Source organism: Bos indicus, chromosome 3 (genome assembly GCF_029378745.1).
Source record: "Bos indicus isolate NIAB-ARS_2022 breed Sahiwal x Tharparkar chromosome 3, NIAB-ARS_B.indTharparkar_mat_pri_1.0, whole genome shotgun sequence".
Taxonomy (NCBI): Eukaryota; Metazoa; Chordata; class Mammalia; order Artiodactyla; family Bovidae; genus Bos; species Bos indicus.
This window is the reverse complement of record NC_091762.1, coordinates 107,268,901-107,413,079: the sequence shown is the minus strand read 5'-3', so window position 1 is coordinate 107,413,079 and position 144,179 is coordinate 107,268,901. Positions and strand designations below refer to the sequence as shown.

The 144,179-nt window shown below is 42.6% G+C and overlaps 4 protein-coding genes, 1 long non-coding RNA gene, 1 other non-coding gene and 3 pseudogenes across 12 annotated transcripts; 3 read left to right on the top strand and 6 right to left on the bottom strand.

Annotated features, from left to right (window-relative positions):
* Positions 1–26,895: 26,895 nt before the first annotated feature.
* On the bottom strand, positions 26,896–41,987 carry RRAGC (Ras related GTP binding C). The gene is made up of 7 exons (XM_070786810.1): positions 41,657–41,987; positions 39,719–39,922; positions 38,565–38,764; positions 35,956–36,070; positions 34,299–34,441; positions 32,432–32,580; positions 26,896–28,446 (listed from the first exon to the last, which is right to left on the bottom strand). The coding sequence occupies exons 1-7, from the start codon at positions 41,891–41,893 to the stop codon at positions 28,295–28,297; spliced, it is 1,200 nt and encodes a 399-aa protein (XP_070642911.1). The 5' UTR covers positions 41,894–41,987; the 3' UTR covers positions 26,896–28,294.
* A 2,105-nt stretch (positions 41,988–44,092) lies between these two features.
* MYCBP (MYC binding protein) lies at positions 44,093–52,054 on the bottom strand. Its single transcript, XM_019957792.2, has 5 exons — positions 51,906–52,054; positions 51,639–51,711; positions 47,899–47,947; positions 47,579–47,708; positions 44,093–46,321 (listed from the first exon to the last, which is right to left on the bottom strand). The coding sequence occupies exons 1-5, from the start codon at positions 51,987–51,989 to the stop codon at positions 46,277–46,279; spliced, it is 381 nt and encodes a 126-aa protein (XP_019813351.2). The 5' UTR covers positions 51,990–52,054; the 3' UTR covers positions 44,093–46,276.
* A 108-nt stretch (positions 52,055–52,162) lies between these two features.
* Positions 52,163–86,132, top strand: LOC139182281 (uncharacterized). The gene is made up of 2 exons (XR_011565935.1): positions 52,163–52,526; positions 84,960–86,132. It is a non-coding gene; the product is annotated as an uncharacterized lncRNA (long non-coding RNA).
* On the bottom strand, positions 52,559–58,876 carry GJA9 (gap junction protein alpha 9). The gene has a single exon (XM_019957791.2). It carries the CDS (start codon positions 54,767–54,769, stop codon positions 53,228–53,230), a length of 1,542 nt encoding a protein of 513 aa, XP_019813350.2. The 5' UTR covers positions 54,770–58,876; the 3' UTR covers positions 52,559–53,227.
* Positions 59,014–117,362, bottom strand: RHBDL2 (rhomboid like 2). Of its 7 annotated transcripts, XM_070786814.1 has the most exons (9): positions 117,120–117,362; positions 109,686–109,765; positions 90,043–90,308; positions 86,904–87,052; positions 84,941–85,053; positions 68,200–68,300; positions 66,510–66,570; positions 60,364–60,425; positions 59,014–59,590 (listed from the first exon to the last, which is right to left on the bottom strand). In XM_070786814.1, the coding sequence occupies exons 3-9, from the start codon at positions 90,286–90,288 to the stop codon at positions 59,411–59,413; spliced, it is 912 nt and encodes a 303-aa protein (XP_070642915.1). In that variant the 5' UTR covers positions 90,289–90,308; positions 109,686–109,765; positions 117,120–117,362; the 3' UTR covers positions 59,014–59,410. The 7 variants fall into 7 exon arrangements, with proteins under 7 accessions (XP_070642915.1, XP_070642914.1, XP_070642912.1 ...); XM_070786813.1 differs by lacking the exon at positions 109,686–109,765 and having other exon boundaries at positions 117,120–117,361; XM_070786811.1 differs by lacking the exons at positions 109,686–109,765; positions 117,120–117,362 and adding an exon at positions 116,373–116,391.
* LOC109556471 (NADH-cytochrome b5 reductase 3 pseudogene) lies at positions 78,962–81,904 on the bottom strand (annotated as a pseudogene).
* Positions 117,363–122,722: 5,360 nt separating the features above from the next.
* LOC109556911 (probable ribosome biogenesis protein RLP24 pseudogene) lies at positions 122,723–132,810 on the top strand (annotated as a pseudogene).
* TRNAA-UGC (transfer RNA alanine (anticodon UGC)) lies at positions 124,188–124,259 on the top strand. Its single transcript has one exon. It is a non-coding gene; the product is annotated as a tRNA-Ala (tRNA).
* On the bottom strand, positions 132,059–132,182 carry LOC139182367 (U6 spliceosomal RNA; annotated as a pseudogene).
* Positions 132,811–144,179: the final 11,369 nt, after the last annotated feature.

The window sequence follows — 144,179 nt, the reverse complement described above, 5'->3', positions numbered from 1 at the left end:
ACCAAGAAGCCAGTACGTGAGCTCAGGGCTTCCAGTATTCAGCTAGGCTGGCATCTGTACGATGAAGCCTGACCATTTCTTCACATTTCTCTGAGCCACAAGATATTGCTGCAACATAAAAGGACATTTGTTTCAGCCCCCAAATCGCATGATAAAAATCCCTAGGTAGCTGCAAGCACAAGGTTGGCACCCTTGATTTTTAAAAATAACTTCTGGGTCATTTTTTTTTTTAATAAAACTAACCAAGAGGTTCCCTTTAAAAGAATGACTGCACTGCTTCTAGATTTGACTCTGGATCATTTCCATAAAACTATTCAAGTGAATCTATAGGGTGAGGCTAGATCAGAAATTCTGGGTCACCTAGTTTCTACCCAAGTTACAGAGCATTTTATTCTCTAAAATGAGCAGCTCAAAGGGTGTGAAATGGGTCTCAGAAAACAAGTGTGGACTGTAGCTATTTATGTGTGATTTTAAAAAAATAGTTAACCTTGTACTGAGCCATATTCTGTGCTAAGCAACCCACAACCCATCAGGCCAATTTTACTATCCCCATTTTATAACTAAGAAGAGAGAGGTTCAGAGGCTTCACTTATGGAGATTCACATGGGCAGATATGGGATGGGGACCCAGGTTCCTCTGTTTCCAGAGTTCACTGGCAGTCACACTCTTTACCATGGAGGGCAGAGATGATGGCAGATGCAGAGATGATGGCAGATGCAGAGAAACCCTCAAAGAAGACATACACAAGACCCCCTCAGAATGCCCCAGAGCCTGTGTCTAGAACCAGAGGCGGAATCTCTGTTTGTCTCCTGATACAAAGCATCCTGCTGCTCCCCAGGGAACATGTCAGGACCACAGCTCTGATGCTGATTGCTAAGAATTGCCCCACTGGGAGGAAGCAGAGAGCTTCTTAGCATCATTCAGACCCCCTGCAAGAAAGGGTCTTGTTCACAGCCCCATGAGAGATTTGGCTTTGTTTCTTTTTTTTCCTTATATCACTGTCACTCTTGCTACATCCAAGTTTTCTGGTTATTGTTTCTAGTGCCAGATCTGGGGACAATTTACCCTTTGCAGAGAGAAAAATTCGGCTCTCACAGTCCTGGCTTGGTGTGTGTGTGTGTGTGCAGAGCACAGGCTTTCCCATTGTTATCTTGGGAAGGAGAAAGCAGATGTTAACCGCTACCCCTTGAGAATTCACCTTGCTGTGCTGTAAAAGTCTGCATTATTAATATTCCAAAATCCTTCCACTCTTGTACGCATCTTAGATGGGAGTGCATTTTTGAGAATTCAAAAATGTGGAGAGGATGGAGGTGGCAGAAGTTTATTAAATTGGCCCAGGGCAGTTTTGAAATTTGAAAGTTTCTCACTCTCCATGGCTCTGGGCCAACTCAGTCAACTTGGTTGAACAGCTTGTGCAGAGGTTTCTCACTGGGTAGCCCTCCCCATCCTCACAGAGGGTGAAGAGCAAGTACAATGGGTACCCAGGGAGGACATGTTAATCCAGCTCCACTCTGGAAAAAGGGCACAGTGGCAAAAGGAAGATGCTCCGTAAGACTTCACAGTAAGTGCATTAAATATTAGTTAAATTAATTGATCACTTTTAAGATAAATAATTCTAAGGCAACTTCTCTGTTATATAAGTCAGCAATGAAACTCAGCAGTTTCTTCCTCCTCTGATCTGGCTGACCCATTGGAAAGTAAGAGCTGGGGCTTTTTTTTCACTCTATTTCGAAAAAAAAAGAAACAGCAAAACCAAACAGCCACTCATTGCAAAATTGTAAAATAATTGTAAAGGGTATTTCCCCAGATACAAATGAGCTTTGCAGCAAATAACTGCAAGTTTCTGTAACAATAGAGCAGAGTGAGTAAGTCCAGAGTTTTGAAATCAGAAGGACTTAGGCTGAGTTCCACCGCTGTTCCTTTCCAGCTGTATCACCATAAGCAAGTTAACCTCTCTGAGCCTCAGTTTCCTCCCTTGACAAAAGGAGATGACAGTAGCACCTACTTTATAGGTCTGCTCTGAAGATTAAATAAGATACTGGAGACAGAGTATACAGTACCTGACACATACTAGGTGCCCAAGAAATGTTAGCTGCCTCATGTTATTATTTGCATCATCATTATTGTTGGTGAGGTTGTTTTTCAAGTACACTGGCCCCCAGATGCAGTAGCATCCACACAGCCTGCCCTGAGACCAACAGCTGGGATTTGATTTTGCCTCATGAGCTAGACCCAAGGATCTCCTAACAGGAGACAAACTGCAAAATAAAGGCGCCTTCCAATAGGAAGGGTTTCTCTTCCCCAACCCTCAGCCCCACCCCCTGGTTTTGATCTCAGAATTCCCAGCTACTGAAGATTTATTAAGGCCATTTGGGGATAGGGAGAAAAGAAAGACAAAATAGAATCTATTTCTGTAATTAACTACTTAACTAGAGCTTTCAATTAATGGAATCTCTTAAAGAAGAGAGGGATGGATACCCACCATCTCTCATCTGTCTTCCCAGGGGTGAGTTGTTCCCTAACCCAAGGGCAAAGTGTCATCCCAAGGGAACTCAGGTGAGTCCTGTTTGTTACCTCCTGAGCCTAAGGCATCTGAGGACAGAAGACCCTCGCGGGTTTGTAATAGTAATAAAATATGGGGTCAGCGGAGCCCGGAGCGGGAGACGGACGTTTACGAAAGACTGGCACAGGTCAGGATGAAACCGAAAAGACTGGTCTCATTAATAGAAAGTAACCGGCCAAGTTAACTGACCCAGAGCCCATCTTCCCCGAGCATTTGGGAAAAGGGAGCTTGCTGAAGCCACAGCGCCTGGTGTGGGAGGCTGAGCGGCGCTCCCTGCAGAGGGAGCTGTGCAGGCGCTCCCCCGCCCGGGAAGACAGCCATCCATCACTCCGGGAGAGGCGGCGGTGGGGACGTGAACTCGGTCACCTCCTCCCCCTCTCCCTTCCCCTGCAGGCTCCAAGGAGCCGAGGCGGTGGCGGCAGCGCGAGGAACAGAACGCGCTGCAAACTGCTTGGCTACCCCCTTTGCAAGACTGACGCCGCCGACACAAGTTTTTCCATTTCCCCAAACAGCCTCTCCGGCTGCCAATAAAGACGGCGGCGCTAGGCCCAGGCACGCGGTCAAAGGGGGCCTTTCCAGCGGCTTCGGAGAGGCCCTCTCGGCCCGCGGCGCGCGCTGGGGCCCCCGGGGGACGCTCAACCTTCCCCCTTCTGTCTGCCGGTGCGCACGCCGGCGACCCGGGCCGATTGCAAGGTTGTGCGGAATAATTACCGAGTAATTGATGGCGGGCCTGATAGGTGCCAAGTCCAAGACCCTTCGAAACCGCCATCTGCGTCCTGCATGGGGAAGGCACGGTTAACGCCCAGGATCCTACTTTCGCAGGGCTCTGAGGCTCTGAGTTGACAGGCTCCATTAGAGAGCGGCTGTGTCATGGAAATTGTATGTGGTGGATACCCAATTACCTGCACCAGCCTACACTGACTGGCAGGCCCCTCTCCCTGCCTGATTAATAGGATCAGGGGCTGTTCTCATCCCTGACCTAACCCATAACCATGACCTAACTCCCCAGACCAGTCCTCATTGGACTTGACCTGCAGGGCCGAGATTGGGGAAGGCATGGCCGGGAGACCCTCACAGCAGGGGAAACAATGTCCCTTCTGTGCCTGACCCAATTCCAGGCCTTCTACCAAGAAGGTTCAGATGCTTCTCCAAACTGCAGAACTTTGCAAGGCTCTCAGATCTAAAGTAGAAAAGTCTTTGGATCAAGGCTTGCAGCTGTGTGGGACACGTGGATGCCCAGGAGTGACCTTGAGAAAGGCCTTCTCCTGGGTCCTCAGTCACACACACACACACACACACACACACACGCACACACACACACACACACACACACACCCCCGCCCCGCCTCCTCAAGTGCCACGACAAGGCCCAATTTCTCAGAAGCTGAAGCAGATCAGGTCTGTCCCTGACCAGTACATAAAGACGGCCACTAGGCCAAGACAAATTCCAGTGCAGCCCCCTTCCTTCTAGAAAGCAGAGAAGGCACCTGGAGAGAAGGGACTTGACTGGAGAAGGGAGGGGAGAGGGTGTTTGTAAACCTCACCTGCTCACAAAAGAAAAACTTGGAGCTCAAAAGAAAGAGGCCAATAAAACAAATCCACGAATTCATATCACACACTCCAGAGACAACAGGACTGACCACAGCCCCCTGCATCCTACCTTCCCCCTACTCAGGAAGGACAGGATTTGCCCCCCTACCACCATGGCCCCCTCCTCTACACAAACAAACGTCTCTCTCCAGTGGCTGGGTCCAGGTCCCACGGTGTGCTAGCCTCAGAGACACGCCAATCGCTGCTCCCCAAAGGTGGGGCCGTGGGGATGGGGAGAGGAGGGGTGACTCTGTCGGCCACTGCGGGTCTTGGTGGACCAAGCACCGCCGTGGCTGAGAGGCCAGCAGGGACTGGCCCAGGATCACCACGCCCCTAGTGTGAGGCCCAGAACGCTCAAGTCTGGGGCAGAGAGAAGGGGGAAGGCTTAACCGTGGGCCACATCTAAAGAGACGGGATTAGAACAGGCTAGGTGGCCTCCCCGAGGGCCCTGCGCCCGCGCGCCCTGGATTGCCAGGGCTGAAAGCGCCGCCACCCCGGGGAGAATCGCGGAGCTCTCTCTCGGACCCCGCTCCAGGAGAGCCCGGAACAAGACCCCGTTCATTCCAGGCAGGGGAGCCTGGACTGCTTCCAGCAACCTTCTTCCCTTGGTCACTTGGAGCCTGCCACCCGGTCCTGGGTACCCACGGAAGCGCCTCCCACGGAGCAGCCCGCGGGGCCTCCGGCCGGACCCTCTGGAGCGTGGCGGCGGCGCCCGCTGAGCCCTCGCTGGCCGCGCGCGCGGCGGAGACCAAGGCTGCCATCTAGCGGGCGCAGTAGGCAGGCGCCGGGGGGCCCCAAGCCTAGGGATCCCGGTGTCCGCTGCAGCCCGGCAGGGTTTGGAAGCCAAGGACTCGGTGCAAACTTAAGCGCAAGCTGTGTTACCCTGGACAAGCCCCCGACCTTTTTGAATCAAACCTGTTTTCCTGGTAAAACGGAGAGGGAACGACTTCTCCGCTCAGGGTCGTCGGGAAAGATGCGTCGGGGAGAGAGGCGCAGCCCCCTTCCTCCAGGCCAGCCCTCCGCTCGCCTGCTTCACACCCGACTCCTGCCCAAATGAGTCTTGAGCAAACCCAGTCCCCCGAAGACGCGAGAAGAAGGCGGCGCTGAGGAAAGCCAGCAAAGCAGGAATCCGCACTGAACAGCAGGATCCTTTTCTAGGAATTGTAAACCCAGAATTGTAAATAAAATGCTAATGATTTATTCGTGCTCAAACTCCGGGGGCTGCGTCGCAGCTTTTGAAGACAATTCCAAGCGAAGCTTTCCAGGAAGGCGGGCCTCCCCGCGGCGCCTTCCAGAGCTCACCGGGGGCTTCCAGGCGGTGGTTCTCGGCCGAGAGCTCTGAACTGCCCTTGACTGAGACCTGCACGGGGTTAGAGGAGGACTGGTCTTTTTCCTTAAGTCTGCAACTGAGTCAGACCCCTCAGCATTCACCCATCATTCATTCAACAAATATTTACCCATCACCAAGCACCTACCAAACCCTTAGCTAAAACCTGGTGATCAAAACAGACATAGAATTCAAATCTGGTTGGGTAAGTTTGACTTAATGAACAGTCCTAGAAATAAATCCATGCAAATTACAGTGAGTGCCTCAAAAAGGAAAAAAAAAAAAGCAAGAGTATAGATTTTTAACTTCCAAGGATGGATTCCATAAAAGTTCTGGAAGCTTCCAGGGGTTCTGGAGGGTGATCTGAGGGTTGATCTTTGAGTGTCCTAAATATTTCACCGTATTTCTTCAACAGATGAGCTTTTTTAAAAAAACAACAACAACAACTTAAAAACAATTCAACAATATGTATAGACATCTGCTGTACATGGTAGCCATGGTGATACCTGGCCTGGCTGGGTAAGGTGGTGATCACTGAGCACCCATAGGTTGAGAAGGAGAACACAGCTAGCCCATCAGACTGCTGTCCAACCAGTGCAACCCACAAAGCATCAGAGAGAGCCTCACTTTTAGCAGCTTCTCCCAACAAAGCAAGAAGCTCAGCACTAGCGGGAGAAGCTGCAGTGGCTACAAACCCTACCCCTCAGATCAGGAGACCTGGAGCAGCCCCACCCAGCTCGTCGGAGCTCCCTGCGAAAGCACCTTGCCGGCTGTGTTTGTTTTTAATAAACCTCTCTTCCCTACACTCCCTTTTATGTAATTTCTTGAGAAATGGTGAGTCTCTGGTTAACACTGACCTTTCTAAGGTCTTTTTGAATATAAGATACAAATGCACTAAAGATGATCCAGATTCCTGTTTCCATCACTAAGCTGAGTTTTGCATTTGGGGGGCCTCCATCAGCCCACCAAGGAAATAGTTCCTCCCTCACTGGTCACTGAAGGCCACATTGTTGAGGAAATTCAGGCATCCTGCAGGGGGTATTCTGAATAACTTTTATTCTTTCCTTCAGTGGACAAAGTTTTATTGCTCTCCTACTATGCGTATGTGCTAAGTTGCTTCAGTCATGTCCCACTCTTTGCGATCCCACGGACTCTAGCCCTCTGTCCATGGGATTCTCCAGGCAAGAATACTGGAACAGGTTGCCATGCCCTTCTGCAGGGGGATCTCCCCAACCCAGGGTTCGAACCTGCATCTCATGTCTCCTGCATTGGCAGGCAAGATCTTTACCACTAGCGTAACTTGTGGACTGACTCTACACTGGGTCCTGGTGATGTAAGGCAGATAAAACACCTCCTGCCCTTAGGGGGCTCACAGTTTAAGTCTGGCTTCTCCTTTGCAAAGCAAGGAATTAGGAATTCCCTTTCCCTGGCCTGGCTGTGTCGAGACCTGGACCCCAGCAAAATTCTATGTCCTTTAAATTAGTGTATGCTTTGAGGGAATTCATAAAGCAATCAGGTCCCTAATGCTATAAAAAAAAGGATGGCATTTGATCAGAGCATCCAGAACCAAAGTCCAAAGAACAACTTTTCTGGGGCACCCTTGTTCCAACTCCTGCCTTGTAAGCTGAGTTTTATCATGCTTTATTTCACAAGGCTGGGTTCTCATAAGTTTCTTTAAGATAATTCCCATGTAAAAGGAAAAATACCTGCAATGAAAATGAATGAAATTCAACTACAGGAAACAGCATGGATGAATCTCATAATGTTGGAACCAAGAAATAAGACACATACGTACAAGATGGTTCCATTTATCCAGACTTTAAAAGCAAGCAGCAATAAGCTATTTGGGTGGGAACATTATGAAGAAAGGCAAGGATCATGGTCAAGAGAGGGATTATTTCTAGAAGGGAGGTGGTTGAAATAAGGGAGGGGCAAACAGTGGGCTTTGGGGGAGCTGGTAATACTCTAGTTCTTAACCTGGATTGTGGCTGCAAAATTATTTGCTCTATATATTATTTGTCAAATCATGTCTGTTTTATGCACATTTCTATATATGTGTGATAGCTCACAATAAAAAACATATTCGTTCAAGAAATAGGTAGAAAAGTAATATCCAACCTATTTTTTAATGTATTACAATTTTTTTCAAACTGAATTGTTCAGTTTGAGTATCTGTGTAAAGTAAAGTTGCTTCAGTCATGTCCAGCTCTTTGCGACCCCTGTGGACTATAGCCCGCCAGGCTCCTCTGTCCGTGGGATTTTTGAGGCAAGAATCCTGGAGTGGGTTGCTATTTCCTTCTTCAAGTTTGAGTGTCTGTACCCTTTCTGAATTTTCTGTAACTGCTGTATCAACACTTTGTTTGATTCTCTCACATGACGGCAACAGGTTCTAATCCCTACTCAGCTTTATAGATAACACAGATGAGGAAGAGCTCAGCCCTGGAGCTGGAATTCTGGTTCTGTAGTATTACTAATTTACTGTGTGACCTTGGACAAGTCTCTTCCCTCTCTGGGCCTCAGTATCCTCTAGTACACAATAAGGGGGTTGGAGGAGATGATTCCCCAGGTCTGTAGTTATGTGAGAGGTATCTTGCATGTTGAGTGAGGTTTTCTCTGTTCTAGAAACCCCCTTCCATCTCCCAAAGGACCCATACTTGTGGAGCCCAGCAAATCTCACAGTGATGCCACACTGCAGAGAAAGTGAGGGCACATCCTAAAAGCAAGGCCATCAAACACTCCAGGTGGCTGTCTGAAGCTGCCATAGGCACCCTGTCTTTCACCACCTCCCAGCATCCACGCCCAGAGAATCCCAGCGCCTTCAGTTCTCAGATGTCTCTGCTTGGCCAAGGCAAGAGCTGTCTTTGGGCCTGATGGCCCTTGGGGATGTGAACACTGCTAAAATCCCATTGATTAATCGGGTCCCACCCTTGGATCAATGGCTGGCATTAGGCGAGCTTAGCACAGTTTTATTAGTCTGGCTGCCCTCTTGTAGATGTTATAGATGAAGAAATAAAATGAGGAGGAGAGGGAAAAAGGACAAAATCATTAGTCTGAAAGGAGCAAAAGAGCATCTTCTCTATTTTGTATTCAGATTTAGAGCTGCACTGGGAGCACACACAACAATCCATTTTTATGCTGTTTCCAGAAGTTCAGTTCAGCCTCCTGATTTCCCACTTTGCCTGAGAGCTAAGATCCCAGGAGCATCTGATCCAGAGCTAAGGCCAGCCTTTCCAGGACCCCCCTCTTCAGCCTCTTCAGCCATTCCAGGACCCCCCAAAACCGTAGGGTCCCATTCATTCATGTGTTCACTTCTCACAAGGGCAGAAGGCTTTTGCCTGATGCAGGGGAACAGCCCTAACCCTCCACCAGGAAGTCCATCTTGAAAGGGTCCTCTTTGCTCTGAAGGTACTGCTCCTTGCACAGGACTTGCAGAGAAACCTGCTATACACACATCCCCGTGTTGCCAAAGCTTTGGTTCCAACAGAGGAAACACATGGCCTCTGCTCACTGAAGCTCTCCAGAGAGATGCTTTGAATTAAGACCAGAAATGCTTTTAAAAGACTTCAGTCCCTGGCCTTCTGATGATGACCTCTTCCTTAATTTTGTGATGGCTTCATGTGCCTCCTTCCATCATCTAGGTAGCTATAAAAAGCTAAACACCTCCTACTAACCCCATTAGGATGAAAGCGGAGGATTTTATTATTCATTTTTAATAGGAGGAAGAGGCTCAAACTCCCCCAGGAAGTGTAAAAGGTAGGGTTTTGATGTATCTGATGTGGAGAGGTTGCAACAAAGCAGAACCCCCGAGAATGGGGAAGCCTTGTCAGAGGACAAACAGGGAAGACTAGGGTGACCGGCTTCTGCACACAAGGCAATGATCTCAGGCAGCCCCAACCGACTTCTCCAAAGCGCTGAGCTCTGCGGCATGAACTGCTTTCAGAACCTGCCTGGGAATCCAGGAATACCCTGAATCCCCTAGAACACTGCCTCCTGATAATTGTCTGTTAAACATTTGCAACTCACACACAAAGGTAACTAATCGGAATGGTTCCCTCCAGGACCACACTGTTCATAACAGTAATAAAGCCCCTAACACAGACAGCGTCATTATCCAAACGCCATTAACGTCAATATTCGTATCAAATGCCATCTGGCAATGAAGCCCGCAAGCCTTAACCCCTCCTACTCTGGGACTTGGCAGCCTGGTGGGGTGAGGGTGGCCCACAGCCCTCCTCCCCTTGTAGCCTGATGCTCAGGACAGGCCTGCCAGGGAATCAGGGCCAGGCTAGTAGGCTGATCCCAGGAGGAGACCGAGGTATATATACAAAGAAGAGCAAAAACATCTAATTTATTCACTGCCATTGACTTTTCTTCAAGTCTTAATTATGAAGATGCAGTCAACTGCTCCTCCACATTGTCATAATAGGAAACTGATTGAGTATTTATATAAACCTCAAAAGCATCATTGTTTGGAAGAGAAACAGAACTTAACCGCCTGCCGGTCCTTGGGGTTGCCTTGCAGACAGCGTCATCTCCAGAACCCTATACTTAAGTTGAAAGAGCTTTCTGTGGGGAGTAATTAGGTGACCCCAGAACATGAGTTCTTCCTGGAGAGAGAGGCTGGGTGCTTGGGGCACAGCTCAGCTCCTCCCCGGGGCTGGATCCCGTTTCCTCAGCCTCTGCATTTGTGTCACCAGATGGCCCTCTGAGAATCACGGGTCACCAGGCCGTGGGGCCATCCTCCCTGAGCATGGGCATGTGAAGGCAATGGAGAAGGCGGGAGCCTTGTAGGTGTGGGCTTGTCAAAGTGATGCTGAGCACTGGCAGAAACACAAGAGCAGGCTTCAAGGAGATCCTCACAAACCACGCCGAGCCGCATTTTTTCCCACTGTCAACTGTTACTATTACGTTGCTGTTGTTGTTTAGTCACTAAGTCATATCTGACTCTTTTGCAACCCCATGGACTGTAGCCCACCAGGCTCTTCTATCCATGGGATTTCCTAGGCAAAAATACTGGAGTGGGTTATGATTTCCTTCTCCAGGGGATCTTCCCAACCCAGGGATGGAACCCACGTCTCCTGCATTGCAGGCGGATTCTTTACACTGAGCTACTTGGGAATAAATAGCTGTACATGAATCAATCATACCGGCTGCTCGGGCTTACGGTGAGATTCTGAATGAAGTAGTAATGATGATGGTGATGATGTTGATGGCTGCCATTTATGGAGTGTATGTGTCAGGTACAAGGCTGAGCGCTTCACGTTTTGCCATTTAATCCTCACCACAATCATGTTAAAAAGTATTGACCTCCATTTCACACAAGACAAAACAGAGGTTCGGAGAAGTTAGGTGAGCTACCTAAGCTTACCTTAGCTAAGTAACCTACTAAGTGGGAGAGCTGGAATTTGAGATCAAATCTACCCAGCTCTAGTGCCCAAGCACTCGACCACTATTCCGCCCTCCTCCCAAAAGCATTTTGTGAGCTCTGATATACTGAGCACAGGATCTTGAAGTAGAAGGCCAGCGTTTCAGTCCCAGCCCCCTGACTGCTAGCTGTGTGACCTTGGGTTGGTCACTTTGCCCCTCTGGGTCAAAGTTTGTCTTCCTGCCTCACGGAGTGGCAGTGATGCTCTTAGGAGATGAAGGCTGAGACTAACTGCTCTTAATGGGTAAACTACTGAACAGATGAGAAGAGCAACCACCAGCCTTGCTCCTAGGAGAGCAGCGTGGACCAGCAGTAAATAGCTGGGAAGCAGCATCTACAAAGATGAGTGGCTTTGGGGACGCACCAGGGAAGGAGGCTGTTTGAGCCCAGTGTCTGAGGCAGCCAAGAAGCAGAACAACTGTTTCCAACCACAGCGGGCTTGCTAGAGAGCCACCGAGGGCCAGAGAGATGGGAACCGAGGCTATCTGGGAACAATGGACTCCCAGAACCAGGAACCTGGATGATGGCAATGGGAACATAGTTGCCCTTAGCAGCAGCTGCCAGAGAAGGCAATGGCAACCCACTCCAGTACTCTTGCCTGGAAAATCCCATGGACGGAGGAGCCTGGTAGGCTGCAGTCCATGGGGTCACTAAGAGTCGGGCACGACTGAGCTACTTTACTTTCACTTTTCCCTTTCATGCATTGGAGAAGGAAATGGCAACCCACTCCAGTATTCTTGCCTGGAAAATCCAAGGGACAGAGGAGCCTAGTGGGCTGCCGTCTATGGGGTCGCACAGAGTCGGACACGACTGAAGTGACTTAGCAGCAGCAGCAGCAGCAGCAGCTGCCAGGTCTTTCATACTGAGACGTGACTGGCCGGCAGCAGCACTTAGAACTGCTCTGCCTTATACTGTCTTTAGAACGGCTCTGACTTATACTGTCTCAATGAAAAGCGGAAAAGTAATCATACGGCAGGAAGCTCTTCTCTAATCCCATTTTAAATCCTTTTGGGAGAGATACAGGGCTCAATAAATTCAAGAAACAAAACAAAAAAGAAGTGAGCTTCCTGACACAGGAAGCATCTGTTCACAGCCCACCAAGTGCTGTCCTAGGGAGGAATTCCTTCATTGACAGGGAAGTCTTCAGTCCCAGAAAAGTAGTTCTACAGCCGCCCTTTGTAATCGGCCAGCACAAAGCCTTCATACGAGAGATAGGAACAGACTCGGAGAGGATATGTCCTTATTCCCTGGAAGAAGCTAAGTCTTCGGTGCCGCCACTCCGTGTAGCTCCTGTGATAAAAGCGGAATCATCCCACACAGCCCATCTCCCTCTCTCTATATGCCTCTTGGGGCCAGCATAGTGGACACTTGTCAAGGGCTAGGATTGGGTAGGTTTGGAGGTCAGGACAGAACTGGAGTTCCCTGGCCTTGGAAAGCAGAAGACACCACTGCCAGATGGGAGCAAAGTCAGAATGAAGCTCTGAGTCGGGAGCAAGAAGATAAGTCCAGCGAGGCAGGTCAAGATCTAGTGGAAAATCTGTGTGATTGCATCGAATTCCAGCCAGCATTTAGAGCTCACCTTTACAGCCAATGAGGACTTGATTCATGGCTTGGTCAGCCCTGTTCAGAAAAGATCGGAGAGGATGGGTGCTTGGAAGTGAATAGGAGCAGCCCCTGCCCACGCAAGTACCCTGACATACACTGGACCCTCTGAAAACCTTGGGCACATCCTTCTTCAACTCTATCCTACTAATACCGCAACCCTGGCAGAGAGAACTTTTTCCTTTTCCACTTTTCCCTAATGCATTCAGGCAGAAGAGTCATTAATACTTCACGAGGAATGAAAAATCAAAGGAAGAAGACAATTTTTTACTGTATTTCTTAAACATTTGGGTAAGAAAAGTCAGATGTCAAAAAAAAATCCCCATTTACATCTTTTAAAATGTGAGCAATTAATATTTTCCACGGAGGTTCACGCTCCCTCTCTTCATTCTGTTTGCAGGGTATTGTTAAGCCATGCTTTGTAATTTGTTGCATGTTTAAATATTCAGTCTGTATTTCATTTGGGCTCCACATTTAATTCAGCCAACATGTTCATTTTAAGATCAATACTGTCATAACTATGTTGAAAAATTAAATTATTGTAACTTTATTTACATTTCTTAAAAGTACTGTGAAAATTATTCTTAACCAGGACCTAATCAATGTTAGAGTCTAAAAATATGCCACTCTGCATGAAGCTATAAAAAGATTAATGTACATTTTTTTACAAGAAATTAGTAGCTTAATGAAGTGGATAAAAACGCTGTCACAATTTTTATTGGATCTAAATTGCATAGTAGTGGAGGTACAGTAAGTGCCTTCTGCATAATGACATAATGAGTCATGACTGGTGCTGGAAGGCTAATTTGCCCTTAACTGACACAAAACCAGGGAATTAACATCCCAGTCGCTCTACGCCAATAGCAGATGCATTATTTCATTGCACAGCAGGGTTTTTAACTAAACTCTTAACTGTAGAAATATTGATCTATTCTTCTGTGAAATGATGAAATTGGAATTTTTTAAAAGGACGTCTTAAATTATGGCTGCTGCAGTGACATTTGCTTTCACAGTACCATGTCTGCCGACAGAGCAAACGTAACAAGAGAAGTTGGATGAGGCTCCTACCTGTGTTTTAGAGTCTTTAGTCAGAGGAGAGACGAAGGGGAAATTTTGTATGAGAGCAAGTGCTGGTGTTTGAGAAAATGACAGACCATCTATAGGAACCTCAGTTCTAGAGGGAATATTCTTGAGCATTGTCCTAGCCCATGAACTGGTTTCCTTTGAAGAATATTTGGTGCTTGAAAGTTGTTTGGGGTAAAACACCACCAAAACAATAATATTTAGTCCAAAACAATAATGTACTCGTGCAAGGTAGCCTGGGAGTATTTGAAGGAACTAGAGACCCTTATAAGAGATAAAGTTAGAGACACTGTACTACCATGGTTTCAACTTTGTGATTCATTCATTCACTCATTCATTCTGCCTATATTTACTAGGCACCTATCAAGTGCCAGAAATGGATAAATACAATCACTTCTCTATGGGGGCTAATGATCGCTTCTGTCAAATAGTGCAATGCAATATATTTCTTTGTTTAACCAAGTGAATCAAACTTCATCTTGTTTTGAAATTTTTGCAATAAACCTGGTAATAACTGCAGACATTGTGAGCTATCGCAACCCAGGAAGTTAAAAGAAAAAAGAACAGGATACAGTCTAGCAGATATACATCTGACACCTCTCATGTGTCGATAGAGACACATGAGTTAACATCAAAAAATAGTAATAATAATAAAGATTGGCAAAATCCGAATTCTTTGTGATCAAGGAGCTGGCAGACCAAACCTATTTAACTCAATTCAACAAGCATGTATTATGTTCATGACCTAAACCTGGACACCCAGAGTAATTAGATTTGGTTGGATCCAGAGGATCTCAACAACACTAAAAGACAGCAAGTCACAAGGGGACAGCCTTATTAGGACAACCTGGTATCACTATTTTTTAAAAATCAGCCCCAAGTGATTCTGGAGTGCAGCTGGGGTTCAGAATCACTGCTTAAAAGGCTTACAACATAACACAATAGAGACTGCTCAGACCACACTCAGAAAGTTGGAGGACTTGAGGGTCTGGCTCTGACTAGGAGTGGAAAGGAAAAGGGCCATACACTGGCCAGGTGAGGATGCACAGAAGAGGGGCAATTTGAGGTACTGGAAACTACAGACAACAGATTTGGTTCCCTATGCAGATTCTTTCATGTCTGAGCCACCAGGGAAACCCTAACACTGTTCTGAGTCTAGGACCATGCTCTGCTGCATGTTAGAAATCTCAAAACCTCTCCTCCTCATCTTCCCTTCAATTTGTGTAGGATACTTTTTAATCCGTGTGTGTGTGTGTGTATGCTGCTGCTAAGTCACTTCACTCGTGTCCAACTCTGTGCGACCCCATAGACAGCAGCCCACCAGGCTCCTCCGTCCCTGGGATTCTCCAGGCAAGAGTATTGGAGTGGGGTGCCATTGCCTTCTCTGGTGTGTGTGTATATATATAGTTATTTGTAAAAAGGATACATATTCATTGTAGAAAAATTGGAAAACTATTGGTGATGGCATCACCAACTAAATGGACATGAGTTTGGGTAAACTCCAGGAGTTGGTGATGGACAGGGAGGCCTGGTGTGGTGTGGTTCATGGGATCACAAAGAGTAGGACACAACTGAGTGACTGAACTGAACTGACAGCAACACATGTGTGAAAGATCTCATCCTTAGACTCTCACCCAGCATCATCCCTTGGGGAAAAGTGCCCCCTTGATAAGGAGAAAGGGAAGCTGGTTGTGATTTTAATTTCCTTTTCTTTCTATTGCTTGTGAGGTCTTATGGGTTTTCATGTTTGGGGCCTCCTCTACTTTGTGTGTCCATGTTATTTTTCCTCCTCACTCTATTTTGGAATGTGATTTCTTACAATTTGTAAAATTACATCAAGAATATTAACATTATCTATTACACGTTAGTGAACGTTTTCCCTTGGAGAAGGCGATGGCACCCCACTCCAGTACTCGTGCATGGAAAACCCCATGGACGGAGGAGCCTGGTGGGCTGCAGTCCATGGGGTCATGAAGAGTCGGACACGACTGAGCGACTTCACTTTGACTTTTCACTTTCATGCATTGGAGAAGGAAATGGCAACCCACTCCAGTGTTCTTGCCTGGAGAATCCCAGGGACGGCAGAGCCTGGTGGGCTGCCGTCTATGGGGTCACACAGAGTCGGACACGACTGAATCGACTTAGCAGCAGCAGCAGCAGAACGTTTTCCCTGGTTTCTCCTGTTTTGTTTATAGTATATTTTGACATAAAAAGCTTTCCATTCTTATGGGGGGGAGGGAAGCAGACAACAAACAGAACTCTGTTATATTGCCTCTAATATCTTGCTTATTTCTCCTCCCTACACTCTATGTGTGTCAACAAGCCCCTGGGGCCTGGAGTCAAAAGATCATTTAAATAGTCACTTCAATTCAGTTCAGTTCAGTCGCTCAGTCGTGTCCGACTCTTTGCGACCCCATGAATCACAGCACGCCAGGCCTCCCTGTCCATCACCAACTCCCAGAGTTCACTCAGACTCACATCCATCGAGTCAGTGATGCCATCCAGCCAGCTCATCCTCTGTTGTCCCCTTCTCCTCCTGCCCCCAATCCCTCCCAGCATCAGAGTCTTCTCCAATGAGTCAACACTTCGCATGAGGTGGCCAAAGTACTGGAGTTTCAGCTTTAGCATCATTCCTTCCAAAGAAATCCCAGGGCTGATCTCCTTCAGAATGGACTGGTTGGATCTCCTTGCAGTCCAAGGGACTCTCAAGAGTCTTCTCCAACACCACACTTCAAAAGCATCAATTCTTTGGCGCTCAGCCTTCTTCACAGTCCAACTCTCACATCCATACATGACCACAGGAAAAACCATAGCCTTGACTAGACAGACCTTTGTTGCCAAAGTAATGTCTCTGCTTTTCAATATGCTATCTAGGTTGGTCATAACTTTCCTTCCAAGGAGTAAGCATCTTTTAATTTCATGGCTGCAGTCACCATCTGCAGTGATTTTGGAGCCCAAAAAAATAAAGTCTGACACTGTTTCCACTGTTTCTCCATCTATTTCCTATGAAGTGATGGGACTGGATACCATGATCTTCGTTTTCTGAATGTTGAGCTTTAAGCCAACTTTTTCACTCTCCACTTTCACTTTCATCAAGAGGCTTTTTAGTTCCTCTTCACTTTCTGCCATAAAGGTGGTGTCATCTGCATATCTGAGGTTATTGATATTTCTCCCGGCAATCTTGATTCCAGCTTGTGTTTCTTCCAGCCCAGCGTTTCTCATGATGTACTCTGCATATAAGTTAAATAAGCAGGGTGACAATATACAGCCTTGACGTACTCCTTTTCCTATTTTTACCAGCGTTTAATTGAGGGTGCCCAACTTCATGTATGTAAATCTGTTTTCCTTCATCAGCATCCCAACTTTTATCAGGATGAAATTCAGTCACCACTCTAATGGCAATAACTTGGCTATCTTGTATCTACTTGTATATACTTGGCTATCTTGTATCTACTGATACATCCCCAGAAAACAGAGTACTCAGTAGGCACTCAACAAATATTTGTTAAATGAGTGGATAAGCATTTGGCCTGGACTCTGACCCAAAACAGGCAATCAGCACATTGTGGTCACTCACAACAAGCCCAGATGCCACTATCTTAACCTGTCAGAATCTGTATCTTGTAATCCAGCCATTTACATCTTTGCCATGATTCCCCAAGTACAGTAATGTATGTATTGAGTGTCTAGTATAAGAATAGGCCTGTTCTGAGCATCCCTGGTGGATATGAAAGAGGGCTACTGCACAAACTCTGCCTTCAGCCTAGTGACAGCTCTTATAGGATTTCGTTGTACCTACAGAATAATTAAAAGAGGAGATGAGATGAGCCAGAATGTGGGCCAGGAGTCTCACTGAGAAGTGAGATCAAGAAGGGAAAAGCAGAAACACGGAAGGCTTGTTAAAGAAGGAGGCCCCCAGCAAGAGATTTGAAGGATGAAGACTCTTCCAGCATGCAGAGGCGAGGAGGCTTCGAGGCCAGATGATAAACAAGGATCCAGGCTTGCTTTTACTCTTAAGACTGTTGGCCTAATGTGCTACTTGACCACAAGACAATTGTATTATATATTCATGATTTCCCTCACTCAGACTATTTTACTTGCTCATTGGCAATGATTCCATATGCTAGTGTACTGGTTTCTAGAAAAGCTCTCCTTTTCCTCTTAGGATTGGAAACCCCAGGGGAAAAATGTGAAATCCAGAACATTCAGCCAAGTCAGGCTTTCATTTCAGTTCTAAATCAACCTAAGTGGTTTATGTTCAGATTCACAACTAATTCTTCAGTTTTTTGAGTGCAGACACACTGGAGAGTGAGAAGAAAAGTGGGGTTCCTTCTGTCCAGTTGGTACATGTAATTTTGCACACAAATACAGGAGCTCTCAGAATACCTGTAGCCCATCCAATGACTCCTAGGGTCATACTGTGAACCCCTTGCATCAGAAGTTGACCCTGAAGAGTAGCCAGCAAACTGCAGCCTTCAAATTCTGTAATTGTTATAATCTCCTTGGCCTGAAAAGGATTATTTTGGGCATTTTGCAACTGGCTACAAAATCTGAATCTTTCCGGTTTACTTCTTTCAAGAGATGATGTCCTTTCTCACTCACTACCTGTCCAAGTTCCTACCTAAAAATCACAACCAAAAGAGTGTGTAGGTGTGTAAGTTAAGATAATACCAACTGCTATAACAAATCAAGTCTAAGGACTTCCCTGGTGGTCCAATGGTTAAGAATCCGCCTTCCAATGCAGAAGATGGAGGTTCAGTCCTTAGTCTGGGAACTAAGATCTCACATGCCCCAGGGCAACTACTGAACCCTCCCACGCTGAAGCCTTATGTGCCACAATTAGTGAGCCCTGCAGGACCCAATTAATATTCCGCATGATGAAAGGAAGATCCTGCATGTCTCAACTAAGACCAGACTCAGTCAAATAAACAAACAAAAAACAAATCAAGTCTGTCATCTCGAAGACTTCACATCATTTATTCACAGCTTATGTAACATTCCAATGCAACTGTTTCTGGTCAGCAGATGAGGCTCTCACAGCCCGTCTGGGAATCCAGGCTCCATCCACATCAAAGCTCTGCATTTTCTGAAGAGTTGTCATGCTATTTTTTCCATCTTGGGGAAAGAAAGGATAATGAGGGAGAGGATTTTATGGGTTAGACTGGGAGTGGTGTGCACCACTTCCTCACATTCTTACAGCCAGAATTCAATCATATAACCATCTGTAATTGCAAGGGAGGCTGGAAATGTTATCCCTGCACCCAAGAGGAGAAAGCTTATTGGTGAACAGGTGTCCTACCTTGCCCACAATGGATGACTACAGCTATTTCCAAACTACTCTTGGGCAAGCCGTTCAGAGTCCTCACTAGCCATTCTTCTTCCTCCTTTTGTAGACTCAGCCTCTAAGGAGTTCTGCCACTACCAAGAAGGAAGCCCTTTGCCCAGGCATCAGACAAGTGAGACTTCAAATCCAAGCTCTGCCAGTAATGAGCAATATGTTCCTGGAAGTTCATCTCTGTGCCTCAGCTTTCTCATCTATAAAGTGGACCACAACAATAGCTCTAACCTCATGATATTGCTTATTTAACTTATATGCAGAGTACGTCATAAAACTGCTGGGCTGGATGAATCACAAGCTAGAATCAAGATTGCCCAGAGAAATATCAACAACATCAGATATGCAGATGATACCACCCTAATGGCAGAAAGTGAAGAAGAACTAAAGAGCCTCTTGATGAAGGTGAAAGATGAGAGTGAAAAAAGCTGGCTTAAAACTCAACATTCAAAAACTAAGACCATGACACCCTATTCCATCACTTCATGGCAAACAGATGGGGAAAAATGGAAACAGTGACAGATTTTATTTTCTTGGGCTCCAAAATCACTGTGGATGGTGAATGCAGCCATGAAATTAAAAGACGCTTGCTCCTTGGAAGGAAAGCTATGACAAACCTAGACAGCATATTAAAAAGTAGAGACATTACTTTGCCAACAAAGGTCCATATAGTTAAAACTATGGTTTTTCCAGTAGTCATGTACAGATGTGAGAGCTGGACCATAAAGAAAGCAGAGCACTGAAGAACTGATGCTTTTGAACAGTGGTGTTAGAGAAGACTCTTGAGAGTCCCTTGGACTGCAAGGAGATCCAACCAGTCGATCTTAAAGAAAATCAACTCTGAATATTCATTGGAAGAACTGATGTTGAAGCTGAAGTTCCAATACTTTGGCCACCTGATGCAAAGAGTCAACTCACTGGAAAAGACCCTGATGCTGGAAAAGACTGAGGATTGGGGATGGGGAGGGGGGAGAAGGGAGTGACAGAGAATGAGATGGTTGGATGGCATCATTGACTCAACGCACATGAATGTGAGCAAACTCTTCAAGACAGTAAAGTACAGGGAAGCCTGGTGTGCTGCAATCCATGAGGTTGCAAAGAGCCAGACACAACTTAGTGACTAGACAACACCACCAGTATAACACTGGTGGGCTACATGAGAAGGCACAAGTAAAGTTCTTAGCCTGATGGTTGATGAGTTGTAAGCACTCAAGTAATCTAATACCAATGCTACTGCTAATAATACTTAAAACAAAAACAAAGCTATTATTATGGGGCTTCCCTGGTGGCTCAGACAGTAAAGAATCCACCTGCAATGCAGCAGACCTGGGTTCGATCCTGGGGTTGGGAAGATTCCCTGTGAGGAAATGGCTACTCACTCCAGTATTCTTGCCTGAAGAATTCTATGGACAAAGGAACCTGGTGGGCTACTGTCCATGGGGTCACAAAGAGTCGGACATGACTGAGCGACTAACGCCTTTGCTTTTGCTTACACTTCCTTTCTTTATAGGCTAGTCCAGATTTTGAAAATGAAGAATCTAAGAGATAAGCCAAGGCTTCTGTAAGAATTTTGATTAAATGTGATAAAGCTTACACTTCCTTTCTTTATAGGCTAGTCCAGATTTTGAAAATGAAGAATCTAAGAGATAAGCCAAGGCTTCTGTAAGAATTTTGATTAAATGTGATAAAGGTTTGGCCTGGGGTAAAATGAAGAAGAATTCCAGTGTTCAACAAGTACTTTTATGACCATTAACTTAGATCTGAAAGAAATCAAGAATAAATAATTTTGGGACTTCTCTCGTAGCTCAGTGGCTAAGACTCTGTGGTTCCAATGCAGGGAGTGAGAGTTCGATTCCTGGTCAGACAACTAAAAATCCCACATGCCACGTGGTGCAGCCAAAAAAATTTTTTTTTCATAAATAATTTCAAGATTTAACAATACATTAATGGGGAGAGGAAAGTAAAGAACCTATAGAAGTTGCAAATGGTCCAGATCTCCAGTTCAGAGGTTTTTCCAAGTCACCAGTACTTCTAGGTAAAATTAAGATCTATTTGTTCTCAGCCTTCAGATCTCTTGCTGCATTTCACATTTCACAGTCTACCTGGTTTTCTTCTCACTACGAGGATCATTCTGACTTCTTCCCCAGCGAGGCTCCTTCCACTGATCAACCATGGCCTTCATTCAGTCCTGCCCTGAATCCCTCCCTCAAACTTCAGCTCAGCCTCCAGCTCAGCCTTGTCACTCGAGTTGTCCAGGGAACATTTCCACTAAGATCCTGTGACCTTTGACACCTAAATGAGTTCCTTTTTGCCAAATAGGCTGCCTTTCTCAATTATCCCCTTTCTATCAATACCCCGCCACAAGGGTCATGCAGTGAGGACACAGAGCCCAGAGAACTTTCAGTCTTAACAACTAACCAGGAAAAGCTGCAGTGCAGCTATAAAGCATCCTCCAAGCATGAAATGGCAAACAGCTCTAATTTCCAAAGACAGGTATTAGAAAATGTCAGTAGGGCTCTAAGCTTACTTCTTAGTTCATCTTGCAAAAGTGTAAAGCCAATACTTTGTCTGGGATAAGGCTCCAGTACAGAGAGTTCCAGTACTGCTTTTTAGAGTAAGATAGGCTCAAATAAGGGCTTCCCAGGTAACACTAGTGGTAAAGAATCTGCCTACCAATGTAGGAGACACAAAAGAAGCAGATTAGATCCCTGGGTCAGGAAGATCCCCTGGAGGAGGGCATGGCAACCTACTCCAGTATTCTTGCCTGAAGAATCCCATGGACAGAAGCCTGGCAGTTCTTAGGGTTACAAAGAGTCAGACACAACTGAAGCAACTTAGCACCCACACACTCAGGCTCAAATAAATTAACATTCCCTTCTCAGCTGACTCATTACCTAGAACACAAACTTTGCATGCCTGTTTGAATACAGACAGGAGAGAGGACAATGAAAAGGAAGGAAGGAATATACACAACTTGCTAACATGAGTGTAACAGCACCTCTCTTAAAAAACAAAAACAGCAAAAAGAACATTGTAGAAGATCAATATTCCATTTTTACAACCCAAGCTCCTATCTATATTGTAGTAAACCAAATTTTAATTGTTTGCCGTGTCCCTTCTGATATTTGACCACTTTAGCTCAAAAGATGCTTTAAAAAAAAAAATTAAGTATAATAGATTTACAACTTTGTATCATTTCAAGTATATAGCTTCCCTGGTGGCTCAGTCCATAAAGAATCTGCCTGCAATGAAGGAGACTGCCTGCAATGCAGGAGACCTGAGTTCAACCCCTGGGTTTGGAAGACCCCTGGAGAAGGAAATGACAATCCACTCCAGTATTCTTGTCTGGGAAATTCCATGGACAGAGGAGCCTAGCAGGCTACAGTCCACTGGATCACAAGACATGACTTAGCAACTAAACCACCGTCACCACCAGGAATACAGCAAAGTGATTCAGTTACACAAACATGTGTATATTCTTTTTCAGATTCTTTCCATAACAGATTATTAGAAGATATTGAATATAGTTCTCTGTGCTATACAGTAGGTCCTTGTTGTTTATCTATTTTATATATAGTAGTACGAATCTGTTACTCCCAAAGCCCTAATTTATCCCTCTCTTTCCTTCCCCTTTGTTAACCATAAGACTGTGTTCTATAGCAGTGAGTCTGTTCTGTTTTTTAAATAAGTTCATTTGTATCCATTTTTAGATTCCACATTTAAGTGGTACCCTTTGATACTTGTCTTTCTCTGATTTATTTCACTTAGTATGATAATCTCTAGGTCCATCATGTTGCTGCAAATGGCATTATTTCATTCTTTCTGTGACTAATATTCCACTGTATACATATCACACCTTTAGCCATTCATCTGCCCATGGACACTTAGGTTGCTTTCATGTCTTGGCTACTGTAAACAGTGCTGCTATGAACATTGCGTACATGTATATTTTCAAATTAGATTTTCCAGTTTTTCCGGCTATATGCCCAGTAGTGGGATTGCTGGCTCATATGGCAGCTCTATTTTTAGTTTTTTAAGAAACCTCCATACTGTTCTCATAGTGGCTGCACCAATTTACATTCCCACCAACATTGTAGGAGGGTTCCCTTTTCTCCACACCTTCTCCAGCATTTACTGTTTATAGACTTTTTGATGATGGTCATTCTGACTGGCAAGAGATCATTGTTTTGCATTTCTCTAATAATCAGCAATATTGAGCAAAAGGATGGTTTTTGAAGTGCAAGGGTCTTAAACTGGAAGTTGCAGTACTTTCTGAAAGACACATTGGTAGTAATGGGCACTGGAGTGGGGGAGGTCGAGGGGTAACTCGTTTCCTTCTACTCAGTTCCTCATTATAACTGTCCTTTTGCAATTTTCTCAGTTATATTTTAAACAGTTCTGAAGCTACACTGATGAATCTAGGTTTTTTTTACATTAAAATTTGTCCTTGTGGAACAAAGTCACAGCTGGGGATTGTGGCAAGATGATATGCCCATGGAGGGATAATGTGCTGCAGCCTTTTTCTTTGCAGTGTTTTAGCTCTCAAGTGTGAAATAATTACAACAAACCTCATCTGAGGCAAAAAAAAAAAAAAAGTGATGAATGCAGAAATTATCATTCAAACATGTGGCATTTCCTTCCAAACGAGTGCCCATTACCAGTGCCCATTACTACTAATGTGTCGTTAGAAAAGTACTGCAACTTCCACTTTAAGACCCTTGCACTTCAAAAACCATCCTTTTGCTCAACATTGCTAATTATTAGAGAAATGCAAATTTCCTTCCTTCCTTTAAGAGCACACTCATCTACGGCAGATGGCTTGGTGAGCAAATCGTTCTGCCTGCTATAGGCATAAGGACAGCATGCTCTTATTAAAGCTGCTTTGTAACCCATAATCCAGTGAAGAAAAGAATGTTAGGACCTTCATCCTATCCAACCCCTTGTTAAAGAGCTGATAATGAACAGAAAAAGTGAAAATCACAAACTGCTTCACCTCCAACACACTGTCTCAATCAGCACGGAGTATGATTTCAGGGGAAATAACTTCAGCAATCCTTTGACTCTCTTAGGTGTATACTTGGGTGATACAGGCAATTGAGAAACTTTCAGAACAGAGCCAACTTCTGGGAGCCTGAAAGCTTGAGTTTAAATGATACAACACCGCCACCTAGAGGTCAAGCAATGAGGAACTGGACACTGCAGCCAAATGGGTAAAAAGCTTGACAAGCTTACCGCCCAGCCAGGAAAAGCATCATTGCCTTCACGTCAAAGCTGCAATGAGAGACATTTAAATGAGTCTGGGTTTTCCTCAACATATGGGATATTGGAGAAATCCTACAGAGTAGAAAATATGCTTCCCCCATCACAACCTACAAAGACAGGTGCTGAGCAAGTCACCAAAAAAGAGGGCAGAGAACAAACCCACCCATGGTGCTAGGGAGGCTCAGTGGTTAGAGGGCTTTTGTAGAAGTTAGGACATTTAAGCTGACCTTGGTAGGATGAACAGAATTTCTATATGCCAAGGGAAGCAGATTCCGAGCTGAAGGACCAGCATGAACTACTAATTTCAATTATGAAAATATACAAGATTTACTCATCACCAGTTCATTATAGGTTATATTAAGCCACTTGGAAAATGGAATAAAAAATCCTATTTCCAATTCCACAGAAAACATTCCAGTAAAATGTCCTTCTGTGTACTTATTTAACGTGCTGTCATGCCTGTCTGCAGCCCAATGAACTACAGCCCACCAGGCTCCTCTGTCATGGGATTCTCCAGGCAAAAATATCAGAGAGGGTGGGCATTTCCTCCTCGAGAGGATCTTCCCAACCTAGGGACTGAACCTGAGTCTCCTGGACTGGCAGGCAGGTTGTTTACCACTGAGCCACCTGTGAAGCCCATGCTCTTGAAAAGGCGTTTCTTAAAACAATCAAACTTAGGAACATAAACCAAGGTAATCAGACTTCTTTACTGCAGGTCTTCTCAAAGAATTTAGTATTTTACTGTACACAGTAAATCTCCGAGAACTACAGAATGTGGTTTCCAAACTTCACAGAATTTGTTTTCTGCACAATTTTCCATGAGCAAACCCTCCCTCCCTATGAAGGAAGTGAGGTAAAGTGATGGTTGAAGGATGCAGGTTCTAGAATCAAACTGCATGGACTCCACCGCTACACCTCCACAGGCCTGTTTCCCCACCTGCAAATAGAACTAGAGGCCCTAGCTCACCAGGTACTGTGAAGATTACGAGGTAATACACACAAACACCTGAAATAATTAGTAGTTGCTGCCCCTTCATGTCCCTCCCGCCACGCTCTTTACGGCTAGACCCTCGGCTCCATAGGACCAGTTTGAGCACTACTAATGGAAATGCACTCCAGCTTTGCCCAGCTGCTGCCTACAGTCCCTTGGAAGACTCTGGTCCTTCAAGGTCTCTGGGGAACAAAGGAGGAATGTTTCAAGTTACTTTGGTAGCTTAGATGAAAAATAACAATATTCACTAATTAACCTTAATTAACCTCTTCTGGATATAACTCTAAGAGCTGTCAGCATTTGCAAAACAAAACAGGACCGATACAGAACCTTAACAAAGCCCACGAATCACACACATTAAGTTTGTGACAATCATAATTTTATCTTTCAAGTCATTTGTTTCTGTGTGTACACACAGAACCCTAAATGTAGGAGGGAAATATATACAATTCCAAATACCTTGAACATTCGGTTATTGAGACATTATTACGTAAGTGTGTCTGTGTACATATATGCACATGTATGTATGAATGTGTGTGAACAGGAGAGGCAGTGTTATGTGAAACAGTTCCAACACCCTGCTGCAAAAGATGATCAAGGTATTCTTCCACCATGTCTGCCAGCTCTCTGAGGTAGCCTGGTGCATATAAACATCCATGGAGATACAAAACATTTCAGGCAAATCCTTTTCTGACTTTTGTTTCCTTTTTCCTGAGTCTGTTTCACCATTTTCCACTTTTTCTCCTTATCACTCCCTGAATTTATAACTTCCCACAGTAGTAGAAAAAAAAATTTTATGGGCACCCGTGTCCCTCTTGAGGCATTATCTCCATTGGGTCAACAGGAGCCTGAGGCTGGAGATGCAGACAGGCAGCACAGGGCTGCCAGGTCTGGAGCACAGGCGCCCCTTCGGCTCTAACTAGCTCTGTGACTGAGCTGCTACCTGGCTTGCCCCGAACAGCAGAGTACACACCTGTTGCTCTGGCGTAGTTATTAACGACATCCCTTTCACTCTCAACAGTACCCTGGATTTAAAGTTACAATGGTCATGCCATCTATTACCCTAGACAGGGCTCTTTACTCCTCTGGATTTCAGTCTCCATAATTTGAAAATGGTATAGGATTAGATAGTACTTTAAGGGCTTTTTGTTTTAACTTGTTTTTGTGATTTCCATTTTTTTTAAATAGCCCAATCACAAAATTAAAGATCTTTCAACCTCTACCTCCCTCCCTCCTAATATACATATTTTCCCCAACCAGTTGAGATCCAACCTAACTGTATAAGTAGAAGAGACATTTAAGGGTCAATGATGAGTATCTCAGAAACTGGAAGAAATGAAAACTAAACTGCAATCAATACATATTTTGTAAAATGTGTTCTACTTAACTCATTCCTTTACATGCTTCCTGGCTTAGATATCGCACATCAATTATGTGAGGCCCTGGACAGTCCCCACCATGAACCACCACAAAAAGACTACAACCAAAAGGCCCATTTCTACCTATGTTTAGCTCTCCTAAACAGAAACGGGTGAGAGAGAGATGCCTGGACACAAGGCATGGAATTCCTGCACCAGGACAGAAGTTTAAGTCCTGAAACATACAGGATCTTAACCATATGAGGCAGCAAAAGAAGAAATGTATAATAAAATCAGAGGGGGAAGAGCCAATGTTTCGTTGCCCCAACCCTCCATATCTTATGCAAATAAAAAACTGATTCTGGAGTAAATACATTTATTGATACCCATTTTATATAGTTCAATGAAATAACCTATAAATATAAAAGCATTTTTCTTTTGGATATCACCATGGTCCATGTAAATACTCAACAGTCAGAATCACCTGCAGGAAGCACTCAAGTCACACAGTTGGGTTTACAGACCTGAACACACACTTCATTAACAGTGGCACTTATGTACTCAAGTGGTCCAGTGGCTTCGGATATATGACAACTGGGCGTGTGGAGTAAGAGTAACGTATAAGTTTAAGTCAGTGGAAAGGGTATCAACTTTCAACAAACAACAACCAATTACAAATCAATATCCTGGGTGAAGAAAGGACCACAGTTGACACCGGGTGTCTGGACACTGGAGACGAAGCACGTTCACCGACACGTCGTGGTGCCGTACGCTCTTCAAGCCCCAGGGCAGTCCACCAGTGCCTCCGGGTCATTCAGGGTCAACAACACAGCACTTCTTAAAAGACTCTCACCAGCTGAGAAAAAAGGTATGTGGAGACTGCTATCAAGTTTAAAGAAAAATGAGCTAAATATTTCAATGACATGATGAGTTTTCCTCCTAAGAGGAGGAAGAGATTGTGGGGAAAACAACTTTTTTAATTCCCTTTTTTTTTTTTTTTTCAAAACAGTGATCAGAATCATTTATCAAATGCGAGGGAAGGAACCCAGGTATCTGGTATCCAAAACACAGGTGCAAAAATCTTCTTCTGTCTCAAAGTTTGTTCCTCAGCACTTCTGAGGGAACGAACGCAGCAGCCACTGTTGGAGACTTGCTCTCGACTTTATGCAGCATAAAATTTTCTCATTTCTTCAGAAACAAATACAGGAATGTCCTTTCTTGCTGCAGTCAGACCACGTGTCTTCCAAGTTAGCAAGCAAATGCGTTTAGAAGGTCTGAGGTGTGCAAGGTCCAAAACTGAAATCTGAGAGGCAGTGTTAGAACTTAAGCGAGGCAGGATTTTTAGAGACTACTCAAATGAAAATCTAAGTGAAGCATATAAAAATTCAGTTCTTTCTATTATTTTCAACTGGTATTTGATGGAGACATCCCCTGGTAAGGACGGGTTAAGGGCTGTTATCTCCAGGTCCAAGATGTCCCAACTACTTAAAGTAGGGCCCCCAAGAGGAGAAAGACACACACTTCTGTGGTCTCTGGAATTCTTTTTTGCCTTTTTTTTTTTTTTTAAAGAAATAGTAGCTTCAGTTGCACACCACTGGCTGAAGGTGTTTGCATCCAAATGAGAAACTCTACCCCTTGTCTCTAGGGGGACAGGCACCAGGTTCCCACAAGCGGCAACTCCTATGTCCTGTAGCACATGGCACCTGACCCTGGAGTGAAGAATAAGCTGGCACAGAGCCCCGATTGCTGGCGTCCAGGCTAGATGGCATTTCGTGGCGTGCCGTTGTGTGTCAATGCTTTCAGGCTGGGGGCACTGGTCTGGTGACTACAGCTCCTGTGAGAAGTCACACCCACCTCAAAAACCTCATGAATGGCTTTTCGGAAACAATGGAAGTTATAGTCTATTAAACCTGCAGGAGAGAAAAAGGAAGATCAGGCGCCCTGAATGTCAACTATCTGTTAGGAAACATTTGGTGACGGAAAGAAATAATTGGTATGTATTTTAAAACATATATCCAATTGAGAAATTCTCTACAATGGAAGCATGATAAAGCATATGCCCAAGTTGTTAACACTGATTACCTCTGGGCCTGGGAATGAAGAGAGTAAATAAAAAAGCAATTAGGAAGACAAATTTGCTAAGAAAATTTACAATGAACTCTAAAGTGAAAGTAAAATACTTTCGATACATCAAGTTTTTCCTTTTACAAGTCTCTGGGGCAGGCAAAGAAAAGCTGAAGGAAACAGTTGGAACAAGAGTTGTGCAAACTGCTTAGTAGAGCCATGGGGATGGGAGGGATCAGGAAGGCCCCTAGGGCAGAGCCTCAGGAAGCCAGCTCCCCCACCTCAGAGGGGAAGGAGGGCAACTCTGTCCTTTTCTGCTTATGAACTGGCTTCCAAATCAGATTTTAGTCAAAGGGTTCCTTGCAGGTGCGTATGGACATATGACCAATTCCGGCCACCAAGAAAAGTGCAAGTGTGTAAGACCTGCATGGAGTCTCCTTAAAAGGAAGACCTCCCTGTTCCTCCCCCAATCCTCCTTAGTGCCCAGAATTTGAGGGAGATTGCTGGAGATCCAGAAGTCCTTCCACATCACGAGAAGAACCTGAAACTAGTAGCCAGTACTGAGAACAGCAGAGCTGAAAGAGAAGCACTGGTCCTCGAGGACACCGGGACAGAAAGACAACAAACCAAGAAACAAACCAAAGCGACTACAGATGCGGAAGCAGCCCAAAGGTGGGAGGGTCAAGTGCAAGGCAAAAGCAGCCAAGAAAACTGCAGGGCGCAGACAAGACTCTGAGGATACGGGCAAGATTTAAATAGGCAGGAAAGAGGAGCAAAATCACAAGAAAATAGCAGGGCGTTTGCACTGAGAACACAGCACACAGGTGGAGACAGGAAAGAACCTGGTCTGACTGGAGATGGGAGCAGACAATTCTTGGGAGAAGTACTGGGAATGGCGGCTGAAGAAGCAGGTTCGAGTCAAAATAAGGAGTTCCTTCAGATTCAGAGAAAAATAAAGGTTTTGATAACTTCAACTACATTAAAACTGAGTTCTCCACAAATGGTAAAATTAAACTGACAATCAAGGAAGCCTGAACAATGTGTGGATATGTGATGATGATATGAAATCATTGTTAATTTTTTTTTCTTTTAACATCTATTAATGGTAATACCATTACGCTTTAAAAACAGCACTACTGCTTAGAGATACCTGCTGGAATCTCTATAAGACAAAATGATTTGATGTCAGAGATTTGCTTCAAAATCACCCAATAGGAGAAAAGGTACAGAGATGAAATAAAAATGGCTATGATTCTGATAGTTGTTCAATCTGGGTGATAGATACGAAGGGCTTCCTTACATTATTTTCTGTCCTCTTTTATGTGTGACACTTTCCACAACAAAGGATTAAAAAAAAAATGAAGATATACAGGAAACAAAACTGACCATGTGTTCATGACTGTGAAAGCAGGGACAGGTACATGGAATCGCTGAGCTGCTCAACTTTTGTGTTTACTTGAAAATTTCCAGGAACCAAAAGTTTTTAAAATTTTTAAAGATTAGAATGGAAAAAGATAAGAAACTCCTAAGAGGCACAAAAAAGATAAAAGCATAGGAACAAATAAATTACTAGAGAAGCCTAAACAGACATGAAAGAGCACCTGCAATGAAAAAGATGCTTGCTCCAACCAGTAATTAGAGAAATAAAAACGAGACGCTAATGAGACATCGTTTCACACCTACCAGACTGACAACAACTGAACAATCTGACAACATCAAACATTAGCAAGGACATGAAGTGACAGAAACTCCCACAAAGCTCTGTCTGGGGTGAAAACGATAAAGCCACTTTGGAGAGCAATTCAATAATGCCTAATAAAACTGACATGAACTTGAGCAGGGGACATGACCTTGGGAAAATTTTGGGAGATGGTGAGGGATACGCAGGCCTGGGGGGCTGCAGTCCATGGAGTCACAAAGAGTCGGACTGGGCAACTGACTGAACAACAACAATAAAACTGAACACATATGCCCTCCATAAATTCCACTCCTAAATACTTCCTATTCTAGAGAAATTCTCCCTATGTGCAAAGGCAAACTTGTTGATTAATTTCTTGCAAAACTATTTGTAATCTTAAAAATCATCTAAACATACAGTAAAAAGAATATAAACTGTGATATACACACTCCACAGTGACAAAGAATGAACTGAAGCAACATGCTATTAATATGGATAAACCTCAAAACCAATCTTGAATGAAGAGAAACAAGCAAGCTGCAGAAGATGACTTACATTTTGACATGGTTTACACAAAGATATATAACACCCTATATAGTTTAAGGAAAGATAAGGAGTAAAGACTAATTCAGACACAGGAAAAAGAAAACACTACATTCAACAGAGCACAAGAGAGGGTTTCAACTGAGAAATACACAAAAGACAAATATGTATTGGTCATGTTTCAGATCTTAAGCTCAAAGGGGAATATATACATTTTTGTTTTATCAAAAAAACTTTGTATATCTAAAATATTTCATTAATATAAGCATCAGTGAAATATTAACTCATTCAATATTAATTAATATCACAAACCCAGACAGAAGAGAAGGAACTTGTTGCATGAGTAACAGAGCTACTATAGACCCTTGAGTAGTTAAATAACACGATGAAAGGAATATTCTGAAAACTAGTCTGCCTTGAGAATAAAGGACGATACAGACTGAGCCCTCAATATATATGCTGAATGCAGCACCTTAGGCCTGGATGGGTGAGGACTTGGACTGGAGATACCAACAGTGGAAATGGATAGGACACCCTAGAAAGTTCCACAAGAAAATGTTAAAGAGTTGGTGAAGATTCAATGAAAACCACAGAAAAGAATGGGAAAAGGAGAACAAAGAACACCCTCTGTGAGATGCTGTGCAAGGGCCTCGGAAGCAATTACACCACACGATTACCAGACTGCATACAGCTAAGTGTGGACACCAGGAAAATGGCATAACTAGTAACAGAAGTAGAGTAGCCATGAGTCACGAAACAACGGGGAAAATATTCATCGGTTTTTGACATCATGGAAAGATAAATATTTAAGTAAAGATGCCTTACTAACAGCTTCAAATATGGGATGGAAACAGGCCCAAGTCAGAGCTGGAGAGGTGAATTTTTCCGTCAACTACACAGAGATTAACTGAAGTCATAGATGTGATGTGCTGACCAGAAGAATAAGTGAAGAAGTGAGCCAGAAGCCGCGGCTCTGAAGGGCACTCAGAACTGAGAAAAAGAAAAATTAGAAGAAACAGGTGGTCAGAGAAACAGACACACAAAAGAACCCAAAGAGCTCTGCTTTGGGAAAGCAGAGAGAAGAGGGCATGAAGGAGGACGGGATGACACGGTCACATGCTTGGGAAGGCTGAAGACGAAAGGCCACCAAATGTGGCAAGAAGGTGACCCGGTGACGTCTCAAACCACCTCAGGAGACTGGTGCAGGTGGAAGCCAAATGCAGGCAGACAGGTAACAGAAGGATGTGAAATCAGAGGCTGGAATAAAAAATGTGATTTAAAAACAAAAGACCAAAAGAAGGCAGGAGAAAGCATGGACTGTACATGGAGGGAAAGGCACAGAAGTAGTTGAAAACGTCATGCAAGTGAAAGTGTTAGTCCCTCAGTCATGTCCAATTCTTTGTGACCCCACAGACTGTAGTCTGCAAGGCTCCTCTGTCCATGGAATTCTCCAGGCAAGAATACTAGAGTGGGTTGCCACGCCCTTCTCCAGGGGATCAAACCAACTGGTAAATCCTCTAACACTGCAACAATGTTTTCTCTTGTTTTCCAGAACCTAAGAAATTATGACAAAGACCTTTATATAAAGACAGTTTTTAAAATGTCATTACCTTTTCTTTCAAAACTTTCTTCCCTAAGGATGCAAACCAGTGCCAAAAATTTAGTCACCTCCTTTAAATACAGGACAGTTGTGTTATTCAGCTTGATGATGGCCATGGACTCTTTGTCATAAGCACTTCCACTTCCATCTTCCTTTAGCCTGTTTTAAAACAAAGTATTGTTCATTATAGGTTTCCCAACTCGGCATTTTGTCACATTTGCACGACAAGTCTTTCTACCCAGTTTCCTAAATGTCTTTTGAGAAAAAAGGCTGGCTCGACCACAGTGGAACAGAAGCTGTGTTTAGCTGTGGGTGCCCAGCCCCTGCTGCATAATCATTCCATGTGCTCACACCACCTTGTTGACCTAGGACGCATGGAAGACAGCAGACTTCTAATTTTTACTTCACACTAATCAGTGCTGACACCCTCCGCAAATAAAGAAGGACCTGAAATATGAAAACTGTGAGTAGTGAAAAAGGAGTAAGTACAAAAACTAAAGTAAATACGGTCTATCAAAGATACTGTGGAATCCTGATGCCTGCAAAGTGAGCCTTACAGGGTCTGAAAGCTATTTCATTTATCAGATTAGATTGTCAGAATTACATGGAGTCCCCCTTCAAAAAACACAAATCAAGAGCCAAGTAAGCAACAAACTGAACTTCAATAAAGCATACCAAGTTTCACACACAGGTTAATAATAATGAAGTAATGGCTGTTTCTTTTCTTTTTTATAATATACTTTATCATGTGTAATGTAGTTTACAATGTGTCTTATACTGAAAATAAAATTTACAACTAAATTTGATTCTTTAATTATAAAAAATACACTCTATTCATCTCTTTTTAAAACTAGGAACAGGAACATGAAACTTTTCTGCATGACCTACAGACAAAATTACTTCTTCTCTGGGGAAAGAATAAAAACAAAGGCAAGCATGTAGTCACAAAACTGACAGGAATAGAAAACAAGAATAGACAGGTAAAGAAGAGCTAAGACAAATGCATTCCCTAGCCCGAGGCAGCTAGAGAAAGACACTGACAAGTGAGGCAGAAAGACCAAGGTGCCAGGTAGGGACAGAGAGATGAAAGAGGGATTTAGACTAGGTGGAACACAGAGGAACAACAGATCAAGGACAGAGGCATCAAAAAGCAAAGGTAATGTCAGAGCATCAAAAAGCAAAGGTAATGTCAGAGCATCAGGACAGTGCTTGGGAGGGCTGACATTAATATACAAGATGAACCATCACTATTAGAGGCGCAGAGGTCACTGGCTTCTGAAATAATTATTAGTAAATCCACCAAGGTTTTCACTTGTCTTCTGGACTATTCTACAAAACCATTTCTTTACAAATTTCTGTATAAAGTGTGGTGAATTTAAATAAAAGAAGAGTTTATATTTTAGAGACTTCTTAGAAACTGAGACGTATAGGTCAAACATTCCTTGTTTCTGTGCTCTCTGAAAGATTAAGGACTCCTCAGTTCCACAGAGCCTAAATCAAATTAGGAACCAGTACATACTCTTGTTATTCAGTGTTTTCAATAAATTAGTCTAGTTTATTGATCTAACAGTAGTGAGAAGTCGCAGTAGTGAGAAGACACAGTATAAACCCCCCAAATTAAAGCAGGTGAAACTTTCACTGATAATTAAGTCTGGCACTAGTCACACCTTTTCAACTGCTCTTGTCCATCCACTCGGAAAGAGTAAGACCCAGCAGTCCACTCACAGAGAAATTATGCTCCAAACTGAAGCACTATGGTCAGTTCTACTTCATACAGTACTTGCTAGATGCCTCAGAAATTAATCCCCCTAACAAGTCAAACTGGTGGTTTTCCACTTGTCTGAGATCTTACAAAAATATATACAAACACAACTTACCCATATATACAAGACACATCAATTACAACATCAATCATGTCACAGCAAAGTTCATATGACTGCATATCCACAGGAGAACTGTCTGTTGCAATGTAGATTTTGCTGACAACATCGAAGAGAAAAGCTTTTTCAATACCTGAATTCTTGAAAAAAACAAAGTCAAGTGTTCATTTTTTAAAGAATCACAATTTGTAAACTTATCAAAGATCCTGAATCATTAACATCGAAGAACATTTTTAACAATACAACCCAATACCAAAAGTAAACAGTACTTTGTTTAGGAGACACTTTTCTTATCCAAAGAAGAAAAGTCAAAATGTTTCTCTGCTCTTGATTTACTGACATAATAGCACACTCAAATTTGTTCTTCTTTCATCCTCTTTACTTAAATGAATTATTTTCTAAGATACCACCATAAAACAAACAAACAAAATCCTCCTAAAATCAAGCCATGCTGCATTTCTGATAATCCTTTTCTTGACAATAATCAATCTCTGATTCAAATGATCCTGCTACCAGAAAGGTTTGATGTGGCACTCAGCAAACAATGTTTCACATCAACATCCAGCATAGTGCAAAAGCCTAAAGAACTGGGGATCACTACACACTGAGTCCTTCAAAGCAGTGTTTGGAAAACACAGTCGCTGAATGCTAAACTGATGGGAAGAATATCCTTTTTAATTAAGCTGAATCCTCAAAAAAAGAAATGTGAAATATGACACTGAGATTACGGTTAACAAGGATCAATTTTTCAATGTGACCTTCAATAAAGCAGAGATTAAACTGAGTCTAATTCCCAACACCCAGTATATCCCACTTTCTACTCTTCCTTCAGGAAAAGAGATCACAAAGATATTTTTAATTAAGAAAAGCATAAGAAAATTTTTCATCAGAGCCTTTTAAGACAAAAAAAGTATTAAGGAAAATTTCAGAAAATAACTCAAACCATGTTTTAAATGTTTCTATTATTTATTAAATTAAAAGACGCTTACTCCTTGGAAGGAAAGTTATAACCAACCTAGATAGCATATTGAAAAGCAGAGACATTACTTTGCCAACAAAGGTTCGTCTAGTCAAGGCTATGGTTTTTCCTGTGGTCATGTATGGATGTGAGAGTTGGACTGTGAAGAAGGCTGAGCACCGAAGAATTGATGCTTTTGAAGTGTGGTGTTGGAGAAGACTCTTGAGAGTCCCTTGGACTGCAAGCAGATCCAACCAGTCCATTCTGAAGGAGATCAGCCCTGGGATTTCTTTGGAAGGAATGATGCTAAAGTTGAAACTCCAGTACTTTGGCTACCTCATGCGAAGAGTTGACTCATTGGAAAACACTCTGATGCTGGGAGGGATTGGGGGCAGGAGGAGAAGGGGATGACAGAGGATGAGATGGCTGGATGGCATCACTGATTCGATGGACGTGAGTCTGAGTGAACTCCGGGAGTTGGTGATGGACAGGGAGGCCTGGCGTGCTGCGATTCATGGGGTTCCAAAGAGTCAGACACGACTGAGCGACTGATCTGATCTGATTATTTATTTAATATTTAACTGTGTTGTCTTTAAATTTGACTCAGATTAATTCAAGGCATTTTTTGGAGAATTTGATAATACAAATATATTCAACAAAAACCAGAAACAACACTGAATTAAATAGCACACTTACTGATATAAAGATATTTAATAGGTTTTCCAAGGTCGGTAGCTGTGGGATAAGTTTCTGCACCACCTTACTAAAGGCTTCAAATATTGAATGGTCATAGATACTAGTCAAATAAAAGCTGAAAGACACAACACAGTTTGATTAATTTGAAAAATATCTTAAAAGTCCAACAACAATTATCACAATACATAAAATTTTAAGTTTCTTCACATTTCATTTCAGTAAGTTCAAATAAAGCCTATTTTGTGCACCATCTCCCTCACTCAAGATGACAAAAGCAATTTCCCCACCTGGCTTATAGCTCTCCATCCCTTTAATACATTTACACAGAGGGCAACTGAGGTAGTACTAGGAAAACATTTTCAGATGCGGAAACCTGAACATTCACCTAAGTCCGTGCAATCTGATCCAAAAAGCTTGGTTTCTTAAGCCCACAACTGACAAAAAAACCAAGAGAAAGCTCAGAGTAGATAGGTGACATTTATTGACATTTATTAAATAAGAATACAATACAGGTTTCTAATAAAATGTTACCTCCTCAGAAAGTTCCTTTCTGATCCCACCTAAAATGGTAGTCCTGTGCCCTTTGCTTTCAACCTCTTCCCCCTTTGTTTTTCTGCATAGCACTGATGAGTACTTAAAATTACACTATACGTTTATTTATGTGCCTTTGAGCTGTCTCATTCATCAGAATGTAAGCTCCATGAGAATAAAGGCTGTCAGCCTTGCTCACAGCTGCGTGCCCACTGCCCTGTAGAGTATCCGTGAATATTTGTTGAGTAAACAAATGAATAAAACTGGCACTTAGAATTTATGTAAATAACATGCTAAGGAAGATGAGAGCAGGAGCTCGAGAGAGAAGGGACAGCTATCTGGAGGCCTAAAAGGATACACAAAGAAGTAAATTTGTCGATTTAACAAAACACATACTTGAGAGAGAGGCTTTTAACAATTTAAACAGTGTGGTCAACTGTACCTGCTTTTTCACTCATGAAGTATACTCTTAGTTACACAGCTCTATCCATTACGTAATTACAAACACAGATAACAAAGTCAGAGACACAGAACTGTTTATATCACACTTTTTATCAAAATTCAAAGATACTTTCAAAGACTGCACCTAAGAACCTAACTTAGATGGGGCTCTAATCTAGATGTTAGAACAATGGAAGAGGTAAGACCAAGATTATCCCCCCACAGGCACGAAGGTAAAGGAATATTTTAGGTTAGCAATGTAAGAAGGTCCTGCAGGAACTGTGAGGTTTGGAGATGGATGGCGACAGGAAGAACCTCCCAAGGCACAGGGCATTCTAGGAAGCTGAGTTTCTGGAAACTGGAAATTAAAAGAACCTCATCCATAGGTCTGTTAGTAATTAATAAAAGTTTAATGCTGTTAACAAGGCCCAGGGCCCCACAGAGAACTGGAGAAAGGGATAGTGTGTACCACTGAGGTGGGTGCTCTGGAAAGGGACAGACATGGTGCTAAGAGGATCAGAAGTGTTCTTACGGGTCCTGGAGAACACAGGACAATCATGGCTTAAAACCCATCATTCATTGCAGAAAAATAAGACTGAGGAATTTTATTGGAAGATACTTTCACTTTCTCCTACAAATACTGCTGAATTTTTTTAAAAGCATGAACTACTTGTACATATTTTAATCCAGGCTAAAGGTCAATGGGACTTGTCTATGTGGTTTCTTAGGAGAGTAACAGAAAGATCTTATAGCCGGAGGCCCTAGGGAATATTAGGGTAAGGATGGGGGTTGGCTTGAGCCTAGAGGGAAGTCATTATAACAGACCAAGGATAAGGAAATAGCTACGGTTGTCTCTCTGCTGCTTCCCCTTTAAGTTGTTTGTACCATCAAAAGAACATTTTCTTGGGTACTTTTTATTACTCATTTCTACCTAAACCATAAAAAAGGATGCAGAAAATAATTCTCACATATTTTTAAAATACAAGCATACAAACCACTGAGTTTATCTAGTAGGTGTTCTTTAATATTAATTTTGCAATGAGAATTATGAATCAGCAGTTCTTTAACTTGATAGCAACCCTAAGCAGATTTAATGGATACAATCACTTCACCCAATTTTTAGAGGTTTATAAAAGCATAAAGTGTTTTAAAAAACATAAACAAGAAACATTAGAATCCAAACTTAAAATGTGCCCTCTTTAAAAGGCTCTTCCTATTGAGAGAGATACTGTGAAAGATCAAGCTACAGAGTTCTACAACAAATGTGAGATTCCTCAAACTGAGGCAAGGAGAGGGGGAAAAAAAAAAAAAAAAAAAACCAAGACGGGGGAATCCCAAAGCAGATTTAATGCCATGAGGAAACAGCCTGACTCCAGTCTCTTGAGATGAATTTGTAAACACACCTACAGAAACAGACCTCGCCTGACTTCAACCTCTGGGAAAATGCAAAAAAGCAGGGGAAGTAACTTCTCAGTAACATTAGGCTCCCAAAACTGTTTGAATTCAACAGAAATCAAAAACATTACACATTTGGGAAGGGTATACCAGTAACAGAGAGCTACGTGTTTGTAATGACAGAGATGGGAATACATTTACACACTTTTCAGGGCTCCCATATCAAACACACAGGTTGTTACCTAAGGTGGAGTTTTTCTAGCCCAGCATCTGCAAGGTCATCATTGGCCCTTTGATGAATGTCCCTCTGTGTTTCTATTTTGTGATCATCAGACAGACCATCAACTTTGTGAATAAAAACCTCAAAATTCATGTCTGGGTTAACTTTGTAGGCTTTAGAAACAGTAATGTGAAGTCTTGTTAAAGCCTCCATGTAGTCATCCTGTAAGTCAGAACAAAATATTTTTTAAAAAGAAATCTTATGTTAGGAAAGCCTCAAACCACCTCTTTCCCCAACCACAGAATATATATTACCCTAATCATTCATAAGTATTCAAACAACTACATTAACTTATACCACTAAATAGATCTTCAATCTCTCTTGTTAAGAATTCAACTACCAAGTTAATGCTTGTAATTTTTAATACTGATAAGAAAAGGAAATGGAAAATGGACACTTATTCCCAATAAAAAAATTTTTAAGTAATCCCAGCTCTGCCATTTATTAGATGTGTGACTTTAAGCAGGTTGCTTAAATTCTGTGATCTCAGTTTACTCAGCCATAGAATTGTAATTACGATACCTACCGTACAGCACTGTGACGAAGAAATCAAATTAGGTCATATGTATGAACGCACTCATAACAGAGTCTGTACCTCAGAACTCATTCCTAGCTAATGCTTAAGCTTAGAAAAAAAATTAAGATTCTTAAGGATAAAGACATGTCCCATTTATCTGAGTGTCTGCCACATGCTAAGCCCTCAATAAGTGCTAGCTGAGCTAAATTGAATTTGGACAACTAAAGAAACTATTCATTTAATATTTACTGACTCAGTTCTCACATTCCTCATTACAGGCACACTGATAAGACTTTTTCAGTGGGTGACATTACAACAGTTAATAAAAATACAGCAGTATCTACTATTAACAAAAATGGAACACTGCTCATTAACTAGAACTCAGAGATATAAACCCTATCTCCTAGTCATGTCATATTCTGTCCTTGCACAAAGGCATGCCTGCTCCTAAAGCACCTCTGCAGGTACATCTCTCAGTTAGGAAATCTAGTGGCAAAGAAACAAGCTGCAAGAAGCACATGACAAGATAAACAACTTTTCTTTGTTCCTACATGTTTCGCCTTCAGAGAAGAAAAGTAAACATCATCATTTCCAACTACCTGTGCATCAATGACATATATCAATGCTCCTGTTCCCCTGAAGATCATCTCGTAGTCAAAAGTTGGGTCAAAAAAGTCCATTTGCCCAGGAAAATCCCATATTTGGAAATTCACAAAGGAGCTATTAGAAATGTCATCTTTGTAAATCTTGTTGGTACTTTCCAAAAAGAGAGTCTCATTGGGTGACATTTTATGAAACACCACCTGTTAAAATAAAAAAAGACAATTTAATGACTATTCCACTTTTTATTTAAAATAAGTACAAAAACTCCACCTGGAATTAACATAAAGAATGTGACCCTACAGCAAAAATTTTAAAAGAGATGAAAAGTGAATGGTGTATCCATTGGTACTCACTCTCCTCTAACTTGTAACACAACAGAAAACACCAAATTACTAAAACCAAATCACCCAGAAAAGCTAAAACTTTTCTATTTTCTCTGTCTGTATACAATACTAGCAGTACCAATGTCTCTCCTCAGTTTTTTTTCCTCCCCATTGTATAAATTCAGCCAAAATCTGCTCTAAGATTATGAAAATTTATAGCTAAAGTTTAAAAAGTTTTGTTCATTGAAAATTTATCAGAATGCCCACATCAGGTTCTAACGAATAATCAGAAAAGAAACTGACTGGACCCTGTCCTTCATGGGTTTGCAGTCTTGTGGAAGAAATAAAACAAAAGCAAATTATACCAAATAGGAAAAGGCATATTGGTAGAGAAGGAATATTTGTGAGGAGGGGAAGAATGGGACTTGACAAGGAAAAGACAGTTCCCATGGAAAAAAAAAAAGGTAAACGCAATTGTTAAGAATCACAATTATCACAATCCACACAATTCCAACACACAAGGAATTTCCCTCTCTCTACTCGCTGGATGAGAAAAATGGATAGTTATTCCTGAGGTTTAGACGGTGAGTAACACTATAAGGAATCAAAACCAGTTTGCTAAAAACCTGCCATCAGTGTACTCCGATTTTGCTGTAACGGTGAAAAGATAATAAAACACAGTAATCCCGTAAATTTGGAAGGCTACTTTTTAAAATCATCATGTCTACAGAATATCACGCAGAGATTTATTTTGGAGAGATCTTTGCCACAGAATGAAAAGAGCAAAAAGCCAGGTATCTGGCATTTTATCACCAGCTCACCTTGTGTTTAAGAGGAATGGCTGATGGAGGTCGTCAACCCTGCCTCTATTCCCCTTACTAAAAAAGCGAATAGCCCTCCATCCTCTCCTGCCATTTCCCAAGTGAAAGCACACGTACAAAGGTCTGTAAATATTCTCCAGGTCTCAAGACTTTTGTAGCCACACACACACAGAAGGGAAATCACTACTAATTATACTCACCAGACTAAAAGTACTAAAACTGGTGGAAGAACAGCCCCCATTCCCACTAAGGAATGTCACAGTGAAGTCTCCTTCGTACTAGTAACAAGAGCAGGCATTACAAAGGCCAAGGAGTTAGTCACAACTCTTTCTGACGCTGCTCCCTGGGGCTCACCTGGGAAGCCCTGCAAACTCAGGTCACCTGAAGTAAGAGGCACACACACAACCGCGGTCGGGGAGGCAGTGTGGGAAAGTTCTCCGAGTTAGAACCGGGGAGCAAGTCTCAGTTTCGTGAATGGCACGGGGGCTGGGTCCCAGGAAGTGAGGTCTCAGGAGGTGAGGCCACGGGCACCTGCCTCGCTCCGGCCACTCGGGGAGCGCGGGGATCCACTCGGCCTCGGCTGACCTGGGCGTGGACTCCGAGATCGGGGTCCCGGCGCGGACCGCGCCCGGGCTCTGCTTCCCAGAGGAGAAGAGAAAGCGCGCTGGGACAATCCAGCCGGCCACCTCGGCCGCCGCCCTCCTCAGGGCCTCCCCTCCCGGCTGGCCCCCGGCGCCCCCGGGGAGGGGAGGGAGGGGGAGGGGCAGAGGGCCCGAACGGCCCCACTCACCTTCTGGATGGAGGACTTGCCGCTGCGCCGGAGGCCCATGAGCAGAATCCTCGGCTTGGAGCTGTCAGCGCCCCCCGGGCCACAGCCTCCTCCGGCCCCCGCCCCAACCCCGCCGCCCGCGGCTGCCGCCTCCTCTTCCTCCTCCTCCACGCCGTAGCCGAAATCCTTTGGGAACGAATCCGCCGCGCCGTAACTGCCGGCGAGGGGCGTCTCCTCCGCCCCGTACTGCAGGGACATGGTGCTGGAGCCGCCGCCGCCCGCGCCCTGACAGGCCAGGCCAGGCCAAGCCAGGCCGCCGCCTCCCCAGTCCGCCGCCGCCGCCGCCGCCCCCGGCAGCCGCCGCCGCTGTGAGGCCCGCCCCCCGGCGCCCGGCTCTCATAGGCTCCCCGCCCGAGCCCAGCCCCTCATTGGTCGCCTGAGCTGCCACTCGGGAGCAGCAAGGTAGGTGGTGCCCGTCACGTGCCCGGAATCACCTGACTCGGAGCCGTGGAGGGGGGAGGAGGAGTCACGAGGAGGGTGGCCAGGCCGAGCCCTCTGCCCTCCGCCCCAGCCCGCACTTCGGTCCGACTCAGCCACGCGCCTTGCTGCTCACCGTTCTCCTGCCTTCCTCGGGACTCCAGAGGCCAACGCAATGAGTGACGCTCTCTGGGCACTTGGGAGAATTGATTGTCCTCCTCCTACTATTGTGCTTGCCCAACCAATACTTACTGATGCCCGCGAAGTCCTGGGGCACAAGGGGCACAAAACTGGAACTACCTTGGATCCTGCCTGCCCTCAAGTTGCCCCAAGGTTAATGGAAATCGGACCTCTGAGTAAGTAGCTTCTGTATGAGATAGGAAGTGGGAAGGTCAGAGGTGCAGATAAAAATGCTCGGCAAGGGTGGGTGAAAGCATCTCTAAGGAGCTGGCGTCTGAACAGGTCTGGAAGGATGGCATTGGTTGGGATGTTCAAAGGTAGAGAGGAGAAGCTAGCCAGAGTGAGGGCAAAACCTCAAACAAGGCAGAGTCATCGGTGAGATAGTTTGTTCTAGCAGGTAGCTGGACCCTGATGGGAAAGCAAATGCCAGCAAGCTAGAATGTTTTACCCTCTTTCTTCAGCAAATCACTGACAATGAATACTGCTACTGTTTCACACTTACCAGGATCTGACTCCTCTTTCCTCCCCACCCAGTATCTATTTCTTTAGTAATTCCATCACCCCGTGGAACATTGCATCTTGTGCGATCTCCTTCAGATCAGAGACCAAAGGAATTAATAATGAAAGCTGACCAGAACAAATGCTTGTCACCAAAATATGGGAAAACTAGAGGAATTTTACTCTTCACAGGGAGGCTTTAGAATTGGAAATTTAACCAAAAAAGGTCCTTCTCTTAACGGGGACATGGGTGGTGGTACTGATCTTTCAAGGAAACTTTCTTGATTATGAAGGGAAAGCAGGTATGCAAATCTAGAAGTTGGTTTTGTCTGAATCTTGAAGTTAAAGCTAGGACATCCTTAGAGGTCATCTAGTGCAACCTCTCACCTAAAAAGAATCCACTGTATAGCGTTTCTGACGCTGCATGAAAGACTTGCAGCATACATTTCAGTAGAGCCCAGGGAAGAGAGCTCACTATCTCAATAGGCAAACAATTCCACTGTAGTAAAATTTGGCATAGAAGTCTCTTATTCAGGCCAAAAATCACACTCCTTGGAGCTTATACACCACAGTCTATTAGCAGTGGTCATCTTTTTTATGACAGCACCTCAGATATTGGATTACAGTCTTCATTACCCAGTCTTCTGTTCCACATTAAACATACTTTAGCCAGGCCTTCTACTGTAATGTCCAATAGCACTTCGTGTGATCACAGAAATGTTCCACATCTATACTGCTCAACATAGTAGCCAGTGTGGATTGAGCACTTAAATTGCTGCTAGTGTGACTCAGGAACTGAATTTTTAATTTTACTTGCCAGATGTGGCTAGCGGCCACCATGTTGGACAATACAGCTTTGTGGTTTCAAATGTACTCTCCACATTTATATGCAATTGAGCTTGTCAACATCCATCAAATGTCTGACACCTACAGTAAGGACCAGTAGAGCCTTCAGGGTGATTGTTTAGCACCTGGACAGTATTTCTGTTAATGCTTTCCAGAATGGAATTTTTAAAAAAATGTACAGACTGTAAGTGGTTCACACTAATAGTCACTGGAACCAGTACTTTGTCAGCAATCCCTAAGTGCCTAAACTTGTGCAGCTGCATTTTTAACCTCAATGTAAGACTTGATATTTCAGCTTTTTCATTTAGGCCGTGAAGTTTAGGCACTCCCAAGTTGTGAATCATTTTCAAGCTCATCTCAATATAGTCTACCAACCAGCCTCTCCAACTCTGTGGCAATTAGAGAATTAGCATTACTACCATCTGACCCATATGTAGTCCTTTACAATTTGCAAGGTACTTTTTACATCCATTATATTTAATTTAATCCTTAGAACACCTTGTGAGATAGGCAAGATATGAAATCTACATTTTACAGATAAGGCAGCTGGAACAGCAGGAACTGAACAGATCGGATCCTTTTTTTACTCCATTGAGCATCATGTACACTGTCTTCATCCAGATCCTTGATAGAAATGTTGAAGAGGACCTGCAGAGGCCAGGCTCACCCTGAATTCTTACATAGCACTGACTGATACAGCAGTGTAAGCATGTCAGTTCCCCCCAAGAGTCTGATTATCCAACTCACAGGTTGCCATTTTTCAAAAGGATGGTACAGGAGACAATCATCTGATTTACATAAATATTAATACCAGTCTCATTAGGGAAAAAAGCAAATAAGGGTTGGCTGCCAGAAAAAATTTCTACTTGCCTGTCCACAAAGGGACTATGACACCAACTGCTTAAAGAAGCCATGTCTCCCTCTCTTCCAAAACCCCCCAGGAGGCCATGTTTTATTATTATCGTTCTTAGCACATCCTATCCCACATTGTGATTATATACATGTCTTATAGTTAACTTCAAGTCATTCATCTTTATAATACTCAGCCCACTGCTGTCCCTGTAGGAGGCACTCAAACTGGTAAAAGATAAACCAATTCAAGTAAATGTTCTTCCAGCCATATCTGATTCCCCTACAAAAACAAACCTGTGACTGGAAGAGACAGACCACTGCCACATTCCTGCCACTGTGACTGATTAAGATGCCCTTATAATTGGCTTGGTCACAGCTTCCAGCAGGTGCTGAGGCTTCTGCTAGTTAAAAACCAGCTTTCATTGTATGGTTTTCTCTGTGTGTTTTGACCAAAAAATAAGGACATTTCTGTAACACTGGGGACAAAGTACATGAGATAGGGCTACTTCTTAATAATGCTAATCAATCAATAAGGAAAAGAAGTGAAGAGTAACACAAAAACATCTGACTGTAGGTCTTCCAAGAAAGGAAAAAGGACTAACAAACAAGAATATAGTGCTTTACCATTTACAAATCTTTCATATACATTCCATTTGACCCTCACAACAACCCTGTGAGGTAGGCAGCACAGATATTATTTTCATTTGACAGATGAGGAAAGTGAATCTTGGAGCAATTTACTAATGTGCCCAAGGTTCTACAATTGGTAAATAATTGGTATTCATATCAGTCTTTGGCCTAAAGATTCAGCACCCCACCTCCCCTCACACTTGCCTACCTACTTCACAGGGATAATGAAGATAAAATGAATTCAAAGCTAGAAAAATACTTTGAGGGGAAAAAGCACTATATAATTATACCCACAAACTATAATTTTCCACAATATATGGCTCATTCCCCTTGTCATCCAGGCTTGTGCGTGAACCCAGAATTTTAAATTGCCTCTGTTCTGTGTTCCGCTAAGCAACTAAGTAAGGCAGGGGAACAGTGTGATCCTCTTTATATAAATTACAGTCAGGGTAACTGCTATTACAGGAAATTGAAAAACAACACAGAAAGGCCAATGTGCAACTGGGACCCAGGGAAGCACAGTAAAGCAAGGCAACAGTATCAGATAGGGCATGATTGCATAGAAGGAAAGGTGGTGTCAGAGTTCACACTGGCACACACACAGTATCTAAGGCAAAGTGGTGGCAAAGAGTCATTCGTTCCACCTAATATAAACAAGAGCAGAAGATTCATGAGACCCCCATGAAACAGCATCGTGTATCACACAGATCTCTCCAGCTGCCTACAGAGAATATAAAACAACAGTGTCATCTTCATTTTAAAGAATGACTGTACCTGTGCTCATAATCCTGAGCTAAACCAGGGAATAGCTCTGTGCTAAACTTCCTTGGCTAAAATACAACCAGTACCATCATTCCTAGTCAGACTGATAGAATGTCTTTTAAGGTAATGAATTCGATGGCTGTGTTTATAGATTTTTTTTTTTCTTTCCAGGATTCACTTTTGATTCTCCTGCTTTTTTAAGACCCAAAGAAAGTTATACTGAGTTTTTATTGGTGATTCTAAGTATATGTGTTTATAACAGTTAACGTGTGATAGGTGAATTTAACATATTTAAAAGAGTGCTATAGCATCTGTTCAGAAAAGATTATATACTGTACAAACTATTCGAGTCATACAAAACCATTTTTTTCAGTGTCTTTTCAACTGAGAAGAATCCTATTCAGCACGTTTCTCCTCCTGAGGTGGTTCATACTGAGCAAGCTATGGGGGCAAAGACAGAGGCGTTTAGGTGAATTTTATTCTAAATTGGGTTAAAAAAAAAAACTATTAACAGTAACAAAACGAGTCAACTACTTTGTTCAATGACTGAATTGAACAGAAGGCAATTATAAAATCCTAGCCTTTTTAAACCAGTGATTTTTTTAATATTTAATACAATCAAACCTAGTGAAAGTTTTTTTTGTATAAACCTTACAAATTACTGGGAAACTAAAATTTAATTCCCATTCATGACTGCACTGCACAAACATCTATGCAATAATCCGTATCTTCCCTAAGATGTTGTGGCTTATATAGTAAAGGTACTTTCTTCCTCTCCACCATAAGTTTACTGAAAACTTTCTTCTAGAAAGTATAAAAAAAACATCATGTGACATGTATTAATCTAGCCAGTTAATGAAAAAGCAGCTAATGTCTTGGACTTTAAAAGGTGTCAAAAAAGTTATCTAGCATTTATAATAATTTGGATAATTTAAGATACTGAATGATCTCTTATGCTGAACTGTGGTTTACTGCAAGAACACTAAGATATGAGTTGTTCCAATTAGCTGTGAGATTTGAGAAGCTAGACTTCACTGTGCTTTAGTTTCCTCACCTATAAAATGGTCTGTGCACCTGTGTCATTTATCTCACAAAGTTGTTGAGAAGATAAAACACATTATGAGAAATGCCTAGAGTCATGTGAAATGCATTATATGATTCAGAATGCAGTTAAAACCTCAAAGGCTTATTGACAAAAGTTTATGAAAATTCTCATGGAGTTTAAACAAAGAAAAAACTTCAGCACTAGACAAAATTAAGTGCAAACAAATGTACAGAGCTTAAGTGCAAACAAGTTTACAGTTAACACATTTCAGGGCCACCACGTAACTATACAGATCATGCACTGCACAGTCTTAAGGTGTGCCATTCGCAAAGCAGTGGCCCCATAATGACCTACTTAACTGCCTAAGACTCCCAGAAATTTCCATTTACTTAAAAACCAGTATTCTTCACCAGTATTTTCATCTTTTTGTTGATGAAGGTTTCCAAGAACCTCTTCTTGACCACACTTTGCTCATCCTGTTTACAATCTGCTAGTGGTTTTCTAGACAGGGTATCAGCTTCTCCTTGCAGTTAACTGAGCTGAGATTGATATTCACCCTCCTCCCTGCTCTACTGTCCATTTTAGTGAGGTTCTGATCATACAGTCATTAAAGGTGAAATTATTTTTAACATGAATTCTTTCAAAAATTTTACCTTTGTTTTCAGTTTTTTATTTTCTTCTACAATAGCTTCATATTTCTCTTTCATTTCTGCCAATTCTAGGCGAAGCAGCTCTATTTCTGGATTTTCTGGGGTAGCAGCTCCTAAGTGATGCTTTAAAAAACTAATATCAAAGTTAAGGATTTACTTGAGCTCATTAAAACTAATGAAATAGCCTTCTATTGAAATAACTCTGATGAGAGTCACCCCAACCCTACCACCAATATTTACCCAGAGATCAAAACCCAAATACTCAAAGTAACTTTTTCAACAGAATAAAGGCTTTTTTCTGACTTGAAAAATGAAAAGGATACTCCAAAGCACTATTAGGTTTCTCTGGTTCTTCATATAAGGCTACCAATACTGCAAATCAAAAAGCAAAAAAAAAATTAAAGTCTTAAAATGGCCGAAGTCATATGCCATACCTCGGTAAATATTAAGCATCTATTATATACCACACATCTCACTAGGACATACCATGGTGAACAAGACAGACAAGGTCCTGTTCTCAATGTATTTACAGTCTAGTGCGAAAGAGTATCAAGCATCAATAACGGTAATGGGTGATGGGAGCACAATGGAAGAACACCTAACTCAGCCCAGGGCACCAGGGAAGGGAAATAAGACCTAAGACCTTGGCAATGAAGGCTTCAGATAAAAAGGGAAGGCCAAGGGCAAAAGAACAATGTATTCAGGAACTGAAAATTCAAGTGTGGCTAGATGGAGTTGTGAACTGAAAGGAAGCTGAAAAGGTGGTTAGGGAGGAGATTGGAGGATCCTGCATGTTCAGTCGGTCCTTGATCCTAAAACAAAATGGCATATAATTAAAACAGTTTTAAGCAGGGGAGTGACGGGATCTTGATCCTGTGTGGAGTCAAGTAGGCTAACAAGTGGGACAAGGATTTAAATGCACGAAGAGCAATTATGGCTCAGTGGTAAAGAATCTGCTTGTTAATGGAGACGGGATTTAATCCCTGGGTAGGGAAGATCCCCTAGAAAAGGCAATGGCAACCAATATTCTTGCCTGGAAAATCCCATGGACAGAGGAGCCTGGTGAGCTATAGTTCATGGGGTCGCAAGAGTCTCCGACACAACTCAGCAACTAAACAACAACAACATGCTAATCACTTCAAAAAAAGAGTGCCTGGGAATTCCCTGGCTGTCCAGTGGTTAGGACTCCAAGCTTTCACTACAGGGGCATGGGCCCGATTCTTGGTCAGAGAACTAAAATCCTGCATGCCACATGGCATCCCCCACCACCACCAAAAAAAAAAGAGAAGTGACCTGTACTGGAGTAATAAAGAGATGAAAACAAGGTAGATACATTTGAGAAAAATTTTTAGAGAATCAATAAGGCTGTGGTTAATTGTTGGAAGAAAGAAGCTTTGAATCCAAAATATTCTTCAAGAATGAAGTTTCACACACCACATTCTAAATAACCACCAACCAAAAACTACCAGTAATCAATGTGCTCAAATTAAAATACATACTTTAGTGGTTTCATATCCAGTAATTCATGTCAGCACTACCTTTTCCATCTTATATTGAACACAGTCCTTCTAGGATCCTTCCCAGATAAAAATCTAAATCAGTGGTTAAGTTTTTTGTGCACAAAATTCTGAAAAGTCTGATCAAAGACCAAGAGCTGTAACTACATACAAAAAACATGCATATCTAGGCCCCAAGTTAAGAACTCTTATAAACCAACTTAACATGCTTTGCTTTTTTTTAGTTTTAATAACATCAAAATAATTTAGACAGCATGAAAAAAAAATCAAATGGCCAACTACTACAAACAACTTACATTAAGTTCTGATAGTTATACTTTTAAATGTATTTACATCACTATTTTTTGAGAAATTGGCAAACTTATGTCACCACTACCCTCTCCTCTCCTTCCCTCTTCTTTCAGTGTTACAGGACACTTTATTCCTCTACTTACTACCTTTTTCTTCAAACTATATACTCAACCCTATGTTTCTTCTTCCATTAATTCCCACTGATCTCTATCAAATTCTGATTTTATAAGACATAAATACTCTTACCCTTTCTTCCTCTTTTTCTCCTACCCTTTCTTTTAGCTTCTAAATTTCTGTCAGTGGTACTTACAAGGTTGATAATTACAGAACATAATGTAAACGTCAAATTTCCTGTGTTTTTCTATAGATGAAATATACTTCCTTTTAAACAGACAAGAACTCTATACCCAGTGTTTCCCTTTTTGTCTTAGCAGCCAGGATTTTTAGAGGTTGATATAGTGCTCAAAATAACTAAAATGCCTTTTCTTCCAAATAACTTATCTTTAGACATCCTTATAGTGTTTTAATGTTAGAAGCAGTTTCAAATCCTCTTGGAAATGAGCTGGATAAAAAGTATATGCTAAATCTGTGTGAAGTACACAAAATCAAATATTAAATAGATCATCATATCAGTAGATACTGTGTTGTCTGATGTTACTTAGGAAACTGGAAACCCAGGAAGGTTGAGGGGGAATACCAATAGATGTCAGCCAGGGAAAAGAAGCCTCCAAGGGTTTCGTTTCTCATGAAGGAAAATCCAAGTATGGCCACAAGGCTTAATATCTTCATTTACCTCCCACAATGGTCACTTCTCTGCCCTTTACCAATGTATGTTTCATTCACTCCATCCAGCCACTCTGGCTTCCTTACACTTCCTGAAACTCAACAGCACACTTCTTTCAGGTCTTTGTTCAAAGGTTACTTTCTTAAGAGAGGCCTTCCCCCACAACCCTAGGTAAAATGCCACCCCCATCACTCTATCAGCAATGTTCTTTTCACAACACTTAGCACTGGTTGACACTGTGTATTTATTATCTGTCTTCCCCAACTAGGATATAAGTTCATTTAGAGCAGGGGCCTAGTTTTTCCCCCCACTGTTGTATCCTCAGTGCCTTAACAGACACCTGAATAAAATGGTTAAATAAATGAAAGAAATGTGCTTGTGGAGTTTTTTGAGGGGAGCGGGAGGTCCATGAAATTCCAATGGTGTGATACTTTCCAGGATGACAGCACAGTGCTTTCACACTACCTTAATGTTTACTGAAATTTGCAAAGAGTAGGAAATTGAACCTAAGGTAGGTAGCAATTCAAAATGACCAACCCAGGCTTGAGAATTAAAAGCCCTGCTTTCTGCTAAGACCCAGAGTTGTTATTCTCCCAGTTTTTTCAAACTTTTGCTTCTGGACAAAGAGCAGATACCAAAGTATTTCCAGATACTTAACTACACTTCTCATATGGACCCAAACCATCATCCCTGCCAGCTCTTCTGTTCCACACCCTTGAAAGGCCCAGCCAGTGAGCTGAGTGATAGATAACAGCATTCGCCTCACTGCCTAGCTGATGAAATAAGCAGTACCCACACTAGTTCTTGGAACCTTCCAGTGTCAGTCACCTTACTCATCTACTTAGATCCTGAATCCAGATTAAGAAATACATTGTAACGACTTCCATTTTAAAAAGTGAAAACAATATAACCATTTTGATGTGTCCTCACGTTCTTTAAACTGTAATTCTACTTTATGAAATCTGCACCAAGTAGGAGTTGATATAGACTACAAAATGGGGTTCAGCTGAAAAGCCACATACAAAGAGCTATTTCAAGGATTAGGTTCACTTAGCTACTTTATAAACTGCTTTCAAATCTGGTCATTTTCCCATTTGTCCTTTGTTCGAGGGAAACTGTTTCTAAAGGATTTGGAGGGCTCGGGAAAATTTGTCAGGAGAGAGGAGTTGGGCTCTCCCAAGGTCTCTAGCAACATGCTCAGTGCGGCGGCTAGAGGCAGAGCAACGGAAGTTGGAAGGACTTTGCAACAGCTGCGAGAGTTTTACTCACCACGGGGAGGGTGAGGCTCCCCGACCCGGGCAGCGTCCGGCAGCCAGGCGTGCGCCGGTCCCCGCTGACCCCCGAGGCCCACCTCGCTGGACCCGGAGTGGGTCCCCTCTGTTCCCCTCCTGCCCCACACCATGCCCGTTCGCGGCACAGAGCCGAGGAACACGACGACGGCATGAGGAACCGTCTCTTGGCCCATGCTCACCCTTGGTCAGCGTGTCCAGCACCCCCGACTTCTCCAAGTACCTCCGGAACTGCTCGCGCTTCGAGTCGGCGGCCTGAGGAGACACGGCGGGTCAGTGGCCGAAGCCCGGGGGCCAGAGCAGGAAGAAGGCGCTGGGAGTCCGGCAACGCCGCCTCCGCCTCACTACCTCAAGCCCCCCAAACCTACGCGCACGCCCCCACTCCCACCCGAGCCGACCAGCGGCTGGCTACCGCCCGCACGCCCCCAGCCACGCCGCGCCCCCCTCACTTTGTAATGGGCCATAGTGACAGCGGCAGCGGCGTAGCTGGCGCCGGAGACCGTGGCTGGCGGGCTCGGAGCAGCACTGCTCATGCGCGGAGGGGCACGGACGCCTGCGCACTTGGGATCCCCGGGCCGGGATGGCCGGGGTGTGGCCTGTTTTCATGGCGACCAGGACGCTCTGAATGCCCCATAGCGAGATGAGCCGAGGGAGGCTGCGTGCACCCGCCCCTCTGGTTAGCGAAGCGTCGCCTCTCCTTCCTCTTCCGGTCCTCGCCAAGATTTGGTTGCTTAGTAGGAGGCTAGGTTTTGGTAACTTGGGGCGAGTGTCCAGATGGGGCCAAAGACGGGCGTGGCGCCAGGGGGCGGGGCCTGCGGAGCCCTGGAGCGCTAGGACTCACTCGAGACGCCGAGAGTGGGCGGACCCGTCTCAACTAGGACCTCAGAAGCCGTGGCAGGCGGCGCCTACTGGTGTGTGGACTCTCGTCTTGAAAGAGGGCGCACGACCGTCGAGGGCAACCCTTGGATTTCCAGTGGCTGGAAGACCGCTTAGAATCGTCTGTTTGGGCTCCAGCTCTGTCGTTTGGAGTCTCCTTATTTTGTGGCCGACTTGATGTGGGTCTCCAGAGGGTGAGCAGTAATGTGATAATAATAGCTAGCACTTTTGAGCGCTTACTGTATGCCTGGCAGCGCGTTAAACACCTGTTTCTTATTTTAATCCTCACACCATCCCTGTAAAGTAGACACTGTTAGTAAACTGTAATGGTTAGATGGCCAGTGTAGTAAAGCCAAGACTCGGATCCTGGCACTGAATCACGATGCTATAAACTGGTAAAAGAAAGCGACATCTTTTTAGGATTTTATTTACTAGAAGCAACATGATGATTATATCCAGGACACATCGGGTTGCAGTCCATAAGAAAACTAAGAACCAAGGGCAAACAAAATTTAATCAGTGTCCAGAAAGAAGATCAGTAACTAAAAGAGGGAATTACATAGATCAAGAACAATCTCCGAAGGCTGTTTTCCCTTCAAGGAAAAACCTGGTTCCATTTAGCTTCAATTCTGACATAGGTTTTCCCAGAATCAGTGTTTTTCTGAAGGGAACCACAAAAAAGTAATCCTGATTTGGTAACTCGGTGTCTTTAAACTTCAAACTAATCCTTCCCAGTTCAGAACTAGAGCCATTTTCCCTTTTTAAAAGGATTTGTAGTCGTTTGTCTCAACAGCTGGTCTTTAGAGCTGCCCTATCTATTTCTTCTGTGTTCCACCATCACTAGGCTACTTCTGTGATAATGTAATATGGAGAATGTCTAAACGCCAACGGATGTTCAGATCTGAAGGTCTGTGGGAGCCCGCCTTCCAATGAGGTTGTTTGTCAGTGACACCAAATGAGTTGGAGTACAAGCGGTAGGGTTACTGCAGGTTCTGACCAACTTGGATTCAAAGGACAGCCCTCCCGAAGAATCAGGAGTGTCTGGAATGTCAAGTGGTTGAAAGTCTCCCTGTGAAGGAGGAAGGATTCTGGTTGTGCTCTCCCTGAGCTGGCCCTTGAGGTAACCTTTAGGAGGTAATGCCTGGTTTTCACTTTCTGCAGAGGGACCCCGGGTAGCCCGAGGCCACTTCGGTTTCCAGGTGCAGTTAGCTGGCAGAGAGAAAGCTGTTTGGGGTGACTGTCCCACGTGGTTGTTAAGCTCTATAGCATCACCTGGACTGGAACAGTGACCTTTAAAGTAGTGATTTCTTTTGCTGTCTTTGCCATCAATTTCTCTTTTTCCCCTCAACTGGTTACCATTAACTTCTTTTCCAGATAGTTTATGAGTGTCTTCTTTATTACTTGAGCTGATATTTTGAAGATGACCACAGGCTGTACTAAATGTGCACATCTCAGAAAGTAGAGTTTCCTGTTCATCCAAAATACCTTTGTCATCATTTCCAATATGGTTATCAGGGTCTGTCTGAAATGCAGAGGGATTTAAACTAGGATACGCTGCTGTGTGTGTTTGCTTGTCCACTAACAGACTATAATCAGGTACAGAAGAGAGTCGTGTCAGTGAGTTTGCAGATGTGTTTTGATATTTGGCAAGGTTTTGTTTTGACTTGGTACAAAATTCATTATGTTCATCCTTCAATTTATATTGTCCCCAAAGCCCTCTTTTAATCTTTTTAAAACCTAGATGGAAAATTTCTAAAACATTTAAGAAAAGTGAAACAGTTGCTATGGATTGCATGAATAATAGGAATATTGTCTTTTCTGTGGGTCTAGAGACAAAACAATCAATTGTATTTGGACATGGGTGGCCGTGGCATTTAAATAGAGGCTCTAAGTGAAATCCATATAAAAGATACTGTCCAATCATGAACCCAACTTCAACCACAGAGCGAGTAAAAATGTGTATCACATAAGTGCAAAGCAAGGTTCCTCTGAGTGGAACTTTATTTACTTTCCTTTGCTCCAGCTGACACAGTTCTTCCTCCAGTCGCCTCCGATCCCCAGGCGTTTCAAGCTCTGCCTCCTCCAGTTCACCTCTCAGTTGCTCCTTCTTCATCTGCCTCTGCTTCTCCAGAACTCTCAGTCGGTACAAAGCATGGCCCATGTAGACCAGGGATGGTGAAGACACAAAGATCACCTGCAAAACCCAGTATCTAATGAGGGAGATAGGGAAGGCCTGATCATAGCATACATTTCTGCAGCCAGGTTGTTCTGTATTACAGATGAAGCCAGACTGCTCGTCATTCCAGACATCTTCAGCTGCTACACCCAGAACAAGCATTCGAAATATGAACAGGATGGTGAGCCACATCTTTCCAATCACCGTGGAGTGGATGTGAACCTCCTCCAGAATGCCTCCAAGGAAATTCCAGTCCCCCATGTTTATTTAGTCAGTCATATTATCTCTGAACCCCACCAAATAGGAGGCCGATACATTCTTCCGTTTCTGAAGCGTGTGCTATTTCTTAAGCAAACCTATGGCCAAAATATGAACAAAGCATCACTCTTTCAGCATGCTGGTTGCTCTCTTTTTTCCCTAGAAAGTTGTAATAATATGTTACCAAGAATATGTTTAAGATGTCAAGCATAGAAAGTCATTTACATTTAGACATTATAATGCAGTAGGAGGAAAAAAGATACCTGGAGGAGGGGTTGTATATATTCTCTATGAAGAACAGAATTGTAGGAGTTCCTGGAAGAAAGGAGTCTTACTTGGCTTTTTGCTTTGTTATTTTAAACTGATAACTCTTAGAGAGGTTCCTGAGACTACTGACTTGATCTTACAAACCTATTTATTAAGATTATTTTATATGGAAGCTGTGACCAGTGTCAATGATTTTAAAATCTCGTTTATGTACAAAGGAAAAGTCGTGTGTTTCATTTCATAATCCAGTAAGGTACAGCATTTTATGAAACCAAAGGAAACAGATCTGGCTCTTGCTGTAAGAATTTAGATCAGTTTTTTAATCCACATTTAAATGTCTAAATTCTAGTTTCTTTCTGGCAGTTTTTGAGCATTTTCAGAAATCATTTCAGTAAAAATATTTATGAATATTTATGTAATTATTACTGTACTTTGCTATGAAAATTATAAGAATATTATTAGATATTGCTTGGATCATTGGTATGTTGGTAGTGTTATAGAAATTTTCATTACAACAGTATTTGACCCTTTTAAGACATATAGCTTGCTTTGTGGAGCGAGCAGTAGGGCCAGTTATAATTTAGATGCTTGGATTATCAGCCAATAGGTTCCATATTAGAGTTGATAACCCTGAGATATCTAAGAGGAAATACATCCCAAAGGAAAGAAAAAATGGGGGAATGTTTTCATTCATTTTCATTTAATATGTAAATGCATCTCATGTATTCCTCACAGAAAGGGAAATATTACACAATCAAACAACATACTAGGATATTATAGCTACAACATAGATATTATAGCTATAATATAGATATTATAGCTATATATTCATCACAAAACTCCTGTGAGCTAGGTATATTGTTTCTCCATTTTACAGATGAGGAAACTGAGGCACACCTTAAATTACCCAAGATCACACAGCTAGAACTGGCATTCAAAGATCAATGTGGTTCTAAAATCACCTCTTAACTGTTTTACTAAACTGTTATTTTTCTTCTCCAAACACACTTGAAGTTTTCATGAAAGAGATATTAAGAAATCACCTGTTTTCTCTTACAATTTTAATTATTTAAATTAGGTATGTCAAATAGTGAAAGTTTTGATTTTTTAAATAACAAGTTCTAGAGTTTTTAGTTCCTTTTTGAAAGCTTTATATAGTTCAAAAGAGTTGCAAAAGCGTCAACCTTCTAAAATTTAGTTGTATTCCTGAGATAGAGAAATTTTGTATTTGACTTTTTTACATTAATAGCAGTATACTCTTTGACCCACAGTCCAAAACACTTAAAAATATAAGCAAAGATACTTTTCTTATTGTTGTTTATAATAATTATAACTTGAAACTATCCAAAATAATTATCAATACAAGAAAGACTGTATTGCACATATAAATAATAGTACATCCACAGTATGGTACTATGCAACCAGTAGAGATAATAAATATATACTAACATAAAAAGACATTGGATATATTGTTTCAGTGACATTCGGGTTATAAAACAGAATAATGTAGCCTCATTATTGTAAATTTACTTATATGTAGAGATGCATACAATAAAGCCTAGAAGGATATTCATCAAAATACTAACTGTGATTATCTCTGGGTAGAATGATAATAATTGACTTAATTTTTTATAATTATATATCCGTTTAATTTCTTTTACCATGAGCACTTTACTTTTAAAATTACCAAAGAAAATTAAAGTTGTTTTTTTTTCCCTAAAAGGACAAGTGCATAGTATTTTCTGAAAGAGGAAGCACTGTTACGTAGCTTCAAATCTTAGGTCCTAAAGCTTTCATAGCAAATAGCATGAATACTAATATACATAGACACAGTACCATAAAATTCAAAAGAAAAAGAAAAAATATTTCAAATGACTCTTAATTAGCTAAGACACATTAACACAGACCTTTCTTGATTTAGGTAAATTTGAAGCAGATCACACTTTAAAGTTACACCACAGCCGTCTTCAACATGTTGTCTCCACGTGTCCCTCTGCAGGTGTAGAGCAGATTCGGTTTAGCTCGGCGCAGTGAATCAGCCGTCAGCTAAACTGCATCTCCCTGCCTTCATTCTTGCCTCTCAAACAGCACCACCCAATGGAAGTTTTTTTAATCCAATGGAACTTTTTGCAGCAGTGTTGGAGTAGACTGTCTGCACTGTTCAATAAGATGGCCACTATTAATACATAGCTATTGAGTACTTGCAACGAGGCTTGTGTAACAGAGACACCGTTTTTAATTTCATTTAATTTTAATTAAATGTAAACAGCTACATGTGCCTGGTGGCTACCTTACTGGGCAGCCCACAGAAAGAATATTTCTAATATTTCTGATTAATACAGCACAGTTTAGAAGACTAAAACTATGAGCCCAAAATTAAGCTGAATAAATGGTTCCTGTATTATTCAGAAATGTCAAACTTAAAATGCCAGACATATGTGTGCTTTTTTAATGGTAACTTTGCGCCCTGGAGACCCAGAAAGATATCACTGTTTTTGGTAATGTAAACAATGTTTCTAGTACCAAAATAACCTAACTAGATAATAACTTCTTAGTCATCGGTCTTAATAATCAATGGGTCATGTCCGATTTCATAGTTAGATGAATGCTATTTCTCTGTCTAGTTTTCTGTTTGCACTTTAGGTCATTAAAGATCTCCAGAGTACTGACCTAGTGGGTTGGTGATGGCAGATAAATATTTCTTCCTTGGGCTTCTTTGCTATCTAATAGCTACTTTTCAGTTTAAATTCAACCCTTTCATCAGGAAATATATATATACATATATATATACATACTTGCATATTATATATTATGTGTAATATATAAATTATAAATATTAATAAACTTTTTAAATGCTAAGCTTCATTAGTGTTACATATGAATTGAAATAAAATATTTTTAATCAAAATGTAAATTTTTTAAAGATTTATAAAGCCACCTTTTGGCAAATGTATGAGGAAACTGTTACTGTCATATAATATCAGTAAGAATATAAATGAATACAACTATTTAAAAGGTAATTTAGGGAATTCCCTGGCATCCGGTGGTTAGGGGGTTTCCCTGATGGCTCAGCAGTAAAGAATCTGGCTGCAGTGCAGGAGATGCAGGAGACCCGGTTTCCATCCCTGAGTTGGAAAGATCCCCTGGAGGAGGGCGTGGCAACCCACTCCAGTATTCTTGCCTGGAGACTCCTATGGACACACGACCCTGGCAGGCTATAGTCCATAGGGTTGCAAAGAGTTGAATACAATTGAAGCAACTTAGCACGCACCAGTGGTTAGAACTCAAAACTTTTACTGTGGTGGTCTGGGTTCAATCCTTGGTTGGGGATCTAAGATCCTGCAAGCTGTGCAGCACAGCCAAAAAAAAGAAAAAAGTGGTAGTTTAAATCTATCAAAATTAACATAACATTTCTGCTTCCGGATGCTTGAAATACCCATTCATTCAATCATTCTCAAAGACACAGCAGCATACTAGGATGATCGCAAAGCACTGTTGGTAATGGTACAAAATCAGCAGCAACTCAAGTGTTCAATAGAGGAATGGTTAAGTCAACGATAGCACGTCTTGTTTAGTTACTAAGTCATGTCCCACTCTTTGTGACCTCATGGACTGTAGCCAGCTCCTGTGTCCATGGGATTCTCCACCCTGGAGTGGGTTGCCATGCCCTCCTCCAGGGGATCTTCCTGACCCAGTAATCAAATGCACGTCTCCTGTGTCTCCTGCATTGCAGATGGATTCTTTACTCACTGAGCCATCTGGGAAGCCCTGTCAAGTCATTAGCAACCTTTAAGTCCTGCCCTCTCTTAGACAGAGTACTTAATTTTTTTCTTTTTTAAGAATTCTCATAGCCTCCTCTCTAAGATGCAGAGTAATAGCTGCCTTTCTGGGTTGTCAACAAGATTAATAATAATGCACATAAAGCACCCTAAACAGTGACCTATTGACTCAAAACAGTGATGGAAAGTGATAATCAGTAGTCTGACAGATATGAAAAGTTTTTATTATCAGCAGAGTACATTATTTGTGGATTCTATCAAGCAATCTCTATACCATATCCTCCTAAGAGCAAGTTCTTTTAGAGAATAAATACCCTTGACACAGCATGCCTAGAAAAGAGCCAGTCTCTGGTTCTTACTTCCCTTCCCTTTTCTCTCTTCCCCCTCCCCCTCATTCCCTCGGAAGAGCTCCTTCCTTAAACCCTAAGCCCTTTTGTAAGCAGTCTTTGAAACCGACAACTTCAGGGGTGTTTGTTCTCTTTATAAAATTGTTAGCATTTCCTGGGACTTCTCTGTTTCTTCATAGAGAGTTCTCCGGTTTTGATTTTTTTTTCCCCCAGATGACCCTTTTTATTCATTGGTTTGTGTTAGGGGCAAGTCAGTTCGCTGGGGATAGGAAAATGTTGAAAAACACAGCAAATAAAACAAAAGCTAAATAAGCTGCAATCGCTGTCCAAAACCTTGGATCTTTCAGCAGTGCCTGATCAAAGCAGCTGAACACGGTATAACCAATGGACATTCCAGCAAATCCACCCGCAATGTGAGCTGCGAAAGACACCTTGGGAGAAAAGGAGAAAATGAAAATACGTGAAGAAAATGCTAATTGTATATTTCAGCTGCATCTCACTTATTAGAGAACAAATACCATCCCAGTCAGAGTCTTAAAAGTCTGAACAGTGAGGCAGTGAGACAAAACAGACAAGAAAACTCCATCATGCAAAGCTAAAAAAAATGTCATTTCACTGACTCTTGAGTACATGCGACAGCCAGCCTGTCTCTCTTCTAGGCCGTCATTGCATTAGGATGGTTCTGTACAAGGCCAGCCAAGAGAGTAAGAGTTGAGATCAGTGAAGGTTCTTTATAGGAGCATAATCTATCCCACATAAATGGAATGTCTGAATTAAAACACAGGTAATAACATACGCACAAATACTCAAGCAGAAATTACCAAATTCAGGAACCAATTTCAATAAAACTGGAAATCTTTGTCAGTTTTCTTTATATTGTAAATTTATCTGGACCCATATTATTGCTGCTTTCCAATATGCATTTTATCCTCCATAGACAGTAAAGTCCCTTCACTCCTGTTTTTTGGAATAGCTACCCGTATAGCAGGTGCAGAGAACTAGAGCCAGTTATCTGGGCTATGGGAGAAGTGAAAAGGACAACCCAAAAGGCTGGTTTGCCAGGAATTTTCTTACCTTCCAAATGGAAATCTGACAGCTTTAAATCTCACAACTGTTGCTGCCCCTATTTGGTGACCCTTTTTAGCTATTGATAGATACCATAGGTAGACAAATTTTCACTTAAAAAATAATAAACCGAACTCACCGGAGACCCATTTGCAGGAACAAAGAACCGTCTGTAAAGAGCAAATCCCATGTCCGACACAACTAGAAGGGAAAACAGCCTGATGAAGCCCCAGGATCTCCACAACAGTATACCAGTTATTTCTGGTTCCCCTCTAGCAACGGTAACATTTATTGAGACTTACTCTGTGCCAGGTACTTTTCTAAGAATTTTACACGTACTAACTTTGTATCATTAATCCTCACAACAATGCCATGAAATTGGTACTGTCATTACTCCATTTTATAGATGCATCGATCCAACAAGTATTTATTAATGATCTCTCATGTACCAGCCACTATTCTAGGTGGTGGATATACTGCCATGAAAAGATTAGACTGCCTCATGGAACTGAAAGTCCAGCTGGGAAAGGTGAATGAAAAAGTAAAACGTTACAGTATTGTCAAAGGGTGCCTAGTGCTGTAGAGAGTACACAAAGAGAAGGAGAATTGAGAATGCTGGGAGTCGGGTGTAATGTTTAACTGGAGAGGCAGGAAGGATCTCAAGGAGAATTTGGTGAAGATAAGGGAGCAAGCCATGCTGACCTCTGAAAGAGCCTTCTAGGCAGGCTGAAGTACAAAATCACTAAGGCAGAGCCAACAGTGCCTGGTGTGTGAGGAATACCAAAGCAGTTGATCTGATGGCGTCGACGGTTTTCAAAGGATGGTTCCATTTCCCACTGGGGATTCCCAGCTTCACTGGGAACTTACTAGAAATGAAAACTCTCAGGCCCACCCCAAACTTACTGAACCAGAAACTCTACAGGTACGATTCAACAGACTGTGCTTTACCAAGACCTGCAGATGATTCTGGACTCAGGCTGGGGATGAAGTTGTAGGTGAGGAGATCAAACCATGGCAGATGCAGATCACATAGAGCCTTATGGACCCTCGTAAGGACTTTGACTTTTACCCTTCAAAAGCTTTTGAGCACAGAAGTGACATGCCTGGCTTGGGTTTTTAATAATTTTTATTTATTTGCTTATTGGCTGTACTGGGTCTTCACTGATGCATGAGCGGCCAGTGGGGGCTACTCTCTAGTTGCGGTGCACAGGCTTCTCATTGGAGTGGCTTCTCTTGCTGAGCACAGGCTCTAGGGTTCACGGGCTTCAGTAGTTGCAGTGTGAGGGCTCAGCAGTTGCGTCCCCTAGGCGCGATAGTTGTGGCACAGGCTTAGTTGCTCCATGGCATGTGGGATCTTCCCTGATCAGGGACTGAACCGTGTCTCCTGCACTGGCAGGTGGTTTCTTTATCACTGAGCCACCAGGGAAACCCCCTGACTCACATTTTTTTAAAGATGATTCTTGCTGCCATATAGAAAGCGTACTCTAAAGAAGTAAAGACAGAAGCAGGCAGGCAAGCCAATTACCACTATTGCAGCATCTCGAGTGAGGAAAGACCTGGTGTTTTATACACAAAGAAGCCAAGACACAAAGGCTAAGTACTCACCCAAGGCCACAGAGCTCTGAGGCAGTGGTGGGATTTGAACCTTAAGCCGTCTGACTATGGGGGCTTCACTCTCACCCACCTAATCACCCCAGATTAAAAGATGAAAGCCTACACCTTGTCTTGAAGATCCCAAGATGAAAGGTTGTGGCTATTAGCCATGAACGATGCTGGGATTCTTGGCCTCCAGAGGAAAGGATTTTGATGTGGAGCCAAAGACGAGGCTTGACCACTTGGAGCTTTTGTGTAGCCAAATTTTATTAAAGTATAAAAGAGAGAAAGCTTCTCACATAGACATCAGAAGGAGACAGGAGAGTAGCCCTTTTGCAGTTTTTTGCAAGGCATCTTATAGTCTTTAGCAAGCTGTTGATCATAGATAAAAAAAAATACCTCAAGGCTAAGAGAGTTGCACCAGGTGCAGCTCTCTCCCACAACAGACACATCTACACACCGGGAGTCATCTCTGGACCTCGACGTCTCTGGCAAGATACTAAAGGAAAACAGACCTCCAAGCAAGATACATAGTTTTATTAACATAGCCTAAGAAAAACATTCCCATGAGTAAGATGTATTGTTTTGTTGGGCAATCAGCCCCTCAAGGTTGGGAAAAAGTAACTTTCTGGAAGAACAGATTGTCTCATAGCAACAGAATTAAAGGAGCCTGCTGCTGCTGCTGCTAAGTCTCTTCAGTCGTGTCCGACTCTGTGTGACCCCATAGACGGCAGCCCACCAGGCTCCCCCGTCCCTGGGATTCTCCAGGCAAGAACACTGGAGTGGGTTGCCATTTCCTTCTCCAGTGCATGAAAGTGAAAAATGAAAGTGAAGTCACTCGGTGTGTCCGACTCTTCGCAACCCCATGGACTGCAGCCTACCAGGCTCCTCCATCCATGGGATTTTCCAGGCAAAAGTACTGGAGTGGGGCTACCTGGCTAAAGCGGGAGCAAAGGAATGTAGAAAAAAAAAAGCCCACCACTGCCATTTGCCATTTGTCTCCTCCTGCAGCTTGGGGACCTCTGGCCCCCTTAGTGAGACCTGCCTCCCCATTAACCCTTTCATAATTACCATCAGGAATACAGAAGACAGCCCGAGAAAGGAAGTGATTCCACAGTCACTAATGGAACAATAAGAGCCAGAACTTAGACACTGCTTAAATAAGTCATATCGGTGGTGGCTTCTTGGGTTAGAAGAACTCTGCCCTGCATGTGAGCTTGGAAACGTCTCCTTCAACTGTCACATTCCACACCCATCCCCCAATACTCTATGCTCTACTTAGTGAGTGCCCCAGGAGACGGAAAGACCTAGTCCTTGCCTTTGGGAAAATAGCATCGGGACCATGTGTTCCGGCTAGCTTCCCTTTCAATACAGTATCGACGCTGAAGTCACTGGGTAGGAATTGAGGTCGGGGAAGTACTCAATATTAATTTAATTGTAAATGACTATCACACCAAATGCTAGATAAATGTGGCTGTTATTGTATTTTAAGTCATTTGCAATCCCTGAAGTAGTGTAAATAACAGATGCAGTGCTAGGAAAGTATAAGAAAACCACCACAGGGCAGACTTACTAGAAACAGCTACTTTGGTCTAGTCTTTCACAGTAGGAGGCCTTTCAAAAAAACTCTGTAACTCTTAGCATGCCAGTTTCTCCATTCAGTTTCTCTCCTGCCTTCTGATTTGTATCTGCCTGGCCCTTTCTGCTTCCAAGGGGAGTTTACTTCTAAACTGCTGCAGTCTCTAAACTGAGACCTGTCTTCCCACCTGAAAAGAAGCCCTTGTTCCAGTAAGCCAAATCATTATCTTCAATAAAACCTAACACTCATTTTTAAGGGAGTTGCCTTTATATGGGTTTTTTGAAGGATGAAAATCGAGATGTCCTGAACTTTTTCCAGGGAAGCTCAGTTGCTTTGTTAGAAAACACATCTAAAAATTGGTGCTAATGAAGGAAGGTCCTTAAGGCCAACTGTCCTTCACAGTTAAGAATAATATTTACCATTAAAAAAAAAAAAAAAACTATAAATTTTCCGAAGAAAACATGCTTAAAATTAAAATGTATTTGTGTTTCATTAATCTGGAGTTTGCTGTAGGTGTGTGTGCGCGTACATGCTCAGTTGTGTCTGACTCTTTGAGACCCCATGTGCTGTAACCTGCCAGGCTCTTCTGTCCATGGAATTTTCCAGGCAAGAATGCTGGAGCAGATTGCTCTTTCCTTCTCCAAGGGATCTTCCCAACCCAGGGATCAAACCTGCATCTTGCACCTCCTGCATTGGCAGGCAGGTTCTTTACAGCTGAGCCACCGGGGAAGAACTTTTAGAAAAAATGGCATGTGGGGAAGGTTGATGTTAGCTGGCCTACCTGTGTTTGTAGGATATAATACAACCACATCCTTCAGTGACTGTATTACTTACCTCGAGAATGACAGAATGTTACATAAACTGTATTTGGAGATAACTTTGTGCATGAGGAAAGGGTTTTTACTCCACCATTAAAGAGTATTAGAGAATTAAAATCATTTCCCCACTGAGAGTTTGAGGCTTATTTTACAAAAGTCATTATTTGACAGAAACAGATCAACTGAAAACCCAGGTAACTTGCGTAAGAATATTTTTCTAAGGGCTTGTTCCTTGGTTCTGGTTGTGACCCTTAACAACTCAGGTAGCTCAGCCCACACAGTGACTCCTCCTAACTAACTCCCAGACATCTGCCCTCCTTCTTGTGCTGACTACTTTCCCTCTTTTTAAATTTCTCGATGTCTATGGAGAAAACATTATATACGGTATGGTATAAACTACAAACAAGTCACTTCTTTTCTATCTGGGTGAAATACTGTTTTATAATTATACCATTTATAAACTAAACTTAGTCTGTTTTTTGAACACTTGATACCAAGTTGCAGGATCATTTTTTTCCTACTATGTGGACAGCCAAAATTGCATGCGCGTGTGCTAAGTCTCTTCAGTCATGTCAGACTCTTTGCAACCCATGGACCGTAGCCCACCAGGCTCCTCTGTCCATGGGATTCTCCAGGCAAGAATAGTAGAGTGGGTCGTGCCCTCCTCCAGGGTATCTTCCCGACCCAGGGATCAAACCCACGTCTCTTATGTCGCCTGCAGGTTCTTGGCAGGCGGGTTCTTTACCACTAGCGCCACCTGGGAAGCCCTGACAGCCCAAAGTAGCCTGTATCAAATGTCACTTCTGTCTCTGTCTTCAAGTCTGAGCCTCAAGGTCAGCCTTCTCCCCACACCCTCTGTGCAGATACATCTGCAGCAGGAGCAGGCCTCGATATACAAGTAATAAGCCTTGCCTTTGCTCTTGTTTGTTTCTGCTCTGTATGGCTTGCCATCATCCAAAATCCTGACTTTCAGACCCAGCTAAAATTCCACCTCTTCTCCAGAATGAGGCTTCCTAAGCTCCTTCAGCATGTCATTCTCCGCTATCATTCTTGAGATTTCCAAAGCCACATCAGTCATCTTCCTAGTTCCCTGACCCTTCTCTTCCTCCACCTCTGCTCTCATCAGCAATCCTCAGCCACCACTCCATGCTTATATCCTAGATCAGTTTTTTTAATCTGAAATTGTAGAAATTGAAGAAGAAAATGGATAATGTGAATGGTTTTTAAGGTTTCCCTTTCAAACAAAATTGTATACAGAATCTAGTTTATGAATGAGAAAAATCCAATGTATAAAAAATAAATGACAGGGACTTCTCTGGTAGTCCAGTGGATGAGAATCTGCCTCCCAATGCAGAGGATGTGGGATCCCTGCTAGGAGAATGAAGATCCTGCATGCCACAGGGCAGCTGAGCTCACATACCACAACCAGAGAAGCCCTTGCACCGCAATGAGAGCCCACACAGTCAAAAATAAATAGGGCTTCCCTGGTAGCTCAGTGGTAAAGAATCCACCTGCCAATGTAAGAGACTCGGGTTTGATCCCTAGTCTGGGAAGATCCTATGTGCCAGGCAGCAACTAAGCCCATTCACCACCACTATTAAGCCTGTGCTGACTGAGTGACTTCACTTTTACTTTTCACTTTCATGCATTGGAGAAGGAAATGGCAACCCACTCCAGTGTTCTTGCCTGGAGAATCCCAGGGACGGGGGAGCCTGGTGGGCTGCCGTCTATGGGGTCACAGAGAGTTGGACACGACTGAAGCAACTTAGCAGCAGCAGCAGCAGCTGGAGCCTTGGAACCGCAGCTACTAAAGCCCGCACATCCTAGAGCTTCTGCTCCTCAACAAGAAAAGCCACTGCAGTGAGAAGCCCAAGCGCTGTAACTAGAGAGTAGCCCCCACCCCCTACAACTAGAGAAAAGCCATGTGGCAACAAAGACCCAGCACAACCAAAATAAATAAAATTAAATAATTAATTTTTTAATTTAATAAAAAATAAATGATAGCAGAAAGTAACACAATGTAAATCAACTATACTCCAATAAAAATTAAAAAACATAAAAAAATAAGTGATGGTATGGTGGATGAAGTGGACAGAGTACCTCGAGCCCTACTCTCTTATCTCCCCACACCCCAGAAACAGGCACCTCTAAGAACCACCCACAAGGGTCTGTGAAAACTCCACTCATGTCTTTCTGCATCAGGACATGTAGGATGTGTTTGGGAAATATGAGAAGGCCTTCTGAAGGTTGAACCCATAAACTTGAAGATGTGAAGTATTCACAGAACACACTTACTTATAACAACAATGATGAGTAGTCTGACAACGCCAAAAGCAGGAATCATTTCTTGAAAATTCTTGCAAAGAGATAAATGACAGTAATAACACAAGTTATCTATTGGCAAAGGGAATCTCAACTCTACTCCCCCTCCATCTGCTTTTTCATTTAAAATAAAGTGTGTCAAATGTTTGCCAATCAAAGCATCAGTGTTAACAGTCCAGTTTTCAAATGTATTTGGGAAGTACAGTGCCAGTATACTTTGGAGTGAAAATGAAACATGATATTCCTTGAAATAGCAAGAAATATGCTAAGTATAAGTAATAAAAAATCAACTCTTAATATGTCACAGATAGTTAATAGATGCTGTCAAACTAAATCTGGTGAAAATATTTCCAAGTTTTTTGTTTAATATTCATTTGATACAGCTTTACCCTCTTTCTAAGTAGGAGTTAGCAAAGACAGCTAAAATTTGAGCATTACCTTGATTTCTTTTTAAGATAATTTTTTAAAAATTAAAAACACTGGTCCAAAAACACTCAGTTTGATTTTAGTTTCAAAAAGCCTCAGACCAACTTGCATTTACCCTCATGTGTTACCAGAGGACCAAGCAGACTCAGAAAGATAGCTCCACTTCAACCCAAATTGCCTGTCCCTTCCCTTTAAAGTTATTAACTCTCTTCCCAGTGAGACATGCTGAAATAGCTATGTTAATTCTAAATCAGTTATTTTCAAACTGTTGTGACCAAGATGTACAGTAACAAATAATTTACGTAAAAATCCAGCACACGCATAAACAGTACCTACTCTTATTTTACATGACGCGTACTGAAATTTCTGTGTAAAAGGATTTTCACAGCCCCTCCACCTGAGTTCACAAGCACTAATGTGATGTGACCCAAAGTTTGAAAAACGTTTTTCTAAGTGACTTCTAGTTTGGGAACAGTTTTTTAATTGCTTCAAATTTTTCCTCGTAGAGTATTTTTAAGGCACACCTACATGGTTAAAGGGTTAATTTAATCAGGATTTTACCCTGTTTTAAAAAGTGATTGGCATCTCACCTACTATATCATGGTTGTGTAAAATGGTATGCCAACTTTGGAGGCCTTTATATATAAAAATGTAAAGCCTTCACCCAGTAAATGCACTTCTAGGAACTTGCCTACAAAAGAATCACACAAATGCAAAAAGACAGGTGAAGGTACATTCCTGACAGCATTATTTTGAGATGTAAAAAGCTGTAATCACCCTGGACCTTTTCTTTCAATGAAAAATTGAATAAGTAGGGCTACTATATAGAAGGTACTGTGGAGCGCCTGAAAAGACTGGGGTGGATTTCGGTGTCCTGCTCAAGTATCCTATGAGTAGATAGGATACTTTGTTAAGATGCAGAATAATGTAAGGGTAGTTCCATTTTTGTAGTGTTACTATTGGTAGAATTTTGCATACATACAGAAAACATCTGAACAGATGTATATCAGACTGGTAACAGATACTACGTTGGGGACTTTGACTTTTCTCTTTTGCAACTTTGAACTTTCTTTAGTATTTATTCCTTTTGAGATCAGAGATGAAAGGAAAATTCTTGTGGTCAGATGGAAGATGTGTGCTTAGTAAATATTGATAAATAAGATTCCCTGAACCAAATACCAGTAATTATTTTAAAATTTTTTCTTAAGGTCTACAGATTCATCCCCAAAATTCTTACCACTAGAACATTCATAAAATAGCCTCCCATCAGAGCATAGACTCCTCCTGAAGCACCCACAAGAGATTTGAGTGGGTCAAAGATGGAGCTGGCAAGGGATCCTAAAGAAATAAAACACAAAGAATTTCAGACATGACTGTAAGAATCATGAAGGATAAATCTTTCTAATCTAAGGTAAAAGTTGGGGAAGCTTGGCCATTATATTAACAAACAACAAATTCACTTTGTTGCTTCCATACTAGAAAAGGATAGCCGTGTGACCTCTCTCAATTATTATGAAACATTAAATGCTCAATATGAAGACAATATAACAGTAACAAAAACAAATACTCTGAAGCCAGAATTAGCAACTGTGTGACTTGAGCAAGTTTTTTAATATCTCTGTGCCTTTGTTTCCCTTTCTGTAAAAATAGCGGTGTTAAATAGAACTTCAGTGGGTTGTCAGGGGAAATAAATGAGTTTACATGTACATTATGATTAGAATACTCCCTGACATGTGTTAAATACTTGTTAGCTACTGTTTCAAAATGTCCTACACAGTTAACCAAAACTATCAAAATACGTGAGACATTCCAACATTTTATTATCTACGGGCTAGCTTTCTCATGGAGTCAAGATGTGGTTTCAGAATCCTTAATATACCATTCAATCAGTTTCACCAAGCAAGATGAAATCCTGTTTGCTAATTCAATCTTACTTGTCTGAACCAAAACAAGGCTTTAGAACCACCTTATGCCAACTCTGAAGTGTTCTCCATACTGCTCAGCTCTATTATTCCCTTGCCTTCAAGTCCCTCCTTCATTTTTTAAGATACAGTACACTTCAGAACCTACTTTAGGACTGCCCTAGTGGTCCAGTGGTTAAGAATCTTCCTGCTGGTGCAGGGACAGAGGTTCGATTCCTGGTCCCGGAAGATCCCACAGGCCAGGAGACCACACCCTGGAGCTCATGCTCCACAGCAAGAGTAGCCACTGCAGTGAGGAGCCAACTACAGAGCACCCCACCCCCGGCTCACCACCACTAGAGAGAGCCCAGCAACAAAGACCCAGTGCAGCCAAAAAGCAGTCAAATGAGTTTTAAAAAGGAAGTTCTCATTAAAAAGTAGCCACTTAATGCAAAAAAGGGGAAGTGTCTGACCTTAGGAATCTTACAAATGTATGATCAAACAGTTATCAAAAAATTCAGACTAATAATTATTGTGATTTTTTTAATGTGATAAATTTGTTTATGGAAGCACTTAGGAAAGAATGACTTTCTGAGCAGAAAGGTGGAGGCCCTGCTACTCTGAGAGGAGGGAGACAGCATTTTTTTAAAATTAATTAATTTATTATAATTGGAGGCTAATTACTTTACAATATTGTGGTGGTTTTTGCCATACATTGACATCAATCAGCCACTGGGCTGGATTGTCCCAGTGTACCAGCTTCAAGTGCCCTGTTTCATGGATCGGACTTGAACTGGTGATCTATTTCACGTATGGTAATATACATGTTTCAATGCTGTTCTCGCAAATCATCCCACCCTTGCCTTCTCCCACAGGGTCCAAAAGTCTGTTCTTTATATCTATGTCTCTTTTGCTGTCTCACATATAGGGTCATTGTTACCATCTTTCTAAATTCCATATATTAATATACTGTATTGGTGTTTTTCTTTCTGACTTACTTTACTCCGTATAATAGGCTCCAGTTTCATCCACCTCTTTAGAACTGACTCAAAGCATTCTTGTTAATAGCTGAGTAATATTCCATTGTGTATATGTACAACAACTTTCTTATCCATTTGCCTGCCAGTGGACCTCTAGGTCACTTCCATGTCCTAGCTATTGTAAACAGTGCTGCAGTGAACATTGGGGTGCACGTGGGGAGACAGAATTTTGATTAAATTCTGAAGACACTTTAAGATTTGGACAGGAAAAAAAGGGGGAAGAAGGCAAGGATTTAGGGATCTGGAAAAGCCAAGACAAAGTTATATGGGTTACTGAAGATCAGTGAGAAGCAGTCCCTTAGGGCTATATGGACCCAGTGGTTCTCAGATGTTAACCTACAAGCTGGAGCTGGGGTGGTTGTATCTTAGTTATGAGAAATTTATTTTTAAAATATAGATGTCCACTTCTGGCCACAATGAAGTAACAGGACAAGATTTTTCCTCCTGCTTGAAAGCAATGGACAAAATATATGAAACAGTGGTCTTAAAGATACTGGACATCAGATAACAAGGGACAATGAACCCTAAGAAACAAGAAATAAATGAGTTGACTAACTGCCCAGCTACTGCCTTGAGAGAGACTGCAGGTAGCCGTGCATGAAGGGCAAACCTAGGCAGATAACAGTAAACTTCAAGTTGATGAGATAGAGTCTAGGTCTATATAGAGCTCAGCAGCTAGAGTTCAGACTCCTTCCAAGTAACTTTACTGAGTTACAGAACAAATCTAAAGAATACTTACATGAAAACAATAATACCCACCATCCAAAGATAAAATGTCTAGCATCCAAACAAAAACTCAAGACATGCAGGACATGCAAAGAAGCATGAAGTTATGACCCATACTGAAGAGAAAAAAATCAACTAAAACCTACCAGAACTAAAAAAAAAAAACTAAAAGTAAATTTAAAAAAGTAAATTTATTTATGATCTAGCAATCCCACCCAGAGGAAACTATAGCTTGAAAAGATACATGCACCCTAGTGTTCATTGCAGTACTAGTTACAAACGCCAAGACATGGAAGCAACCTAAATATCCATCGACAGATGAATGGATAAATAAGATGTGGTATATATACACAGGGGAATATTGTTGTTCAGTCACTAAGTCATGTCTGACTCTTTTGCGACCCCCTGGACTGTAGCCCTCCAGGCTCCTCTGTCCAAGGGATTTCTCAGGCAAGAATACTGGAGTCAGTTGCTATTTCCTTCTCCAGGGGGTCTTCCTGACCCAGGGATTGAACCCACATTTCCTACACTGCAGGCAGATTCTTTGCCACTGAGCCATTCCATTCCTCACAATGAAATATTAGTCATAAAAAAGAGTGAAATAATACCATTTGCAGCAACACAGGTGGATGTAGAGATTATCATACTAAATGAAGTAAGCTATACGGAGAAAGACAGATGTCATATGATATTGTCTATATGTGGAATCTGTAAAAATGATACAAATGAACTTACTTTTAAAACAGAAATAGACTCACAGGCATAGAAAACAAACTTATGGTTACCAAAAGGGAAGTGGGGAGATAAATTAGGAGTCTGGGATTAATATATACAACTATTATATATAAAATAGATGACCAACAAAGACCTACTGTATAGAACAGGGAACTATACTCAATATCTAGTAGTAACTTACAAGGGAAAAGAATCTGAAAAAGATTGTGTGTGTGTGTGTTCAACTGAATCACTTCTGTACTCCTAAAACTAACACAACATTTTAAATCAACTATATTTTAATTAAAGTTACCCGAACTGACACAGGTGTTAAGATTTAGCAAATAAGGGCAATAAATAATTATTTCAAATATATTCAATGTGTTCAAAAGTTAAATAGCAATAAAACAGGCTCAATCAAACTTCTAAAGATGAAAAGTACAACATCTAAGATGAAATAATAAACTTGTTGAGTTGATTGACCACTTAGACATTGCAAAAGGAAAGTTTAGTGAACATGAAGATGTGGCAATAAAACTGTCCAAAATAAAACACAGGGGACTTCCCTGGCAGTCCAGTGTTTAAGACTCACCACTTCCACTCCAGGAGACACAGGTTCAACCCCTAGTCAGGGAACTAAGATCCCCCATGCCGTGGGGTTAAAAAAAAAAAAGAATATTTTTTAAAATACATACAGCATCAATGAACTATAGGTCAATTTCAAGCAGCCTCATAATATCTATAATAATAAGTGCATAGTAGGAATCCCTAGAAGAATGAAGGCACATAAAAAATACTTGAAGAAATAATAGCCAATTTTTTTCCAAAGTTTTGTGAAAACTATAAACCTACAGATCCAAGAACCTCAACAAATCTGACACAGGAATCATAAAGAAAACCACAGCAAGGCATAACAGAATCACATCTTCAAAACAGTGAAAGTCTCAAAAGCATCTAGAATAAAAAGACATGCTTCATACCGAGAAACAAAGATAAGGATGGCAGGAGATTTATCATCAGAAACAATGCGCATGAGAACCACAGGAGAGCAACATTTTAAAGTAAAGAAAGGAAATTACTGTCAAGCTAGGACTCCAAACCTCAAAATGCACTACAGAAATGAAGGCAAAAGACAGATTTTCTTTTTCAGACATACAGAGGCTGAAATAATTGATGACTAGCATTTCCATACTATAAGAAATGTTAAAGAAAATCTTCAGGAAGAAGGAAAAAGAGATGGAAAAATAAAGCTACACAAAGCATAGGGAGCATTAGAAATGGTAAGAACATGGGCAAATATACAGGATTTTGTTATTATTTAAATCTCTTTAGAAGTTCATTGTTTAACAGTTAAACTATTGGACTACTAGAAATAATAAATGACTTTATCAAGAGGCTACAAGATCAATACCAAAAAAATCAACTGTATTTCTACGTAATAGCAATAAAAATCAGAAATAGAAATTTTAAAAATAGTACCATTTACAGTACATCAAAAATATGAAATGTAGAAATAAATATGACCCCAAAAATGTGCAAGCCCTAAAGACTGAAAGCTAAAGACGATGCTGAAAGGAATTTTGAAAGACCTAAATAAACAGAAGTCTATACCTTGTTCGTTGGTTAGAAGACTCTGATATTGTTAAGATGTCAATTCTCCCCCAGTTGATCTAAAGATACATTGCCATCCAAATCAAAATCCCAGTAGACTATCTTATAGAAATTGACAAACTGATTCTCAAGTTTACGTGGAAATGCAGAGGACCTAGAATAACCAAAACAACTTGAAAAAGAGCAAAGTTGGACCACTGAGGTGTCCCAATTTCAAAACTTAGTAGAAAACTACTTAATCAAAATAGTATGGAATGGATGTTCAGTTCAGTCGCTCAGTTGTGTCCGACGCTTTGTGACCCCATGAACCGCAGCATGACAGGCCTCCCTGTCCATCACCAACTCCCAGAGTTTACTCAAACTCACGTCCATTGAGTTGGTGATGCCATCCAACCATCTCATCCTCTGTTGTCCCCCTTCTCCTCCTGCATTCAATCTTTCCCAGCATCAGGGTCTTTTCAAATGAGTCAGCTTTTCGCATCAGGTGGCCAAAGTATTGGAGTTTCGGCTTCAACATCAGTCCTTCCAAAGAACACTCAGGACTGATTTCCTTTAGGATGGACTGGTTGGATGTCCTTGCTGTCCAAGGGACTCTCAAGAGTCTTTCCGAACACCACATTTCAAAAGCATCAATTCTTCGGTGCTCAGCTTTCTTTATAGTCCAGCTCTCACATTCATACATGACTACTGGAAAAACCATAGCCTTGACTAGATAGACCTTGGATGACAAAGTAATGTCTCTGCTTTTTAATATGCTGTCTAGGCTGGTCATAACTTTCCTTCCAAGGAGTAAGCGTATTTTAATTTCATGGCTACAGTCACCATCTGCAGTGATTTTGGAGCCCCCAAAAATAAAGTCTGACACTGTTCCCACTGTTTCCCCATCTATTTCCCATGAAGTGATGGGACCAGATGCCATGATCTTCGTTTTCTAAATGTTGAGCTTTAAGCCAACTCTTTTACTCTCCTCTTTCACTTTCATCAAGAGACTCTTTAGTTCTTCTTCACTTTCTTCCATAAGGATGGTGTCATCTGCATATCTGAGGTTATTGATATTTCTCCTGGCCATCTTGATTCCAGCTTGTGCTTCTTCCAGCCCAGTGTTTCTCATGATGTACTCTGCATGTATGTTAAATAAGCAGGGTGACAATATACAGCCTTGATGTACTCCTTTTCCTATTTGGAACCAGTCTGTTGTTCCATGTCCAGTTCTAACTGTTGCTTCCTGACCTGCATATAGGTTTCTCAAGAGACAGATCAGGTGGTCTGGTATTCCCTTCTCTTTCAGAATTTTCCACAGTTTATTGTGATCCACACAGTCAAAGGCTTTGGCATAGTCAATAAAGCAGAAATAGATGTTTTTCTGGAACTCTCTTGCTTTTACGATGATCCACCGGATGTTGGCAATTTGATCTCCGGTTCCTCTGCCTTTTCTAGAACCAGCTTGAACATCTGGAATTTCATGGTTCACGTATTGCTGAAGCCTGGCTTGGAGAATTTTGAGCATTACTTTACTAGGATGTGAGATGAGTGCAAAACACAACAGAAAGTCCAGAGATAAACCCACATATATATATGGACAACTGAGTTTGACAAGATGCAAAGGCAATTTAGTAAAGAGAAGATTGTTTTCTCAACCAATGATGCTGGTACAATTAGACATTTACATGCAAAAATGTGATATTTCAGTCCATTCCTTGCACCATGTATAAAAATGGATCATATACCTATACGTAAAGTCTAAGATTATAAAACTTCTAGAGCAAAACATAGATAAAATCTTTGTGATTTTACATCAGGCAAAATGTCTTAAATATGATGCTAAAAGCGTAATTCCTAAAATTTAAAAACTGATGAGTTATACTTAATCAAAATTCAGAAATTTGAGTCTTCAGAATGTACTATTAAGAGAAAAAACAAGCAACAGACTCGGAGGCAATATTTGTAAGTCATATATCTGATAAAGAACTTAGAATATATAATAAGGAATGTAAATCAATTTTTTAAAATATTTGTTTGTATCTGTGTCAGGTCTTAGCTGTGGTTCATTGCAGCCTTAGTTGTTTTGAGGCATGTGGGATCTTAGTGTCCCAACCGGGGCTTGAACCCGTGTCCCTTGCATTGAAAGGCAGATTCTTAACAGTGCACTGGACCTCCAGGGAAGTCCCTAATTCAGTTTTTAAATTGGCAAAAGATTTAAACATACACTTTACCAAAGAAGATATATGGGTAGCAACCAAGCACATTAAAAGACGCTCGCCATCACTGTCATTAGGAAATGCACATTTAAGCCCAATGAAATGCCTTTATATACCTAACAGATTGGCTACAATTAAAAGACTGATCATACCAAGTGTTGATGAGGATATAGAGGAGCTGAAACTTATGGTGGGGATGTAAAACTATACACTTTGTTACCATATGACTTAATTCCATTTGCAGATATTAATATATACACAAGAAATTCACACAAAAACTTGTACACAAATATTCATGACAGTGTTATTCATAATAGACGAAAGTGAAAACAACCCAAATGTCCACCAAATGGTGAATGGATAAGGAAAATGTGGTATATCCATATAATGGAATATCATCCAACGATAAAAAGGAATGTAGTACAGATACGTGCTACAACGTGGGTGAAGGAGGAAAACATCATGCTTAAAAAGAAAGTTGAGAAAAGACCACATAGTATATTATTTCATTTATATGAAATGTCTAGAATGGGTAGATTAGAAATTAGATCAGTGGCTGCCTAAGGCTAGGGAGGGGGTTTGGGGTAAGGAGTGGGGAGTGACTGCTAATGGCTACAGGGTTTCTTTGGAGCACAAGTGTTTTAAATTTAGATTGTGATAATGGGTGCATAACCTGTAAATCAACTAAAAAACACTGAATTATACACTTTAAATGGGTGCATTATAGGTTGTATGAATTATTGATATATCTTAGAAAAGCTATTTTAAAAGTTTGATAGTTTCTTACAAGTTAAATATAACCCTATGGTAGAATCCAGCCAGTCTGTTCCTAGGTAATCGTCGAAGAGAACTGAAAACACTTGTCCACACAAAGACTGTACTGTGTTCATAGTAACTTTCATCTGTAATAACCCCAAACTGGAAACCTCCCAAATGTCCATCAGCTGGAGAGTGGATAAACAAGTTTGAGTGTATTCCCACATTGAAAGACTCCTCAGCAACAAAAAGGAATCAGCTGTTTATACACAGCAACAACATGGACACATCTCAGAGTAATTATGCTGAATAACATAAGGGACCCAAAAAAGTACGTATTTCATGATTCCATTTATATAAAATTCTAGAAAATACAAGTTAATCTGTGATGGTCAACCGTTGCCAGGGGAAAGCAGAAGGAGGACAAGGAGAGGCAGGAAGAAGTGATTCCAACAGATTACAGGAACTCTGAAGGGAGTAATGTTCATTGCCTTGACTGGGGATAGTTTCACAGTTATATACACACATCAAAACATCAGCTGTGGACTTCTCTGGTGGTACAGTGGATAAGAATTCACCTGCAAATGCAGAGGACATGGGTTCAATCCCTGGTCCAGGAAGACTCCACATGCTGCAGAGCAACTAAGTCCATGCTCCACAACTACTGAGCCTGAGCACCTGGAGCCTGCGCTCTGCAACAAGAGAAGCCACCCCAAAGCACCAAAACGAAGAGCCGCAACTGGAGAAAACCTACGTCTAGCACCGAAAACCCAGAGCAACCAAAAATAAATAAATTATTTTTAAAGTTCAGTAGTTATTATATGTCAATTATACCTCTCTAAGGGCTTCCCTCGTGGCTCAGTGGTAAAGAGTCATCCTGCAATGCTGGATACTTGCAGGAGACGCAGGTTTGATCCCTGGGTCAGGAAGATCCTGTGGAAAAGGAAATGGCCACCTGCTCCAGTATTCTTGCCTGGGAAATTCCATGCAAGAAGCTTGGCGGGCTGCAGTCCATGGAGTGGCAAAGAGAGACGTGACAGAGCGACTAAACAGCAACAAAAAACCTCACTGAACAGAAAAATGAAAAAGCAAAAAAAGAAAAACACAGATCCTAGGACCGTGTTCTTAGAGATTCTGATTCAGTAGATCTGGGTGTGATCTGAATAATATTTTAGTTGTAACAGGTTCTTCAGGTGCTTCTGATGGTCAGTCACACTGGGGGACCCAGGGCTGGAGTGCAGGCCAGTGGTTCTCAGTTTTTATGAATCACCTGTGGACTTGTCCAAATGCAAATTCTGGTTAGTAGGTCTGGTGTGGGACCCCAGAATTCTGCATGTTAACACGATTTCAGTTGAGGCCAGTGCTGCTGATTCGGCGACCACACTTTGCCAGGAGCAAGAATAGGGAAACTAGACTTATGTTACGTATGAAGGAATCCAGGAAGAAAGCAAAGCAATGGGAGAAACGGGCGAAAGGGGTCAAAAGGTAAAATAAAGTATTACTGCTTCCCTCGTTTAAAAATAAAAAGCAAAGCAAGAAAGACACTAGCAGGGAGAAACTTTCAAAGATGATAGATATGTTTACGGCATAGAATGTGGTGATGGTTTTATGGGTGTATTCTTTTCTCCAGATTCGGCAAGTTGTGTACATTCAGTTCAGTTCACTCACTCAGTAGTGTCCAACTCTTTGCGACCCCATGAATCGCAGCACGCCAGGCCTGCCCATCACCAACTCCCGGAGTTCACTCAGACTCACGTCCATCGAGTCGGTAATGCCGTCCAGCCATCTCATCCTCTGTCGTCCCCTTCTCCTCCTGCCCACAATCCCTCCCAGCATCAGAGTCTTTTCCAATGAGTCAACTCTTCGCATGAGGTGGCCAAAGTACTGGAGTTTCAGCTTTAGCATCATTCCTTCCAAAGAACACCCAGGGCTGATATCCTTTAGAATGGACGGTTGTATCTCCTTGCAGTCCAAGGGACTCTCAATAGTCTTCTCCAACACCACAATATACATTAAATATGTACAAAACTTTGTATGTCAATTACACCTCAAAAGTGATTTTTTTAAAATGTTTTATGTTATGTAAACATGTCTAACATCTTCATATATATTCTTCCCTGAAGAAAAAGGAGAAAAGAATAAAAAGCAGTGGGGCCAGATGGTGGAGGGTAATACAGAGTAATCTCAGACATTTCAGGGACTTTCTGGTCCAGTGGTTGAGAATCCACCTTCCAATGCAGGGGACCTGGGTTAATTGCCCCATGGCAACTAAAGCCCACCTGCCATAATGAAGACCCAGCCCAGCTCCCCTTCCCCGCCACTCCCCGCTCCAAAAAAAAATCTCGGATGTTTCAACTTTTTATTAGCCACTGTAAATATTTTAGGAAGGATGTGTTTGAGGAAGGTGACCAGCAGCAGTATGAAGGAGAGACCGATTCAGCAAAGAGATACCTGCCAAAAGGTATTGCAAAAACAGACAGAGGATGTGAACAGGTTATTCACGTTCTCTCCTCTCTCTACGCTGAAACGGGGGCACAGCTGATTCCACATGTTGAAATCCAGCTGTGGGGGAACAAGCATAGATACTGGAGCCAGGAAAAACGAGTGTGTGCAGGAACACATGGAGGAGGTGGAGTAACAGCATCCACAGAGGCAGGGGGGAGTAACTTGGGGAGCTGCATCACTAGGCCTGGCCAAGCCCACCTCTTTACCGCGTCTTTACCAAGGCTTCCCACTCTCCATCCCCACTGCTCTAGGAAGCAGGCACAGTTGTGATTGGTAAAGTTTTGAGCACTGCCATGGGTCGGATTGGGTCCTCCCCCTCCCCAAAATAGGTTTAAGTCCTAACCCCCAGCACCTCAGAATGTGACCTTGTTTGGAAAATTGTTACAGATGTGACTGGCTAAGAGGAGGTCATATTGGCCTTGGAAACTAATACAGCCACCCCCTGCAATACGGGTATATTCACTTATAAATTACATGTATCAATATATGTACCACTTCTTTAATGTTTTGTAAAATCACAAACATAGAATTTTAAAGGATGGGACTTATTGGTAACAATATTTTTAAATTATTTTTACTTCATTAATGACACAAAAAATTATTATCAAGAAATAAAAAGATATGGGGGAAACCGAAAAGCATATTACTAAGTGAAACCAATCTGCAAAGGCTACATGGTGTATGATTCCAACTATATGACATTCTGGAAAAGGAAACAATGGAGACAGTAAAAAGATAGCCTTTATAATACTATAATGATGGATACGTGTCAGTATTCATTTGTCCAAAACCACAGAATGTACACCAGCAAAGATGAACCCTAGTTTTAAAGGACTTTGGGTGATTGTGATGCCATAGATGTAGGTTCATTGGTTGTAACAAATGTGCCATTCTGTTGAAAATGGAGCAGGCTGTGCAGGTGTCATGGCAGGCGATGAATGGGAAACTTCAGCACTGTCCTCTCGGTTTTGCCATGAACCCAAAACTGCTCTAAAAATTAGTCTTAAAAAAAAAAATCCTTCAATGAGCAGTGTTATTAAATAAGGGCTTCCCAGGTGGCATTAGAACCCACCTGCCAATGCGGGAGACACAAGAGACACAGGTTCAATCCTTGGGTCGGGAAGATCCCCTGGAGGAGGGCTGGCAACCCACTCCAATATTCTTGACTGAAGAATCCCATGGACAGAGGAGCCTGGTGGGCTACAGTCCATAGGGTCACAAAGAGTCAAACACGACTGAGGCAGCTTAGTACACGTACACATTATTAAATAAGCATTATTGTATTTTAAAACCCTGGTTAAATATCATGCCACAGAAATGCAAAGATTTTTTTTCAACTCAGCAATTTTACTTTAATGTTATGTTTGCTCATAAATGACTCTGAAAAAGCTGATATGCAAGAGACTAACATGCTGCGGTCTAAAGCAACATCAAGGCCAGTGAAAACGTCTCTTCAGGAAAGAGACTGTACTCTAAATCTCCCCCACCTGGGTCAAGAGCAGCAGAAGTGGGTACTGGGACAGACAAATAAATACACATGATCTTGGCTTTCCCACCAGGGCTGGCGGCCCAGGACCCCAAGGCACATGATCGGAGGTCGATTGCTTGGAACTTCCAAAGCCTCCCAAATGTTTGGGTCTTTGAGGGCAAGGCTGAGGTTTTGGGAGGGCACATGTGCCAGCTGGAAGGGCCCTCAGCCAGCTCCCTCCTCCCACTCCAGCCCCAGGGAGAGCCTAACTCCCTGCTGGCCAGGCCTGCTGGGCCCTGGGATGGGGGCAGACTTTCACCCCAGCAGCCCCTGCCAAAGGGACATTTTGGTGTTCCCTGCCATGCAGTGTCAGGTGCTGAGGCCTGGCAGTGGCCCTGAAGCAGAAATAAGTCAAATGCTCATGAAAAATGGTGATTGCCCAAGACACTATTAGTTATACTGGCACAGGGTTGTCATTCTTCTCAGGGGGTAGATTTGTGATTGCTGGGCCTTAGGAAGAGGGAGTGGGGGGCTGTTGAGGCACCTTGCCAGGATGGAATGGCAGGTGGGAGGAGGAGACAAGGGTCCCGAGGCAGGGGGTAGGGGCCTGGCACCTGCAACTACCGGTACCTTCATGTTTATTTCCAGAGCGTGGGATGGCGCTGGGGAGGGCGGGGCACATGGTGCTGGCAGCCTCTACCCAGTAGTGTGTGTGCTGGGGGCGAGAGTGGGGCGAGGAAGGGCAAGGGCCCAAGCATCTGTAGCGAGGTCCAAATAGGAATCTGCCCTAAAGGTGGCCAAAGCAGCCCACCTGTAACACAGCCCTGCTCCCAAAGGCAAAGGGCCAGCCCAGCAGGGTGACCTCCCAGGCATGGCCAAGCCAGGCTGAACCCAGCCATAGCAGGAGATGCAAGGGAAAGTGGTGGTAATGAACAGTGTTAGAAGAAGTGGGTGCAGCCAGGGCCCATCCATCAGAAGGCAAAGTAGCACTCCTTGGGATGGCCCACATGGTCCAGGCAAGTATACTGGCTCGTGGGCAGGGGTCTGCACATCTGTACCAGCAGGCTCCTCTTCCAGGGATGGAAGGTAGTAGGGATGGAAGCCCTGGCTGTATTTCTAGGCTTCAGGGGCTCTGTCCACCGTGTACCAGAGCTTGAAGCATGCAGAATGCTCATTCCTCAGTTTCTCCAGCTCAGGCTGCAGCACGATGTCCTTCTCGGTCTGGTTAGCAAGCAGCAGGTGACACACGGTGCGATCGCTGGGGTCCTTCATGATGGCATGGATCACCTGCAGCATTGAAGTGGTGCCGGTCCCTCCAGCAATCATGCCCACAGACTTCAGCATCTTGAAGACAGGGTTGGATTTCTTGTCCAGAGAGATGGCAAACTTCGCTTTGCCCTGGTAGATCAGCAGCCCATTGGAGCCCCAGCACTCAAATGGTGTCTCCAGTCTTTGTGCTTTCCACGTACTGGGGCATCTTTCCTCCAGAGGGAAATGTGGGATGGGTGTCTTTAAAGTAAACCTTGACGACCAGGTCCACAAAGCCCTGGTCATCATCACTGGAAACACGCGTGTAGGGCCAAAGGACCAGGTTCCTATTGATTCAAGCAGAGAGGTAGATGTGCTGGCCAACGGGGAGGCCCAGGATGTGCTGGGGTGACGGCAGAGCAAAGCAGAACCGCCGGGTATCCTGGCTGATGACCTTCTTGTTGATGAGCCACAGCGGGTACTTGATGTCCCAACTCTGGAGCATGATGGCCGGGGTGGAGCGCTGAAACAGCTTCCCAAGGAGGCTGCACAGGAGCCAGACTGGGGAGAGGACCCTGTGGCCCAGGGTACCCAGCTGGGCCCCCATATTGGCACCACTCTGCACTCACTCCACAGCCACCACCACCAAGACCCACAAAGATGTACTTTTAAGTTCAGTTATTTTCCATAGAAATTTTTTTATTAACCACTTAAAATATGAAATTAAAAAAGTGATGTCCAGTTTCAACTGGAAGAATTGCATCATTGTCTCTGTGTGTGTGTGTGTGCGTGTGTGTGTGTGCGCGTGTGCACACGCACTCAGTCTCTTCAGTCGAATCTGACTCTTTATGAGGCTATGGACTATAGCCCGCCAGGCTCCTCTGTCCATGGGATTCTCCAGGCAAGAATACTGGAGTGGGTTGCCATTTCCTCTCCCAGGGGATCTTCCCCACTCAGGGATGGAACCCGTGTCTCCTGTGTCTCCTGCATTGCAGGCAGATTCCTTACCCTCTGAGCCACTGGGGAAGCCCCATAATTGTCTATGCTCATTCCAATTATCCAAAAAATTTGTTGTAATATGGCTATTAATTCCCACCTTCCCTAACATCAGTCAGTTGTTCTTGCAAACTAATCAGAAAGTGTTAACAATCAGTAAGTTTAAAATTTACTAAAACTCCACTGAGAAATTTTAAATCAGATGAGAAAAGTGTTTTCTGGCTTTTTTAAGTGTGAACTGAAAAGAGTTACTTCATCTTCTTCAGCAGCAAAAATCACATAATGATGGAATGATTTCCAATAACCAGTTTTCAAAATGCCCTTTTCAAAGCATGAGTGTTTTTGGAAAAGCAGTTACATTCTCACTTCTTAAGAGAAAAATACTACTGTGTCTTCAAAGGGACATATTTTGTGTTTGTTTTTCAGCATCTGTAAAGTAGCTTACTAGTGAAAGCCTATTGTTATCACAGAAAAAAACAGACACCCAACTGTTTTTAAAAGAGAAATACATAAACTAATCAGTAAATGAGCAAAAAAGGAGAGGAATCCCTCTCGCTCATTTCAGGACTTACAGCTCCAGTGGTACTGTGTGGTATTGGTGGAGAGATAGACACACTGATCAATGAAACAAAAAGGAGAAGCCAGAAAGAGTTCCGTGAAACTACAGCCACCTGATTTTTGACAAGGTATAAAAGCAACTCAGTGAAGGAAGAATGGTCTATTCAGCAATTTATTCTGATATTCACAAACAAAAAGAAAATCTGAACCTCATGCTTTAACTAACCAACTCAAATAAATCACATATTTAAATGTAAAGTGCAAAACATAACTTTAGAAGATAACATAGAGATTAAATTCAAGACTTAGGGCTCAGTGAAGAGTTCTTAGACATGACACCATGACTCGTAAAAGGAAAAAACTGATAAACTAGACCTCATCAAAACTAAAAACTTTTGCTCTGTGAAAGACTCTGCTAAGACAATCAAAACATAAGCTACAGACTAAGAGAATATCTGTAAACTACATATTCTATAAAGGACTAGGTCTGGGATATATAAAGAAGTCTCAAAATTTAACAGTTAAAAAAAATCTAATTAAAAAAAATCTAATTAGATAAGTGGGCAAAATTCATGAACAGATATTTCACTGAAGAGGATACATAAATGGCAAATAAGCACATGAAGAGATGTTTAACATCATCAGCCCACTAGGGAAATGCAAGTTAAGACCATGATGAGATCACACACTTGGAGCACAGCTAAAATTAAAAGTGACAGTGGACTCCCCTGGTGGTCCAGTGGTTAAGAATCTACCTGCCAACTTAGGGGACACAGGTTCGATCCCTGGTCCAGGGAGATTGCACATGTTGCGGGACAGCTAAGCCCACACGCCTCAACTTCTGAAGCCTGTGTGCCCAGAGCCCGTGCTCTACAAGAAACGCCACCGTAATGAGAAGCCCGCACACCACAGCTAGAGAGTAGCCTCCACCCGCCACAGCTAGAGAAAGCCCGAGTGCAGCAACAAAGACCCAGCTCAGCCAAAAATAAATAACTGTTTTAAAAAATAGCGACAACACCAAAAGCTGGCGAGGATGTGGAAAACTGAATTGTTTACACAGTACTGGGAGGACAGTGAAATGGAACGGCCATCCTGGAAAACATTTTGGCTGGTTCTTAAAAAAACTAAATATGCAACTACCATACAACTCAACCAACTTGCTCTTGGGCATTTATCCTAGAAAAATGAAAACTCAAGTTCACAAAACTATACTTACGTTTTAAAAAACCTGTACACAAATGCTTACTGGAACTTTATTTGTAATAACCAAAAACTGGTTATTATACAGATATCCTCCAGCGAGTGAACAATTGAACTAGTGGTGGTATACCATCCGTACCATCGAATACTACCCAGCAATAAAAATGAATAAGCTGTTGATAAATGCAGCAACCTACATGACTCTCCAGAGACTCATGCTGAGTGAAGAAAGCTAATCCTAAATGGCTGTACACTGTATTATTCCATTTATATAACATTCTTGAAGCGAGAAAATTATAGAAACAGAACAGATTAATGGGGTTGCCGGGAGGGTGGAAGAAAAGGGGGTATGGCTATAAAAATGAAACTGTGAGGAATCTTTGTGATGTTGGAAATATTTTGTACTTTGACTGTATCAGTGTGGATATCCTGATTAGGATACTGTACTGTGGTTTTGTCAGCTGTTACCATTGGGGGTAACTAGTTAAAGGGTATATGAGACCTATAGGTATTTATTTCCTACAGTGTGAATTAATAATTATCTAAAAAGTTTAATTTTTTAAAGTTTCTAATAAATAAATGGGTAGATAGGGGTTCTAATATTTCCTGCCCACACCCTAATGAATTTTTGGCATACCCAATTTGAGAGATCATTGGCATCCCAGGATGCTAGTCCCTACCCAATCTTTGGGTCCCTTTAGCTATTCTCAATGTTCTCTTGAAGTTATTTTTCTTAAATGCAAATTTGATCACGTTATTTCCCAAAATCATTAGTCTTGGGACATAAGGACCTTCTGGCTTTAGTCCTTTATCCAGTATATATACCTGGACACCAAACTACTCACAGTTGCCAGTCGTGCAGAACTCTGAGGTACCTGAGAATGGGCACAAAGACCTCTCGATATGCTTCTCTCTGGTTAACTTATTTCTAAACTTACCAGGTGCCCTAGCACATATTAGGAATGCAGTAAATCTTGATTTAAAAGTTTATTGCCTTTGCTTATTGCCTCCTAAGAGTCCAGAGATGTTGATTCTGTGCTGTGTTCGGAACACTAACCTGCTATCACTCCTGCCAGGTACACCAGCCCCACGCGGAGGCCTTTATGGACCATTTCCAAGGGGATGCCCAGCCCGAGCTGCATAATGAGATTCCCCAGGATGTGCTGAACTCTGCAGAGACAAAAGCCATTGTCAAACATTAGGACTAGCCCAGGCAGTTATCTCCTTGGGAGGGTAACAGGCACTGATATGTTGTTTCTAGTTAAGAACATGCTTAATGTGAATTCCATTTTCTAATTTTGTTAGGTGACTTTTTAAAGAGATAAAATCTTGAGCTTCAATATGTGAAGCAGATAAAAGGACATTTTAGAAATACACATTTACTTTATGAGTTTTGTTTTACAATAATTACTGATAATGTCAAACAGAGCAGTGAGGAAGCTTTAAGGAATGGAATATAAGCTTGCAATTATGGGTTTAGCTGACAGTTGCCATCACATGTCAGCCTCAGCACTTGATTTTGTTTTAGTTGCACAGTAATATTGAGAGAATACTAATTCACTCATATTGTATTGAAATTTCAGTAGGTTTTTAAACATCTCTTGCAAGCTCAGGGTAGTCTTTAATAAAACAGAGGTGGGACTTCCCTGGTGATCCAGTGGCTAAGATTGCACTCACTCCTAATGCAGGAGGCCTGGATTTGATCCCTGGTCAGGGAACTAGATCCCACATGCCACAGCTAAGACCTGGCACAGCCAAAGAAATAAATAAAACAGATATGGCAAGAGAAACCTCATTCCCAGTTCTGTATTTAAAAGGTTTTAAATTTACCAGAATGGAAAAAAAAAATGTTTACCTAGTAACACTAGCTAAACTTGGTTTCTCTCATATAAATATACTATAATTTGGTATAAAACATTGTTGAATACAAATGCTTTTTATTATAGTTTATAAATATGGAAAAATATTTTTAAGTGGAAATTGACATTATTTTGCTTGTCAAACCCCACAAGCATCTATGGAAACTCTCTGAATGTCACTTGGCAAATTTCCATATAACAGTAATCCTTAATTTAGTTGCTATGTAGCAAAATGCTTCAGTTTTTTTAAGTGGGCATAGTGATCAGAATTCTGAGCGAGGTCGTAAAAGGCTATTAGCATTTAAGAGACTGTAAGCAAAACTAAAAGGCAGGCACTGCATCACCCATTGCTTGTATTATTCTAAATAAACTATTCTACACCCATCAAAATGTTGATGAATTACGTTTTTAACTTCGGCAGAGGTGGGGAGGAAGGCACTGGCAATTCACATTTTACAGGGAACATTTAACAACACCACACAACGTGGGGGACACAATTCTGGTTTGGTGACAATTTGGTCTCTTCTCAATGATATTCCTACGTAAATACCAATATTAGGCAGTTACGATACAAAGTACACTGGACTTGGAGTCAGCACTAATGAGTTGAGATCCTCACTCTGCAAATGACTGCATCCCGTAAGCCTCACACAAAACAGCGGGAGCAGCGCTTACCTCCTAGGGTTGCCAGGAGCATCAAACAAGATTATGGATATAAAAGTGCCTGGTCGATAATAAGGGCTTCCCTGGTGGCTCAGAGGTTAAAGCATCTGCCTGCAATGCGGGAGACCTGGGTTTGATCCCTGGGTGGGGAATATCCCCTGGAGAAGGAAATGGCAACCCACTCCGGTATTCTTGCCCAGAGAATCCCATGGACGGAGGAGCCTGGTGGGCTACAGTCCACAGGGTCGCACCACCTACAGCACAGGGAACTATGCTCAATATTCTGTAACCTCATTGGGAAAAGAATTTGAAAAAGAATAAATACATGTACATGTATAACTGAATCACTTTGTACACCTGAAACTAACATAGCATTGTTAATCAACTATAGTCCAATATAAAATAAAGAGTTATAATAATAAAATACCAAACAAATGTTCAGGATTATGGTTACTTGCAGTCACCTCTGACATCAGTGACTCAACTGTCATTGCTTACCCAGCATGAACCAGCATGTACGAGATAAATCTCCAGGCTTCCTCCCGCTTCTCAGGACGGTAGATAAAGGGACTCTCCAAGATGCCTGTGTCCAAGGTGATCCACTGTTTCTGAGGCTTCCATACAGCATAGTAAATAAATACCGCCAGCTGACAGGGAGGGGCAGACACTAAAGTTAACCATACCTGCTGCAGAAAGCGGCCCTATTAAAGCCCACGGGCACTACCTCTGTTTGAAACAATTTGCTCGTAAGAGGACCGCTCCACAGCATGTGCTCAGATGGCAGAATTCAATTCCCTGCTGTATATCTGACCATGTAACTGTAGGCGTCTCCTGCTTCTTCCAGCAGTTAGGAGCAGCCCTAGACCAAACTTCAAAGAAGAGTCTCCCTTGAACCCACTTTCCCCTCCTCTGCCCTCCTCTGCCCACCTTCACCACTTGATCACTCATCTGCAACTTAATAGGAAATTAGGTCACCGCTGGCTTCTGAAAAATAGAGGGAAAGGGGAAAATAGTGACTTTACAGTGGGAAAACCTGGCAAACAGGACCTGAACCAAGTGACGAAGGCTCATGTCACAGGGATGGCATGTGGATGCCCCCATTCCCGAATGTGATGTGCTGAGAAGGGCACTTCACTTCTGTGGTCTTCCTCCCCCAAACCCATAACTCCAGTCTAACCGTGAGAAGAAATATCAGACAAACCCAGACAGAGGGACATTGTACAGGATACCTGGGCAGTACTCCTCAAGACGATCAAAAGCATGGAAAGCAAAGACAGAGAGAGGGTCAGAGATCAGAGCAGACCGGGGAGATGTGACAAGTAGACACAGCGTGACTCCCTGGGTTCGAAAGTACAGAAGGACAGAAAGAGGTCACCAATGGAAAAACTGGTGAGATTCAAATAGGCCTGGAGTTTAGCTAATACTAATATATCAATATGAGTTTCCTAGTTTTGACAAATGTAAAACTGTGGAAATGTAAGATATTAACATTGGGAGAAACTCTCTTACTATCTCTGTAACTTTGCTATAAAGCTAAAATTACTCCAAAATAAAAAAATTTGCTTAAAAAAATTTTTTGGCAGCACGACTCAGTCTGCAGGATCTGAGTTTCTTGACCGGGGATTGAACCCAGGCCCCTGCAGTAAAAGTATCAAATTCTAACCTCTGAACTGCCAGGGAGTTCCGTCGTTTTTTTATGTACAGTCTGTCACCTCCAGCAAAATATTGAGTAGAAATGGTGATGGTGGGAATTCTTGTCTTATTTCTGATTCTAAAGGAAAAAAACGATTTTAACATTTCACTGTTTGTAGTATTAAGCCCCTAAGATGGTCCTCAAGGGTCCTCACCACTTCATAGTCACACCCTTGAACAGTTTCCTCCTTCAGTGACTCAGGGCTGGTTTCTGTGTCTGCCCCAACCAACACAGCATTGACAGAAGCTTCTTTCAGGAACGCCCCATTGGGGCCTTATCTTTATATAAGCCATAAGAGGCCAGGTCCCTACGATAGTTAAATTTATGTGTCAACGTAACTAAACCACAGTATTTGGTCAAATATCATTCTACATGTTTCTGTGACTTTGAATAAAGCAGACTGCCCTCCGTAATGTGGGTGAGCTCCTATCAGTTGAAGGCTTAATAGAACAAACACTCCTTGAGCAAGAAGGAATTATGCCAACAAATGGCCTTTGAACTTCAACTTATCCCCTGGTTGCTAGTCTGCTGGCCCACCCTGTAGATTTTAAATTTGCCAAGCCTCTGCAATTACATAAATCAATTCCTTAAATCAATCTCTCTCTCTCTCTCTCTCCCCATATATGTGTATACATAGATGATAGATAGTGTGTGTGTGTGTACATCCTATTGATGCTGCTTCTTTAAAGAACCCTGACTAATACAGTCCTTGATAAAAAAAGTTGAGGCATCAGTGGGCACTAAGAGAATAACACCAGAAACTTTCTCATACTTTTAAGTTGGGGCTTCCGTGGTGGCTCAGAGGGTAAAAAAAATTCACCTGCAATGCAGGAGACCTGAGTTCAATCTCTGGATCAGGAAGATCCCCTAAAGAAGGGAATGGCAACCCACTCCAGTATTCTTGCCTGGAGAATTCCATGGAGAGAGGAGCCTGGAGGGCTACAGATCATGGGGTCACAAAGAGTCGGACATGACTGAGTGACTAAACACACAATGCCCCTAAGTCACATCCCACGGGCAGCCATACTCTGTCAGTTCCTTTATGAGGCATCATGGTGTGAGAGAAAAAGCTGGGTGAGATGAGGCTCAGGAGAAGCCCAGTCCTGGTTAAATAACTAAGTATGTGGCCTTGGGCAAGTCACCCCACTCTTTTCTGGAAAACAAAACAGCTGACTGGACCAGAGTCTGATACTCACTACATGCTGCCCAGAGCTGACATCATTAGAAGATCCCAATCCCATTTTTTCCTACTGAAATCTGGAGGCAACCTATATCTCTTTTAAACATAGAGCTCCTGATACACCTTACCAATCAATCATAGCTGGTTCATGAGATCAAACCAATTGGACACCCAGAGATTATTTGATATCTAAAGCCCCCACCAACTAAAATGAAATGCTGCTGCTGCTAAGTCACTTCAGTCGTGTCCAACTCTGTGCGACCCCATAGACAGCAGCCCACCAGCCTCCCCTGTCCCTGGGATTCTCCAGGCAAGAGTACTGGAATGGGTTGCCATTTCCTTCTCCAATGCATGAAAGTGAAAAGTGAAAGTGAAGTCGCTCAGTCGTGTCTGACTCTTAGCGACCCCATGGACTGCAGCCTTCCAGGCTCTTCCATCCATGGGATTTCCCAGGCAAGAGTACTGGAGTGGGGTGCCATTGCCTTCTCCAAAAATGAAATGAAGCCACTGCAGTTGTGGTCACTGCAGAGGAGTTGTTTGAAAAATAAAACTCAACACGTGACTGAAAGTGCCTGGGAAGGCAGGAGGAACCTGGGAAGGGGACTCTGAAGAGGACGAAGTCGAGTTCTGTGTGTGCTGTACTGCCACCCCCAAGCTCTCTTCACATGTTTCCCAGTCTTTCCTCCAGGTGTGATCTGAAGCCCCAGTGTACCTGCAGCCCCCCAGGAGTCCTTGCGCCAGTGCGCATCACCCGGCACGTTTACCTCAGCGATGCTGATGAAGATGATGAACAGTGGGGGCGGGAGGCAGTTAGCTCTTTCCAGGTATGTTCTTCGCACTGATTCAGGAAGCATCCATTTTGAGACAATCCTGTGGACTTTTCTAGGCTTGAAGGGATCTTTATCTGCCCTGCCCTCTCTCATTTTCTCCTCTTCCAGCTCTTCTTTCATCTCTGTCTCCATATTCAGATTCACATCCTCTTCTATCTCCAAATCATGAGCAGCAGCCATTGTCCTGGGTCCCCCTCCACCTGAAAGGAACAAGACTGTCAGGGGAAAACAGATGACCCTATGGTCTTCAGGCCATAGCTCTTTCCTGGGCTCTCTGGCACCACCATAGCTCTTTCCTGGGCTCTCTGGCACCACCTGGGCTCTCTGGCACTGGTTTTCAGTGCCTTCCCAGTGAGTCAGTAGAAGGTGGCTGCAGATCTGTTGCCCAAAGACACGTAATATCCATACCCTCACCATCCGGGTGTAATTGTGAAAAAGTACTAAGTTCTCCCCAGCTGAGGAAGAGGACTCCCCAGAAGTCACTTATGGAATTACTTACTGTCACCACCCAGAGTGGACTGGAGCTTTGGGATGGCAGCTCTACCTCATACACCCTTTCCTTGCCCTCTGCCACTGACTCCCAAGGCAGTTATTAGTGTAAGAGATAGCTCTGCCACGAGGCGACGCATCTCAGAGTCTAAGCCACACACGTGCGTAACCGAATTCAGCTTTGACTAGCTTATGTAAACAGTCTCCTCTCAGCTCTTAGTTTCATCTTGCTTCTACTCCCAAGCCAAACACAGGTCTCTGGTTTCTGATTCCGAATCAAAAACTATTTAATGAGCATCGACTATGTATCAGGTACTATGCTGAGAGGTGCTATGTGTCAGGCACCCATTTTAGTTTAAAAAATTCCCCTCCCCTCAAAAAAGATTTAAAACCACATCTTCCCTTTTTAAATTACCGGTGTCCTTTCTAACATGCCACTGCTGCCATTCTGCAGCACATGAGTCAAGTAGGCCATTGCTCACTGACCCTCCAGGGGGCAGCGCTGCCGGTCTCCCTAAAACACATCTTCCCAACAACTCTTTGACATCTGACACTCTTGGCTGAGTTGCTACTAATGTCTACACCCAGTATCCCCTTGAACTCAATCCTCAATATGTAGACACTCAAGCATTTATTCACAGACATCTGTTGAACACCTACTATGTATCAGGCGACCAGTCCCATCCCAAAGTGTTTGCAGTGTCAGGGAGGAGGCTGAGGTCAATAAAAATCACACAAATAATTGTACGATTACAGCTGTGCTAAGAGACACCAAGCAGATGCATAAGTTACTGAGGCAGCAAGTCTGTAACAGTGAGGCCTGAACTACATACCCCCTCCTCTCCATGTGTCATGGTGCTATCTGTACAGTCTTTCTCCTTTTGGTTTAGTTGTTATATTTTACTTCTGGTTGAACTATTTAATCAAATATTTTCATAGTCAAAAAAATGGGTGCTGCTGCCGCTTACTCGCTTCAGTCGTGTCCGACTCTGTGCAACGCTGTGGAGTGCAGCCTGCCAGGATGCTCCAGGCAAGAGCACTAGAGTGGGTTGCTGTGACCTCCTCCAGGGGATCTTCCCAACCCAGAGATCGAACTCGGGTCTCCGGCATTGCAGGCAGATTCTTTACCACTGAGCCACCAGGGAAGCCCCTGGCAGGGATGGGGGAGGCTCAAATACACTAAAGGAAAAAAAATAATGTTTCCAGACACTACATAGAGTACAATCCAATTTTTTTTTTAAGGAATGTATTGATACGAAGGGAAAACATCTGGAGAATTAACCATGATTATATTTGCATGATAGGATTTCACTAGATTTTTGCCCTTTATGCAGGAGTGGGTCTACATTTTGTGTATGCTGAAGCTTAAACAATATGGGGGTGTGCTCTGGAAAAAATAACATTATATTAAAATTATAAAACAGAAAAACTATAAAAGTACTTAGAATGCTTTAGAAGAAGCCTGTGTAAGTAGAAATCTGAAGCTTAAGCTTTTTTAGTATCACAGATAACCCAGCCAAAACAATCTTAAAAAAGAACAAAACAGGAGGTACCGCATTCTCTGACTCAAACTATAATTTAGAAAACTACAGTGATCAAAACAGTATGGTACGGGCACAAAAACAGATACAGAGCAAAGGAATTGAATAGAGAGGCCAGAAATGAACTCACACCTATACAGGCAATTAACCTATGACAAAGGAAGCAAGAATATACAATGCGGAAAAGACGGCCTTACACCACATATAAAAATAAACTCAAAATGGATTAAAGACTGAAATGTAAGACCTGAAACCATAGAACTTCTAGAAGAAAACACAGGCAGTCTGCTCTTTGACATCGGTCTTAGCAATATTTTTTCTGGATATTTCTCCTCAGGAAAGGGAAACAAAAGCAAAAACAAACAAATGGGACTATATCATACTAAAAAGCTTTTGCACAGCAAAGAAAACTACCAACAAAAGGAAAAGGCTGCCTACTGAACGGGAGGAGATATTTGCAAATGATAGATCTGACAAGGAGTTAATATCCAAAATATACAAAGAACTCACAATACAACCCAACATAAAAAACAAACAACCCAATGGAAAAATGGACAGGGGACCTGAGTAGATTTTCTTCCTATAAAGAAGACATACAGATGGCCAATAGACACATGAAAAGATGCACATCACTAATCTCCAGGGAAACACAATCAGAACCACAATGAGGGGAGTTTCCTGGCATCTCCGTGGTTAGGACTCCACATTTTTCACTGCTGTGGCCCAGGTTCAATCCCTGGTCGGGAAAATAGATCCAACAAGTCATGCAGTGCAGCCAAAAACAAACAAAAAGAACACAGTGAGAATCACTTCACACCTGACAGAATGGCTGTTATCAAGAAAGACAGCATAACAAGTGTTGGCCAGGGTGCTGAGAAAAGAGCCTCATGCCCTGTTGGTAGGAAGGTACTTTGGTACAGACACTGTGGAAGTGGTACATGGTGGTGGTGTAGTCGCTGAGTTGGGTCCAACTCGTGAGACCGTGTGGACTGTAGCCTGCCAGGCTCCTCTGTCCACAGAATTTCCCAGGCAAGGATACTGGAGTAGGTTGCTATTTCCTTCTCCAGGGGATCTTCCTGACCCAGGGATCAAATCAGAGTCTCCTGCACTGCAGGTGGTTTCTTTACCAACTGAGCCACCAGGGAAGTCCATGGAAAACAGTATACGGATTCCTCAAAGAAAAGCAGAATTACCATTAGATTCAGAAATTCCATTTCTAGGCACTTATCCAAAGACAATTAAAATGTACCTCCATGTTAAATGCTATATTATTTACAGTAGCTAAGATATGGAAGCAATCTAAGTGCCCATCAATAGATGAATGGATAAAGAATATGTGGTATGCACACACACACACACACACACACACACACACACAGAGGAATATTTCTTGGCCATGAAGAAGAATAAAATCTTGCTCTGCAACAACACGGATGGACTGAAAGGGTATTATGCTAAGAGAAATGAGTCAGGCAGAGAAAGACAAATGCTGTATGATTTCATCTATGTGGGTAATCTAAGAAGCACGTGAACAAACACAATCAAACAGAAACAGAGTCATAGATACAGAGAACAAACAGGTTTTTGCCAGAGAGGAAGAGGTTGGGAGGAGGTAAGAAAAAGATGGGAGATAAAGAGGTACATTTCAGTTACAAAATAAATGTCACAGGAATAAAATGTAGTGTGGCGAATACAGTCAATAACTGTGTGATAACTATGTATGGTGACAGATGACAACTAGACTTTTCATGGTGATCATTTTGTAATGTATAGAAATAACAAATCACTATGCTGTACTCTTGAGAGTCCCTTGGACTGCAAGGAGATCCAACCAGTCCATTCTAAAGGAGATCAGCCCTGGGTGTTCTTTGGAAGGAATGATGCTAAAGCTGAAACTCCAATACTTTGGCCACCTCATGCGAAGAGTTGACTCATTGGAAAAGACTCTGATGCTGGGAGGGATTGGGGGCAGGAGGAGAAGGGGACGACAGAGGATGAGATGGCTGGATGGCATCACCGACTCGATGGACATGAGTTTGAGTGAACTCCAGGAGTTGGTGATGGACAGGGAGGCCTGGCGTGCTGCAATTCATGGGGTCGCAAAGAGTCGGACACAACTGAGCTACTGAACTGAACTGATGCTGTATACCAGGAAGTAACAGTGCTGTGGGTCTGTTATTTCAAAAACAAATAAAGTCATAGAAAAAAAGATCAGCCACATCAGATATATGTGACTACCAAAGGTGGGGGTGGGAAGGGGAATTAGATGAATGTAGTCAAAAGGTACAAATTCCTGCTGCTGCCGCTCATTCAGTTGTGTCCGACTCTTTGCGATCCCATGGACTGTAGCCTGCCAGGCTCCTCTATCCATGGGATTCTCCGAGAAAGAATGGAGTGGGGTGTCATTTATTCCTCCAGGGGGATCTTCCCAGACCAGGGATCGAACCCACATCTCTTACCTCTCCTGTGGTTATAAGATACATATGTACTAGGGATGTAACACTACAACATCATAAAGATAATTAACTGCTGTACATTATAAATGAAGGTTGTTAGGAGAATCCCAATAGTTCTCATCATAAAGAAAAAAATGTTTTTTCTATTTCTTTAATGTTGTATCTCTATGAAATGATGGATGCTCACTAAACATATTGTGTTAATCATTTCATGATATATGTAAGTTGTACAACAATCATTATGTTGCACACCTTAAACTTAAAAAAAAAAAAAGATATAATAAAACAGACCCATATGTACGACACCTTTGCTGGATCCTAAAGTCTCAAGCACTGTACTATTTCTTCCCTCCCCTTGTGGATCAATGTCTTAAAGGATGAGTCTGTATCCACTAAACACCTTGTCAACTGCAACCCCGATCGAAACTGCTCTGCTAAGTTATGCCCTTTAAATAAATCCACTTCTGTTGTAATGTGAGTTCTAACAAAGTGTGTAGAGCAGCCCAGTCTCTTCAAAGCACATCCTCATGCAAATTCTCACGTACTCCTCTGAACAATCTGGGAAGAAAAGCAAGCAATATGTTCCCAATTCTGACCTTCCACTTTCCTAACTGAGCTTCCTGTTGAAAATCCTTCATCCCTGCCTTTCATCCCAACCACATTCCATTGGGTGACTTCTTTTTCCTACTACCCAGCCACAGGCATCCCCTCTGCGCACTTCAGCAACACTGTCCTCCTGCAACTGACCTTCTCTAACTTGGTGGGAAAAGGCAGTGTCAAGGTCACTAAAGGGCAGGTACACAGGCTAGACAGACTGGGGAATGGCCATGTCTTATTTTTATATGCCACCCCAGTAAATAGCCCTGGATCTGGGACTGTGAGCCATAGAATGGGGGCTTCGAGGGGTGGGAGGCAGGGGAATGGAGAAGTTTATGTTTAATGGGTACAGAGTTTCAGTTTGGGAAGATGAAAAAGTTCGGGAGATGGATGATGGTGATGGTTGTACAATAACGTGAATGCTATGAATTAATTATACACTTAAAAACAGTTCAAATGGTAAGTTTTATGTGTATTTTACCACACACACAAACTAAATAATAATATTAAATTTTCAAGGTCACTGTGAAGACTAGATAGAATATACTGTTTGTCATTCAGTTCAGTTCAGTTCAGTCGCTCAGTCGTGTCTGACTCTTTGCGGACCCCATGAATCGCAGCATGCCAGGCCTCCCTGTCCATAACCAACTCCCGGAGTTCACCCAAACTCACGTCCATCAAGTCAGTGATGCCATCCAGACATCTCATCCTCTGTCGTCCCCTTCTCCTCCTGCCCCCAATCACTCCCAGCATCAGAGTCTTTTCCAATGAGTCAACACTTCGCATGAGGTGGCCAAAGTACTGGAGTTTCAGCTTTAGCATCATTCCTTCCAGTGAACACCCAGGGCTGATCTCCTTCAGGATGGACTGGTTGGATCTCCTTGCAGTCCAAGGGACTCTCAAGAGTCTTCTCCAACACCACACTTCAAAAGCATCAATTCTTCGGCGCTCAGCTTTCTTCACAGTCCAACTCTCACATCCATACATGACCACTGGAAAAACCATAGCCTTGACTAGACAGACCTTTGTTGGCAAAGTAATGTCTCTGCTTTTGAATATGCTGTCTAGATTGGTCATAACTTTCCTTCCAAGGAGTAAGTGTCTTTTAATTTCATGGCTGCAGTCACCATCTGCAGTGATTTTGAAGCCCCCAAAAATAAAGTCTGACATTGTTTCCACTGTTTCCCCATCTATTTCCCATGAAGTGATGGGACCAGATGCCATGATCGTAGTTTTCTGAATGTTGTCATTAGCATGTGCTTAATCAACAGTACCCAACGTTACTGACATTTTCAGCTTAGTCCAGTGTATCTAAACTTCCTCTCATGCACATGCTCAGATGCTCAGTCGTGTCTGGCTCTTTATGACCCCATGGAGTATAGCCCAGCAGGCTCCTCTGTCCATGGGATTCTCTCAGCAAGAATACTGAAGTAGGGTGCCATTTCCTTCTCCAGGGATCAAACCCACGTCTCTTATGTCTCCTGCACTGGAAATGGTACATCTTCCCAAGGGGTACCACTAGCACCACCTGGGAAACCCTCTGAGTATTTTCCACTGGAATTTTCTTTTTTGGGAGGGTGGGGGGCCACATCAAGCAGCATGCAGGATCTTAGTTCCCCAACCAGGGATCGAACCCAGGCCCCTTGCAGTGGAAGCACAAAGTCCTAACCACTGGACTGCCAGGGAAGTCCCTAAAATTAACCATTTTAAAGTATATAATTCAGTAGCATTAAATACATCACCACTATCTATTTCCAAAATGTTTTCATCACCCCAGACAAAACCCTCATACTCAGTAAGAAGTCACTTCCCTCTTGCTCCATCCCTCCAGCCTCAGGCAACCATTAACCTGCTTTTGGTCTCTATGGATTTACCTATTCCAGATATTTCATATGAATGGAATTATACAATATGTGGCCTTTTGAGCCTGGCTTCTTTCACTTAAAGTCTTCAAGGTTCATCCATGCTGTAGCATGTGTCAGTACATCATTCCTTATGGCTGAATAATACTGCATCACATAGATAAAACCACACTGTTCATCCATTCATGGGTTTAAGGGCATTTGGATCGATTCCACCTTTGGGCTACTGTGAATAAAGCTGCTATGAACATCCCGATACAAGTTTTTATTTAAGTACATGTTTTCAATTCTTTCAGGTATATACCTGAGAGTGGAATTGCTGGGTTATATGGTAATTCTGTGTTTAATTTATCAGGAAATCTTCAGATCCCATTTTAAAGTGGTTAAGACTCTTCACTTCTATGGCAGGGGACACAAGTTTGATCCCTGTTTGGGAAACTAAGATCCCGCAAGCCAAATAATGAGGTGGAAAAAAAAAATTAAAGTGGGGATAAGGATAGCACTTACTTCATAACATTTTTAATTTTTTTTATTGCAGTATAGTTGGTTTACAGTGTTGTGCAGAGATTTACAATCTCTGCTGTGCAGCAAAGTGACTCAGTTATACACGTATAGACATCCTTTTATTTGTATTATTTTTTATTACGGCTTATCATGGGATATTGATTACAGCTTCCTGTGCTATACAGTAGGCCCTTGTTGTTTATCCATTCTAAATGTAATAGTTTGCATCTAGCAACCCCACCTCATAGCATTTTGGGGAAGATTATTTGAGATAATGCATATAAAACCTTAGGACAATTTCTGGCACATAGTAAACATGCCTTAATTATTAGTCTTATCGGCTATGGATGGATGAGTGGGTATGTGGATAGGCAGATAGATGGCTAGAAGGAAGGGTGGGACTGAGTCTGGGGTCTATTTTCACATTGCAAATTACTAGGAATTGGGTCACTGCCGGGAGCCAGACGGGAGTTCCCACCCATGACAAAAGTAATGCAGAGAGGATCTAACATGCAAAGGCGAATCAGAACTCGAGAGGCCCCCTGGACCTGCCCAAGCATCTACCCCAAAACCAAAATCTGTCTGTTTTACTATTTCACGACTTTCACCAACTCTTCTGACATTAACAGGGGGCTATCCCCAACCACCTTTCTCTGAAGAAAATCAACTTGGAGCTCTAGTTAATAAGTCTCCTGGGCATAATAGGAGTATTTCAATTCAAACCCCTCTGATGACTTTCTAGCTTGCCTGACAGGTTTGTTCGGACTCCTTCAGCTACACATGTGATTGTTCACAGCCTCCCAACCACGAGAGGCAGAGAGGCACGGGAAGCTTAAGATATTCTAACAATGCAGAGCTTCTCAGAGAGTTCAAATTGTTGGAATAGAACTAGTAGAGGAGATTTCTTTGTTGAGCTAATGCTTGCTGCCAAGTTTCCATATCCCTTACCTACTGTGTCCCTGGGAGTGTATTGATTAATATAGTTGGTACATAGAAATGTAAGTAGTAGCTTTAATGTTTGTAACCTTGGACCCTTGAGTTAATTCTTTTCTTGTTATAGCCCACCACACCTTTGCCCTATAGGAATGCAACTTTATCTAATGCTTTCAGAGGGTGGCGCCTGACTTTAGAATAATCACCTTTAGAGAAAATAAGTTTTTTGATTGACTAACCATTATTCAGAAGAAAGGGTCATAAAATGTTACCAGGCCTCCTGGCCAGAAGATGATGTAAATCACCTAAAGCCTTTGCATATAAGTTTGCAGAAAGAAAGCCTGGCTTCGCTAAGGGTCAAGGACTGCTGACCTTGCATGACTATACTCCCCCTATTATCCTCTATGCACAACTTAAGGTATAAAAACTACTTTGGAAAATAAAGTTGTGGGCCATGCTCATCAAGCTTGGTCTCCCCATGTCGTTCTTTCTTGTTTCCTTTTCTCTCCTTTTCTTCTCTGTTCTTCCTTCAGGATGACTAATTTGGAGCACGGGGGCCCTCTGAGACCACTTATTTGCCCGGGCTTCTAAGACCCACTCGAGAAGATGCCTAAGGTGGGGCACTTTCCGCAATTTGAGAGGGCGTCTGTGGCCTCTGTGGTCAGTGCAAACCTGATGGCACAGGTTTTATTGGCTTTCTGCGTAAACCAGTTAGCTCAAGCCTCTGTTTCTCTGCTTTGCTATCCTTTCGCCAACACCATCCTCCCGAGGGAATCCCTGGATCCAGCCGGGGCTGGACCCTGGCAGGTCACATTTATTTTTTTTCAAATGCATTCCATTAGGCAAGGGTGCACATTATAATAGATTATAGTTAATAAATTTAAGGAAGTCCCCTTTTATTACTTTTTTCCCAGTAACTTTGCTGAAAATAAAGGCTTCTTCTCTCACACTCACCCAGTCTCCAAGGGTCAGACTCTAAGTGTATAGAAATAGCTATTGGGTTGGCCAAAACTTTCTTTCAGGCTTTTTGCAATGTTTTGTGGAAAACCTGGATGAACTTTTTGGCCAATCCAGTATTTAATTCATTTTCCTTGCATATTGATGATTATTTCTAGTTTGTTTCATGTCTCATAAATGGCAAAACAGAGTATGGATTTAAGATCAGCAGCTCTTAAACGCAAATACTAAGGCACTTTTAAAAGAAGTTCAGGGACTCCCTGGTGGTCCAGTGGCTAAGACTCCACACTCTCAATGCAGGGGGCCTGGGTTCAATCCCTGGTCAGGGAACTAGATCCCACATGCCACAGCTGAGACTCGGTGCAGCAAAATAAATAAATAAATGTTCTTTTAAAAAATAAGTTCAAGTAGGAGTGATTAACATTGTGTTAATAAGCCCTAGTCATACACGGTCATTTCACGAGGAAATAAAATTCCACATTGTTAATAACACAACTTTATATCTATAAAAGGGCTTCCCTGGTGGCTCAGACAGTAAAGAATCTGCCTGCAATGTGGGAGACCCACGTTAAATCCCTGAGTTGGAAAGATCCCCTACAGAAGGGAATGACAACCCACTCCAGTATTCTTGCCTGGAGAATCTCATGGACAGAGGAGCCTGGTGGGCTACAGTCCACGGGTTCACAAAGAGTCAGACACATCTGAGTGACTCACACACACACACACACACACACACACACACACACACACCCCTATAAAAGGAGCTAGAAAAACAAGGATTACATTTCTCCCCCAATTTTTCTCTTTTTTCCAGACTTCAAAATTTCCAGAAATTTTATGACCTCAAGGCCATCATTTTATTTATTTTAGTGAAATATATTTCCTGTGTTGCAAAAGTATCTGACCCATTCAGTTTAGCTGAGCTCACTCTGTGTCTGCTTTCTCCTTGGTATGTGTGTGAGTGTGTATTAGTCACTCAGTCGTGTTCAATTCTTCGCGACCCCGTGGACTGTAGCCCGCCAGGCTCCTCTGTTCATGGAATTCTCTAGCCAAGAATACTGGAGTGGGTTGCTACTCCCTTCTCCAGGGGATCTTCCCAACCCAGGGATCGAACCCGGGTTTCCTGCATTGGAGGCAGATTCTTTACTGTCTGAGCCACCAGGGAAGACCTTCTTCCTTGGTACATGCAGTAAAGGGATCTGACGTCTAGGTCTACCTACTGTCGTAGATTCTAAAAATAGATGAACATGTTGGTAGAGATGGTGGCATTTTGTTTTGATCTCTCTTCTCAAACGCTATTACGCTCTGACTTCCGTACCTGGCTGTGTGCCTATTGCATGAATATCGAGGCCTGTCTCTGGTTCATCTCCACAGGTGCTGCTTCTCATCTGACATTCCCTGTCCCTCCTACTCCTGTTTACCTTCTGCTCCCACAGCTGAATTTCTGAGCACAGTTCACCACCATGGAAACACTACTGACCAGATTGGCAACAATGAAAAACACTGATCCATACTTATGAGGCTCTATGGAAATGGCTGCCGTTTATGAGGTGTAATTGATGCAGGCTTTTCACAAGGCAATTGGGCGGCTTCTATAAAATATGAAACTCATATACCTTTCAACAGACTTATTCTACTTCTAGAAATCTCCTTCTAGAAATGTATTTGAGCAAGTACTCAAGGCTATCATTCAAAGATGTTCAGAGCAAAACTATTTAGAGTAGTGAAAAATTACAAAGAAACTTAAAGTACGTTAATCAGGTTGTTGTATTTTCTGATAGTTCTACTTCCTTATACTGTGCTGAAATCTGCTCACCAGCACTTCCTGGGTCAAAGGTTCCCCTCCCCAGGGCGTCACAAAGCAAGTATAAGCTAGGGTCATGTCATTAATCATGAGGGTGTAGCCTATATAGGCCATGGGTTCAAAGTTGGGATAGATAATCTGAATTTTCTGGATTACCAGAATTTTCAGAGGCTCAGTCCATAGCACAAGATCTCAAAACAAGTCACCAATGGTTACAACATATTATAGTCTCAGAAATATAAAAACATCTACAGCTATCAAATTATTTACTTGGTCACTCTCATCACAGTGTTACTCATGGAGTGAATTGCTTACTACATTGACTGCTTTCTTATTCATTAAGCAAAGATGATGCAGGTTTCTTAAGCTTTCTTGAATGTAGACTTGATATTATGCCTCAGCTCCTACCTTTTATCTGCAGCAAGTGGCTGTCAACTCTTTGTTGAAGTCACACACACACGAACACACACACACACACATGCAGATCAAAACTGGGTGGAACTGCTGTGAAATGTTCTCATCCTACACTTAGAGAACAACTAGGGTAGATTATTAAAAAGAATACTGGAAAAGTAGAAAAGACTCAGAGCCTTCTGGTTAAAAATGGAGATGTTCCCCTGCACACAAGAACTGAAGACCTTCCCTTCAAGTTAGCAATTATTCTCAAGAAGAGGAAAAATGGAAAGAACTTTTCGACTTCCTGACCTTACCTGGTATAAGCATTGTTCTTGTTATGAATCATGGAGCCAGTGTGCTGGCCAAGGATTGGAAAGGGGAGGGCTCTGCAAAGGGGAGGGCTCTGCTCATTTACCCAGAATAGTGATTTGCCTTTAAAATATATATATCTGTAGAAAAAGAGATTTCCATAAGATTTACGTAGGAGACTCTAGACATTGGCAAGGGATTTTTCTGAAGACCGTTTGTCAAGTGAAAGTCGCTCAGTCATGTCTGACTCTTTGTGACTCCTTGGACAATACAGTCCATGGAATTCTCCAGACCAGAATATTAGAGTGAGTATTCTTTCCCTTCTCCAGGGGCTCAAACCCAGGTCTCCTGCGTTGCAGGCGGATTCTTTACCAACTGAGCTATCAGGGAAGCCCAAAGACCTCTTCGGTGCCCTTATTCACTATTGAGAATACTGATAGGGACAGAGTAGCGACAAAGTTGGTATTTAAATAGTTAATCCCACTAGGGGATTTTAAGTCAAGAAAAAAGTATGGGAGACCCTTGTAAGTTAATGATCACTCAAGAAAGCAGGTTTGCTTAACCACAAAACCAAGCAGGGCTGCTTAGCAACAAAACCACACAAGAGAAGCATGAGACATGCCCCCTGACTGTAAAACCATGGTGGCATGAGACCCACATCTTGCCCAGTGAGCCTGGTAAGTTAATGACCCCTAGGACATGCTCTCTGCACACATAAAAAAACAATAATTTATGGAAAGGTAACATTTCAAAGTGCAAGATCCTCAGTGTACTGAGATCTGAGATAATTTTTCCATAGTGTCACGACAGTCATAGTAACAGTCATAGTGTCTTGACCATGTAGGGACAAAAAAAAACTCCCCCACCTGACATAGAGGAGGAGCTGACGATGGAAGCATGACATCTACTCAAGAATGAGGAAGAAAGTGGTTTTCTCCCTTTCTGACTTCTCCTTTGATTATAAAACTGTAGCCCACTAAGTTCTTGGGGTGGGGCACCTTCTCGCCTGGCCACTTATAAGCCTCACAAGCATCCTGTTCTAATAAATTACTCCTATCACTTTGCCTCTCACTGAATTCTTTCTGCACTGAGACCTAAAGGACTGGAGCTCCTTGGAGTCCCTCAAAATGCCATGTAGCATTTTCAATATCACATAGTGTTTCTCAAAATTATGTCATAAATTAAGTCAAAAAAATATAAGTTAAGGACTTCTGTAACTGAGCAGGACCCTATGGGGCCTTCCCAGGACAGACCTCTCTGCCATATCCTCCGCTTCAGCTCCTCTCTAAGGTACCTAGATAACAGTATCTGATGCACATTTCCTGAGTTGTTTTGCAGATACTAAGTGAAAGTGAAAGTGAAGTCGCTCAGTCGTGTCCGACTCTTTGCTACCCCATGGACTGTAGCCCACCAGGCTCCTCCGTCCGTGGGATTCTCCAGGCATGAATACTGGAGTGGGTTGCTGTTTCCTTCTCCAGATCTTCCCAACCCAGGGATCGAACCCGGGTCTCCCGCATTGCAGGCAGATGCTACCAAAACCCCCACCAAATGAAAGATGTTAACTACCTGATGACGATGAGCACAGAGCCCCCAGGCCTACTGAACCTAAGGATTGATAACATTAACCCTGTGACTCCACCCTGTTACCTCATCAGACAACTGTGTGCCAGCTGATCACATACCCTGGGTCACCCCTTCCTCGCCTTGCCTTTAAAAAATGCCTGGCTGAAACCCATTAGGGAGTTCAGGTGTTTAGAGAACTAGCCACCCTGGACTCCTTGCTTGATGCCCTGCGATAAACACAGCACTTTCCTTCACCACAACCCAGCGTCAGCAGATTGGCTTCAGTGCATGGATGAGTGGACCCAAGTTTGGTTCTGTAACACTTCCACTGTATTCTTTTGATAATGCTTATGTAATGGTCATTGGTTAATTTTCTCAGCCAATTACTCATTTCACAAATCTGGGTGGGCAGCAAGGACCACTTCCCAGTACAAAAGCTAAAAATGTTCAATACTCACTTTTCCAGGTTCTTAGGCTCAGGTATGTGACCTGGAGCAATCAGCTGCATTTGCTTAGAATTTGGAGGACTGGAGCTGCGGATGGGGAAGATTCTTTACACGGCGCACTTTAAAGCAATGGCAGCAGTATCTCGTGTCCATCCAGCTGTGCCACTGGAGTCAGTGTGGCACCCAGTATCCAATGCCAGCTGTGTCTTTCATGCAGGTTGAAGCAATGAGCATGCAGCAGCAACAATGTGGCTCTTTTTGCCTACCTGGCTCTCTAATTTTGGTGTACTTCTAACTGCCTGGTCTCCCTTTGTTTCTCCTTATTTCCTTCCAGTGATCTTGTAATCTACCATGACATTGTGATATATTAAGAAATATATATATTTGGTCTTCCTCCCCAGACTTCCCTGGTGGCTCAGATGGTAAAGCATCTGTCTACAATGCGGTTGACCCAGGTTCGATCCCTGGGTTGGGAAGATCCCCTGGAGAAGGAAATGGCAATCCACTCCAGGACTATTGCCTGGAAAATCCCACGGACAGAGGAGCCTGGGTAGGCTACAGTCTATGGGGTCGCAAAGAGTCAAAGAGTCGGACACAACTGAGTGACTTCACTTTCACTTTCACTTTCTAACTGCCTGGTCTCCCTTTGTTTCTCCTTATTTCCTTCCAGTGATCTTGTAATCTACCATGACATTGTGATATATTAAGAAATATATATATTTGGTCTTCCTCCCCAGCTCCTGGCACTGAGCTCCTAAAACCCCTGAAATTTCCTGAGCAATGTGAGAGGAGTATCTTTTGCTATTCTTAATAAGCCTCTTTCAACTGTACCTGAGTTTATGCAAATGAAGTTATTCTTAGAGGATGGGGACTGGTCACCAGAGGAAACAACCATGTGATTAGAGGGTTGGGACTTTCAGTCCCCCACCTCTGGGATGGGAAGAAGTGCTCAAAACCGAGTTTAGTCATCAGTGGTCAAAAATTTAATCCATCATCCCTATGTAATTGAATCTCCATATAAATCCTTAACAAATGGGTTTGGAGAACTTCCAGGTTAGGTAAACAGTTCAAGATGCTGGGAGGGTGATGCATTTACAGAAGGTGTGGAGGCTCTACATCCCTTCCCACATACCTTGCCCCACGCATTTCTTCCATTTGGCTGCTCCTGAGTTGTAGTCTTTATAATAAACTGACAATAGTAGGCAATGTCCAGTCCTGAATTCAGTGAGCTGCTCTAGCAAATTATGGAACCCAAGGAGGGAGGTGACAGAAACGCTGAAATTATAGCCATTTGGTCAAAAGCCCTGGAAGCCTAGGCTTGCAACTGCATCTGAAATAGGGAGCAGCTTTGTGGGACTGAGCCCTTAATCTGCAGGGTAGTCAGCGTCAGAATTGCTTGACATGGAAGACGCACACATGTGGTGTCAGAAGTGTGAGTACTATTAGAGGTCCACTCTATCTCACAATCTCTGTGATCTTCCAACAGGAGGCTGACACAGTTTTGTTGCTGTTTTCCTCAAGCCCAGAAAGTTCCTGATGCATCAAAGGTGTTCAGAAAATACTTGTATCTGAGTAAAAAGTAAACAAACTCTGCAACTTTGATGTATTAGTAAATCTACAATTGTTCCAAAATACAGTTTATTTAAAAGAATACTGGAAGGAGGGAGGGAAGGAGAGAGGGAAGGAGAGAAGAATTCCGTGTACACCATATTAACTAAGAGTTTTGGTTACTTCTCTTATACCGAGAAGCACTTCCCCTCTTCCTTTTCCTCCGCACACCGCCCCCCCCCACCCCATCGTCATCATTCTGCCATCACTGAGCCTTCACTGAGACCTGCAGAGCTACCATGCTGTATTGGTTACAAAAGGGGCTGTCACCTGTCTTCAGGGAGCACTATTCCTTGTGCTTGGCACTGTGAAGACTCGAGTTCTACTCCCCTCAATATCTTACAGAATTATTGTAAGAATCAAATGAAATTCTAAGAGTTGCCATAATGGTAAGCACTTAGTGTGTGCCAGCTTCTATGCCAAACACTTTAAGAGCACGCTCTACTTTACTTCTTACAACAGTCTTGTAAGTTGGGATAATAACGTCCCCAATTTATGGATAAGGTAACTCAGGCTTCCCAAGCACCTTGCTCACGGTCATAGAGCTGGTGAGAAGAAGGCTGGAGCAGGAGACTTGAAGGCGCCTGACTCCAAAGGCCCCATGCATTCCTCTGGCTTGTGATTCCCATGTAACAAGTGTGCAAGAAGTGTGCATAGTTTTGAGTATTTTCATCCCATCCTTCCCTCTTTCCTCCTCCCACTTCCTCCTCCAGCTCTCCGATTAGATCCCAACTAGACTCTGAGAGTTCCCAGATGGGAGCTGCAGAAGAACTGGCAAGCGGGGCTGGGAACGCCCACCACTCCCATTACTGCTGCAAGGAGTCAAGATGGAGAAAGACATCCAGGAAAGAAAAAGGATGTGATTCTCTGAGAACCCGAGGACTAAGTCAGGCTCACCTTCCCTTCTTCACCTCACCCAGGAGAGCACTGCCAAGGCCACCAACCTTAGGACAACTCCTCTTTGACAGAGAGGCTTTCGATCACTAAGCTGTGCTGCTTCCCAGCTGCACTCGAACAACGGGTTTCAGACATCTGAATTGTTTTTTTAAACAGCTGGCCCCACCCATTCATTGGTACCAGGCGGGCCCTTGCAGAGGCTGAGTCCAGCCTTGATGTGGCCGGGGTATCCAGAAGGCTGGGCAACAGACTATGCTGGGTGTACCCAATTGCTGCCCAGCTGGGCCTGGTGGGGAGGCTTTGGGTGGTGTTGCTAGGCAACCTGGGTAATTGGAGAGGCCACAGATTGGGCTTCTGGGCCACAGAGACGAACAGCCTCCTTCATCACACTGCAGACCATCATTATGCCTCATTCCAGAGTCCTGCAGCAATCTCTCTGTGGTTATAGCCTGAAAGAGGGCTTTTTTAGCTACAGAAATTAAGAACCAGCCTTTCCAATTTATGGGTTTGTGGTTGTTTTCTTTTCGCTACATATCCAAGAATACACTTGAAATAAATAGGCAAAAGATTTTAAAACAAAATAGAAAGTACCTTCACAAATCCCCTTTCCAAAAGTGTTCCTTATTTCTGAAGCAAAGCACACTTGCCCTCAATTGTGAGGGCACCTAAGGTAGGGATGCTCTTCTTCCTGAGGTCTCTGCATGCCCACTCTGTGTTAAGATTCTTCTTTGGAATCCCACAACTGCGGCTGTGGTTCAAGGTGGGGGGACCAAGACTCTGGTCATGTACAAGACCTCTCAGTGGAATAATTTCTTTGTGTCTCTCCCATTCAAAGACTATCATAACTGCCCCTTCCCAATCCACAGAACCACTTTCCCTTGTGGGGTTTTTAGTTTGTTTTTTGTTTTTGTTTCATTCGGCCGTGCCTCAAGGCTTGCAGAATCTTAGTTGCCTGAACGGGGATCGAACTTAGGCCCACAGCAGTAAAAGTACTGAGTCCTAACCACTGGACCATCAGGGAATCCCCATCACTTGTGGTATTTTGATGAATCCTCCTAGCTGCCTTGCAGAGAAGGTGATGCACCCCACTCCAGTACTCTTGCCTGGCAAATGCCATGGGTGGAGGAGCCTGGTAGGCTGCAGTCCATGGGGTCCAGAAGAGTTGGACACGACTGATCGACTTCCCTTTCACTTTTCACTTTCATCCATTGGAGAAGGAAATGGCAACCCACTCCAGTGGTCTTGCCTGGAGAATCCCAGGGACAGGGGAGCCTGGTGGGCTGCCATCTATGGGGTCACACAGAGTCAGACACGACAGAAGTGACTTAGCAGCAGCAGCAGCAGCTGCCTTGTGAAGAAGACACCATTTTTATTCCCATTTTACAGATGAACGACTAAGGCAAAAAGAGGTACCTGTGATTGCACATCAAAAGCAAAGCCAGAGCACTGTCCCATTCTTGAGGCTAGATTCTGAGCCACTCCACTATTAATATACCCACTGCCTCCCCACAGAGCTATTTAAGTACTCTATTATAACATGTTTGTTTTCTATTATAATAAATAATAGTAATAATAATATATACTGTAAAGACCAAAGCTTTATGTTGTATCTCATACTGTCCTCAACACATTTTCCTTGTTGATTGTGATCAGACTTTCAAAGTTGCCTCATGCACACTAAGAAATAGAATATGGAAGAAGTCCCAAAGACAGACACACTATTTAACTAGGCTAATGACCTAGCCCGCCAGAGCACAGAGCTAAAGGAAAACTCCCAGATGGTGCCGGTGGTAAAGAACCCACCTGCCAATGCAGGAGACATAAGAGACACAAGTTTGATCCCTGTGTTGGGAAGATCCCCTGGAGGAGGAAATGGCAACCCACTCTAGTACTCTTGCCTGGAGAATGCCGTGGACAGAGAAGCCTGGCGGGCTACAGTTCATGGGGTCACACAGAGTCAGACACGACTGAAGTGACTTAGCGTGCAGCACGCAATGACCTAGCCCACCAGAGCACAGGGCTGAAAGAAAACTCCCAACCTCCTTAAGTCAAGGAGTTGGCTCTGTTTGATAACATTATGATACTATTTCAGTCCCTTCAGTAAGGAGGCAGAATCACTGCTCTCAGTAGTTATTTGTAGGTATTCTTCAAAAAGGCTTTCACTGCCTCATCTTCAATGTTTCTTAAATAATGGTCCATTGATGATAACCAACTGTGCTGCTTTGCACGGGACTAGGGATATGTGATTTAGGGTGCTAAAATTAGGACAGTCCTGGGCACACCAAGAACAGCTGGTCACCCTGACATAAACCAGCTACAGAATCATCTGAACAAGTCAAGTGGAGATGGCTGGTTCTAATCCTAGAGCAGTGGTTCTTAACCCTGGCTACACATGAGAATTGTCTGAGGAGATTGTAAAGCAGTATTAATATCTGAGCTCACCCCTGATCAGTTGAACTAAGGCCTCTGGAGCTAGGGTGCATTGGGATTTTTTGATGTGCAGCTAAGATTGAAACCCCCTGCCCTAGAAATTTGGATTCTGGGCTGGGGTCTTGCCCAGGAATCTGCCTGTCTTTGTAACAGCTCCCCAGGGGATTCTCATGTACACTATGATTTGATAACCTATGAATTCTTACGTGATATGTAAATTTATTGGACAACATACCCTGAATGCCTTGTATATGCTATACTCTGGAAACACACACAAAAAACCAAAAACAAAACCACCTCCTATTCCCCAGGCCCTCTTTTTTCCTCAGTGGAGAACAAAGACCTATAAATTGTTCCAACACAGTATACAGTAGTCTCCCCTTATCCACAGCAATACAATCCAAGTCCCCAGGGAATATCTGAACCTGTGGGTAGCACCAAATTTCATCTATACAATGCTTTTTCCTATACACACATACCTATGGTAAAGTTTAATTTATAAATTAAACATTAACAACAATAACTAATAATAAAATAGAATGAAAACAATATTCTGTAATAAAAGTTGTGTGAATGTTGTCATCTTTCTCTCTCTCTCCAAATCTTATTGTACAAATTTAAAGCTGTTTCCATATTAACTAAGCACTTGTCATACATTGTGGCTGTAACTTTTGCGGTTTGAGGTGAGATAGCAAATCTAGCATGAATTTTTTTTTCTTCTTCACAGTTTCATAGATGATTCATTTTTATCTTAGCAGCCTCAGAATGCAATTTGTTTTTCTTACCATTTTTTGTTGTTGTTGTTGGTCACCCCATGTGACTTGTGGAATCTTAGTTCCCTGACCAGGACTCGAACTTGTGCCCCCTACAGTGGAAACACAAGAGTCCTCACCATTGAACCGCCAGGGAAGTTCCCTTTTTTCTTTCCTTATTAAGTCAAGAAGTTTCACCTTTTCACTTAAAGGAAGCACTTCACAGCTTATCTACGGCATATCCAAATTGCCAGCATTATTACCCTTGTGTTTTGGGGCCATTAGTAAGTTAAATAAGGGTGACTTTGGCATACCTCAACTGATAACCAAGACTGCAGCTAGATGACTGGGCAGGATACACTAGACAAAGAAATGATTCATGTCCCGGGCCAGATGGAGCAGGACAGCTTGAGATTTCATCAAACTACTCAGAAAAGTGCACAACTCAAAATTTATGAATTGTTCATTTCTGGAATTTTCCACTTAATATTTTCAAACCAAGGTTGACCTCAGGTAACTGAAACCAAGGAAAGCAAAACCTCGGGTAAGAAGAGGGCGCTACTAAACTGTGGTTTAGATTTTCAAATGGGTCAGTCTCATCAGGGCAGTTGTGGTTATTCCGTTTCCAGAAGCCCAGTGTGGTAGATTAAAGACGGAGCATATTACTTGCTGTTTCTCCACTAAAAGGTGGTTTTGTTTCCCCACCTTGAATCTGGGCCAGACCTGTGACTAATTTTGACTGATAGCATGAGGCAGAAGTAGTGCCAGATACCTCCAAGGCCAGGCCTGCCGAGATCTGCAGCCCTACTTCTGTTCCTCTTGGAATGTCCCCTCTTTGAGATGTGACATCATATAAGAAGAATGAGCTCTGAGGAGTGATTTGTTATATAGCAATAGTTACCAGCACCCCTTATCAGAGCCAGAGGACAACATGACATTCCACACCATTCTGCCTTCCCTTTAACACCATTCACCTTCACATCCCCTCAGCAGAGTAGACAGCAGCTGTCTCACCTGAAAGGGCCTCTCAGTTAATCTCCATCTCTGTTTCCATTCCTGCCCCCCTTCCAAAACAAAACACAATCAACTGTCTGCTTAAAATCCTTTAGTGGGGGGCTTTCCTGGTGGTCCAGTGGTTAGGAGTCCACCTTGCAATGCAGGGGACACTGTTCAATCCTTGGTCTGGGAGCATCTCTCATGCCCTGGAGCAACTGGGCCTATGTGTCACAACTACTGAGCCCTGTGTGGCTTCTACTGAAGCCCACGCACTAGAGTCCATGCTCTGCAACAAGAGAAGCCACCTCAATGAGAAGTCCCCACAAAGCAGCTAGAGAGCAGCCCCTGCTCACTGCAACTAAAGAAAGCCCACACACAGCAACAAAGACCCAGCACAGCCAAAATACACAAAGAAATAAAACCCTTCAGAGTTTCCCATTGTCTTCAAGGTAAATACAGGATCCTTGGCATGGCTGGTAAATCCTGCACCACCTAGCTCCAGCCTTCTTTTAACCTCCTACTACTCTCCCCACATCTCTGTGCTGCAACCACAGGGGCTTCTTTCTGACTCAAGCTCTCTCCTGTCTCAGGGTTTTTGCACTTGCTGTTCCCCCCACCTAACCCTTTCTCCTCCCCAGCCCCCACCCCCCAAACCCCAGCACATACACTCAAGGCTAGCTCTTTTTCTGGCCTCTCTGTAGTGGCAGCCCAACCTCTGCCCACCCCATATACTCTATCACATCCCCCTTCTAACTCACTTTCAGCACTTAACTATCTAAAAATACCTGGTTTGGGAATTTCCCTGGTGGTCTAGTGGTTAAAAATCTACCTTCCAATGCAGGGTACATGGATTCAAGCCCTGGGCAGAGAACTAAGGTTCCACATTGGTTGGTTGGTTGGTTTAGTCACTAAGTCGTGTCCAACTCTTGCAACTCCCTGGACTTCCGCCCACCAGGCTCCTCTGTCCATGGGATTTTCCAGGCAAGAATACTAGAGTGGATTGCCATTTCCTTCTCCAGGGGATCTTCCCGACCCAGGAATCGAACCCGGGTCTACTGCATTGCAGGCAGATTCTTTACTGACTGGGCCATAAGGGAAGACTCCACGCGCCACAGGGCAACTAAGCCCGTATGCCACAACTACAGAGCCCACACACTGCAGCTACTGAGCCGGAGCTCTGGAGCCCACGTGTGCAACAAACTGAAGCTCACATGCCACAGTCAGTATTGATCCCGCGTGCCACAAAACGATCTCCGGTATGACAACTAAGACTCAGTGTTGCTGCTGTTGTTTTCAATCGCTAAGTTGTGTCCGGCTCTTTGCAACCCCATGGACTGGAGCATGCAAGCCAGGTTTCTCTGTCTTTCACTATTTCCCGGCGTTTACTCACATTCATGTCCGTTGGTAATGCTATCTAACCATCTCATCCTCTACCACTCTCTTCTCCTTTCGCGGCCTAAGATTTGATGTAGTCAAATAAATATGTAAAAATAAAAATCTGGTGTGTTTATCTGTTGTCTGTCTCTTTCTACTAGAATATAAGCTCCAGGCAAGTAGGAAATTTTCTTTTTTATCCTATCTAATGGTGCTTACTGTTTGCTGAATAAACCACTAAGTGAGTAGAAGAAGAAAGAAGGGGGAAATTTGGAAAGAACACTGAATTGTTACACTCGGGAAACCCTGGTTCTTGCTCCAGTTCTGCCCCCTGCTTATCTCCAGACGAGCCACTTCACCCCACCTGATCAGTCCCCACTGTGATGCTCTGGACAATGATGTTGTGTGTGCCACACACCTGCAGTGTTCACATTTGTTGCTCATGTAGCCCCATAAGAATTTCGGACAAGCTATGTTACTCTCATACATTTTTAAGTCAACAATAAATTATTTCTCACAAATTAAAATCAGTTGCAAGATAGAACTTTCTAGCATAGTCTTTATTAGAGACATGCTTTAGATATGTCTTCCTCTAAACCTGGGAGCTACAGATTTAGCTTGCTCAGTGTATGGAAAATGTCTGCCATATAATCCAATTGTCAAAACCAGTCCTCACTGTCAAATCGATCAGCCAAACCAGAATAATCTTCTGTCTGTAAGAGAATCCGCCTTCATTCTTTTCTTCCTTGTTACCTCTAATTAATTTTTTACTGAGGTATAGTTGACTTGTGGTACTATGTTAGTTTCAGGTGTACAACACAGTAATTCAAAATTTTTATAGGTTATACTCCATTTAAAGCTGTTATAAAATATTGGCCATTTTCCTTGTGCTGTATAAGATATCCTTGTAGCTTGTTTATTTTACACATAGTAGCCTGAACCTCTCAGTCTCCCACTCCTATCCTGCCCCATCCCTTTCTCTCTCCCCACTGGTAACCACTAGTTTTGGTCTTACTGAGCGCCTAGCAATTCTAGCTCCCACCCTGCACTAGGCCTTTTCATGAGCATCTCTCTCTGTTAGAACATCTTCCCTCCCCAGTTTGTTCTCCTGGCCAAGTCCTAACACCCCCTCCAAGACTCTGTCCTAACATTTCCTCTGCAAAGCCTTATTAAGCCTCTACTAGGCACCTGCCATTGTGCTAAGCAAGGGATACAGTAACGAATAAAGCAGACGTGGAAGAATTAAATGCCGCTTAGGGTACCACTGTCTTCTTTGTATTATCACTGTCTCCTCCACAAGGCTGTGAAAGCCCTGAAGATAGAACTTGTTTTATTCATCTTTTAAAGTTATTTCTTTATTCACGTTTGGCTGTGCTGGGTCTTCGTTGCTGCACGGGCTGTTCTCTAGTTGTGCTGTGCAGGCTTCTCACTGCGGTGGCTTCTCCTGCTGTAAAGCATGGGATTTAGGGCGAGTGGGCTTCAGTACTTTCAGCTCGTGGGCTCTAGAGCATAGGCTCAATAACTGTGGCTGCTCCACAGCATGTGGGATCTTCCCAGATCAGGAATTGAACCCGTGTATCCTGCATTGGCAGGCGTATTCTTTACCACTGAGTCACCAGGGAAGACCTATTTTATTCATCTTTGAATCCCTATTAGGGAACCCACAGGACGAATCAGATTATGTTTGTTGAATTAACTTACGAAAGATTCCTCCAACATTTCTGTATCAGGAACATACAGGGTGCTCACTATAAGCTGTGAACATATACATAGGACCAACGGAGCACACGACTGAATGAATGAAGTATGAATGGGCGACTGAATGAACAAATCAGGGAAGGACTGGGTTCTTTCCCACTTGGATGAAGCAGCCCAGAGCAGGAGATGTACTGATGTACGGCAAGTGAGAAGCCAGTGTCTAGGAAGCTGGGAGAAGGCTGATGGCCTTTTGTTCTTTCTGATACACAGAAATTTGAAGGACAATAAGGATTTGAACAAAGTGTGGAATCCAGAGTCTGACCTAGATTTGAATTCTGGATCCACTACTTATTATTAGCCATGTGACCGTAGGGAAATCCCTTTGTCTGTTTGTATCTTCGTGTTCTCAAATGTAAAATGGGGCTGAGGAAAATATAATAGGGTTATGATTAAATTAGATTATGCATTTAAAAGGCTGTAACCTGAGGCCAAGGGAACATTTCATTCAAAGATGGGCTCAATAAAGGACAGAAATGGTATGGACCTAACAGAAGCAGAAGATATTAAGAAGAGGTGGCAAGAATACACAGAAGAACTGCACAAAAAAGATCTTTATGACCCAGATAATCACGATGGTGTGATCACTGACCTAGAGCCAGACATCCTGGAATGTGAAGTCAAGTGGGCCTTAGAAAGCATCACTACGAACAAAGCTAGTGGAGGTGATGGAATTCCAGTTGAGCTATTTCAAATCCTGAAAGATGATGCTGTGAAAGCGCTGCACTCAATATGCCAGCAAATTTGGAGAACTCAGCAGTGGCCACAGGACTGGAAAAGGTCAGTTTTCATTCCAATCCCAAAGAAAGGCAATACCAAAGAATGCTCAAACTACCACACAATTGCACGCATCTCACACGCTAGTAAAGTAATGCTCAAAATTCTCCAAGCCAGGCTTCAGCAATATGTGAACCGTGAACTTCCTGATGTTCAAGCTGGTTTTAGAAAAGGCAGAGGAACCAGAGATCAAATTGCCAACATCCACTGGATCATGGAAAAAGCAAAAGAGCTCCAGAAAAACATCTATTTCTGCTTTATTGTCTATGCCAAAGCCTTTGATTGTGTGGATCACAATAAACTGTGGAAAATTCTGAAAGAGATGGGACTACCAGACTGGCTGACCTACCTCTTGAGAAATCTGTATGCAGGTCAGGAAGCAACAGTTAGAACTGGACATGGAACAACAGACTGGTTCCAAATAGGAAAAGGAGTACGTCAAGGCTGTATATTGTCACCCTGCTTATTTAACTTCTATGCAGAGTACATCATGAGAAACGCTGGACTGGAAGAAACACAAGCTGGAATCAAGATTGCCGGGAGAAATATCAATAACCTCAGATATGCAGATGACACCACCCTTATGGCAGAAAGTGAAGAGGAACTAAAAAGCCTCCTGATGAAAGTGAAAGTGGAGAGTTAAACAGTTGGCTTAAAGCTCAACATTCAGAAAACAAAGATCATGGCATCTGGTCCCATCACTTCATGGGAAATAGATGGGGAAACAGTGGAAACAGTGTCAGACTTTATTTTTTTGGGCTCCAAAATCACTGCAGATGGTGATTGCAGCCATGAAATTAAAGGACACTTACTCCCTGGAAGGAAAGTTATGACCAACCTAGATAGCATATTCAAAAGCAGAGACATTACTTTGCCAACAAAGGTCCGTCTAGTCAAGGCTATGGTTTTTCCTATGGTCATGTATAGATGTGAGAGTTGGACTGTGAAGAAGGCTGAGCGCCAAAGAATCGATGCTTTTGCAGTGTGGTGTTGGAAAAGACTCTTGAGGGTCCCTTGGACTGCAAGGAGATCCAACCAGTCCATTCTGAAGGAGATCAGCCCTGGGATTTCTTTGGAAGGAATGATGCTAAAGCTGAAACTCCAGTATTTTGGCCACCTCATGTGAAGAGTTGACTCATTGGAAAAGACTGATGCTGGGAGGGATTGGGGGCAGGAGGAGAAGGGGGCGACAGAGGATGAGATGTCTGGATGGCATCACTGACTCGATGGACGTGAGTCTGAGTGAACTCCGGGAGTTGGTTATGGACAGGGAGGCCTGGCGTGCTGCGATTCATGGGGTCGCAAAGAGCTGGACACGACTGAGGGACTGAACTGAACTGAACTGAACCTGAGGCCAGGCAAAGTTGGTGGTAGGAACTGACGGTTCCCATCACTGACTCTAAGTATGCAAATTCAGAAACACAGCGGGAGAGCCTTCCTTTCCTTCCAGCTAGAGGTCCCAGCCCTGATTGCTGTTCTAACCTCAAATGGCAGGAGGCGCTTTCCCTATTCAGCCCCTCCCTTCACCACCTGCCCCTTCACTCCCAGCTCAGTGTTTACAGGTGGGCCCAAGTGCTTTCAAGGCCGAGGGTGTCTGCTACATGTTTACAAGATAGAGAGGGGAGGGTGGCAGTTAGGGTGGGTCATGGCAGGAAGCGGGCCAAAGAAGCGCAGGTGTTTCTGGAGCCGGCCTTGCTGTGTGCCCGGCACTGGGCTTGGTGTTTGATATGCATCATCTCATGTCCATGGAGTCCCAACAACAAAACAACATCTCATGTCCTCTTTATAACAATACTATTTAGAGCTAAGGAAACTGACCTTCAGGAAGAGGTGGGATAGCAATCCAAATGCCTAAGACTCCAAAATGTTTCCACTCTGCCACGCTGGCCACCTGCTTACAGATGATCACCATACATTTGTGAAATAAATTTCAGTTCTCTTATTCCCAGGAAGAGCGAAACTGTGTGTCCCACGCCTAACTTCACCCCTGCCCCACCCTATCCCCCCACCCCCCACGGAGACTCATGAATAAAGAATAAAAAGTAACATATTCAGGAGTGAACAGAATCCTTCAGACACCCATACCAGGAAGGAGGAAACAACCTCGGAGACTTGCTGGGCAGGAAGCAGCCAGAGACTGTCCGGCCCTGGCTGTGGTCTCCCGGGGCAGAGGTCTAGGGAGGACTAGGATCTGGCTCAGTTGGAGGGAGGAGAGAAATGTGGGACTGGAGTTGGGGACAGGTTACTGAGGAGAACAGGATGAAGGGGGAGAAAGAAGGCGAGAGATTGACCAGGGCTCAGAGGGGCAACGGCATTACCTGGTCCTCCCACCATCGGGGAGAGGGGTGAGTCAGAGACAGCCCCCTGACTCCTGGCCCAACCTGCTGCCAACTTTTAAAATGAAAGTGGCAGGAGCGGACACTCCTGAAGCCTCCTCCGGAAGGAGGTTGCTAAGGGAGCACTCCTCGGTCGGCCCTGGGCCTCGGGCGCTCCCCACCCCCGACCCGCCCGACAGAGGGACCCGGTCGACGGCTCCCACCGCCCTCACCAGAGCCGGCAGCTTACCTGGGGGAGGCCAAGGTGCGTCCCAGGCAGGACAGGCTGCTCCCTGCCAAGGGGCTGCCTCAGGTGTCCTGAAGTTCCCGCCCTGCCAGACACTCCTAGGTAGCTCCTCAAATTAAAATCCTCCGCACAGTTTCCCGCTCGCCCAGCCCTGGGGGAGGGAGCCCGAGGAAATTCCCTCCCAGCCCTAAGAGGGCCTGGGCCGGGCCAGCCAGCTCGGCAACCTCAGCCCTGGGCTGGCCCTGGATGAATGAGCCCTTCCGCTCCGCCTGTCTGGGTTTGTGCCAGCGAGCCCGTGACCGCCCCTTTGCTCTTTCTCCTTGGCCCTGGCCCTGAACTCCAATCCTCTTCCTAGTCCTGCCCTCCCAGGTCTCTTGCTCTGTTCTCAGCTCTCTGGAGAGACCTCAGCCAGAGGACTCCCTTCTTTTCCCACCTTCTTATTTCCTGATTCCTTGTCAAAAAGATGCTGGAGAGCAAGAGAGCTTATTGATGCATCCCACAGGGGTCGGCGCCCCAAGACCCAGAGCAAGACAGAGCCAGATAGAGAATGGATGGAGGGGGGAAGGGGGTCTAAGGAAAAAACAGTCTTCCCTCCTGTGTTTCTTCTTTACTCACATAGGAATACCATCCAACACTTCTGACACCAGGTGTGTGGGTTTAACCCACCCCAAACAATTCTGCAATAGCAGCTGGGTGTCCTCCAGTTTAACTCAGTTCTGACACAATCTACCTGAAGTGAATGTCAGATGCCCCAGGTGAAGGGCTCAAACTGCTGCCCACTTTAGAAGCCAATTGCAAGAAGTAGGTCCCCAGGTCACCCATAACTTTCGTCCAACTTAGCTACACATCAGAGGTTCCTGTGTTCCCTTCCTGACATCTAGGGTGAGGTCTGGATGGTTACCAAGCACAGGAGTGTCTGTCCTCGTGGAGTTGGGATGCAACACCCTACCCAAAGGTGGATGCGTTTACCAACCTGGAAAGTCCCTGAACTCCTAATGTTGGGATTTTATGGAGACCTCCTCACATAGGGATGATCAATTATTAACTCCATGTCCAGCCCCTCTATCCTGTCAGACTATAGAAAATTTCAATCTTCTAATACTGCCTGGCTTGGTCTTTCTAGTGACGAACTCCCATTCAGGAGCTCACCCAGAGTGGCCTCATTAAAACAAAAGATGTTCATTGTGCTCTTATCTGGACTGAGAAGTTTTACAAGTGTTTTAAGAGCCTTGTGTCAGGGACAGAGTCAAAAACCAAATATTAGAACAAAAAGATGCTGGCAGCGCTCTTATCACTTGGGAAATTACAAGACTTTTAGGCGCTCTCTCTAAACCAGGAACCTGGGACAGAGACCAATATATATATATGTTTTCTATTATCTCACACAAGGGAACCAAACAGCTGGAAAAAAGATATTTAGGAGTGGTACAGAAATAGCAGCTGTACCTGGGAGATGCCCTAAAGCACTAAAGATGGATCGCTGAGCCTTTTCTTAGGAGCTTAAGGGGGTAGCACCCCAGCCCTATTTCCTAACTAAAGTAGGCGGCACAGTCACCTGTTAGGAGTTAGAGGGATAAAGGTTGGATGGAAGATTGCAAGGAATTGTCAAATGTTTGAAAAAACTATTGAGAGGAGAGAAACTTGACCAAAGTAATGTAGAGGCTCACAGAGGAGTATGGAGAGTCCAATCAGAACAACACACATACGTGGAGACTTCCCTGGTGGTCCAGTGGTTAAGAATCCTTCTTCCAATGCAGGGGACGTGCGTTTGATCCAGGGTCAGGAAACAAAGATCCCAAGCCTGGGTGCTGTAACTACTGAGCACGTGCACTCTGGAGCCTGCACCCTTAAATAAAAAGAACACAGATTAACAAGGAGGCAAGGTTGAGGGGCCCTCAGGGCAGCTCCTGTCCTAAGTGACATGTTGGTGAGATCAATGGGAAATGGATGAGACTCATGGGGAATGCCACCAACACCGTTCAGCTCCCAGATCTAGGGGAGATGTTCCGTAAGATGGGAGCTGTCTACAGAGAAAAGGTCCTGCTTTAAGGGACTGTGGGCAGCCATGAAAGTGCGAAGAGCATCTGAGGCCAGCAGTGGCAGTGCTGGGTTGCAGAACGGCACGGGAACAGTGGCTGTGCCAACTCGACTCCAGGATCCAGTTCTCCCCACCAAGTAAAGCAGGACCCGGGCTGTCAGAGACACCATTGAGCAGTCCAGCCTCCAACCAACCTCCCTTGTTTTTGTCTCACCCTCAACAAGCTGCTTCCTGACTGTGACTTGGTTTCTCAAGCTATGTGATTTCAGAGAAGGAACGTGTCTGGTCACACCCAACACACACATAAGTTAGGGAGCTCTCAGAGACCAAAGCCTGTATTTAATTTATCTCTGTGTCCCCAGCACCCAGCACTGGGTTCAGCAATTAGTTGGGGTTCAGCAATTAGTTGGGGTTCAAAACGGTATTTGAAAAACAGACCTGGGGAAGACTGATATGCCTTTAAATACATTTTGTAAATTAATAAATTCTCATTTAGGATTTGTGTATTGGTTGCTGTTGAAACCCCATTCATATGAATCAGTGCCTACAAATCATGTCAGTTCTGAAACATTGACAAATGTTTCTAAATCTGCAAAATTCAGAGCCTGGCCCTGCACTGTGGTGAATTCACCAAAATCATACTCATTTACCTTTTTAAAATTTATTTTATTGAAGTATAGTTAATTTACAATTTGTGGTAATTTCTGCTATACATCAAAGTGATTATATATATATAATATATATATTATATATATATACACACACACACACACACACATACATTCTTTTTCATATTCTTTTCCATTATGGCTTATCAGAAGATACTGAATATCCCTGTGTTATACAGTAGGGCCTTCTTTATCCATTCTGTATATAATAATTTGCATCTGCTAATCCCAAACTCTCAATCCATCCTCCCCCATTCCCTCCCCCTTGGCAACAAGTCTGCTCTCTATATCTTTAAGTCTGTTTCTGTCCTGCAAAGAAGTTTATTTGTGTCATACTTTATATTCCATATGTAAGTGATATCCTATGGTATTTGTCTATTTCTGACTTACTTCACTTAGTATGTTAATCTCTAGCTCCATCCATGTTGCTACCAACAACATTATTTCATTCTTTTTTATGGCTGAGTAGTATTCCATTGTATATAAATATGATGGCCCTCTAGATCAGTGAACCAGGCTTCTTCTTTGTAAAGTAGCATACCCAGCACCATCCCTCCTCATCCAACCAACATCATGAGATCTAGATCTTTTGCCTGGGAATTCCCAGGCAGCCCAGCGTTTAGGACTGGGCTTTGCTGCTCTGGCAAAGAACATAGCAGGATGATTGGACTGATTGGGTTTGGGTGCTATAGGAAGGCAAGGGCCACGCATCTTTCCAGCTCACCACACCCAGCTCCTCCTCATTCATCCCGCAAAACTTTGGCTGTCGTATATGTAATCTGTGCCCAGAATTTGTTTCATTGGTTTTTCAATGTCCTCAGAAAGAGGACATTTGACTCAGGCTGGGCCAATTTGTTTCCTTTTCCTAAAAATGGCCATAGGGGAAGGGAGACTCTACTTTGTCTCTGCTTATAGCTGTAACTAAAAGAAGTAAGCCTGGGAGCTACAGAGAGTTCCTTACGAAGAAATGCACAGTTAACGAGTCTTTTCCATGGCACTCTGAACTTGCCACACAACTTCTGACACTTCTGGTCACCAGATGTGTGACCACTAAGCAATTCTCTGTGACCCCAGCTGAGTGTCCTACAGTTAACTCTGTTCTGACACGATTGCCCTGAAGAGAGTGTCACATCACACAGATGAAGGGCTCAGTCCCATGAGACTGTCCCCACTTCAGATGCCAGTCCCAAATAACAGGTTACCCAAGACTTCTAAACAACTTGGTTACAAATTGGAAGTTCCCACATTCCTGTACTCAAATTTGAGTAACTTGCTACAGTGGATCACAGAACTCGGAAACACATTTACCAGTCTGTTAAAAAATTATGTGATAAAGGATACAGATGAAGAGGCAGGTGAAGACATACAGGGCGAGGTCTGGGAGGGTCCCAAGAGCAGGAGCTTCTGTTTCTATGGAGTTAGGGGGCATACCTTCCCAGTATACGGCTGTTTCACCAGCATGAAAGCTCTCAGAAGCCCATGCTACTGGCATTTTACAGAAGCTTACTTGTATAGGCGTGATCAATTATTAACTCCCATTTCCAACCCTTCTACCCTCACTAGAGAAGTGAGGGTGGAGGCAGGGCTGAAAATTCCAAGCTTCTAATCATGGCTTGGTCTTTCTGGTGACCAGTCCCCATCCAGGAGCCCACTCAAAGTTGCCCCATTAAAAAGAAAGATGCTCTTATCTATTAAGAAACTACAAGGGTTTCAGCAGCTGAGCCAGGAACTGGCTGCAGAGACCCGTGCATATGTTCTATTTTCTCACACACACCATAACACCTACCACAATGTAAATACCTGGATGCATGTCTTTCTCTTTCCCTGCTAAAGAGATGATGAGCTCTTCAAGAACAGTAACCTTCACTGTTTCATCTTTGTATCCATGCAATTATGCCCCAAATATGACACGAAGTAGGAAACAATGAAGGCTGAACTTTCAAACTGGGCAACAAAAATGAGGTTCCCACCTTTCTGAGGTGAAGACTCCCTCAGCCACCAGCAGGTGTCAGGACATGTCTCTGTGGCTTCTGACTACCAAGCTCCTTGTCTGACCCATAGCAATTGGTAAAAGTACAGGTGAGTCACTGAAGGTATGAAGAGTGACCACCTGGACAACTCTAAGGCCAGGGTGTTGGGCTCTAACAAGAAGTGGTATAATTGAGGCTGCAACAAGCTACTCATTGTATTCCTCCAGGTTCCCGATAGCATGTTTCCCGATAGCAGGTTTTGTGTGTATGTGTGTGTGTGAGTGAGTGTGTGTTAGTCACTCGACTCTTTGGGACCCCATGGGCTGCAGCCTGCCAGGCTCCTGTGTCCATGGGATTCTCCAGGCAAGAATACTGGGGTGGGTTGCCATTTCCTCCTCCACCTAAACAGGTTAGATGAACTGCAAAGAGAAGTCTCCCAATAAGTGATCTTTCCTTATGGGTTTTAGCATTCTATGTCTAAAGGAAAAATAAATTGTTAAAAAGATACTCATCTATGAAAAAGTACAGAAAATCTAATACAGAGGAGCTGATAAAGAATCCGCCTGCAGTGCGGGATACCTGGGTAGGATCCCTGGGTTGGGAAAATCCCCTGGAGAAGGGAACAGCTACCCACTCCAGTATTCTGGCTTGGAGAATTCCATGAACTGTAGAGTCCATGGGGTCACAAAGAGTCGGACATAACTGAGGACTTTCACTTCACTTCACTTCACTTCAAAAAAAAAGGCAAAAACAAAGCAAACAAAAGAAACTAGATAAAATGAAAAGAAAATCTTGTAAATGCATGACTGACCTTGACCGGAATGTGAGGCGTCTCTAGGAGAAAACAGGAGTAAGCAAGTGTGAGACTCATATTTGAACCAGTGCCATATACAGATTCCTAGTGACCCAGCATCTGTGTTTTCATGAACCATGGAGGTAAGGAAAAGTAAAAGTTACTCAGTCACGTCTGACTCTTTGCAACCCCATGGACTGTGATGAATTCTCCAAACCAGAATACTGGAGTAGGTTTGCCAGGCCCTCCTCCATGGGATCTTTGCAACCCAGGGATCGAACCCAGGTCTCCCAAATTATAAGTGGATTCTTTACCATCTGAGCCACCAGAGAAACCCAAGAAAACTGAAGTGGGTAGCCTATCCCTTCTCCAGGGGATTCTTCCCTACCCAAGAATCAAACCGGGGTCTCCTGCATTGCAGGTAGACTCTTTACCAGCTGAGCTAGAGGGAAGACCACCTTGGGTCTAAAGAGAGCAGAAAATAAAGTCAGAGGGCGAGGCTGAGCCTCTCCAGCACCCAAGCCACTAACAGCCTCGGCGGACAGTGAGCAAACTGAAAATAAAAACTGGGAAAGTGGGAGTGGAGATGCAGGCCTATCTTCACTTGGATCAGAGAAGAGTGAAAAATAAACACAAAACCGTCTCTCCTGAGAATTCTCTATCCCATGCCTCCACTTATACGTGTTTACCTTGGGACATACTCTCCTTATCTGTATGAACCAAACACTCCAAGATGAAAATTTAGAGTGTTTCTGGGTTGGCAGGGCAGAGAGACAGCTGGGAGAAGCAAACCCAAACTTCCTCTTGAAGAATATGATTAAACTCAGGCCTCAAATATTTCCCACAAAGTTTCAACATGACTCACAATTTTTTTAAAAAGCCTCTGACTGCTCGAAGAAACAAATCCCTATAAGCGGAAACAACCAGCTAGAGGAACATACCCATAAAGATCAGAAATACGTTTTTTTTTTTAATTAAAAAAAATTTTGGCTGCATTGAGTCTCCATTGCTGCACATGGGCTTTCTCTAGTTGCAGTGAGTGGGGTCTACTCTCCCTTGTGGTGCCTGGGCCTCTCATTGCAGTGGTTTCTCTTGTTGTAAAACATGGACTCGAGACGCTTGGGCTTCAGTAGTTGCAGCCCCCCAGGCTCTGGGGCTTAGGCTCAGTAGCTGGGATACACAGGATTTAGTGGGCTACGGGTGGGGTCCCGTGCCATGTGGGATCTTTCCAGACCAAGGATTGAACCTGTGTCCCCAGCATTGCAAGTTGGATTCTTAACCACTGGACCACCAGGAAAGTCCCAAGATACTGCTATTTTGAACTATAAACTGTAGTTTAATTATGTTTAATTTGTTGAAATAAATTAGAGGGAATTAAAAGTACAACCAAGAAAAATCAAATAGCAATGACTGAAAGTCTAGGCAAGTAACAATAGAGTCTAAAAATCCTGGATATTTTCCTTTGTTTAATTTCACTAGAGAAATTTAGGAACCCTTGACTGCCAGAAAAACCAACAATAGGGTAACTGGAAGGATTGGTATATGCAGCATGATTCCTGGCTGTAATCACTGTATTGAAATTCACCATACTAAAGTTTGTCAGGGGATGTAGCTCAGTGGTAGAGCGCATGCTTTGCATGTATGAGGCCCCGGGTTCAATCCCCGGCATCTCCAAATTTTGGGCTTCCCACCTGGCTCAGTGGTAAAGAATCTGCCTGCTAGTGCAGAGGATGCACAAGATGCAGGTTTGATCTCTTGGCTCAGGAAGATCCTCTGGAGTAGGAAATAGCAACCCATTCCATTATTCTTGTCTGGAAAATTCCATCAGCAGAGGAGCCTGGCAGGCTACAGTCCATGGGGTCACAAGGAGTTGGACATGACTGAGTATGTGCGTGCACACACACATACACACACATGCCTGCAAGTTATAGAGACTGGTAAAGGTTTTAATTTAGAACTGCTGACCTTAGTTAAACTTCTCAGAATTTTTTTTGATAAAATATACGTAACATAGTATTTACCATTTTAACCATCTTTAAGTGTACAACTCAGTGGATTCTCATTACTTTTTAAGTCTTCTCTTTGTTCTTGATGTTTTGTTGTTCAGTCACTAAGTCAAGTCCAACTCTGCGACCCCATGGACTGCAGCACACCAGGCTTCCCTGTCCTCCACTATCTCCTGGAGTTTGCTCAAACTCATGTCCATTGAGTCAGTGATGCTATCTAACCATCCCATCCTTTGCCTCCACCTTCTCCTCTTGCCTTCAGCATTTCCCAGCATCAGGATCTTTTCTAACGAGTCAGCTCTGTGCATCAGGTGGCCAAAGTATTGGAGCTTTACCTTCAGCATCAGGCCTTCTAATGAATATTCAGGGTTGATTTCTTTAGGATTGACTGATTTGATTTCCTTGCAGTCCAAGAGACTCTTAAGACTCTTCTCCAGCACCACAATTCAAACGCATCAATTCTTCTGTGCTTAGCCTTCTTTATGGTTCAACTCTCACATCTGTACATGACTACTGGAAAAACCATAGCTTTGGCTAGACAGACCTTTGTAGGAAAAGTGATGTCTGCTTTTTAATAGTCTGTTTAGGTTTGTCATAGGTTTCCTTCCAAGGAGCAAGCATCTTTTAATCTCATGGCTGCAATCAACGTCCACAGTGATTTCGGAGCCTAGGAAAAGAAAATCTGTCACGGCTTCCACTTTTTCCCCTTCTATTTGCCATGAAGTGATGGCACCAGATGCCATGATCTTAGTTTTTTGGTGATGGTTTTATAACATGGTGAATATAACCAATACCACTGAATCATATATTTAAAATTGCTTCAAATGGCAAATTTCACATTATGTGTATTTTATCAGAATAATAAAATATGTAAGAAGAATACCAAAAAGATAAATTTAAAAATCTGGAAATTTAAAAAACATATTTTCAAATGATTGATGGTCAAGGAAGAAATCATCATGGAAACTAGAAAATAGATCATACCATTGTAAATCAACTATACTTCAATTTAAAAAGTAAAAAAAAAATACTTGAAACTAAAATATTACAGGTCAAATTTTTTGGCATGCAGCGAAAGTAGTACTTATAGAGAAATAATATATTTAAATAGTGTATTAATGACCTATTGCTATATAAGTAATTGCCCCAAAACTTAATGATTCAGTTTTAGCAGCAAGCATTTGTTATCTCTTACATTTAATTTCAAAAGCAGCTTTGTTGAATGGTCCTCAGAATCTCTAATGAGGCTGCAGTCATCTGAAGGCTTGACTGGGGCTGGAGGATGTACTTTAAGTGTCTCAGTCATCTTGTTGGCAACTTGGTACATCCTGTTAGCAGGAGGCCTCCATTCCTTTCCTTGTGGATTTCCTCACAGGGCTGATTGGGTTCACACAACCTAGTGGCTGATTTACCCCAGAGCAAACATCCCAAGGTACTGAGGTTGAAGCCACAATGCCTGTTATAATCTAGTCTCAAAGTCACACAGCATCACTACTACCATCATAGAAACCAACCCTGATTCACTGAGGGAGGAAACTACTCAAGGGTGTGAATATTAAGTGGCAAGGACCTTCAAGGACCATTAGGAGCTTACTACTAGAAACAGTGAAAATATTCAAAACATTTTTTCAGGGCCTCCATCATGGTCCACTGGCTAAGACTCCATGCTCTCATTGCAGGGGACTCAGGTTCCACCTCTGGTCAGAGAACTAGATCCTACATGCTGCAACTGCAGCTAAAGATTCTACATGCCGCCACGAAAACCTGCTGCAGCCAAACAAATAAAATAAAAGCATTTTTAAATTAAATTCCAAATATACAAAGAACTGAAACAAATAGGGCAAAAAGTCCAAACCTTTGGAAGAAAATATAGCAAAATGTCTTTAATAACTTTGGCTAAGAAGAATTTCTTAAAGATGTAAATAAACGCATAGCGTTAAGGAGAAGATTGATGAATTTAGCCACTTTAAAATGAATGGCTTTTTATCAAAGAGAATGAAACGAAAAGCAACCAAACAGAAAAATGGGCAAAATACATTTTTAAAATTTATTTATTTTTTATTGAAGGATAATTGCTTTACAAATTTTGCTGTTTTCTGTCAAACCTCAACATGAATCAGCCATCAGATCAGATCAGATCAGTCGCTCAGTCGTGTCCGACTCTTTGCGACCCCATGAATCACAGCACACCAGGCCTCCCTGTCCATCACCAACTCCCGGAGTTCACTGAGACTCATGTCCATCAAGTCAGTGATGCCATCCAGCCATCTCATCCTCTGTCGTCCCCTTCTCCTCCTGCCCCTAATCCCTCCCAGCATCAGAGTCTTTTCCAATGAGTCAATTCTTCGCATGAGGTGGCCAAAGTACTGGAGTTTCAGCTTTAGCATCATTCCTTCCAAAGAAATCCCAGGGCTGATCTCCTTCAGAATGGACTGGTTGGATCTCCTTGCAGTCCAAGGGACTCTCAAGAGTCTTCTCCAACACCACACTTCAAAAGCATCAATTCTTCGGCGCTCAGCCTTCTTCACAGTCCAACTCTCACATCCATACATGACCACAGGAAAAACCATAGTCTTGACTAGACGAACCTTTGTTGGCAAAGTAATGTCTCTGCTTTTGAATATGCTATCTAGGTTGGTCATAACTTTCCTTCCAAGGAGTAAGCGTCTTTTAATTTCATGGCTGCAGTCACCATCTGCAGTGATTTTGGAGCCCAGAAAAATAAAGCCATAGATGTACATATATCCCCTCCCTTTTGAACCTCCCTCCCATCTCCCTCCCCATCCCACCCCTCTAGGTTGATACAGAGCCCCTATTTGAGTTTCCTGAGCCATACAGCAAATTCCTGTTGACTATCTATTTTACACATGGTTATGTAAGTTTCCATGTTACTCTTTCCATACATCTCTCCTCCCTCTCCTCCCCTCTCCCCATGTTGATAAGTCCCTTCTCTGTATCTATTTCTCCATTGTTGCCCTGTAAATACATTTTTCAGTACCATTTTTCTAGATTCTGTATATATGCATTAGAAAATGATCTTTATCTTTCTCTTTCTGACTCACTTCACTCTGTATAATAGGGTCTGCTGCTGCTAAGTCACTTCAGTCGTGTCTGATTCTGTGCGACCCCATAGACGGTAGCCCACCAGGCTCCCCTGTCCCTGGGATTCTCAAGGCAAGAACACTGGAGTGGGTTGCCATTTCCTTCTCCAATGCGTGAAAGTTAAAAGTGAAAGCAAAAAGTGAAAGCAAAGTCGCTCAGTCGTGTCCGACCCTCAGCAACCCCATGGACTGCAGCCTCCTAGACTCCTCCATCCATGGGATTTTCCTCATCCAACTCATTAGAACTGACTCAAATGTGTTTATTTTTATGGCTGAGCATTGTTACATTGTGTATATGTACCACAACTTCTTTATCCATTCATCATCTGTCAATGGACATCTAGGTTGCTTCCATGTTCTAGCTATCGTAAATAGTGCTGCAGTGCACAATAGGATACATGTGTCTCTTTCAACTTGGTTTCCTCAGGGTATATGAGTAGGACTGGGATTGCTGGGTCATATGGTGGTTTTATTTCTAGGTTTTAAGGAATCTCCATACCGTCTTCCACAGTGGCTGTATCAATTTCCATTCCCACCAACACTGCAAGAGGGTTCCCTTTTCTCCACACCCTCTCCAGAATTTATTGTTTGTAGACTTTTTGATGAGGGCCATTCTGATCCGTGTGAGGTGATATCTCATTGTAGTTTTGATTTGCATTTTTTTTACTGATGAGCGACATTGAGCATCTTTTCATGTGTTTGTTAGCCATCCGTATGTCTTCTTTGGAGAAATGTCTGTTTAGATCTTTTCCCCACTTTTTGATTGGGTTGTTTGTTTTTCTGGTATTGAGTTGTATGAGCTGCTTGTATATTTTGGAAATTAATCCTTTGTCAGTTGTTTCATTTGCTATTATTATCTCTCATTCTGAAGATTGTCTTTTCACCTTGCTTATAGTTTCGTTTGCTGTGCAAAAGCTTTTAAGTTTAATCAGGTCCAACTTGTTTACTTTTGCTTTTATTTCCGTTACTCTAGGAGGTGGGTCATAGAGGATCTCGCTTTGATTTATGTCATCAAGTGTTCTGCCTATGTTTTCCTCTAAGAGTTTCATAGTTTCTGGTCTTACATTTAGGTCTTTAATCCATTTGTAGTTTATATTTGTGTATGGTGTTAGGAAGTATTCTAATTTCATTGTTTTACATGTAGCTGTCCAGTTTTCCCAGCACCATTTATTGAAGAGACTGTCTTTGCCCAGCAAAAGACATTTTACAGGTTCTTCTGTCCATGGAATTCTCCACACAAGAATACTGGAGTGGGTAGCCATTCTCTTCTTCAAGGGATCTTCCCAACCCAGAGACTGAACCCAGGTCTCCCCATTGCAGGCAAATTCTTTACCGTCTGAGCCACCACAGAAGCCCAGGCTGTTCATAATATCTCCATTTTCTTTGCAGACTTCTATGATTTCATTTTTCTATTGCCATGTTTTGCAGTTTTATAAAATTTAAAGCTTTCTTTACAAATTGAAGTACTGTTAATTTACAATGTTGTGTTAATTTCAACTCGACAGCCACGTGATTTGGTTTTATATGCATTTTTATCAGATTATTTTCTAATGTAGATTATACAGGAAAAAATTTAAACTTCTATTTGTTCTATATACTTGAAGCAGACACAGTTATCTCAGAAGGTTCTGAATGACAATATTGATAATAGGGAGATTGTACGGTATGGGTCATTTCTCTTTGGCCAGTGTCCCAAGTATATTCCACAAATTTTAGTCTCATTAGATGAGTCCCAAAAAAGGGGTTTCTTAGTTAATTAAACAAAGGAAGTGTTTCATATTATAATCCTCCCTTGAAGAGTCACAGTGCATGTCAGCATCATGAGGCTCTAAGAAGTCCAGTATCAAACAGAGAAGTCTGTTCAACTTTGCTTCACTTGGTACTTCCCAAGCTTGTCAGACCTCTTTCCTGTGACATTTTCCATAATATCTGCTAAATAGTTCCCCTCAACTAGCAATGCCTTCTTGGAATAGTTTTATGGACTAAATAGGATATTTTTCCCCAAATTTACTTACAAAATAAATGCACTATTTTTTAATACATCTTTGGGGATAAATTTGGAGATGGCAATTTTGTTATACTGTTACAGACCACATTACGGCTAGGCTCCCCTGATTACCATTACTCTTCTTTTTTAGAACAACACAAATTTATTATCTCACAGTTCCCGTGAGTAAGGAGTATGGCTACAGGTTAGCTGAGTCATCTGCTCAGTATCTCACAGTGTTGAAGTGGGACACAATCAAGGTGTCCAAAAGGGATACAATCTCATCTGAAGTTCACTGAATGTCGGCAGAGTTCAGTTCCTTATGGTTGTCAGCCTGAGGTCCTTGCTTTCCTGAGGGTTTCTGTCATTATTCTTGAAAATGGAGAGTATATTAATTATCTATTGCTATATAACAAATTACCCCCAAATTTAGTGGCATAAAACAACAATAAACTATTACATCTCACAGTTCCTGTGGATCAGGAATGCAGGAGCAATTTGGCAGGGAAGTTCAGAATCTTTCATGAGGTTGCAATTGAGATGTCAACTAGAGTTGTAGTCGTCTGAAAGCTTGACTGGGGTTAGGGATCTGCTTCCAAATGGGAAAGTTGATGTCAGCTGTTGGTAGGAGGCCTCAGTTCCTTTCCATGTGAGTATCTCCCAGAGTTACTTAGAATCTTCATAAAATAGTGACTTGTTCCTCAAAAGCAAGTTTCCCAAGAGACTAAAGCGGAAGACCTACTTTATGACCTACACTCAGTAGGTTCATACTATCACTTTGGGAGAATTCTAAAGATCTCACAAGTCAGTCTTTATTAAATGTGGAGGGCAAGAACACAAGAGAATGAATATCACAAGGCCAGAGTAAATCTTAAATATTCCCACCTCCCATACATGCACAAAAAGTAATTATGTAGTTTAAGAGGTGTTAACTAAATTATTAAGAAAATTATTGTGACAGTCATTTTGCAATATATGGTGGTGGTTTAGTTGCTAAGTCATGTCCAACTCTTGTAACCCCATGGACTGTAGCCTGCCAGGCTCCTCTGCCTGTGGGATTCTCCAGGCAAGAATACTAGAGTAGATTGCCATTTCCTTCTCCAGGGGATCTTCACAACTCAGGAATCGAACCAGGGTTTCCTGCATTGCAGGCAGATTCTTTAACAACTGAGCTATGAGGGAAGCCCTTGCAATATATAGGCATACCAAATTATCAAGTTATATCCCTTAAGCTTGCACAGTATTACATGTCAATCAGCTCTCAATAAAACTGGGAAATTTTTTTTTCTGAAAAAATATTCCCTTGTATAGAATTACTATATTTTATCCATATATCAATTGATGGACACTTGGGGTGTTTAATACCTTTTGGTTGTAACATTTTTTAAATAAAAAATAAATAAATATCAAAAGGAGAGGATTATTGGGTACCATCTTGGAGCCTAGCTACCAAAGTTGTTGGACTATATTGAAAACAAATATTTCCCTCTCACCTCAGTCTATGACATAATAATCTGGAAAATAATATGTACATACAATTGATGGGACTAAAGAATAAAGAATATTGAGAGTTAATGAAAGTGTCTTGAATTTTCTTGGCAAGTTACTATTGCTCCAGGATTCCTTGAAGTTCTGTCTTGATTACACCTTGAAAGATGGCTCTGCCCTCATTTTCTATCAGACTATTTATAAGCAAAAATGGATTCCATCTATTCTACATTTCATTCTTTAAGTGAACCATGTTCTCTAGGTTTGTGGTTGAAGAGTCAAAAACTAAAACAAAACAAAAAAAAAGACTTTTCCTAGACTGATAGGATGAAAGTTACATGCAAAATGAAATATAGTAGAAGATACTTAGGAATTCAACGTTTATCAATATCTCAGTGAGGGCATGCATGCTAAGTCGCTTCAGTCGTGTCCAACTCTCTGCGACCCTAAGGACTATAGCCAGCCAGGCTCCTCTGTCCATAGGATTCTCCAGGCAAGAATACTGGAGTGGGTTGCCATGCACTTCTCCAGAGGATCTACCTAACCCAGGGATTGAACCCATGTCTCTTACCTCTCTTGCATTGGCAGGTGGGTTCTTTACCACTAATGCCACCTGGGAAGCTCTATTAACATCTCAGTGTCCTCAAGCAAATTAAGCCTAATAGTCCTTTCTTATAGGAGACTCTGTGCTTGTGTGTTTAAGGGAAAAAAAAAACAAGTATAAATCAAGGTCAATTAAAAAGATTTCTATAAATTTTTCTGGAAGAGGCTTTATAGTATTTTCTCATTTAGATCATTTGCTTAAATATTTCGAAGTAAGTAAAGAACTAAGGACCATTTTGTTGCAGAACATTTAGACTGTTCTGACTAATGCAATGTTTCTTTTTTTTTTTTAATATGGAACACTTCATGAATTTTTGTGTCATCATTGAGCACAAAAATCATTGAGCATCATTCAGGCCATGCTAATCTTCTCTGTATTGTTCCCATTTTAGTATATACACTGCCAAAGCGAGCATCACCTACCTATTTACCTGAATTCCACAGATTTCATGTCAGCTAAATGAGCTTGAAATTTAGTCTGTCTTGGAGAAGCACTTTCTGTGGCAGGGCTATGTCATTTCATCTTAAGCCTGCACATCCCCATGCGAGTTCAACAAGCAGACTGAGAAGTGTTATTTCTGTTCAGCCCTGTTTGCCCAGGCCACAGCATCATGTTTGTTTCCAAAGGTGTTCAGATTCTGTAAAACCAAGTGTTATAAATACTTAAAAAAGAATGAAATCCTCGCAAGATCAGACAGACTAAAGCATTCCAGATAGCAACTATATAGAACTCACAGCGGTAATTCACTTGAATTTGAAAAATGTATTCCATAGATCTCACTGTCAAATAACAGGAAGAGCTATGGAATAAAACCACTGATGTGATGAAGAGAGTTGAAGAGATCAAACAGAAATGCCAAGCTAAATTTATAATGAACAAGTTGAAGAAAAATAAAAAACTACGTAAAGTTCAGAACATTAAAGCAGTCAAGCCAAGCATCCATCTTATCTGGGCCCTTCTTTCAGGTGAAGGAAAGTAGCAGGAAAACAAAAAGGTACAGAATTTACAACAGGATGTTGACATGGAAGATGTTTCTTAAAACTCTTACTGCTTGAAACCATTTCTTTAAGTGAATCTGGAAATCTCCTATGGAGGCATAGAACTTCTAAATTATTGATTTTTTCACATAAGATCACTCAGAAATGGATGAAAGTACTTCTCTCCTACAGCGTTATCTGTGGGACAGCAGGTAGTATGGATGCATCTCAATATTAAACCTTCACTGAGAGATACACTTCTGTAATTCATGAAAATTATGTTTGTAAATACAGAAGTGAACTGTGGACACAAAATGGCCATGCCATTTGGTTGATGGCAGTAGACAGCATTTATATAGTTCAGTCCAGTTCAGTCGCTCAGTTGTGTCCGACTCTGCGACCCCATGGTCTGCAGTACGCCAGGCCTCCCTGTCCATCACCAACTCCCGGAGCTTACCCAAGCTCATATCCATTGAGTCAGTGATGCCATCCAACCATCTCATCCTCTGTCATCCCCTTCTCCTCCTGCCCTCAATCTTTCCCAGTATCAGGGTCTTTTTCAATGAGTCAGTTCTTCGCATCAGGTGGCCAAAGTATTGGAGCTTCATCTTCAACATCACTCCTTGCAATGAATATTCAGGACTGATTTCCTTTAGGATTGACTGGTTGGATCTCCTTGCAGTCCAAGGGACTCTCAAGCATCTTCTCCAACACCACAGTTCAAAGCATCAATTCTTCGGCGCTTAACCTTCTTTATGGTCCAACTCCGACATCCATACATGACTACTGGAAAAACCATAGCTTTGACTAGATGGACCTTTGTTGGCAAAGTAATGTCTCTGCTTTTTAATATGCTGTCTAGGTTGGTCATAGCTTTTCTTTCAAAGAGGAAGCATCTTTTAATTTCATGACTGCAGTCATCATCAGCAGTGATTTTGGAACCCCCAAAATAAAGTCTGTCACTGATTCCATTGTTACCCATCTATTTGCCTTGACGTGATGGGACCTGATGCCATGATTTTAGTTTTTTGAATGTTGAGTTTTAAGCCAATTTTTTCACTCTCCTCTTTCACTTTCATCAAGAAGCTCTTTAGTTCCTCTTCACTTTCTGCCAAAAGGGTGATATCATCTGCATATTTGAGGTTATCGACATTTCTCCTGGCAATCTTGATTCCGCCTTGTGCTTCATCCAGCCCGGCATTTCACATGATGTACTCTGCATATAAGTTAAATATGCAAGGTGACAATATACAGCCTTGATGTACTCCTTTCCCAATTTGGAACCAGTCTCTTTTTCCATGTCCAGTTCTAACTGTTGCTTCCTGACCTGCATACAGATTTCTCAGGAGGCAGGTAAGATGGTCTGGTATTCCCATCTCTTTCAGAATTTTCCACAGTTTATTGTGGTCCACACAGTCAAAGCCTTTAGCATAGTCAGTGAAGTAGACATTTTTCTGGAATTCTCTTGCTTTCTCTATGATACAACAGATGTTGGCAATTTGATATCCAGTTCCTCTGCCTTTCCTAAATCCAGCTTGAACATCTGGAAGTTCACAGTTCACATACTGTTGAAGCCTGGCTTGGAGAATTTTGGGCATTACTTTGCTAGTGTGTGAGATGAGTCCAATTGTGTGGTAGTTTGAACATTCTTTGGCATTGCCTTTCTTTGGGATTGGAATGAAAACTGACCTTTTCCAGTCCTGTGGCCACTGCTGAGTTCTCCAAATTTGCTGGCATATTGAGTGCAGCACTTTCACAGCATCATCTTTTAGGGTTTGAAATAGCTCAACTGGAATTCCATCACCTCCACGAGCTATGTTCATAGTGATGCTTCCTAAGGCCCACTTGACTTCACATTCCAGGATGTCTGACTCTAGGTGAGTGATGATCACACCATCGTGGTTATCTGGGTCATTAAGATCTTTTTTGTATAGTTCTTCTGTGTGTTCTTGCCATCTCTTCTTAATATCTTCTGCTTCTGTTAGGTCCATACTATTTCTGTCTTTTATTGTGCCCATCTTCATATGAAATGTTCCCTTGGTATGTCTAATTTTCTTGAAGAGATCTCTAGGCTTTCCCCATCCATTGATTTCCTGTTTCTTTGCATTTATCACTTAGTAAGGCTTTCTTATCTCACCTTGCTATTCTTTGGAACTCTGCATTCAGATGGATATATCTTTCCTTTTCTTCTTTGCCTTTCGCTTCTCTTCTTTTCTCAGCTATTTGTATGGCCTCCTCAGACAACCATTTTGCCTTTTTGCATTTCTTTTTCTTGGGGATGATTTTGATCACAGCCTCCTGTACAATGTTATAAACCTCCATCCATAGTTGTTCAGGCACTCTGTCTATCAGATCTAATTCCTTGAATCTATTTCTCACTTCCACTGTATAATTGTAAGGGATTTGATTTAGGGCATACCTGAATGGTCTAGTGGTTTTTCCTACTTTCTTCAACTTAAGTCTGAATTTGGCAATAAGGAGTTCATGATCTGAGCCACAGTCAGTTCCCAATCTTGTTTTTGCTGATTGTATAGAGCTTCTCCATCATCAGCTGCAAAGAATATAATCAATCTGATTTCAATATTGACCACCTGGTAATGTCCATGTGTAGAGTTGTCTCTCGTATTGTTGGAAGAGGGTGGTTGCAATTTATATAGTAACTAATGACAAATTCATGACAAGTAATATATAAAATAAAATTTTCTTTGCAGTAAAATATTCCCTTAATGTTCTAGAAAGGATAAATCAAGGAACTAGCGATCTGTACGATAACTACCCTCAGGCAGTATCTCTTCTTTTGATTTTAGTATTTCCAATTTTGGTTTATTAGCATCTTAGAAGAACATAATGGTTTGATATATTGAGGCCTAATTATGTTGGACTGTTTTGATCTGGCTTGAGTAGTAATATTATGGTAGGCATTTGTGAATAATGGGGATCAGTTGAATAGCCTGTTCCTGAAATAGCACTATATAATTTCCACTTTGGGAAATATTTAATTCTTTTTTAAAAAATATATTTCATTTATTTTATTTGGTTGCATTGAATCCTAGTTACAGCATGTGGGATCTAGTTCCCTGACCAGGGATCAAACCCAGGCCCCCTCCTTTGGGAGCATAGAGTCTTAGCCACTAGACCACACAGGAAATCCTGGGAATAGTTAATTCTTAGTTGAGACTCCTAGTAGAATAAGCTTTATTTTCCCAGGACTCCAGTACCTATTTAATTTTTTTTTTTTAATTTTTAAAAACTGGTCATTGTTTTTGAATTGCATATGTGGGCAATACATAGATTATTTTCACATAAAATTGTCTCTAAAGAGGGAAAAAGGAAAACAATTTAGTCTTTCTTAGCTACAAAATGAGAAACACTGGGCTGGAAGAAGCACAAGCTGGAATCAAGATTGCCAGGAGAAATATCAATAAGCTCAGATATACAGATGATACCACCCTTATGGCAGAAAGTGAAGAGGAACTCAAAAGCCTCTTGATGAAAGTGAAAGAGGTGAGTGAAAAAGTTAGCTTAAAGCTCAACATTCAGAAAACGAAGATCATGGCATCTGGTCCCAACACTTCATGGGAAATAGATGGGGAAACAGTAGAAACAGTGTCAGACTTTATTTTTCTGGGCTCCAAAATCACTGCAGATGGTGACTGCAGCCATGAAATTAAAAGACACTTACTCTTTGGAAGGAAAGTTATGACCAACCTAGATAGCATATTCAAAAGCAGAGACATTACTTTGCCAACAAAGGTTCATCTAGTCAAGGCTATGGTTTTTCCTGTGGTCACGTATGGATGTGAGAGTTGGACTGTGAAGAAAGCTGAGCGCCAAAGAATGGATTCTTTTGAACTGTGGTGTTGGAGAAGACTCTTGAGAGTCCCTTGGATTGCAAGGAGATCCAACCAGTCCATTCTAAAGGAGATCTGTCCTGGGTGTTCTTTGGAAAGAATGATGCTAAAGCTGAAACTCCAGTACTTTGGCCACCTCATATGAAGAGTTGACTCATTGGAAAAGACTCTGATGCTGGGAGGGATTGGGGGCAGGAGGAGAAGGGGATGACAGAGGATGAGATGGCTGGATGGCATCACTGACTCAATGGACATGAGTCTGAGTCAACTCCGGGAGTTGGTGATGGACAGGGAGGCCTGGCATGCTGCAATTCATGGGGTCGCAAAGAGTTGGACACGACTGAGCGAATGAACTGAACTGAACTGAACTAGCTACAAAAAGCAGGCTTTCTGGATCATAAGGCTAATTATGATGCTTATTTCATTTAAAGATCATGTACAGAAGACCTAAGTAGACATTTCTCCAGAGAAGACATACAGATGGCAAATAGCCACATGAAAAGATGCTCAGCATCTCTAATTATTAAATAAATGCAAATCAAAGCTGCAGTAAGGTACCACCTCACACCAGTCAGAATGGTCATCACTAAAAAGTCTACAAGCAACAAATGCTGAAGAGGGTATGGAAAAAGAGAAACCCTCCTACTGTCTTGATGGGAATGTAAGTTGGTACAGACAGTATGAAGAACAGTATGGCAGTTCCTTAAAAAGCTAAAAACAGACTTACCATGTGATCCAGCAATTCCACTCCTGAGCATACAGCTGAAGAAAACTATAATTCGAAAAATGCATGCACCCCTATGTTCATAGCAGCACTATTCACAATAGCCAAGACATGGAAACAAACTAAGTGTCCATCGACACATGAATGGATAAAGAAGATGCGGTACATGTATACAATGGAATACTCAGGTCAGTTCAGCTCATTCGCTCAGTCGTGTCCAGCTCTTTGCGACCCCATGAATCACAGCACACCAGGCCTCCCTGTCCATCACCAACTCCCAGAGTTCACTCAGACTCACGTCCATCGAGTCAGTGATGCCATCCAGCCATCTCATCCTCTGTCGTCCCCTTCTCCTCCTGCCCCTAATCCCTCCCAGCATCAGAGTCTTTTCCAATGAGTCAATTCTTCACATGAGGTGGCCAAAGTACTGGAGTTTCAGCTTTAGCATCATTCCTTCCAAAGAAATCCCAGGGCTGATCTCCTTCAGAATGGACTGGTTGGATCTCCTTGCAGTCCAAGGGACTCTCAAGAGTCTTCTCCAACACCACACTTCAAAAGCATCAATTCTTCGGTGCTCAGCCTTCTTCACAGTCCAATTCTCACATCCATACATGGCCACAGGAAAAACCATAGCCTTGACTAGACGAACTTTTGTTGCCAAAGTAATGTCTCTGCTTTTGAATATGCTATCTAGGTTGGTTATAACTTTCCTTCCAAAGAGTAAGTGTCTTTTAATTTCATGGCTGCAGTCACCATCTTCAGTGATTTTGGAGCTCCGAAAAATAAAGTCAGCCACTGTTTCCACTGTTTCCCCATCTATTTCCCATGAAGTGATGGGACTGGATGCCATGATCTTTGTTTTCTGAATGTTGAGCTTTAAGCCAACTTTTTCACTCTCCACTTTCACTTTCATCAAGAGGCTTTTTAGTTCCTCTTCACTTTCTGCCATAAAGGTGGTGTCATCTGCATATCTGAGGTTATTGATATTTCTCCCACCAATCTTGATTCCAGCTTGTGTTTCTTCCAGTCCAGCGTTTCTCATGATGTACTCTGCATAGAAGTTAAATAAGCAGGGTGACAATATATAGCCTTGACATACTCCTTTTCCTATTTGGAACCAGCCTGTTGTTCCATGTCCAGTTCTAACTGTTGCTTCCTGACCTGCATACAGATTTCTCAAGAGGCAGATCAGGTGGTCTGGTATTCCCATCTCTTTCGGAATTTTCCACAGTTTATTGTGACCCACACAGTCAAAGGCTTTGACATAGTCAATAAAGCAGAAATAGATGTTTTTCTGGAACTCTCTTGCTTGCCATAAAAAAAAAAAAAATAATGCCATTTGCAGCAACATGGATACAACTAGAGATTATCATACTAAGTGAAGTAAGTCAGAAAGAGAAAGACAAATACTATATGATGCAGAATCTCAAGTGGTGTAAATGAATCTATCTACAAAAGAAACTTACAGACAATGTGAGCAGATTTATGGTTGCCAAAGGGGAGGGGAAGAGGGGAAGGGATGGACTGGGAGTTTGGGATTAGCTGTTGTAAACTATTACTTACAGGATGGATAAGCAACATGGTCCTACTGTATAGCACAGGAACTATATTCAATATCCTGGGAAAAATCATAATAGAAAAGAATATAAAAAAGAATATAGATACGTGTATAACTGAGTCAACTGTGTGTGTGTGTTTGTTAGTCACTCAGTCATGTCTGATTCTTTGCGACCCTTTGGGTAGCAGCCCACGAGGCTCCTCTGTCCATAGGATTTTTCAGGCAAGAATACTGGAGAGGGTTGCCTGCCATTTCCTACTCCAGGGGATCTTCCCAACCCAGGGATCGAACCTGAATCTCCTGCATCTCCTGCATTGGCAGGTGGATTCTTTACCACTGCACCACCTAGGAAGCCCTTTGTATATACACTTATTCATCAATTCTAAGACAGAGAGAGATTAAGCGATTCTAGCTGGTGAGTGGCAGAACCCAGGTAAGGCACGAGATCCTGGCTGTCCTTAGCGAAGTTTTGATCAAGGGTTTTCAGATTGTATTTTACAGCACCGGTTGCTGTGGTGAAATAAAGACGGCTATAAATACTTTGTCAGTGTTCCCATTGAGATCTAAATCTGATTTCCTCTCCCTTGGAATCTAGGCTGGCTCTGTAATTTTCTTTGACTAAAAGAATGTGAGGGGATTCATGCTGAACTTTTGAGGCAGGGGTTAAGAGATCTGTAGCATCTAGTTCCTATACTTGGAACTCTTCCTCTTGGAACCCAGCTGACATGCGAAGCCATATGAAGGATGACTGAAGAACTCTGGCCAACAGTCCCAGATGTTGAGCTCCCGGCCAACTGCCAGTCAGATGAGGGAACATCTTCAAATGTTTCTGCCCATTTGAACCTGGGATTACTGAAAGTGAAAGAAAGAAAGTCAAGTCGCTAAGTCGTGTCCAACTCTTTGAGACTCCATGGACACCAGGCTCCATCCATGGGATTTTCTAGGCAAGATTACTGAAACACTAGCTAATCCCACAAAGGAAAGAAGAGCTGTCTAGCTGAGCACAGTCAACTCAAAGAATTGTGAGAGATAAGTAGCTATGGTGGTTGGTTTAATTCACCAAGTTTTAGGAGCATTTGTTATGGAGCAATGGACAATCAAAACCGTTGACAATAACAGGGTTTCCCCTAAATGAAGTTAAATGGCAACCAACTAATTTAAGGCTTTCTTTAGGGAAATTGTATTGCCAAAAAACAGAAACAAAACATAATGGGGATCTATTATGCAGCCCCTAAGGCAATCTCCAGTCCTAAATATTTTACCAGTACAACGAGTGACACTGAATTGGAACAGCTCCCTGGAGAGGAACCCTCTCTGTTTCCCGTCTCAAGGAGTGTCTCTGAAGGATCTTGGACAAGGAAAATCACTTGGTGGTTATAACCTGGGATGCCCAGATTCTCTTACAAAGGAATTTACTTACTGGAAGGAACCGATCTCTACATAGAGCTGCACAGGTTGCTCAGTGCCCAGCTGCTGCAGGCACCATTCATATAAACTGTCATGTGAATGGTATTCTAAAGTATAAATGTGGTGCCCTAATCGGGAAAATGAGTTAATGAATGAATGAATATGAAATGTGTAGGCGTTCCTTACCATAGTCTATCAGGGCTTGGAATATATCTATATGTTGTACCTTATCTTCCCCCTTTTTAAAATGAGAGATTTAACTGATGTCTGAACTACTTTGCTAGGAATGCCATGACAAAGTACCACTGACTGGATGGCTTAAACAAGAGAAATTTATTTCCTCATAGTTCTGGAGGCTAGAATTCCAAGATCAAGGTGCTGACAATATTGTTTTTTTCTAAGCTCCTCTCGTTGGCTAATAGTTGACTGTCTTCTCCCTATATTTTTACACTGTACGTGTCTATGGCCAGATTTCCTCTTCTTGTAAGCCCACCAGTCTTATTTAATCAGAGCCTACCTCTAATAATGTCTTTAACTTAATTACCTCTTTAGAAGCTATCTCCAGATAGTCACATTCTGAAGTACAGAGACTTAGGTCTTCAGCTTATGAATGTTTGAAGACTATAATTGATCCCAGGCTTCCCTGGTGGCTCAGTGGTAAACAATGCATCCGCAATGCAAGAGACCCAGGTTTGGTCCCTGGGTTGGGAAGATCTCCTGGAGAAGGGAGTGGCAACCCCTCTCCAATATTCTTGCCTGGGAAATCCCATGGACAGAGGAGCCTGGTGGGCTAAGAGTTGAACACGATTTAACTACTAAACAACAACAAATAATTCTGCCCACAAGGTCACTCCATTTTTCCTGTACTGTTGTATAAACAATGTATTGCTTATAATTAAACATATCATTTTAGCCATAAATTGTAAGATCTGAATCTGATTGAGATTAGACATCACCTAAAGATTCTGACAGAATGTGGTCCACTGAAGAAGGGAATGGCAAACCACTTCAGTATTCTTGCCTTGAGAACCCCATGAACAGTATGAAAAGGCAAAATGATAGGATACTGAAAGAGGAACTCCGCAGGTCAGTAGGTGCCCAATATGCTACTGGAGATCAGTGGAGAAATAACTCCAGAAAGAATGAAGGGATGGAGCCAAAGCAAAAAGAATACCCAGCTGCGGATGTGACTGGTGATAGAAGCAAGGTCGGATGCTGTAAAGAGCAATATTGCATAGGAACCTGGAATGTCAGGTCCATGAATCAAGGCAAATTGGAAGTGGTCAAACAGGAGATGGCAAGAGTGAATGTTGACATTCTAGGAATCAGCAAACTGAAATGGACTGGAATGGGTGAATTTAACTCAGATGACCATTATATCTACTACTGTGGGCAGGAATCCCTCAGAAGAAATGGAGTAGCCATCATGGTCAACAAAAGAGTCCGAAATGCAGTACTTGGATGCAATCTCAAAAATGACAGAATGATCTCTGTTCGTTTCCAAGGCAAACCATTCAATATCACAGTAATCCAAGTCTATGCCCCAACCAGTAACGCTGAAGAAGCTGAAGATGAACGGTTCTATGAAGACCTACAAGACCTTTTAGAACTAACACCCAAAAAAGATATCCTTTTCATTATAGGGAACTGGAATGCAAAAGTAGGAAGTCAAGAAACACCTGAAGTAACAGGCAAATTTGGCCTTGGAACACGGAATGAAGCAGGGCAAAGACTAATAGAGTTTTGCCAAGAAAATGCACTGGTCATAACAAACACCCTCTTCCAACAACACAAGACTCTATACATGGACATCACCAGATGGTCAACACTGAAATCAGATTGATTATATTCTTTGCAGCCAAAGATGGAGAAGCTCTATACAGTCAGCAAAAACAAGAGCAGGAGCTGACTGTGGCTCAGACCATGAACTCCTTATTGCCAAATTCAGACTGAAATTGAAGAAAGTAGGGAAAACCACTAGACCATTCAGGTATGACCTAAATCAAATCCCTTATGATTATACACTGGAAGTGAGAAATAGATTTAAGGGCCTAGATCTGATAGATGGAGTGCCTGATGAACTATGGATGGAGGTTCGTGACATTGTACAGGAGACAGGGATCAAGACCATCCCCATGGAAAAGAAATGCACAAAAGCAAAATGGCTGTCTGGGGAGGCCTTACTCCCCAGCTGTGAAAAGAAGAGAAGCGAAAAGCAAAGGAGAAAAGGAAAGATATAAACATCTGAATGCAGAGTTCCAAAGAATAGCAAGAAGAGATAAGAAAGCCTTCTTCAGCGATCAATGCAAAGAAATAGAGGAAAACAACAGAATGGGAAAGACTAGGGATCTCTTCAAGAAAATCAGAGATACCAAAGGAACATTTCATGCAAAAATGGGCTCGATAAAGGACAGAAATGGTATGGACCTAACAGAAGCAGAAGATATTAAGAAGACATGGCAAGAATACACAGAAGAACTGTACAAAAAAGATCTTCATGACCCAGATAATCACAATGGTGTGATCACTGACCTAGAGCCAGACATCCTGGAATGTGAAGTCAAGTGGTGACTTGACTTAGAAAGTGATGCTTAGAAAGCATCACTACGAACAAAGCTAGTGGAGGTGATGGAATTCCAGTTGAGCTATTTCAAATACTGAAAGATGAGGCTGTGAAAGTGCTGCACTCAATATGCCAGCAAATTTGGAAAAGTCAACAGTGGCCACAGGACTGGAAAAGGTCAGTTTTCATTCCAATCCCAAAGAAAGGCAATGCCAAAGAATGCTCAAACTACCACACAATTGCAGTCATCTCACACGCTAGTAAAGTAATGCTCAAAATTCTCCAAGCCAGGCTTCAGCAATATGTGAATCGTGAACTTCCTGATGTTCAAGCTGGTTTTAGAAAAGGCAGAGGAACCAGAGATCAAATTGCCAACATCCGCTGGATCATGGAAAAAGCAAGAGAGTTCCAGAAAAACATCTATTTCTGCTTTATTGACTATGCCAAAGCCTTTGACTGTGTGGATCACAATAAACTGTGGAAAATTCTGAAAGAAATAGGAATACCAGACCACTTGACCTGCCTCTTGAGAAACCTGTATGCAGGTCAGGAAGCAACAGTTAGAACTGGACATGGAACAACAGACTGGTTCCAAACAGGAAAAGGAGTACGTCAAGGCTGTATATTGTCACCCTGCTTATTTAACTTCTATGCAGAGTACATCATGAGAAACGCTAGACTGGAAGAAGCACAAGCTGGAATCAAGATTTCCGGGAGAAATATCAATAACCTCAGATATGCAGATGACACCACCCTTATGGCAGAAAATGAAGAGGAACTAAAAAGCCTCTTGATGAAAGTGAAAGTAGAGAGTGAAAAAGTTGGCTTAAAGCTCAACATTCAGAAAACGAAGATCATGGCATCTGGTCCCGTCACTTCATGGGAAATAGATGGGGAAACAATGGAAACAGTGTCAGACTTTATTTTTCTGGGCTCCAAAATCACAGCAGATGGTGACTGCAGCCATGAAACTAAAAGACGCTTACTCCTTGGAAGGAAAGTTATGACCAACCTAGATAGCATATTCAAAAGCAGAGACATTACTTTGCCAACAAAGGTCTGTCTAGTCAAGGCTATGGTTTTTCCTGTGGTCATATATGGATGTGAGAGTTGGACTGTGAAGAAAGCTGAGTGCCAAAGAATGGATGCTTTTGAAGTGTGGTGTTGGAGAAGACTCTTGAGAGTCCCTTGGACTGCAAGGAGATCCAACCAGTCCATTCTGAAGGAGATCAGCCCTGGGATTTCTTTGGAAGGAATGATGCTAAAGCTGAAACTCCAGTACTTTGGCCACCTCATGTGAAGAGTTGACTCATTGGAAAAGACTCTGA

Excerpts from the sequence above, each read along its gene's own strand:
- RRAGC (XM_070786810.1), bottom strand. The coding sequence starts at position 41,893 with ATGTCCCTGCAGTACGGGGCGGAGGAGACGCCCCTCGCCGGCAGTTAC. Across the intron at positions 39,923-41,656 it reads GCAAGTCCTCCATCCAGAAG|GTGGTGTTTCATAAAATGTC; the intron begins GTGAGTGGGGCC and ends TTATTTTAACAG. Across the intron at positions 34,442-35,955 it reads TATTAAATATCTTTATATCA|AATTCAGGTATTGAAAAAGC; the intron begins GTAAGTGTGCTA and ends GTTTTTTTCAAG.
- MYCBP (XM_019957792.2), bottom strand. The coding sequence starts at position 51,989 with ATGAGCAGTGCTGCTCCGAGCCCGCCAGCCACGGTCTCCGGCGCCAGC. Across the intron at positions 51,712-51,905 it reads TCACTATGGCCCATTACAAA|GCCGCCGACTCGAAGCGCGA; the intron begins GTGAGGGGGGCG and ends GTGTCTCCTCAG. Across the intron at positions 47,709-47,898 it reads AAACCTAATAGTGCTTTGGA|TTTTTTAAAGCATCACTTAG; the intron begins GTATCCTTTTCA and ends CTTTGATATTAG.
- GJA9 (XM_019957791.2), bottom strand. The coding sequence starts at position 54,769 with ATGGGGGACTGGAATTTCCTTGGAGGCATTCTGGAGGAGGTTCACATC.
- RHBDL2 (XM_070786814.1), bottom strand. The coding sequence starts at position 90,288 with ATGGCTGCTGCTCATGATTTGGAGATAGAAGAGGATGTGAATCTGAAT. Across the intron at positions 68,301-84,940 it reads CCTGGCAGGAGTGATAGCAG|GATCCCTTGCCAGCTCCATC; the intron begins GTTAGTGTTCCG and ends TTATTTCTTTAG. Across the intron at positions 60,426-66,509 it reads ACTCATCATTGTTGTTATAA|TTGTGTCGGACATGGGATTT; the intron begins GTAAGTGTGTTC and ends TTTCCCTTCTAG.